This window comes from Plecotus auritus (assembly GCF_963455305.1).
Source record: "Plecotus auritus genome assembly, chromosome: 3".
Classification (NCBI taxonomy): Eukaryota; Metazoa; Chordata; class Mammalia; order Chiroptera; family Vespertilionidae; genus Plecotus; species Plecotus auritus.
In genome coordinates this window covers 221,111,111-221,249,120 of record NC_137772.1, presented here as the reverse complement: position 1 = coordinate 221,249,120, position 138,010 = coordinate 221,111,111, and the positions used below count along the sequence as shown (strand labels likewise).

Genomic DNA, 138,010 nt, shown 5'->3' with positions numbered 1-138,010 from the left:
TGCCCCTGGCCAGCCCTGCCAAGGGCAGCCCCAGCGTACCCTCCCCTTTACGGGGTCAGAGTATAATAGACGCCCAGAACGAACAGTCAGGGATGGTGGGAAGGTATCCAAACAGAAACTGAGGTGGGCCCCAGGTCTCAGGGGGTGGCATGGTCCTCCCAACCCCAGGGGTCCTGCCCACAGGCCACATGTTCGCCCAGCCCACCTCTCTGCTGCTGGCTGTTCATGAAGTGATAGGCGGGGTGGGGTGCGGCGAGGAGGGGGCAGCAGATAACATGATCACCCAAACCCGTGTGGCCCCTGCCTCCGTCTAGGTTCTGGCCCATTCGTTCGTGAAACCCAGCGACTCATTCCCTTGTCTACACACGTGCCCGGGGGGGATGTAGTCCCCGGATGAGGTCAGGTGGGGCGGGGCCCAGTGGTGTCAGTGATGGTTGGCTGCCAGTCTGAGTGGCTCCCACCCCAAGAACTCACTGGGCAGCTGTGGTTGGTGCCCGATCTGGCATCATCCTTCTCCCTCCGTATCCAGGCACTTCCTCCACACGGGCCTGTGGGGCTCGTGAAGAAGGGAAGAACTTGCTTTCTAAGCTGGCACAGGCAGGCCACCCTGGAGTCCTAGCCCTGACCCCGGCCTTGACCCTGAGTCCTGGACCCGAGCTGTAGGATGGGGTCACCCACCTCGTGCTAGCTCTGTGTCCTGCCCAGCTGTGTCCAAAGTCACTTTCTCAGGTTTGGCTGCGACACCTCTTCTCCTTCTCCCATTCCCAGTCTCCCCATGAAGATCAGGGAGGCGGGAGGTGCCTGTGAGGCACCCTCTGACTCATGGAAGGCATGGCAGGGCTGTGTGTGTGTGTGTGTGTGTGTGTGTGTGTGTGTTTGTGTGTGTGCACGTGTTAGGGGGAGGAGCCTGAGCTGGGGTCTGGAACACACCTTGGCTTTCTCACTGTTAAAGTCATTTAGCTCAGCCCGGCCGGTGTGGCTCTGTGGTTGAGCCGCGACCCATGAAACAGGAGGTCACAGTTTGATTCCTGGTCAGGGCACACGCCCGGGTTACAGGCTCGATCCCCAGGAGGGACGTGCAAGAGGCAGCCGATCAGTGATTCTCTCTCATCATTGATGTTTCTATCTCTGTCTTCCTCTCTGAAATCAATTCAAAAAAGTATTTAAAAGACATAGCTCATTGTAGCTAGACCTCCACTGAGGGAGTCCCTTGGCCACAGCCAGGACAGGTTGGTCACCTTCAGCAGGTGGGTACCAGCTCTGTCTTGACCAGGGGGTGCTGACTCTGTCAACGTGGGAGCCAGTGGCTGCCTGGATGGCTCTCTGGGGAATACTGGGTTGGTCCCCAGTGGGAGGCCCCAGCAGTGCAAGGTGCAGGAGCTAGATGCTAGAATTTACTTAAACATTTTACTGATTGACGAATTCATTAATTGAGCCAATGTGACTGGGCTAGGTAGGGCAACTGGATTCTGTGCTTTAAGGCAGGGCTTCTCAAATATTAATGTGCAGACGAATCCCCTGGGGGATCGTATTAGAATGCAGATTCCGGTCCAGCAGCCTGGGGCGGGGCCTGGGACTCTGCATTCTACCAAGCTCCCAGGCGAGGCCAACAAACAGTGTTTGGAAGAGAAAGTTCTGGGTCAGCTCAGCAAAGTTCCTGGCCAGTCATGAATCTTCCAGGTAGGTACTGGACCAGAGCTGTAGGATGGAGTCACCCACCTCCTGCCAACTCTGTGTCCTGAACCTGTTTCCTGAAGGCCTACTGTGTGCACCTAAGAGACATGAGTTGAGTTGGGGGGAGTCACAGACCATGGGGAGCTGAAGTCTGGTAAGAGAGAGCATGGAGTTACTGTTGAAAGGGACCCTGGAGGCTACCATCCTGTTCCCATTTCACAGATGGGGAAACTGAGGCTGCAAAACTGACTCAAAGTCTCAAAAGTAAATGGTGAGGCCAGGACTTGAACCCCAGCCCTCTTGCTCTTGGGGCAAGATTCTTTCCTTCCCCATCCCAGACGAGAGTGCCCGGGAGAAACAGGGGCAATGGCGGAGGAGGTTGGGAGGGGGCTGAGTGACCCTGGGCCTCATGCAGATCCAGAAGGGCCTGAACACTGGCCTTTGGTTATATTGAAAACATGAAGAAATACCCAAATAGGATTAGGGACGTCGTGCTGTACTTTAGGTATTTGACTTTGGCCAAATCAGCGCCTATGACACAACCTATTTGTGAATCGTTAATTTGGAAATAACCTGCAACGTCAAAGTAGGTCTTCCCTGAATACGAGGCACAAGCCCACAGGCCTCCTGACCCCCACCAGCAACAAGACCCTCCATGTGGGACCAGGAGGCTCGGATGAAGGATGGAGGAGGGAGAGCAGGATGCCGGAGGGGACCCGTGTGAATGTAGCTGTGAGTTTGAAACCCGGGCATGTGCCCTGACCGGGAATCGAACTGTGACCTCCTGGTTCATGGGTCGATGCTCAACCACTGAGCCACACCGGCCGGGCGTGAGAGTGATGTTCTCGCGCTGTATTTTCCACACAGAGGGTCCCTGGGTTCCAGCTGGCCTGTGCAAGCCCAGGGTTTGTCCCACCCCCTTGACTGCTCCTGAGAGACGGCCTTGGCTCCTGTGGTTTACACATCCCCCCCAGCCCTCTCCCCCCCAGCCCTCTCCCCCATAGCCCTCTCTCCCCTAGCCCTCTCCCCACTAGCCCTCTCCCTAAGCCCTCTCCCCCTAGCCCTCTCCCCCCCAGCCCTCTCCATCCTAGCCCTCTCCCCCCCAGCCCTCTCCCCCCAGCCCTCTCCACCTTAGCCCTCTCCCCCCCAGCCCTCTCCCCCCAGCCCTCTCCACCTTAGCCCTCTCCCCCCCAGCCCTCTCCCCCCTAGCCCTCCCCCCCTAGCCCTCTCCACCTTAGCCCTCTCCCCCCTAGCCCTCTCCCCCCTAGCCCTCTCCACCTTAGCCCTCTCCCCCCAGCCCTCTCCCCCCTAGCCCTCTCCCCCCTAGCCCTCTCCCCCCTAGCCCTCTCCACCTTAGCCCTCTCCCCCCAGCCCTCTCCCCCCTAGCCCTCTCCCCCCAGCCCTCTCCCCCCTAGCCCTCTCCCCCTAGCCCTCTCCCCCCTAGCCCTCTCCACCTTAGCCCTCTCCCCCCAGCCCTCTCCCCCCTAGCCCTCTCCCCCCTAGCCCTCTCCATCCTAGCCCTCTCCCCCCAGCCCTCTCCCCCCTAGCCCTCTCCAACTGTCAGTCCCCACCACCCTGGCAGTCTGCCAGGGCTTATGTCCAGTTCTGCAGTGACTGTTTTCTGGAATCAACATTTCCCTCTTTTTGACATTTGAAACATTTGCTTGCCTTTAGCACCTGGCACCACCCCATTCTCTAAGTTTCCTCAAAGGTGACACAGTGGTTCTGGCGCCCCGGCTCCCCAGCGCCCCGGCCACATCTGGTCTCGGTGGCAGCCCGATCCCGGAGGCTGAGCATCCACCACAACTCCCATGGAATGGGGGCTGGGGTCGGGGGAAGGCCATTCTGGATAAATGTCTTTTGCTTTTGAGATAATTGTCGATTCACATGCAGAGATCCGTGTACCTTTTACCTGGTTGCCCCCGAAGGGAACATCTTGCAAAGCGAGAGCACAGTATCCCAACCAGGGTATCAGCAGGGACACAGTCAAGACACAACGTGGCCATCACCACCAGGACCCCTCACCTTTAGAGCCACAGTCCCCACCCGCTCCTCAAGCCCTGGCCAGCACTCATCTGCTTTCCATCTCTGTAGTTGTGTCATTTCAAAAATGTTACAGGAATGGAATCACGCGGCGTGTAGCCTTGTGGGATTGACTTCTCTCACTCAGCGTAATTCTCTGGAGACTCATCCAGGTTGTTATGTCGATCAATAGTCACTCCTTTTTATTACGGAGTAGTTTTCCATAGTATGAACACCCCACCGTTTGTTTAACCGTTCATCCGTTGAAGGACATCTGGACTGTTTCCAGCGTGGGGCTATTCGGAATTAGGTTGCTATAAACATTCCTGGACAGGTTCGTTTGAACCGTCTTCATTTCTCTGGGATAAACGTCCCGGAATGCAATCGCTGGGCCTCATGGTAGCTGCACTTTTAATTTTTAAAAAGAAAGTGCCAAGCTCCTTTCCAGGGTGGCTGTCCCCCTTGATGTTTCTGCCGGCCGCGTATCAACGACCCCGTTCCCCTGCATCCCTGCCAACGTCTGAGGCTGTCACTGTTTTTTATTGTAGCCTTGGTGTTAGGTGTGGCATGCTATCTCAGGATTTAATTTGCATTTAACGCATGGTTGATGGTGTTGAAGATATTTTTTAGTGCTTATCTGCCACCTGTATTTCCTCTTTGGTGAAATGTCTCTTCATGTGATTTGCCCATTTTCTAATTGATTTTTTTTCCTTTTCCTTTCTTTCTTTCTTTTTTTTTTTTTTTACTGTTGAGAGTTCATTAAATGTTGTGGCTACTGGTCCTTTGTCAGAGAATTGGTTTGCAGATATTTCCTCCCAGTCTATAGTCTCTTCATCCTCTTAACTTTTTCATGAAGGAAAAGTTTGACACTTTGATTGAAGTCCAATTGCCCATTTTTCCTCTTATGGGTCATGGTTTTGGTGTCAAGTATGAGAACTATTTGCCTAGCCCTTGATCCCAAAGTTTTGCTCCTGTGTTTTTTTTCTGAAAGTTTTATAATTTTACATTTCAGCCCATGGGTCCATTTTGAATTGATTTTTGTATGAGGTGTGAGACTTAGGTCAAGGTTTTTGTTTTTGTTTTGCTTATGGATGTCCAGTTGTTCCAACACCATTTCCTTAAAAGTCTGTCTCTCCTCCACTGAATTACTTTTGCATTCTTATAAAACATTAGTCAGGAACATCTGTGTGGTTAATTTCTGGGTTCTCTAAAGTGTTCCACTAATCTATGTGTCAATCACTCTGCTAATTGCTGTAGGTGTACAATATGTTTTATATGCCTTGTACATAGCTTTATAATAAATCAAGTAGACTGATTCCTCTCATTTTGTTCTTTTTAAAAATTGTTTCAATGATTCTGGTTAATTTGCTTTTCTACTTAAAATTTAGAATAATATTGCTATATCTACAAAAAATCTCATTGGCATTTTTTTTTCTTTCTTAGAAATTGCATTAAGTTTGTATGTCAATTTGGGGAGAATTGATATCTTTACTATGTTGAGTCTTCTGATGTATGTTTCTCCATTTATTCATCTTCTTTGATTATTTTCATCAGCATTTTGTAGTTTTCAGTATGCAAGACCCATATTATGGTTTGTTAGACTCAGACCTAAGCTTTTTTTAAAAAATAGCTTATAGATTTTTAGAGAGAGAGAGAGGAAGGGAAAGGAAGAGAGAGAAACATTGATGTGAGAATGCAACATCGATTGGCTGCCTCCTGCATGCCTGCAACCAGGCATGTATCCTTGACCAGAATCGAACCAGCAACCGTCTATTGCATACGACGATGCTCCAACCAATTGAGCCACACTGGACAGGGATACGCATAAGCATTTTTAAGAAGTGATTGTAAATGGTATTTTAAATTTTGATGACCACACACACTCATGCTAGTGTATAGAAATACAGTTGATTTTTTATATACTTATCTTGTATCCTGCCACCTTTCTAAACTCACTTACTAGTTCTAGGAATTTTTGTTTTTGTACATTTCTTGGGATTTTCTATGTAGATGATCATATCACTTGTAAATACGGACAGTTTTATTTTTTCCTTTCTGATCTGAATGCCTTTTATTTATTTGTCTTGCCTTATTGCATAGGTTAGAACTTCCAGTATTATGCTGAATAAAAATGTGAGAGCAGATATTCTCACCTTGTTTCTAATCTTAGGGGAAAACATTTAGTCTTTCATAACTAAGTATAATGCTTCCTGTAGGGTTTTTGTAGATACTCTATCAAGTTAATGAAGTTCCCCCTTCATTCCTACATTTTTTAGAGAGTTATTTTCCTTGAGTGTGTGTCAGATTTTGTCAAATGTTTCTTTCTCTATCGATTGACATGGTCATGTGATTTTTCTCCTTTCATATGTTAGTATAATGCGGTGGTCGGCAAACTGCGGCTTGCGAGCCACATGCGGCTCTTTGGCCCCTTGAGTGTGGCTCTTCCACAAAATACCATGGCCTGGGCGAGTCTATTTTGAAGAAGTGGCATTAGAAAAAGTTTAAGTTTAAAAAAATTTGGCTCTCAAAAGAAATTTCAATCGTTGTACTATTGATATTTGGCTCTGTTGACTAATGAGTTTGCTGACCACTGGCCTAATGGATTACACTGATTGCTTTTCAAATACTGAACTGGTTTCACATCCCTGGAATAAACCTCGCTTGCTCACGGTGTATAATTCTGTTCATATATTGCTGAATTTTATTTGCTAATATTTTGTTAAGGATATTTGCATCTATATTCTTGAAAAGAATTGGTTTGTAGTTTTCTTTTTTTGTTCTCTGTCTCGTGTTGGTATCAGGATAATACTAGCTTCATAAAATGAACAGGGAAGTTTTTCCTCCTCTTCTATTTTTTCTGGGAGAGATTGTGTTGGTTGGATATGAATTCTTTGTTAAACATTTGGTAGAATTCTCTGGTGAAACATCTGAGTCTGGAGACTTCTTTTAGAGGAGTTTTAAGATCACAAGTTCAAATGATCAATTTCATATTGAATGAGTTGTGGTAGTTCGTGTTTTTCTAGAAATTAGTACATTTCATCTAAGTTGCCAAATTTATGTATGTAGAGTAGTTCGTAGTATTTCCTTATTATCCTTTTGATGTCTATACGGTCTGTAATGATATCTACCCCCTGTTTTATTCTGATATTGGTAATTTGCATCTTTTTTCTTTCTATTTTTCTTTGTACATCTTGCTGGAAGCTTATCAATTTTACTAATCTTTTCAAAGAAATAGCTCTTTGTTTCATTTATCTTCTCTACTGGAGGCTGGTGCACAGGATTCATGCACTGGTGGGGGGCGTGGCCTGCAGGGATCACCCGCTATGGGAGCGCAGCTCATCCCAGTCAGCCCAGTGGCTGTGGACCTGCCCTCTGAGCGGCTGCTCCCTGGTCCGGCATCTTCCGTGGAGCCAGAGCACTTGCCTTTCCAGGGGACCCGGTCGGGGCTGGGGCAGGGACAATAGCACCGAGAGGTGACGGAGTAGGCCTCAGTCCTGTGGCGGCCACGAACCCGCCTCCCAGCCTCCGGGGTCAGCTCTGTGAGCCTGGCAGCAGCACTGCACAGCCTCCGGCACCCGGAGGAGGCAGCAGGGAGCGAGGAGGAGGAGCCTGGGGTGAGGAGGTGATGATCACAGCCTGGTTCCTGCCCGTAGGCCTGGGGTTTGCAGTGGGAGCAGCCCTCATCCCGGTCAGCTGTGTGGCGCTCCCACTGTGGTAGCACACTGACCACCAGGGGGCATCTCCTGCGTTGAGTGTCTGCCCCCTGGTGGTCAGTGTGCATCATAGTGACTGGTCGACCGGTCGTTCTGGTCATTCCACCGTTCAGTCGCTGGGCTTTTATTATATAGGATTGTTTTTCTGTTTTCAATATCATTGATTTCTGCTTTCATCTCTATTACTTCCTTGCTTTGCTTATTTTGAGTTAATTTTATTCTTCTTTTTCCTGGGTTCTTGAGATGGGATACTTCACCTCTTTTCTAGTGCATTTAGTGGTGTAATTTCCCTCTCAGCAACACTTTAGCTGTGTCCCACAAATGCTGCTATGTTTTATTTTCATTTTCATCCTGTTCAATATATTTTTGGAATTCCCTTGAGATTTCCTCTTTGATCTGTGGATTATTTAGAAGTGTTTTTGTTTCGTTTTTAAGTATTTGAGTCTTTTCTTGTTACCTTTCTGTTATTGATTCCTGGTTTGATTCCATTGTAGTGAGAAAACAACTTTGTATAATTTCAGTTATTTAAAATTTACTGAGTTTGTTGTTTGTTTTTTTTAATGATCCAGGATGTGGTCTATCTTGGTATATGTTCCAAAGGCACTTGAAAAGAATGGGCTGTTGCTGGGTGGAGTGTTCCTATAAATGTTGATCAGATCCTGTTGGTTGATGGTGTTATTGAGTTCTTCTATATCCTTGCTGATCTTCTGTCTATTTGTTCTATCATTTATTGAGAGACAGTGTTCAAGTCTCTAACTGTATTTGGGGATGTGTCTATTTCTCCTTTTAATTCTGTAAGTTTTTGCTTTACATATTTTTGCAGTCCTATTATTTGGTGCATACATGTTTAGGATTGCTATGGCTTATTGGTGGACTGGCCTTTTTATCATTATATAATATTTCTCTTTCCCTCTGGAAATTTCCTTTGCTTTGAAGTCTACCTTATCTTGTATTAATATATTGGCTTTTGCTTTTTTTGTGATTAATGTTTGCATGATACATCTTTTTCAATTTTTTTTACTCTCAACCTGCATATATCATTATATTTGAAGTAATTTTCTAATAGATAGCATAAAATTGAGTCATGTTTTTTAGTCTACTCTGCCAATCTTTGTCATTAATCCGTATACAGTGTTATTAATGTAATGATGGATGTGTTAGGGCTTAGTTCTGTCATTTTATTTCTTTGGTTTTCTGTTTGTTCTGTATTTAGCCATTTTGGGGACTGTGTTATATGTCTTATTAAACTTTCTTTAGCTGGGTTCCTCTGATGCTGCTTCAGCAGGGAAGTGGGGATGCTGCCTCATTGCTGCCAAATAAGGTTAGGAGTCCAGTTCCTCACTCGGCCTCTGTTGATGCACGAGGTGGTGGGGGTTCTTATTACTGCTTCGGCGGAGAGAGAAGTCCCAGCTCCCTACGTGGCTTTCTCTGCCGGGACCTTGGCAGGGACACTGGAGCGCCTTGTTACAACCTGCTGAGGGTGGAAGTCCAGGTATCCCGTTCAGTCTTGCTGGCATGGATGGGGCCACAGGTTTTTGGGAGGTGTTTGGCCAGAGAGGAATAATTATTGTCTTAAATGTTTCTGTCTTGCTAGCTGCCTCTTTTCTGTTTTTGTGGGGTGTTTTTTTGTTGTTGTTGTTGTTGTTGTTGTTATTTTGTTGGTGTGGTGTTGTTTTTTTGGCTAAAGAGAGAAGGCTTTTAAAAAAAAATATATATATATATATATATATATATTTCATTGATTTTTTACAATGAGAGGAAGGGAGAGGGATAGAGAGTTAGAAACATCGATCAGCCACCTCCTGCACACCTCCAGCTGGGGATGTGCCCACAACCAAGGTACATGCCCTTGACCGGAATCGAACCCGGGACCCTTCAGTCCGCAGGCTAATGCTCTATCCACTGAGCCAAACCAGTCAGGGCAAGAGAGAAGACTTTTGATGTTCAGGCCCTTGGCATTTCCAGCTCCAAGTGTGAGATGTACGAAACAAATTTTAAAAAAATAAATCAGGTAACGCATACCATGCTGTTCCTTGGATCCTGCAATCCCAGCTAACCTGCCTTCATCTCTCTTTCAGGGTCTCCTGACGCTGGTTTTATCTATTATGGCTACAGTTTTCACTTGTACTCAGCAGGAGGAATAGGAAAAAGAGCCTGTATGTCTACTACATCCTCCCAGAAACAGTAAACTTTTAAAATGTAAATTTTACTCTTTACCTCAAACGAAGATTGTCGAGTTATTAAAATCCTTGATTTTTAGTACACTTTCACTGCCCATGCAAGGCCCTCACTTATTTTATATAAAGAATATACATGTGTGTATTTTTAAATAACTCCCCTCCTCCCCAAACCAACTCCCTCTCTCCCTCCAAAGGCCCCCCCTCCCTCTAATGTATTCATTGTAGGCCCTTAAATATATATGTGTCCCCAACAAGTATGCAGCTTTTGGGGGATGTAGATGTGACTTTGTGTTTTACGTTTGCAAAAACGGCATCATGTCAGACGTCCCATTTCATTTACTTCCCTTTTTCCTTAAAACTAGGTCTTTTGGGTTTGACCCATATAGTCCTACAGATGGGCTGCCTTCTACCCACCATATGCATCCTTCACCCTTCACTTCCTCCGAGGGACGCCTGAGTCTCCTCCAATCCGCAGCCACTGCACACAGTGCTGCCAGGAACGCCTGGGGCGTGCCCCCTGTCAGCCTGGTTGGAACGTGCTCTGAGGTTTACAGCGAGGCGTGGGGTTGCTGGGTCACGGGCACATGCTGTCATAATTGCTTCAAGTCCTGGCATATTGCTCCCGGGAGGGCAGCACCGTGTATGCTCCCGCTAGCAGCATCTGGAAAATCCTGTTGGGAGGACAAATTACAATAGTGTTAGGAATTCTTTGGCAAAGCAGGTATTATTTTGGCAAAATGAACAACTGCCCCCTAAATCATGTTTGGGTTTATAAATAATTAGGTAACATCACTCAAGGTTCCCCTGATGGCCAGTGGGGAGTCCTGCCCGGTCCAGTGGAGGGGACTGAGATAGGGGTGGGAAAACATTCGGAAGCAGGGAGAGACTTCAACCCCAGAAAGTGAAATAGCCGCTGGGAATCTGGCGTGAACGGGAGGTAGAGGGGAAGGCCCCTAGTATAGCCCCCCCCACCCAGTAGGTGTTGCATTAATATTTATTAACTGAGTGAATGGAGGGGGGAATGGTTGGTTTGCGCCTCTGAACACTTGTGCGTGGGGGGGTCTGTGCTGCTGGGAATCCCAACCTTTTTCCCCTGCATTGGCTCTGCCAGCCGGGGGTGCACACCTGTGAAGAGACAACCTGTGTCCTTGAGGCCCCAGACCCGGCCTGTGGCCACCCTGCCTGTCTCCTGCGGCCTCCTGTCATTCCCTCATTCGCAGAACACTCCCAGACACCTAACTGGGCCAGGCCCTGGGCGAAGCTCCTGGGGAGACCTATTCTCCAATTGGTTGTGTGGACTTCGCCTTTCGGACACTTGTTGCAATTTGCCAAGGCCTTTTTAATCTAACCTGTAACTTAGGGCTGCTTTACTCACAAGTGTGGATGTCTGGCACACAGCAAGTGCTCAATAAATACTGTGGAGAGAGTGTCAGATGGATAAAGGGTGAAAAGAAGGTGCATATGGCTCCCGAGGAGGGAGTGACTGTCTCTGTCTGGGGCCAGGAAGGAGGGCTGCCTGGTGGTGGTGGTGACCTCACAGCAGAGTGTTTGCCAACTGGATACGAGAGGCCTGGGCAGAGCGAACTATCTGGCATATCCAAGGAGCGGAGCGTGAGCTGGTGCGAGCCAGCGGAGGTCTTGGGCAACGTGAGTGAAGGGTTCTTGAGAAACGTTTTACTGAAGAACAATATATGTAAAGAAAAGTGCTCCTGTCGTGTGTCCGGCTCAGTGAATCCTCACAGGCTCCATACACCTGCGCGACAGGACATGGCCAGCCCCGGGAATTCCCCGGGCGCTTCCCCAGGCCTTGTTCCTCCTTTGCCCCCAGCAGGAGCCATGGCCCCGACCTGGGCACGGTTGCACGTGGTTTCGAAGTTCACATAAATGGAGACACCAGCGTACACCCCTGTGTGTCCAGCTTCTTCTTCTCAATGTCATGAGATGCGTCCAGGTGGTTGTGGGGCACGGACCTCAGCCGTTCTCCTTCCCTCCTGCTGTTGATGGACAGGTGGGTGAGTGCTGGGTTTGGGCTGCTCTGAATAGAGCTGCAACAACTGGTCCTGCATGGGCCTTTCTGTGGACGTGGGTGTGACTTTCTGTCGGACACGTACCCAGGAGTGGAATGGCTGGGTACGGGGGAGCTTACGTTCAGCTTGTGTAGACGCCAAGCAGTTTCCCCGAGTGGGTGTACCAGGTAATACCCCTTCTGCAGCCGCGTTTGGAGCACTCCCGTTGTGCTCCAACCAACACTTGATATTCTCTGTGGTTTTATTTTTAGCCATTTGGGTGGGCGTGTGGTGGTATCTCGCTGTGGTTTTATTTTGCGTTTCCTTGATGACTAATAATGTTTTCATGCATTTATAGGCCATTTGAAGATTCTCTTTTGTGAATGGCTCGTTCAAAGTCTCTTGCCCTTTTTCTACTGGTTGCCGCTCTTTTTTTCTTATTGATTTGTAAGTGTTCTTTATATATGTTGGATCTGAGTCCTTTGGCAGGTACACGTTTTGCACATTTTCAGCGAAGGATTCAGAAGCTGGCACTGATGTGGCTGAACGGTATTTCTAAAAGCTCCCCCTGGCTGCGGGATGCAGGACAGACTGACGCTGAGACAGGAAGGAGGGTGCGATGGTCGCGGTGACCAGGGCAGCGGCTGTGCAGCGGGATCTAGAGATACTTCAGCAGCAGAATTGACAAGCAACATCTGCCATGTCATGTCATGTCATGACAAAAACAAGATGCGTGCTGTGACAGACAGAGGGGGCGACAAGGCTGACTTCCAGGTCTCCCTGGCTGGCTGATGAGCTGACGCATTCTGCCCCCCTGGCCTTGGGCAGCCAAAGGCGGCTTTGTCCTCCCAGGCTCCACCCAGGCCAGTTGGTTGGAGATACTCTGGGGTCACCGTCGGGACACTGGAGAGAGCGCCCAGTGTAGAATCTGAGTCTCCCCAGGCAACCAGAAGACAAACGTCCCCCCAACACGCATATGGCCGGGCTGGTCCAAGACGACCCTATGCCCCAGATGGGTTGGCAGCTGCGGGATCTGGGCCCAGCGGGGATGGACAATGACCCCCTGTCTGCAGGCTCCTCCCCCCTGCTGAGCCCAAGCTGGGGGTGACAGCCCTGCTCTGGCCCTGGGAGTGGGTGGGAACATCCTGCAGTGTCTGGGCTTCTGCTGAACAGTGGGGGCCACACTGGAATGGACCCCACACCTGTACCCCTGGTTCACTTCCTTTTTATTTTATTTATTTATTTTTATTTTTATTGATTTCAGAGAAGAAGGGAGAGGGAGAGAGAGATAGAAACATCAATGATGAGAGAGAATCATTGATTGGCTGCCTCCTGCAGGCCCCCTACTGGGGACGGAGCCTGCAACCCAAGCATGTGCCCTGACCGGGAATCAAACCGTGATCTCCTGCTTCCTAGGTTGACGCTCAACCACTGAGCCACCCTGGCCGGGCCCCTGGTTCATTTCTTGACAAACGTCCTGCCCCCATTCTGTATCTCAGCGCGTAGCTGGGAAAACCCCGCCTTCTGCATCTCACACATGGGTTCAGCCCATCTCGGCGCTTCTGTGCTGGTGCGATTGAACCTTACGCTTCCCTTCCATTGCACCAGGGACGCACTGTGCTTGTGGCTTCACAGGTGGGATGACCGCCCGCCTCCCGGTGACCTCCAATAGAAGCATCTGTCCCTTCATCTTGTCCATGAGGACACTGACTTGCCCAAGTCCACACAACCAGGGTGGCAGAGGCAGGATCTGAACTTGGGCCAAGTGGACGCTGCGGCCCCTGTCTTCTATCTCCCTGGGGATGTGACTGCCCTCTGAACCCGTGGCCGCGCCATTACATTACTCTGTGGGCGGGAATGGGGCTGACTCTGCTGCTATGGGGAGGGACAGTCTTAAGAGAACTCAGGTTCATGACCTGGCTTTGCCCTACCCCGCCGGGTCACCTTGGGTGAGTCACTTTTCTCAGGGCCTCAGCCTCCCCCTCTGAGCAAGGGGTGATCCCTACCCAGCCTTGCTCCCGGGGTTCTTAGGTGAGAAAAGCATGGAAGGACCCGGATGGAAGAGGCCATTGGCTTTGTCACATGCTTCTTGTTTGGGTCCCCTGGTGCCTAAGCTGACCTTTTCTGTTCCCTTTTTTGGTGTTGGGGAAAGTCCGATCACTCTCCCCCCACCCCCCATCCCTGGCCCTCTCCAGCCTGCACTTTTCCCAGATTAATCAGTCTGCAGCTGCCCCGCGCCCCAGCAGGCCTGGGTTCCGGCCAACGGCGGCCGCCCCCATCCCAGGCTCCAGGACTGCCAGATGGGCAGCTGGTCCTGCTGCTGGAAATAGCCTTGAGGGGAGATTTCCCGCTTTCCGGAGCTCAACCACTTCCTCTCTGACGGCATGCAGTCTCCAGAAGCTTCTGCTGGTGGCCTGGGGTCACGCCTTGGGTCTTTGTCTGTTGTTCTCGCGTGTGTCTTGTAGCAGCAGATACTGGAGGGCCGCCTCCTTGATATCCATTCTCTGATGGGACCCCATGTTTCCCAGCCCGTGGCTGAGTGGGGGAGACACAGCCCCAGCTCCAGGTGGGCTCTGGGTTAAGCCGATCCCTAAGTCCCATCGGGGACGGGTTCAGGAATGGACACATGACCCAGGACTTGAGGTCTCCGGGAGGTAGACTTGCTCTCACTACTGGATGTGAGGAGAAGCAGGTGGACCCATACCTGATTGGGGCCATTCTGACACCCCCAGGGGAGGTCAGGCTGGGAATGGAACAAATGAGATGGAGGCAGAGAAACCGGGTCCTGTCCGTCCATCTGTTTGCACGGCTGGGCCAGGCTTCGCTTGAAACCTCAAATACCCCTGTGCTTGTCAGTGGCTGCACAGCCCATAGCTTTCGGTTTTCAAAGCCAGAAGGTGACTTAGAGGCTTCAGGTTCAAGGCCCTTGTTGTGCAGATGGAGCACTGAGGCTCACCACTCTCCACCCCTGTCCCAGCCCACTGGCTGCGGGCCCCAGGGCTCCAGCCCATGGGAAGGGGGTGAGAATCCAGCTGTGCCCAGAGTCCCCAGGCCCAGACCTGTGGCCAGGCCTCTGGGAGACCTTTCTCCTCCCCCACCCAGTTCATCGGAGGAGCCGGCTCTGTTCTGTATTGCTAAACCCAGCACGTGCATGGAATGGAAAAAGCTCTCATTAGTAGCTTTCAAGGTCAAGTCCAAACACCTGAGCCTGACATCCCAAACCCACTCCCCTCCCCCTTCTCTCCTTCATCCTCTCTACTCATCCCTTCAGCAAGAAAGGGAAATGGTGGCCACCGTGCAGCCCCTCAGTCCTGAAGAGATTTATGGGGCCAAAGGGATGTGTCACTTTAAATTCACAGCCATGGCGTGGCTCGGTGGTTGAGTGTCAACCTATGAACCAGGAGGTCACAGTTCAATTCTGGGTCAGAGCACATGCCCAGGTTGTGAGCGTGATCCCTAGTCGGGAGTGTGCAGGAGGCAACTGATCAATGATTCTCTCTCATCATTAATGTTTCTATCTCTCTCTCCCTCTCCCTTCCTCTCTGAAATCAATAATAAAAAAAAAATACATTAAAAAAAATTCACAGCCATGAACCTCAAGTTGGCCCTGGGTATCTGTTCCAATTAGCTATTTCTAGCAAAGGCTTCAGGCAACAGCAATTTCATTCTCTCTCATGGATTCTGGGAGCCCTGGGCCTGGGAGGGGCTGGGCTGGGTTGCTCAAGGTCTTGCAGGGTGGCAGTCAGGGGGTGGCTGAGACTGGCGCGTCGGGTGCCATCTCTCTCTCTGGGGACTCAGAGCTCCCCACGCGCTCCGTCTGCCTGGCTCGGCTGGCCTTCCTCCCCTCATGGCGGCTCAGGCCCAGCAGGAGCGTCCTCCACGGTGGCAGGTTTTCTCGTGGGGCCTCAGAAGTGTGGCGTCCCATCGGCCACACGTGAGCCCCAGCCTGCCCAGGTGGCGGGAGAGGAATCAGACTTGACTTCTGAGTGGGGGAGCAGAAGGTTCCAGAAGGCTTGTGGTGGGGGGGCGGGGAGATGTGGCCGCCACCTTGGAAATGCTGCCACCGTTCTCTGGTCCACTGGCTCCTCTCCACCTGAGAGGCCCCTCCACGCCTTCCCCTTTCTCCACGAACCTCCAGGGCTTTCTTCCCTTACCAGGAGCACGTGGCCTTGCTGCCTTTTCACTGAAATCACGGAGGATCATGGGAGAACTCCCACACGCCGTGGCCCACACCTGCTGGGCTCTGCACCCCCCACCCCGGTCTCGTGGACGGAGTATCTGTGCGTCTCCCTGTGCGTCACCTGTGCCCTGGACCAGCTGTCCCTCCTGTAAGCCACACCCCCTCCTGCACCACCAATATCTCCTCTGGGAAGTCACCCCCCAGGAGAGGATGCTAGCTCTTCTCTCAAAAACAAGCCAAACACCAACCCGAGCAAAAACCATCGCTGCTTCACCCCATCGGTCAAGTTCTCTGCTCCCAGGTCAGCTCTTAGCTGCAGGACCCGGGACAAGCGTGCAGGCGGCCCGCACACTCTACTAGTAAGTCTGAATATGGAAACGGTATAAACACGGCACCCAGCTGTTAAATATCTCCTCTCTTTCCGTTGAGAAGTAGACCTTCATGAGGGTTCGGAGTTAGACTTCTCCGACTTCCGGCACCTGGTGGCATGGGGAGAGCCAGCCCTGGCCCTGGTACCCTTCTTTCCTCACCCGCCTCACACCTTGACCAGCCTTGAGCTCCTGTGTGTGGACCCCCAGCCCAGCCCAGCCGAGCGCTGTCCAGCGTCCCTGAAGAAAACAGCTGTCCCTTGGCCACAGTGTGGGAGGAGGACCCCTGGAGCCCTCGGGCCTCCTGCTGCTTCCTATCCAGCCGCACCCCGGGGAAGGGCTGCCTTCACTGGCCCTTTTACTTTTGAATCCCCATCTGAGGGTATGTTCGTTGAGGTTTTTTTTTTTTTAAGATAATTTTATTTTTATTGATTTCAGAGAGGAAGAGAGAGGGAGAGAGAGAGAGATAGAAACATCAATGATGAGAGAGGACCACTGATCGGCTGCCTCATGCACGCCCCCTGCTGGGGATCGAGCCTGCAACCCGGGCATGCGCCCTGACCGGGAATCGAAACGTGACCTCCTGGTTCATAGGTTGAAGCTCAACCACTGAGCCACGCTGGCTGGGCTGTTCACTGATCTTAGAGAGAGAGGAGGGGAGAAAGAAACATGGATGTGAGAGAGAAACATTGATTGGTTGCCTCCTGTACGTACCCCACCGGGGATCAAACCTGTAACGTAGGTACATGCTCTGACTGGGAATCGAACCCACACCCTTTTTGGTGTAGGGGATGACACTCCAACCAACTGAGCCCCTGACTGGGGTTCCACTCGCCCTTTTAAGGTCCCCTCCCCCCATTCTCTCTGAAGTCTCCCTCTCCTTTACCCTCCCCCATCTAATCCCCCTCTGCAGGAACCGAGTCTCTCTCCACCCCATGCTGCTGAGTGCTGAGCTCCTCCCTGAGCCTCCCCTCCCTGGACCTCCCCTCCCTGGGCCTCCCCTCCCTGGGCCTCCCCTCCCTGAGCCTCCCCTCCCTGGGCCTCCCCTCCCTGAGCCTTCCCTCCCTGGGCCTCCCCTCCCTGAGCCTCCCCTCCCTGGGCCTCCCCTCTCCTGGGCCTCCGCTCCCTGAGCCTCCCCTCCCTGGACCTCCCCTCCCTGGACCTCCCCTCCCTGGACCTCCCCTCCCTGGACCTCCCCTCCCTGGGCCTCCCCTCTCCTGGGCCTCCCCTCCCTGAGCCTCCCCTCCCTGGGCCTCCCCTCCCTGGCTCCTCAGGCTCCTCTGGGGGTCCCTCCTCATCTGCCCCACTTCCAAATGTGGGGGAGGGGCAGGGCTCAGTCTTCCGGCCTTCTTCTTTGCCTACACCAGCCTTGGGCAAACTATGGGATCTGGCTGTTCTATCCGGTTCTCTTGCTCTCCCCTCCGCTCCTTTACTTTGAATTTATATTAGTTCACACAAACACTCCATCCATGCTTTTGTTCTGGCCCTCCGGTCCAGTTTAAGAACCCATTGTGGCCCTCGAGTCAAAAAGTTTGCCCACCCCTGGGCTACACGCATTCCACGGGACCTCATCCCATCTCGTGGCTTAATTGCCACCCACAAGCCAATGATGCTCAGATGTGTGTCCCCAGCTGGGACCGGCACCCGGCTGTCGGCTCCGCACCTCCCCATGGATGTCTCCGATTCGTCACTGGGTAGGTCAGCCCTCACCTGTCCCACCTCAGCGCCTGCTCTCCCTGCTCCCGCCCATCTTAAACCTGCCCTTCCCCAGCCGGCCCATTCTCGCAAGTGCCGAGCCCAAACCGGGAACTGACCTTGACCCTCCTCTTTCCTTTACCCTCCCCCATCTAATCCTCTGCAGACACTGCCCGCTCCTTGCTACTTCTCACCACCTCCAGCTGCCAGCCCAGCCTGGCCCCACCTCTCTCTGCAGCCTCTCACCCCCCCACCCTCCAGACGCTTGGTGCATTCACCAGGCAGGGCTGCAGTCCCGCGCTCTGCGTTGCCCAGCACACAGTAGGTGCTCACTCCCAGTTTGCTAACTTGGGTTGCACATTTGGCTTAGCTTTATGTTTTCCATCAGGCCTTAGTTTCTTTTCTTTTAAATCATGTTTATTTGTTTTTGAGTTCATCTTTACTTTGTTTTTATTGCATTTTTTCCTCCTTTTTCTGATTATAAAACTAAAAGGCGCTCATTGCAGAAAATGGTGACAATAGGTAAGGATATAAAGGAGAGAGAAGATTACTCATAGGTTAGCAATCTAGAGATCCTCATTATTAACATCTGATGTATTCACTTCAACTTCTTCTGGGTGCACATTTTTTCTTTTACCAAACCTTTTACTGTGACCATTTCTTATGTCTGGTCTTCAAAGACATCCTACCTCATGGCTACATAATATTCCACTGTAAGAGTTTATTGTAATTTATTTCACACAGCATTCTACACACAAATGATCATGAGACACGCACCCCCTCGCCATCCTACACACACACACGCACACACACACACACTCGCACACACACAGACCCCCACCCCCTCTCCCTCAAACACACCAGCACACACTCCCTGGGCTCCCGGCCGCCACAATAGAGGTGACTTCCCAGCAGAGGGTGACCAGCACACTGGTCATGCGGCCCCAGCTGGGTGGGGCTCCAGCCTTTTCCTCTGACTGTTCCTCAGACAGACAGATGTCGAGACAGACACAGACAGGACAGGCAGACAGGGAGAGCAGGAAGTAGGCAGAGGGGGGCCAGGGGAAGGAGGAGGCAACGACTTTGGGGTGTTGAGAGGGATCAGGTGATGGGGAAAGTGGAGTTGTTGGGGGCAGGGCCCTGGCTGCACCCGAAGGGGCAGGCCCCAGACAAGGGCAGGGGACAGAATGGGGTTTCCTCTGCTCAATACTCCAAAGGGCATGCAGAGGGCGGTGCATGGTCACAGAACCCAGAACTAGAAACTCAGGGTCCTGGGACCACAGAGGGGCTGAGGAGCGGGGCGGGCCAGGAGGGACCGTCTCGTACAGCCATCCGATGATGGTCAATGCAGGCGCGGGGCCCCGTGGTTGGGGCCTTGTGGGGCTCCTGACTTGAGCAAAGGCTTTTCTGCCTCCCCGTGTGGCCTGGCCCAGGCTTCCTTGGTCTCTGTCCCCAGAGCCAGAGTGAGCTCTTGAACTACGCAGCGATGTGGGCATTGGGTGCAGGCTGCCTGGAAGGTCTCCAGGACTGGGCAGAGGGGCTGGGATGGTCCTTGAGCTGCCAGAGGAGAGAGGGAGACTGGCATCCCAGACTTGACCTCAGATGTGTCCTACTGGCCCCCACCAGGCCCTGAGCGATGCCTCCAGGACCCTCAGCTGCATAGGGCAGCCTGGGGGAGAGGCGCAGGGGCCAGTGCCTGGGGTCACCTGCATCCTGTGGAGAGGTCTCTGAGGCAGACCCCTGGGGAGCTGCCCTGGCCGGACTCCTTCCCAGAGTGCACCGGCTCTCACGGGGCTGAGACCCGAGGCTGCAGAAAAGCATGAAGAATGAACTCAGCTCTGGTGGCTCTGGGGAGGAGCAGCAGCAAATACATGGAGTCCAGAGTCAGCTCGACCTGGCCAAGTGGGATCTTGGACGAATCATTTCCCTCCTGGGACCCCCAAGCACAGCCAGGCAGGAGGCTCCGGAGCCTGACCCCCGGGGACTGCGGTGTTTCCAGTTCTCGGAGCCTCAGAGCCGGCAGGCCATGCCGCGGAGGGAGTTGGCCCCAGATAAATAAACAGTGGGAGCCACCGTAACCTGCGTCAGGCCCGCGCAAAGCAGGGCTGGGTTTCTGCCCTTGGTCAGGGAAGAGGCTCTGCAGAGAGGCAACTACTAACTAGATGCTGACCACAGTGCAGCAGCGCTGAGGAAGGAGACACGCCTCCCATTTTGCAGAAGGAGAAACTGAGTCCCGGAGAGGGAAAGCAGCTGTCTCAGCCTCTTCCCTCCCCACCCATCCACCCTGTCCCCTGGCCACTTTCCAGAGCTTGGGGGGGGGGCAGTGGGGGGCAGGCTGGGGAGCCCTACAGGGTAGAACTGAAAGCAGAAACCCCTCTCGTGTTGATTGACTGCTCCCAGGCCCCCCAGTTCTCTCCTTCCGGGTTGGGGTTTGTCTGCTTCAGTGATAGCTTGGGTGAGTGGGACTGGTAAGAGCGTGTCCCCCGTCCCCCCAAATCCAAGGAGCACCCCAAGTGGGATACTGCTCTGCCGCCAGGACAGAATGGCACTGGGCCAGTGCCCCGAGCTGCGACAGTGAGAGGCAGCTGGCGGGGCTGCGGCCAAGAATGCCAAGAATGCGGAGCCAAGAATGCAGAGCGGCCGTGTCCTTCCCGCTCCTCTTCCTCCCGCAGCGGGAGAACAGGATATTCCCTGTGCAGGGAAGCCCGAGCCCTGCCCCCTTATGGGAAAGCCTCGGGGAAGGGGGCTCTGCTCCTGCCCTGGGATGGGCACTCAATGCGGGGGAGTGGGGGGGGGCTGGCACTGCTGGGCACAGCAGGTCTGTGTGGGTTCCGCACGTGTTGGGGACCTACTATGTGCTAAGTAGTCATTCACGCAATCTCACAGCATGGGAGACTGTTTTACAGGTCAGACAGTTGAGGCTCAGTGGGGCCAAGGAACTTGCCCGAGGGCACCAGCTGGCAAGTGGCAAAGCCAGGCCAGTCCGACCCGATGCTCTTTGCCATTGGGGTCAATGTGGGAGGTCTGCCTCTGAGCTGCGGGGGCTGGAAGCGCAGCCCGGGCCCCCTCCTCGTTCCTGCAGGGTCCCAGCACCGAGCAAACCTTGGCCAGAGCTCAGCCAGAGCTCCTCCGGGCCCTCTGTGCTGGGAGGCGAGGCTGTCGCTCGAGGAAGGGGGCCCAGGGAGAGGAGGGAGGGCTCTGGAAGGCTGAAGGGACATGCAGGGGCGGGAGAGAGCGTGCACCCAGACTCCAGTCCTGTGATTCTAGGGGTCTCTCTGTGCCCCCAGCTGTGCCCCCATCGCCTCCCTCCTGGTCCCCGCCCTTTGCTGGGCTGCGCCTCTGGGCTCACCCAGGGAAGGTCTCCCACCTCTGACTGAACCGGCCCTGCTGGCAGGTGGGCAGCAGACAGGACTGCAGAACCTTGGCGGTGCTGCCGGGGATGCCCAAGACCCAGGCTCGCCCCAGACCGGGCCTCGAGTCACTGGAGGACAAGGGGCCATCTGCACGGGTATTAACCCATTAGAAACAGGGGGACACCCCCCCCTCAAGAAAGAGAGAAACAGGGAGGCCCAGGCTTACGGGCGCCAGGCCACCTGCTCACAGTCACAGAGCTGTGATTTAAATCTTGGTCTTGTCTCTGGCACCCACCAGCCTTCAAGGGGGTCTGGGCTGGGTTGAGCCACGGGCCCCTCACCTCCTCACCTCCCCCTGGTCTCCCGGCTGGTTCTGTTCCAGCATGCTGTCCTGCACTGGCTCCGGGTCCCCTGGGGAGACCCAGGTCAGGTAAACAGGATCCCAGCGCACTCCCTGACCTTGTTTACCTCCCGAAAGAATGTCAGGGCATTCTTCCCCTTCCCAGCCTGTGAGTCACCCCTCAGCAATGCCAGGCTCCCGCCACTGCCTGCCCGGCCCCCATTCAGCCCCTCTGGACCCCGGCCCCCAGCCTCCTCACCCGGTGATGTCAACCATGTCCCCCTTCCCCCCTCCGGGGAGCCCACTGGGCCTTGGGTCGCTATGGCGACCGCTCACAACAGGAAGCCAGCCCCGAGAAGGCCTGTGCTGGGCCAGAAACACAGGAAGCAGCGCTGAGCACTGCACAGCATTGTCAGCCCCATAAAAAACAAAACAGAACAAAAAATTTAATGAGAACAATTAGCCCAAAGAAAAAGGGAAAAAAAATAGGCCAACAAAACAAACAAAGCCAAACAGCCTGAAGGCAGGAGGCTGGCGGAGCTCCAAGGACCCCGTGTTTCCCCTCCCAACACAATGTCCGTTAAATAATACTTCCTTCTCAGAAGGCTCCTGGGGTGTGGGGGTGCGGGGTCCTTCCCAGCGGCTCCTCTGCTGAGCCCCCCAACTTCTGAGGCTCCCAAGGCTAGCCCGGCTCTCCTTGGCTCCTCCCAGTAGCCCTGACCCAGCCAGCTCTGTGACCTCCACTGCAGGCTCTGGGGGACCCCCGCCCCCAGGCATTGGTGCTCCCCAAGGCCTGCAGGGGGCGGCACCCAGCTCAGTGGGAGACAGCACAGGCGCTGGGCACAGATGGCAACTTGACTCCTGACCCACTGCTGCCTGGCTGTGCGACTGTGCGGTGACCACTCTCTCGAGCCTCAGTTTCCTCCCTACTTTCCCATCAGCACCATCATCAGCACCATCCGCCCACCCCACTGAGGTCTGTGAAGCTTAAATGAGTTGGCGCATGAACTGGCATCAACTCCGTGGCTGACGGAACTAGAGAAGGAATGAATGAACCGGCAGAAGTTCCGTAGTGGCGAGGGGCAGCTCAGCATGGATGCGCTCAGACACCACGCCCGGGGAGACTGCGCTCCCCGTCAGCACAGGAGGGCCAACAGAGGCTGGGAGAGTTGGTGGGCTCTTTAGAGGGGACTGAGCCCTGGAGTGGGGGTGCAGCGGAGAGTCCTCAAGGCTCCCTCTCTCCCAGGAGGTGAGGGCTCTGGCCCAGTGATTCTGCCTGAATAATACAATCTAGTCTGGTACCCGGCTGGTGTCTGCCTGTGGCGGGGAGCCTGCAGCTCAGGGTGGGGGTAGGGGGCGCAACTGGAGGCAGAGAGACCCTGGGCTGGACCAAGACCTGGGACAAAGCGGGCTCTGGGGCAGAGGAGGCCACCATTTAAGTCCTTGGGAAGGCGCTGAAGATGGAGAACACCCGTGGGACAGTGGCAGAGCGAGGCCATCGCTGCAGCCGGGGTTGATCCAGCACCACTGTTGGCCTGCAGCTCCTGCGATGGTCAGTGAGAGAACCAGGCACTCCGCGAGGCAGTGCAGGCCGAGGCTGGGCCGTGGGAGGCTGGATGCTTAGGGGACAAGGTTAACTGCGGTTCAGATTCGGCCCCAGGCAGCCCGGGAGCCACACGAGCAAGCGGGCCAGGAAAAGCTGACAGGCGTTTGTGGATCAGCTAAGAAAGGGGTAGCTAGCTCTGCTCTCGGGGGACAGCGTGTGCACAGGCGTGCTGGTGAGAAAGCCCACCTCCCCTGGGCATGGCACCTGGGCCCACGTGGCTGCGTGGAGTTTGGTGTCACAACATTACGTGGAGACCTGATGGGAAAGGAAGCATTGAGAGCCAGACCAGGGGAGGCCTTGAGGGCCACATCCAGGAGTCCGATCCTGATGCTCAAGGCACCAGAGGGCCAGTCTGGTATCTGATATTTCTGGACAAATTAGGAATTGGGCGGGGGGCGGGGGACACACACCGGGAAAAGCACAGGAATGGAGGTCAGGCAATCTGGGGTTTGCTGACTTGGTTTCTTTTCTCCAGTAATAATGACACATAGTAGGGGCTCAGTCAGTATTTATTGACTGAATGAATGATAATCACCTTAGACTGAGATATGTATTTGTATACATTGTCTTATTAATTCCCACCGCAACCCTATGAAGTAGGCCTTATTCTTCCCCGCTTCTACACGTGAGAAAATGGAGGCTCAGAGAGGTTGAGGAAGTTGCCCCAGGCTGCACAGCCTGCAATCCTGGAGCCAGATTCCAGCCCAGCTGGCTCCACCTGCCATCGCAGATATGGCACACTGCAGTGTTTACCCTGTGCCGGCCCCAGGCCAGGCCTGGGGGACACCCAGCTATGCCTCTGAGGAGCCCCCCAGGTTAGTGGCCTCAGTTTTCCCAGCCGTGGACTGAGAGATGGTGGAGGAAGCGCCAGGCCCCTCCGAGCTCTCCCACCTCTGGCCTCGGGAGCACAGTGGAGACCATGAGAGCAGCGTGGCTCCCAGGCCCAGCTGGGGGAGGGAGGGCCGAGACTAAGGGGAAGCCTGAGAAGAGATCGAATAACTGGGGGCGGGGGGGGGGGGGGGAAGGGGTTCCGCAGGAGAAGAGCAGTGCCAGGGCTTAGCAGGGGGAGGGAAGCAGATGTGTGAGGGGCAGGCGCAGGGGCAGCCGGGGCGGAGGAAATCATCTCAGTCCCAGGCCCTGGCCCTGGGGCCCTGGGGCTGCTCAGCTGGAAGCCAGGCCCGGGACACAGCGGGCGGGGCGGGGGCTGCACCTGAGGGCTCAGGTGCCCGGAAAGGACGACGTGCCTGCCACACCGTCCTCCTGCCTCCTCATCCGGTGCCCCTCACGCACCTGCCTGGGTGGGGAAGGACAAGGATCCCTTCCAATCCGGGTGGAAATCCTCGTGGGGGTGTGGAGATGGGCTGCAGGAAAGGGGCATGGCGCGTGGGCGGCCTGTGTCTGCAGCAGGTGAGGGACAGGGAGGGGCCGCTGGGGGCCTGATAGAGCGCGGGTCTCCTAGGACAGGAGCTGAGGCAGGGCCCTGGCCTTGCAGCCACTGAGTCCTCCTCTTGCCTCTGCTCCACACGGGGGTGGGGACTCTATGGAGTTATTCTCTCTGGGCCTCAGGGTCCTCACCTGTGAAATGAGGCGCTCTGACTGCAGGCAGAGGCAGCAGGCGGTCTATGCCTACAAGCGTGGGTTGGCAACTGACTGTCAGGACGCAACCCTGGCCCCGCAGCCACATCAGACAGACCGTGGGGAGGCATTTTAATAACACACGGTGCAGCCTGGCCGGCGTGGCTCAGTGGCTGAGCATTGACCTATGAACCAGGAGGTCACGGTTCGATTCCCGGTCAGGACACATACCCGGGTTGCAGGCTCAATCCCCAGTGGGGGCGTACAGGAGGCAGCCAATCAGTGATTCTCTCTCATCGTTGATATTTCTATCTCTCCCTCTCCCTTCCTCTCTGAAATCAATACAAACACATTTTGGAAAACAACACACAGTGCAGTATGGTCTGCAGAGCGGGAATGTTCCGGCTCCTTCTCTCACTAGCTGTGCCGCTGGGGCAGGATGCTCAGCGTCTCTGTGCCTGTCTCCCTCTCTGCAAGAAGAGGATTGCAACAGCGCCACCTGCTGGGCTGCCGGCCGCGGAGTCAGTGCACCTACGCTGGGCGGGGTGTGAGTGCCCACAGAGCCATCCTAGGGTGCTTCTCCCTGGGGGTCCCCGGAACAGCTTCCCTGCCAGACCCTGTGTCCGCCCTGGCCCTCGGGACAGAATGGGAGCAGGTGGAGGAGCAGGAGGGAAAGTGGGAAACTGGCTGGAAAGAGGTTGGAACTGTCGTCCTCGCCTCGGTCTCCCGGCCCTGACCACGGTCTCCTGCGGTTGGGCCCCCGGGTCCGTCTGGCTTTGTCCACCTCTCTCCCTGGACTGAGCGGGCGTGGCCTGCAGAGGGGCTGGCTGGGAGGCGCGCGGCCCCAGGGACTGTGTGTGGCCTGCGTTTCTCAGGAGGCACTTGACCCCTCAGGCTTCAGCGTGCTCCTCTGTCAAAGGAGAGCAAGGGGCCCCAGGACATCACACAAGGGGGGCCTGCGGGGAAGGCCCAGCAGGTGTCCCCAGTGCTCCTGACCCGGGCCTTCCCTTCCAGAGTCCAGCTCCTCCTCTTCCACCGGCTGTGCCCTCTACTGGTTGTCCCCCAGCAGCTCAGACACATGCTCAGTGTCTGCCCTAAAGGCCCTAAAGCAAACATGCCGTGACCCCCACCCAGCTCCCACCTATCCTTCTCCCCTCTCCCCTTTGTCCACACGTCCTCACCCCGTCTTTCCAACGCCACTGCAGTTGCTCTGTAGCAGTCACATTGTAAGGTCTGGGGCTGGGAAAGCAGGAACTTTACAAACTTTGCTTTCTAGCCTGCTTTAGCCTGCTTGAGTAATGAGGAAGATGAACTTAAGCTGTCTGACCTTGTAGGCCAGAGACTAGATATGCCCATAATTTCAATGCCATGCCAGGTGCATTTTTAATTGGATAGAACTGTGTTGTTTTCAAGGCCAGCAGCGAGATAACCACTAAGTGCACATAGGACTGGCTCTTTAATAAAAAGGGAAGTTCTGCTTGTAGCCTTGCTTGGAATTTGAATTCATTTTCTCTAAGCCCACCGGTGAGCCCACCGGTGAATAAAGTGTGACTCCCCCGGCCTGTGCTCTCGGACCGCGGGACCTCACCCGAGAGCTTTCAGTAAACGCGATTTTTCGCTTTTAACCTGCTTGTCTTGGTCAACTTATTGGTTTCGGTCAGATTAAGTCTTACATCTCTGATTAAACCTTACACACATCTCTCCTGAGCCTTCAGCACCTTCCGTGTCTCCCTCCCATGTGGCCCTAAGATGCCTCCTCCTTATTCTCCTCTGGCCCCTCGTGGCTCCTTCTCAGTCTGGTTGGCTTCCTCTGCCAGCCTGGACCCTCTGGCCTTATTCCTGGGCCTCTGCCTCCACCCCCTGCCCTCCTCCCAGTCCCAGGCACCGCATCCACATCTAATCCCTCTTCGGCAGGATCTTGTGGGCCAGAGCCCACCTTCTCGCTGTGTAACTTTGAGCTAGATACTTAACCTCTCTGTGCACTAGTTTCCTCATCTGTAAAATGGGGCTAGTAGTGTTTCCTGCATCCTGTGGTGGTGGAGGGATTAACTGAGTAACAAACGCACTCAGAATATGTCTGCACACAGCAAGACCGAGTGCCCGTCACACAGCCAGTACGTGGCCGAGTGGGAGCTTGAACCCAAGTATCCCAGATCCAAGTCCCATACTCCATTTTTTCCTTTTGCTTGTTTGACACGCCTGTCACCCAACACACTCGCCCCTAAAAGGTTTTGCAGGGTAAAGCTGGCATCCCATCTCCTGAGGTGGGAGCTCAGGCACAAACAAGCAGATGGAACACGCCCCCCTGAGGACTCCACGTGACATCAAGGGCCAGCCTAGAGGGACCGTGTGGTGCTGCTGCTGTGCATCCTGCAGGAGGCTCTGGCCTCCTTGGGACTCCATCCCAGGAAGGAAGCTGGGGACACCTGGGAGTCTGGCGCCACCTGGTGGTTAGAGTGAGTCCCACTGTCCTCCCGGACTCGCCCTGGGAACTCAGGCGCCCAGCATCCTGCAGCCAGCCCTCTGCAATGGTTTTTCCCAACGCTTTTAACAGCCGTCCCACCTCCTTCAGCCCCACCTGTGCCCTCTTCCCTGGTGCCTTGCTGAAGGCCGGCCTCTCACTGAGCATTTGTTTATTCACTCAACAAATACTAACCCCCTCCTGGGTGCCTGGCCCCAGGCAGAGCACCAGGATGGTGAGGTGAGATGAATAAAACATGTTCCCTGTCCTGGGGCGCTCCCAGTCTGGTGGGGAGACACACACGGACTGACAGCTGAACCAGGACTGTGACTGAGAGAAGCCCAGAGGCTTTGCTGGGGGCAGGCAGAAGGGTAATCTAGGAGGCTTCATGGAGGAGGAGACGTCTGGAGGAGGGGTGCGGAGGACTGCCAGGAGAACAGACAGCATGAGCCATTGAAGGGTGGCCGGTGTGTGTGTTTTCCAGCACCACCAATCAAAAGTCACCTCAACACAGACTCAGAGGTAGTCAAAGGGGTTCGTTATGAATATCAAGACACCTTTACCACTCTTATCACTTAGGCACTTCCAAGGGTTTTAGGAGCTCTGTGCTACAAATGGGGAAGACTATATATATATATATATATATATATATATATATATATATATATATATATATATATCCTATCTAATAAAAGAGTAATATGCAAATTGACTGTACCTCTGCTATGCCCACAAGCCACGCCCACCAGCCAATCAGGAGAGAATATGAAAATAAACCCAACCAAGATGGTTGCGGCCACAGAGAGCAGGAGGGAGGCTTGGGTTTCCCCGGCAATGGAGGAAGCCAAGCTTTCCACCTGCCCTTGCCGGCCCAGGCCTCCACTCCAGGCTACAAAGTTTCAATTATAGAAGATAAATAAATCCCAACAGAAATGGGGGCAGCCACGGAGCTGGAGAGAGCAGGAGGCTAGGGTTGCCCCCGGCGATGGAGGAAGCCAAGCTTTCTGCCTGCCCTGGCCAGCCCAGGCCTCCATTCCAGGCTACAAAGTTTCAATTATAGAAGATAAATAAATCCCAACAGAAATGGCTGCTGCCACGGAGCAAGCAGAAGGCTTGGCTCCACTCCAGGCTACAAAGTTTCAATTGTAGAAGATAAATAAATCCCAGATACCAGGTCCTCCGCTTGAGTCGCTGGGGGGCATGGCTGGCCTGCAAACCACCACAGGCCCCTCAACCAGGCCGCCCCACGCCCCAAGGGAACCCCCACCCTGATCCAGGACACCCTTCAGGGCAAACCAGCTGGCCCCCACCTGTGCACCAGACCTCTATCCTATCTAATAAAAGAGTAATATGCAGATTGACCATCACTCCAACACACAAGATGGCTGCCCCATGTGGACACAAGATGGCCACCACAAGATGGCCAGCAGGGGAGGGCAGTTGGGAGGGACCAGGCCTGCAAGGGAGGGCAGTTGGGGGCGATCAAGCCTACAGGGGAGGGCAGTTAGGGGTGACCAGGCCGGTGGAGGAGGGAAGGTGGGGGTGACCAGGCCTGCAGGGAAGGGCAGTTGTGGGGGACCCAGGCCTGCAGGGGAGGGCAGTTAGGGGTGACCAGGCCTGCAGGGGAGGGCAGTTAGGGGCAAACAGACTGGCAGGGGAGCAGTTAGGCATCAATCAGGCTGGCACGGGAGTGGTTAGGGCAGGGGTGGGCAAACTTTTTGACTCGAGGGCCACAATGGGTTCTTAAACTGGACCGGAGGGCCGGAACAAAAGCATGGATGGAGTGTTTGTGTGAACTAATATAAATTCAAAGTAAAGGAGCGGAGGGGAGAGCAAGAGAACCCTCTGCTCTTTCAGCTCCGCGGGCCGAATAGAACAGCCGAACGGGCCGGATCCGGCCCGCGGGCCGTAGTTTGCCCACGGCTGGGTTAGGGGGTGATCAGGCTGGCAGGCAGAAGCAGTTAGGGGCAATCAGGAAGGCAGGCAGGTGAGCATTTGGGAGCCAGCAGTCCTGGATTGTGCGAGGGATCCCAGATTGGAGAAGGTGCAGGCTGGCCTGAGGGACATCCCCCCCCCCCCCATGCACGAATTTTGTGCACTGGGCCTCTAGTGTGTGTGTATGTGTGTGTATATATATAATTTTTTATTATAATCACAATAATTAGTATGGAGCGATGCTGTCACTCTGGCTGCCAAAGCTGGGTGGAGGAGGTGGCAGGGACTGAAGAGAGGTGCTGGTGGCTTGATCTGGGAGTGGGGGGTGGTGTGGTGTTGACTCTATAGGTTGGGAGAAGGGGATAGAATTGAGAGACGGGTGGGAGGTGAGCCAGAGGAGGGTCTGGGACACCATTCAGGGTCTGAGAATCTGCATGTTTATATTTAAAAGTCAAACTTTAAAAGAATAATTTTATTATTGATTTTAAAAATCAAATGTTAACTCACCACTAATTAACTGAACAATACAAAACATGATTGTCTCCATAAACTCAGGAAAAGCATTTGACAAAATTCAACACTCTGTTATAATAAAAACTCTCAGAAAACTAGGAATAGAAAGAATCTAATAAAGGGTGCCTACAAAAAAAGCTGTAGTTATAGCTGATATCAAAACTATAGGTAAAAAATATGAGTGCTTTCTCCCTAACATCAAGAAAAAGCAGGGATGTCTGTTTTCTTTTTTAAAATATATTTTATTGATTTTTTTACAGAGAGGAAGGGAGAGAGAGAGTTAGAAACATCAATGAGAGAGAAACATCGATCAGCTGCCTCCTGCACACCTCCTACTGGGGATGTGCCCACAACCAAGGTACATGCCCTTGAACAGAATCAAAACTGGGACCTTTCAGTCCGCAGGCCGACGCTCTAGCCACTGAGCCAAACTGGTTAGGGCGGGATGTCTGTTTTCAACACTTAAGGTCCTTGTTGTGCTGGAGGTCTCAGCCAGTGCAATAAGGCAAGAAAAAGAAAGGCAGATGGATGAGAAATAAAGCAAAACTATCTTCACAGACATGAAACCTGGGTGGAATTTACAAAAAAGCTGATAGAACTAACCAATGAGTTTAGTGATATTGTAAGATATAAGGCCAACATTAAAAAATCACATTGAACCCAGCTGGTGTGGTTCAGCGGTTGAGTGTCAACCTATGATCCAGGAGGTCACGGTTTGATTCCCAGTGTGGAGAGTGCAGGAGGTGGCCGGTCAATGATTCTCTCACCATTGATGTTTCTATCTCTCTTGCCCTCTCCCTTCCTCCCTGAAATAAATAAAAACATATTCTTAAATAATCAAGTTTGGTTTTATTTAGTATTCATAAAAGTTGGAAATTTTTAAATACTACTTACAATAGCAACAAAACACTTATGTATAACTCTGACAAAGGTGTGTGGCAAACTACATGGCTGAAAGAATGAAACAAGGACTAAATGTCAAATGTTCCTAAATGGAGAGTTATGACATTTTCATAGATTGGAAAATTCAATATTGTTAAGACATAAGTTATAGCTGATATCAAAACTATTGGTAATTGTAAAATTTGTTTCCAAATTGAGCTACAGATTCAACATAATCCCAATAAAAATTCAACCAGTCTTTTTTTTTTAAAATATATTTTATTGATTTTTCACAGAGAGGAAGGGAGAGGGATAGAGAGTCAGAAACATCAATGAGAGAGAAACATCAATCAGCTGCCTCTGCACACTCCCTACTGGGGATGTGCCCACAACCAAGGTACATGCCCTTGACCAGAATTGAACCTGGGACCTTTCAGTCCGCAGGCCAACGCTCTATCCACTGAGCCAATCCGGTTAGGGCTCAACCAGTCTTTTTTGTTTTGTTTTGTAGAAGTTGACAAAATGAATACCTATATATAAAAAAAAAGAACCTTGATCCTCACCTCACATCACATACAAAATTAACTCATAATAAATCATACACCTAAATGTAAGAGCATTTGTCTTTTGAAAGATACTATCAAGAAAGTAAGCCCTATAGGTTTGGCTCAGTGGATAGAGCATCGGCCTGCAGACTGAAGGGTCCCAGGTTCGATTCCAGTCAAGGGCACATGCCTGGGTTGTGGGCTCGATCCCCAGTAGGGGGTGTGCAGGAGGCAGCTAATCAATGATTCTTTCTCCTCATTGATGTTTCTATCTCTTCTCTCCCTTCCTCTCTGAAATCAATAAAAATATATTTTAAAAAAGAAGTCCTTTTTTTTAAAAAAAGAAAGAAAATAAAAGACAAGCCACAGTATGGGAGAAAATATTTGCAAAACATATATGTGGTAAAGGACTTGGAATATATAAAGCATTCTTATAACCTGAGAATAAGAAGACATACAACCTGGTTTTTAAAATGGACAAAAGATTCGAAAACAGTTTATCAAAGAGGATATATGAATGGCAAATAAGCACATGAAAAGATGCTCACCATCACTAGTCACTGTAGAAATGCAAATTCTCTACATTATATCAGTACACATGCTATAAATAGTTAAAATAAAAAGGACGGATGATATCAAGTGTTGGCAGGGCTATGGAGCACCTGGAACTCTCAAGCAGTGTTGATGGGGATGTATAAGAGTCCGGCCATTGTAGAAAACAGTTTGACAGTTTCTTTATTACTATTAACGTTGACATACGATATTTATTAGTTTCAGGTGTACAAATTGTGATTCAACATTTATATAACTTATGAAGTGATCACTACAATTCTAGTAGCCTTCGTCACAGTACAAAGCTATCACAACTGCCTCTTAGGGATCTCATGTACAGCATAGGGAATCCTATATAATGAAAGGGTAATATGCAAATAGGCCAAACGGCAGAACAACCGAACAACCAATCAAAGCATAATTTGCTAATGATATGCTAAGGCTGCTCAACTGCTCACTATGATGTGTACTGACCACCAGGGGACAGATAGTCAACTGGTCAACCAGTCACTATGATGTGCACTGACCACCAGGGGGCAGATGCTACGACCAGTAGCTTACCTTGCTGCTGGGGTCCGGCCCATTGGGACTGAGCGAGATGGGCCTGAGACACCCTGGAGCCCTCTGGGCCCAATAGTGCACTGGTGGGGTCCCTCCGCCTGGCCTGTGTACCCTCTCACAATCTGGGACCCCTCAGGGGATGTCGGAGAGCCGATTTCAGCCCAATCCTGCAGGCCATTCCCCTTGGGAGGGCGTCAGGCGCAGGGCTCATGGCTGGTGAGTGTTGCTGCAGCAGCTTCTCCCCATCAATCAGGACTGACTGGGTGGGAGCCCACAGCAGGCACAGTGGGGCCAGGATGAGCGGGAGCGGCAGGTAGGAGCTGCAGGAGGCGTTGGACTGTGGGTTTCGGCCCGATCCCTGCAGGCCACCCAGAGGGACCCCATGCGTGCACGAATTTGTGCACCGGGCCTCTAATATAGTTAATAATATTGCAATGCTTCTTACGAATGTCTCGTTAGATGAGAAAAGTAGCCTCCCATTTGTTGAAGGCACTACGTTGTATTTTCGGTCACATAAAGCATTTTTCACTGGCCCACAAGGTTATGATTTTAGATTCAACGTAATTTTCCCTTAGAATTGGAAGGACTTCCACTGCTGCCTCTGGCCTCTCTGTTATTGGTGATTGCAGACTAATTCCTGTTCCTCTCTTTATGATTTTTTTTTTAACAGAAAGCTTTTAAATTCATGTTCTTTTTGTTCCTGATATTCAGACATTTCTTTGTGTGTCTAGGTGTTGGTCTTAAAAAAAAATCCATCCTGCTCATCACTTAATAAGCTTTCCAGTTTGGTGTCCATGTCCCTGTTCAGTTCTGGGACATTCTTTTCCACCACCTCCTCCCCTCTGTTCTCCCACCTTCTCTTTCTGAAACTCCTGATAGCAGATGCTGGGCCAGGATCAATCTTAGAGAGTTTTGTCTTTGCTTTCATATTCTCCATCTTTGTGTTCTATGCTCTAGGGTCCACTAACTCGTCTATTCATTTTTTTTTTAAAATTCAACGATGTTTTTAATGTTCAAGAACTTGTACTTCTGCTTGCTCCTTTCTCATAGCATCTCGTGCTTATTTTCTGAATGTGATGTCTCCTAAAATAGCTCTGAGGCACTTTTACTACAAAGTTATCTTTTATATCCTGAATTATTTTTATTTTCTTTTGAGTCAGTTTCTCCCTCCCCCCTCCCCCCCCTCCCCATTACTCTTAGTATTTCTCTTTCAGCTACAGTTCAGTTCTCCCTCAACTCGCTGGTATTTTTAGGATAAAGACAAAAACCCTTAACACAGCTGAACATGCTCTGTATAGTCTGGCTCCTAACTTTTTAAAAAATCTTCTTCAGAGGATATATTTTTTATTGATTTCAGGGAGAGTGGAAGTGAGGGAGAGAGAGAGAGAGAGAGAGAAATGTTGGTGTGAGAGAGAAATACAGATTGGTTGCTGGGGACCGAACCTACAACCTGGGCATGTGCCCTAATTGGGAATCGAATCGTGACCTCCTGGTTTCATAGGTTGATGCTCAACCACTGAGCCACGCTGGCGGGGCTGAACTCCTGCATTTTTGTTCCAGGAGGTTGTCTGTCCTTCTTATTGATTCCAGGGATTCTGTCCATGGTCTCCTTGGTCAATTTCTGCATGTTTACAATATCTTCTTTATCTTTTACCCCTTTGTAGTCCTTTGATAAAAGAAGTTTATAGTTTTAATGTAGTCACAGTTATCAATGTTTCCATGCTCTTTGCTTCTTGTGTCAGAATGATTCCCTAGCCTGGCCAGCATGGCTCAGGTCAAGGGCACATGCCCCGACTGCAGGCTCGATCCCCAGTGTGGGGCAGTCAGGAGGCAGCCGATCAGTGATTCTCTCTCATCATAATGCTTCTATCTCTCTCTCCCTCTCTCTTCCTCTCTGAAGTCAATAAAAAAATATATTTTTTAAAAAGAAATGATTCCCTAGCAGCCTAGCTCATGGTAATAAATATATTTTAAAATGTCATCTAAAAGTTTCAGTGTTGCCTTCCACATTGAAGCTTTGAAGTAATATGGAGTTAATGTGGGGGATATAGGGGGTCAAATTTCATTCCCTCCCCCCCAATATGGCTAACTAGTAACTCCAGCACCATTTATTGAAAAGTTCATACCCACTGACCAGCAGAGTTTGTCTCTCTCTGTCTCTCTTTTAAGGGCTTTCATTTTTGTCCCATCGTCCTATTTGCCTGGTCTTGTGTCAGTGTTGCACTGCCTTATTTGCTGCTGCTTATGATGTCTTGGTATCTGCTAGAGACAATGCCATCACCACCATCTCTCCCTCCTCCTCCTCCGGGAATTCCTTGGCTAGTCTCAGCCCACGCACTTCCATATAAAGTTTGCATTCAGCTTATCCTGTTCCCCCAAAATACCTGCTTCCAATACTGAGCCTTTCAATCCATAAATGTGGCTGAACCCTCCATCTGTAGATCTTCTTTAATGTCTTATAATAAAATTTTATGGTTTTATTTCATAAAGACCTTGTACATTTTCATTAGACTTACTCTTAGGTACTTTACATATTTGATTGCATTATAAGTGATATCTTTTCTTCATTATAAGTGATTTCGTTTCGTTTATTGCTGGCATAGAGAAACACAAAACAACCCATTTTTGTATATTGATATTTTAAATTGACTAATTAATAACCTGAAGATTTTTTTTTGGATTTTCTATATAAATCTGAAAATAATGACAGTTTTGCTTATTTCTAATCTTTCCACCTTTGTTTTATTTTGTTATCTTACTGTCTAAGACAGCACTGTCCATATATGCAGGCCACATGTATAATTTGAAAATTCCTAATAGCTACATTAAAAAATTAAATGGGCAGGTGAAATTAATTTTTATGACGTATTTCATGTAACCCTATGTATCAAAGATAATATTCTTTCAATATGTAATCAATATAAAATTATTAATGAGTTTTTTAGTAGTTTTTTTCATACTTAAGTCTTTAAAGTCCAATGTGTATTTAATTTTGCTCTTACATCTCATTTCGGACTAGTCACATTTCAAGTTCTCAGTAGTCACAGGTGGCTAGGGCTACCGTATTGGGCAACACGGGTCTGGGATATCCGGTGCAATGTTTCATGGAAATGGAGTTTGCAGCCATCCTTGCCTTGTACCGATCTGAAGGGGAATGCTCGTACCATTCATTAGGAGAGTCGCTGTAGGTTTCTTGTAAACACCTTTACTGGATGAAGACATTCCTTGTATTCCTAGCTTGCTACAAGCTTTCAAACACAAACAGATGTTGATCTTTTCCTGCATCTTTTGAGGTGACCATGTATCTTCCTCCTTTAACTTTCAACGTGGTGAGTTGACTGATTTTCAAATGTTAAGTCAACCTGGCATTTCTGGACGAGACCTGATATTGCCACGATGTGTTATCATTTTTTATATACTGCCAGATTCGGTTTGCTAATGTTTTGTTTAGGAGTTTTATATCCATGTTTATGAGTGACGGTGGCCTATAATTGTTTTTGTACTGTACTTGTCATAGAACTGGGAAGCACTCCTCCTTTTTCTATTATGTAGAAAAGTTGGGGTAAGACTGGAATTATTATTTTTTCTTTAAATAACTTACAGGTGAAGCCCTCTGGACCTGAGTTTTCTTTGTGGAAACTGATGATTGATTCAATTCCTTTAATGGTTATGGGAAGGTTTGATATTCAGCTCATGCCACAGAACTTTAGGTTGCGAAAGTACCCCAATAGTTTCATACCAGTTGGTACAGAGCCACCCCTCCCCACCCTTCACCCCCAGACCTTCCATTGAGGAGATCGAAGAGTTAATGCCAGGCATAGCCAGCGGCCTCTTGGGCTCTGCGTGGGTAGCATGCATTCAGGTTTTCTTTTCAGTTTTGGTAAGTCATACTTTTTTAGGGATTTGCCCATTTCATTAAAAAATTTAAGCTATTGTAATAGTTATTCATAATATCATTTATATTTCCTTTTTTTCCTTTTTTTTGCAATGTCGGCAGCATCTCTAGCTTTTCATTTTTGATATTGGTTAGTGGTGCCTTCCCTTTTTTCTTGATCAGTCTCATCAGATGGTTATCGAAACTATTAGTCTTTTCCTGGAAATAGTTTTTGGTTTTGCTGGTCACATTTCATTCTTTTCTGCACTTACCTTTACTCTGACTGCCTTTGTTTTCTAGCTTCTTGAGATGGGTGCTTACTTATTACTTAGCCTTTTCTTTTTTCTAAGATAAGCATTGCAAGCCATGAACTTCCCTTTAAGTCTTGCTGTAGTTGTACCCGTTATTTTAATATGTAATACTTTCACTCCCATTCAGCTACAAATATTTTATAATTTCCATTATGATTTCTTTTTTAATCCATCAGTTATTTAGAGATGTATTTCTTAATTCCCAAACATATGGGGCTTTTGAAATTAGCTCTGGCTTATTTGTGTTGTGGTAAAAAATATATATATACACGATCTGATTTCAGACTTGAAATTTCTTGAGATTCGCTCGTTTTGTAAATATTCCACACATCTTGCGAAAGGAGAGTATTCTGCAGCTGAAGCCAGGGTGTTCTAGAAAAGTCCTTTAGACAAGTTTCTTAATCATATCCTTATTGAATATGTATCTGCTAATTCTACCAATTTCAGAGGAATGTGTTTTAAAATCTCCCGTTATAACTGTGGATTTGTCTATTTTTCTGTGTCGTTCTCTTCTTTGTGTTTCTTATATTTTAAGACTATTTGCATGCAAATTTGAAATCATTCTATCTTTCTTGTGAATTGGACCGTTTCCATTATGAAGTGACCTTCTTTATTTCTATGATGGTTTTTTTCTGACATTAAAAAACTGCCTTCTGTTGGTCTGTCTTTGCATGCTCTTTCCCCATCCGTATACCGTCACTCTTTCAGCACCCCTATGTTTCAGAAGTGTCTCCTGTGGATGTCTCTTGCAAACTGCACACAGGTGGATTTTATCCAGTGTGAGAATCTTAGTATTTTAACTACAACATTCAGTTCAGTTGCATTTATTGAATTATACTGTATCTGTCATCTATCTGTCCCATCTATTTGATATTTATTTTTCTCTCCATCCTTGCTTACTTTAGGATTAATTGGGTTTTCTCATTCCATTTTTTGCCCTCTCATAATTAGGATAAATATTATACACTGCACTTTCATTCTTTTAATGTTTACCCTGTAATGACAGTTGCATTATTAACTCATCCAAGTTTAAGTGTATTTGGTATCTATCTTCCCTGTCCTCTGGAAGAATATAAGGAGCTTAGAACACTAACTCCAGTCACCCAACTTCTATGCCGTTGTTGTTGTGTGGCTGAGCTCTATTTTTATTCAGAAGACAAGGTTATTGTTTTGTATTTTCAGTATTCTCCATTCCCTATTGCATTAGACCTGTCTGTGATCGGCTTCCTCCTGCCTGAAATACCTCCGTTGGAATGTCCTTTAAGGAGAATCTGCTAGCGATAAAAATCTTAGCTTTCCTATTTGTAAATGTTATTTCCCTTTGTTCTGGCGAGATATTTTCACTGGGTGTCTAGTTTTTGAAAGAAATTTTCACTGGGTATAAACTTCTAGGATGATGGTTATCTTCTAATCCTCTGCCTTCTGGCTTCTGATAAAAAGTCAAATATAAAGTTGTCCCTTCTTTTTTTTCCTGTGCCCCAGACAGAAGCGTTTGGACTTGATTCCGAGAGGAACAGGGAGTTAGGAACGTTTTCCAAGCTCTGGGCTGACCCGTGCGATGCGCCGTTTAGAAAGCGCACTCTGGCATCGTGCGGACGGCTCGGAGCGGGGGCAGCTCGGCGGGGGTCCCGGCTGCAGTCCTGAGACGGGGCGAGGGCAGAGGGTGTGGAGGGAGGAGGCCCCAGAGGCGGGACTGGGGGCGGACTGCCGCAGGCGCTGGGAGCCACAGGGGCACGGATGGCTCCGGGTTCCTCGCGAGGAGGAATGGCGGTGCCAAAAGGAAACAGAAGGGTGGTTTGGAATGGGTGGTTATAACGAGTCTGTCCCGAACCTCAAGATCCATTCATTCCACAGAGTTGAACACCTAAATACGTGCCGAGCGCCCTTGGGCTGCGTGGCAGCCAAATCCGTTCCGTGCGCACCTTTTATCCGCCGCGGCCGCACCTGTCGCGAATTATTGCTTCGCCAGGGGCCCTCGAGACGGCGCCCGCGTCTGACCCGGACGCGTCTGCACTACCGCCTACGGGCCGACGGACGGATGGATGGAACGATGGACGTGGAGGGGCCTGCTCTGCGCTGGCCAAACGGTGCCTCTCCGCAGCTTGGGTTTAGGGAGACCGCGGTGCCGCGACGTCGCAACAGGTGGGGAAACCTGGGCCGTGCCACCCCCCGTCAGCGCGGGGTCCGCGGCCCCCCTGCTCCTTAGTGAGAGAACCTCTGCCCGCTTCTTCATCGGTCCAACCCGGGCCATGCCGCTTCCGGCCCATCAGAGTCCCCGGGAGGATTTTAGGAAACGCATCTCGGTGTTAAGACCTCGCCCCGGGCTGGGAGCCGAGAGGAGCGCGCGCCAAGTAAGTTCCGCGGGCTGGCGGCTGGGGGCTGCGCGGACCCTGCCTCCCAGGCGGGCGGGGCGGAGCTCCCGCGGGGGCGGGGCCAGCGATGAGGGGCGGGGCCGACGGTAAGAGAGGGGCGGGGCCTGCCGGGAGCGAGCCGAGCCCCCGCCCCGCCCACTCCCGCGCGCTCCTCCGCTCGCTCGCGCGGAGGAAAACGTTGCGCAGGTTCAAAAATGGAACGTCGTCGGCGTGAGGGAGCGCGAGGGGGTGTGCGCGCGTGCGCGTGCGCGTGCGCGCCCGGGCGAGGGTGACCGGGACCCCGCCGCCGGCCCGAGCATCGCGCGCCGCAGCCGCGGGCCCGCAGCTCCGCCCCCGGCCTGGCCCGGCCCGGCCCCGGGCCCGCTCGTCCGCCGCCCCGAATGGAGCTGTCAGCCATCGGCGAGCAGGTGTTCGCTGTGGAAAGCATCCGGAAGAAGCGCGTGCGGAAGGTGAGGCTGCCGGGGGGCGGCTCCCAGGACCCCGGTGGGGTCTCCTCGTGTTCCCAGCCCCGTGTCCTCCACGCTGGGGGCGTGGGGAAATGTGTGGTGGGGGGCCCAGGCGGCCTCGCGCGGCTGGGCTTGTCTCCCCAGCCGGTGCCTCAGTTTCCCCCGGCACCTGGTAGGGCGAATAGAATAAAAGTTGTCGCCCCGGGATGCTGGGGGCCGCTGAGCCCGCCCGAACTGGAGATTAGGATCGGACTGTAGGGATCCTGGACGCCATCCTTCCTCACCCTCCCCCGCTTCTAAACGTGGGGAGACTGAGGCCCAAGTTGAGGAACCGGCTTGCCTAGTGCGTTCGCGTTGGAACTGGGTCTCGAACACAAGACTCTGGACTCTTGGTAACAAGACCTTTGAAGTTGGAGGCGGGGCTTTGGAACAGCCTCCAGCCTCCAGCCTCCGAAGCCTAACAGCTGGACTTGGACCTTCTCCGCTCCTCTCTACACTCCCACCTCCATCTTTCTCCTTCCCTCCAGCGCACACCCCTCCGTTTTCCCCACCTCAACTTTCAGCCCCGCCCCTGGCTCGGCGGGGCCGCCCACGGCGCGCGGCTCCCTCGAAGCTCCTCCCACTTCGCCTCCGAAACACCCACCCTGCCTTTAAGGAGGGTTCCGCCGGGTTCGGGTCCCGCGCCTCCCGGGCTGGACGCGTTCGCAGAGTGGGTCGCCCTGATTGGAGCCCGGGGTTGGAAGTCGTTGGGGAAAGTTCCCCTCGTGGCACTCACCACCAGCCTTTTCCCTGCTCCTCTCTGCAGCCCCGTGGGAGGCTCCCGGGCGGGGTTGGGAGGGTCTTGGAGGCCACCACCTCCCCGTGGACTGAGGCAGAAACCGAGGCCCAGGCAGGGGAAGGGAACTGATCAAAGTCACAGGAGAACGTCAGCGATGGCGGTAGAGCAAAGAGCCCAAATTGGCTGATGGCCAGCTCCTCTTTTGTGAGAGAAAACTCAGTCTTGGCATCTTGGGCTCAAGGTCAAGGTGGTCCATGAACTTCTTTTTTTTTTTTTTAATATATTTTTATTGATTTCAGAGAGGAAGGGAAAGGGAGAGAGAGAGAGAGAGAGAAACATCAATGATGAGAATCATTGATCGGCTGCCTCCTGCACGCCCGCTACTGGGGATGGAGCCCACAACCAGGGCATGTGCCTTTGAACGGAATCGAACCCGGGACGTTTCAGTCCGCAGGCAGACGCTCTATCCACTGAGCCAACCCGGCTGGGGCCATGAGCTTCTTTTCTTCCCCATTTCTGATGGGGCTGAACCCTGTCTTCAAGATGGGGCTGCCCTCCTCCTTCTCCCATCCTCCAGCGTTTCTTCGATTTTAATTTATTCCCCAGAGCCCAGGGCTTGTCATGGAGTGTAGCCCAAGCAGTTACAGTGATTACCCTCTTCCAGCCAGGCCTGAGGGGTAGTGCCAGAGCGTGAGGAGCGTCATTCTTTCAGCCATTCATTCAAAACAGATTTATTGAGGATCTGTTATGTACCAGGCGCCATTCTAAGCCCCAGGGAGGGATCACCCCTCCCCTCACTGAGCTGGCATCCTGGCAGAGGAGACGCACCGTGAATGAGGAAATAAACACAGATGCCCGCTAGCGGGCTCTGTGCTGCACACTGTGAGGGGGAGGGATGGCATTAGAAAGGGTGACCGGGACAGGCCTGTTTGAAGAGGTGGCATCTTAGTCTCAAAATTCCCGTGTGGAGGGCTTCACCCATTGGGTGGGGTTGGGCTGGAAACCTTTAAAGGCCCCTGTCAGCTATGAGGAAGGGAGGGGTCTGGCTCTATTTTCTTTTTTTTTTTAAATATATTTTATTGATATTTTACAGAGAGGAAGGGAGAGGGATAGAGAGCTCGAAACATCGATGAGAGAGAGAAACATCGATCAGCTGCCTCCTGCACACCTCCCACTGGGGATGTGCCTGCAACCAAGGTACATGCCCTTGACCGGAATCGAACCCGGGACCCTTCAGTCCGCAAGCCGACGCTCTATCCACTGAGCCAAACCGGTTTCGGCGGTCTGGCTCTATTTTCTAACTACTTTCCGTAGGTGGAGGTTTTGTCAGCTTCTCCGGGGTCCTGCCAGGGTCTTTTGAGTTGAGAGATTCACTGGCCTGTCACCTCTGGGTCAGAGGCAGCCTCTCCTAGGAAGGGCTGGTGGGATTGGGGCTGAGGAGTTTTCTATGACTTGGAGAGTCTTCTGATCTAAAAATGGTCTTAGCACTTGGATTCTAGACACTAGATCTTTGTTGATGCACACCCCCATGTAGTCTCAGTTTCCCCATGTGTGACATGAGCGCCAAGCTGTTGCCACAGAAGCCCCAGAGGTGTCTGGGGCCAGATGCACTTCTGTGCTCTAGTAGGGAGGGCCATCTGGGGTGGTCATTCAGCAGCCAGAGTTTCGGGGGGGTGGGGGGTGTCTGGGTTGATGGGGATCTGATGGGGGATCTCTGTGTATGTGTTAGGGGACATCTATCTGCAGAGGGGGTTAGGCCTTACTGTCCTGTGGGTGGTCATCGGGGCAGCTGTGTATCTCACTGTGTCTGCTTCTCTTTCTTCCCAGGGTAAAGTCGAGTATCTGGTGAAGTGGAAAGGATGGCCCCCAAAGTAAGGTCCTTTGTGTGTACGTCTGCCTGCCTGTACACCCCTCCACCCGCCCTGTGCCCTCTCTCCTGCCTAACTTTTAGCTCCAGCTGCTCTAGCTTGGCCAGCAGGCCTTGATTAAATAATCTTCTCTAGCTTTCAGTTGCCCCTCTGCCAGCTGAGGGGCTTGGAGCACATGAAGGTCAAGGCGGGCCCCAGTTGCCCTTCTCACCTGCTCCCTCAGGTTAAGTTCCATCTCTGGTTGGAGGACCCATCTCCCCCTCTTTCTGGCTTTTCTTGGCACCTGGGAGGTGAAGGCCCAACATCTAGGGTTCAGAGATGCCTGCTGGCTGAGTGGAGGGGCTGGGCAGGGGGTTATTAGAGTGGGTAAGACAAGGCTAGCCAGCGGCGCATGAGTCCTCAGTGACATAGAACTAGGGACAGTCTGAGCCCACCTTGCCTTTGGACAGCTCTCTCCAATCTACAGAGCAGGTTCCCATTCAGTCTTGTGAGGCAGGTGGGGTAGTAATCTCTAAAGATGTGGAAACAGGCTCAGAGAAGGTAAGCAACTTGCCTTAGATCACACAGCAAGTGGGGTTAGAATTGAACTAGGCCTCCCCATTTTCAGGTATCTCCTCTGTGCCTCTTCTATCTCAAGAGTTGGGGGGCAGGGAGCTGGTCTAGGACCTCTCCCAATCTCTCCACCTCTCATGCTGAGACCCAATTAGAACCTTCACACCAACCAATCACCTCCCAGCAGGGAGTTATTTGGTGAGGAATGAGGAAGTCGTGGGGCCTTCCCATTGGTCTGTAGGTGCCCCACCTCCCTGCCTTGCCTGGTAGAAACTGACTCCTGGAATCCCCCTCTACTCAGAGCCTCTGCTGTCTGTGTCAGGCACTGTCTGCAGTGCTGTGCTGATGGGAGTGGGGGTGCGGGGAAACTGACCTGTATTGGGTCCTGGAAGTGTCTTGGGGGCGTGGTGGAGGGAGACAGCAGAGAGGATAATGGCCCACGCTGCCTCAGCATCCGTATGTGCAAAATGGGTTCAATAGTCAAGGTCCTGCCCCCTCCCCAGCCCCCACAGACTTCTTTACCTTGTGGGACATCCTGATGATTGGAGTTGGTGGCTGTCCATTCCTCCTGCCCCTCCTCAAACACTCCAGGACTGAAGGAGGGTCCCTTACTCCACTGGGCAGATGAGACGCGGACTTCCAGCCTGGGTGCAGGGGCAGTAAGAGTGCGGGAGAACTAGAAAAGGGTGCCAGGGGCAGCAGGAGCATTGGCTCCCTGAGCACTGGCGCCCCTGGCCTCTGCACCGGAAGGCATTGCATGGGAGTGTGGTCCCAGCCCAGTAGCCTTCAAGGCACTGTTGGCTATTTTTCCTCTAGACTCCATCTTTTGAAAGATTTCCTTCTTTAAACAGAGGCACTTATCAAAAGTTCCTTATCCCACTTTTATTAATCCCAAGTGACTGTGTCTGCCCACCAGAGCCTCCATCAGCGGAAGGACCCGGTGCTCTAAGAGCAGTCCCTGTTTCTGCTGGCTGAGCCCCAGCCCTGGGGCCCACTTGTTCCTTAACATGATGGGACCGCTGGATGGGCCTTCATGATACCTTTTATGACCCTCAAGGCGTTCTGGGAGCTCTGTTTGACCAGATGACAGGTGCGCTTCTGGCTCCCCCACACTTTGGTCCTGGGTTCCTATCCACCTGTGAGCCCCAGAAATGTAGTTCCTAGGAGAGGTCATAAGAATATCATTGCCAACTCCATGCAGCATGGTCCCCACTTCATGCCATCCACTGTGTCACCCACTTCACTTGGGGGAAACAGAGCTTCAGTCAGAGGGAGAAGCAGGAGATCCTTTGTAACCCATTTGGTCCTCGGTCTCCCCTCGCCAGGGGGTCTGGCTGGGAGCCGAAGCTGAGACAGCAGGTGGGGAGTGGGAGTTGGGCAGGCTGCAACCTGCAGGCCTGGGAGCCTTGGCTAGGGCAGTGCCAGCCTCAGCGGGGAGGGGATCCAGATCCTCCTGCTCCTCACCCTGGCCAGGGAGGCCTATATTAACAACAGAAACAGCAGAATGCTCGCTCTGTGCCTGTTAAGCCACATGCTTTGCCTATTTTCTCTACAAACGACAAACAAATGACTGCCCTTCCTCCCCAGCAGGTGGGGCAGAGGAGCTGTCTGGCTAGTTATGGAAGGTACAGCAAATAGCACGGAAAAGGGCTGGGGACACAGGGAAGGGCTGGCGTCACAGGGCGGAGGATGTTAAATCAGCTGCAGGTGCTCTCAGCCCGGAAGAAACCCTCAGACATCCTACTGTCATTGCAATCTGCTCAGGACTGTGGTCCTTCCTTCCGTTTTCACTAGTGAATGCTACCGCATCTTCTAGGGTGGACCGCCTCCATGGAGCTTTCCTAATGATATTGTCAGTGGGCACAGCAATAACCAGGCTGCTCATCAGTAAATCCCTAGTATGATCAGACATTGCCCATTTAACTGATTTATGGCAACCCATTTTACAGATGGGAAGACAGAAATCCTCAGCAGAGGAGCCCTTGCCCAGGGTCACACAGCTGAGATGATTTGAATTACGGGATGCCTGACCCCGGGTCTTGCAGGTCTAGCCCCTTTGATACACAGTGGGCTCTGGCAAAGGTGACCCAGGATGATGGGCTGATGGTCCACTCAGTGGGACGTGCTCAGACTGTGGAGTCAGACCAGTCTGCTTTGAACTCTGTTCTATATATTTAACAACTGTACGACCCAGGGCAAAGCCCTCAATCTCTCTGCATCTCCATCTCGCTCCTTGTAAAAAGGAGGCCTCGGCCGCACAGAGGCCGGCCACGGGCTGCCCCAGACGGCACAAGGTTCCTAACGGTGTCGGACGCAGAGAGGGCGCTTCTTTCTCCTCCAAGACGGTTTGGGCAGTACAGAGTCCAGGATTCGGGCCTGGCAGCTTTTAGTGCTCTCTAGGCTTTCGAAATTGATTTAATTAATGCTTATTTGCTTTTATTACGTGCCATACTGAACTAAGTGCTTCACAGGCTTAACACAACTAATAATCACATCAACCCTAGGGACTATTCTGGTAGCCCTCCTTCACGCAGAGGTAAACAGAGACCTGAATCACTTGCTCAAAGCCACCCCTGTGGGCTGGCCCCCCAACCCCGCGGCTGCATCTCAGTTGAGCCGCCTTATATTGGGGTGGGAGGCTGGAGCGGGCCTTGGTCAGTGGGGCGCCCCGCCCCCAGGAAAGCCGGAGCCTGCGCACACCGGGCTGGAGCAACTGCTGCTGCCTGTTTACCCAGCCCGGGCAGGGCTGCCGGTCACGTGGCCGTGTTTACCTCTCAGCGGGCACGCGCCATCCCCGCCCTCAACCCCCATTGGTTGGCCTGGTCATCCGGACGCGCCTCTCCTGCGTGCGCGCGCGCGCGCGCGGCTCCGGTGCTGCGGAGAGAGGGCGGGCGGGGCGGGGCGGGGCGGGGCCAGGCCAAGTGGTCCCCAGCCTCCCACGGAGCGCCCTGCTCCCGCCCAGCTCGTACCCATTTTCCCCAGCCCGCCCCCTGTCGCCTAGGTTGTGGACAATGCCGCCTCCTCTCCTTGCGCCCGGCTGTTCCTGAATCGGGTTTACCTCTGGATCGCACTGAGGAGGGGCACTGGTGGCCTCCATTTTGGGGGAGCCCAGGGTGTTTGATAGATACTTGTGCAATCCACCTCCCCTTGCCCTCCCTTCGCACCGAACAGGGCCGGGCCTCCTGCTGCCAGGTCTGACTGACCCTGTGCTATTGCCTCAGATCCCACTGATGGATGCCCCAAGCTAATAACAGGCCCCTCTGAATCTACCAACCTTTTCCGTGCACCTACTGTGTGCCAGGCCCCCAGATCTGACACTGAGGACTTGGTTAGTTAGGCAGTGCCCCTCTCCCAAGGACATCCCAGCTCAATGCATGACATGTGAGGTAGAGCATGGCGGAGATTCAGCTGAGTTCCAACCACAGACTGCCCACTCACTGTCACAGTGGCCTTGGCAAGATGCTTACCCTTGGGCCTCAGGGTCTTCATCTATAAAATGGGTCACCTACCTCATAAGGGTGTTAAGAGAAATGGATGAGTCCCTGGCAGTAGTCAGCTCTCACGCCTTGCTGTTAATGTCTGTGGTGCTGCTAGTGATTCTAAGATGAGGAAACTGGGATCTAGAGAAAATTAGGGACTTGCCAGGAACCACACTGCAGCAACATCAACAAAAATGGGTAAGGAGGTGGGGAAGTGGGTAGGGCACAGAGGACTAGAACAAGGCAGGGACATTTCAACAGCCAGAGAAAGAAGGAGGCAGCCCACAGCAGGAACCAAAACTCCCCTTATAACTAGTTTCAGCTGAGAAAACCCAACCTTGAGGAAATCAAACTATGAGCCTCTGGTTGGTCATAGTTTGGGTTTTACCAAAATATACATATAACCAGTTTTAGTTTCACTTTTCTTTTTCTTTTTTTTTTTTTTTTTTTTTTTTTTTAGTTTCACATTTCGTACGGGTGAGTGAAACTGCAGTGGCGTCTAGAGCCATTCCCAGAGCACCTGGGGGCTGGGCCTGGGCTGAGTGCTTTGGGGAGGGGTTACAATCTGCCCACCGGGGCACCGGCTGCATCATTCATCAGTAATTATGGCAGGTGCCAAGGGCAGCGAGGGGAGGGGACTGTTTGTCCTGCTGGGAGCGGCACAGCTGGGAGAGGATCTACAAGAACCTGGCTCTTAAAGGATGAGCAGAGTCCTCTGGAGGGACTGTCCAGGCGGACCGCATAGCATGTACAAAGGAAGAGAGGTGCCTGCTCAGGCTGAGCCTGTGGCACTGGGTGCGGGCTGTGTGGTCCTCAGGGCATGGCCCTTCATTGCTGAGTTACGGGGCCTGACGGCCGACACGAAGCAGAAGCAGCCGTGCAGCAGCGTCGGTGGAGAAAGGAGCAGAGGATTCTGTTCTTGGGCAGCTTGTTGTTTGTGACTAGATGGGACAGCTGTAGGCTTCACAGTCCCAGGACCGTTTAAGATGAAGGTTTCGGCTTAGCTTGTTTGGAGGCCACAAGGGCAGGGGCCTTGCCCAGCCTCTTCCTGCTTCCTAACACTTCCCTGGACCCGCTCCTCTCCCTTCTCATCCAGCGGAGCTGGTGCCGCCTCAGCCAGGATCATAGTCCGGTGCTTAGGTTTTGTCTGTGCATGTACATGTGCACATACACCCAAAGGCATAATTGTATGTTTGTATGTCTATTTGTTTGTATTCATGCACATATACACACATATATGTTTATAATTTTTAAGCACTAGCATCTGTTTATAGTGAGTGGTACTGTCTTTTCCAATTACAAAAGTCATATACAGTTAGTTTTTTAAAAAAGTTAAATAGATGAAAAAGTGAGCTGCATAAAGGCAGATTCTAAACGGAGCAGTGGAACACGGGTGGCTGAGCTCAGGAGGTGCTGCGCTGGCTCAGTCCAGGCCTGTCCCTGCAGGGAACACCCTCTGGTCCGGGAGTGGAGGAAGATCCCCTGGGGAAAATCCTAGCGGGTCCTCACCCGATGACCGGTGCTAGACATTTACCAAATTCCTGCTGTGTGCCAGGCCCCGACACGAGGGCATTTCAGACCTGGCCTCTGTGGCACAGATGTGTGCCCAGAAGGGAGAGAGCAGCTCAGCCTGGTAAGAGAGGCTGTGCTGGGGCTGGGGTTTGAGAAAGGAGTGGGGATAGCGACAGTGATAAGCACAGAGCACTTCTGTGTGCCAGGCCCTGCTCTAAACACTGAGACACACGGGTGCTTTCCCAGCAGAGTCTTTTGCACATGGGGAAATCGAGGCACAAAGACCTTAGGGAAATTGTTCAAGGTTTTACAGCTTCCAAGGGCAGAGCTGGGATTTGAACTAGGCAGCCTGTCTCAGAGCCCCTGCCTTCACCACAGGCTCTTACCTCTTCTCGGAAGGGCCTGTGGGACGTACCGCCCTGCCCTCGCCCAGGTCTGGAACAGCTCCTAGGAGTAGGTGACAATTTTCCGGACCAGGAAGGGGCGAGGGCCTGCAGACAGTGGGCCCTGGCGGAGCAGCTGTGGCTTCTGTGAACGCAGGGGAGAGCGGGGCAGCTCTGACCTCTCGTTTCTCTCCCAGGTACAGCACGTGGGAGCCAGAAGAGCACATCCTGGACCCCCGCCTGGTCATGGCCTATGAGGAGAAGTAAGGGGCTCAGCCTGCACGGGGCTGGGCTGGCCCACAGGCAGGCTCGGAGGGTTCCTAGGCAGCTGCTGCCTTGGCTCTGAACAAGGCCCGGGCTTGGGCGGGGGTGGGGTCCTGGCAGGGACACTCTGGTCGTGTCTGCAGCTGGGGGAAGGTGGTGGGCACCAGCTCCAGGGCACTGGGGTCCCTGGTTACTTTCCTGTTGCTGGGTGATGTTGGCCACTTCCCTCCCCTCCCCAGGCCTCGGTCTCTCTGCTGCAACGGGGCCACCCCAATAACTCCTGCTGCGGCTTCTCCATAAGGTAGGGGTTTCAGTCGCGGTGATGAATGTAAACGTGTCCTAGTGATGCCCTACGTGTGAGGAGCAGCAATAGCAGTAATGCCCAGGCAAGCCCTGGCCGAGAGGTCAGAGACACGTGCCCTGGAGGTCCCCTAGCAAGAGAAGACGCCTGATGAAGCTCAGGAAACGCCTGTGGGAGGGGCGGCTTTGGAGCCAGAGCAGCTGGTTCTGGTCCTCCCCACTCTGCCCCCTCCTAACTGCATGGCCCTGGGCAAAGCCGCCAGGGTCTCCGTCTCCCACATCTGCCAGCGCTCTGCTGAGATTCCAGGTGGTTAGTGACTGGCAGCTCCTCCCATACCCATGAGGACTCCTCTCAGCGGGGAGCCTTGGACAGCATGTCCTCTCTGCTGGTGTGGGGCCCTGTGAGCAGAATCTAGCCATTCCCTCTTCTGTGTGAGGCCGGAGCTACTGAGCTCCTGCCAGCAGGCAGCCCGCGTCCTGCAGCTTCTCCCCAAACACTGACCTGTGAGGTGCGGACTGTCTCCTAAAGTCAGTCCCTCTGGTCACCGTCTGAGGCAGGGATGAGGGTCATCTGACAGATGGGGAAACTGAGGCTCTGAGGAGCTGTGGGACTTGTCCAGGAGCCTCCCAGCTGGGGAAGAGCCCGAGCCAGGCTCCTGACTGTACGTCGGAGGCCCTTCCTCTGCCCCTCGGGCCCCCTTCTCCGCTCTTCTCCCCCAGGATGTCTCCTGCTGCCGATTCAAAGGACCAGTTCTCACTGCTCCTGCCTTTAGAAATGAGGGTGTCCCTGTCCCACAACTTCTTTCCGGTTCCCCAGTGCTTGTGCGGCCTTGACCAAAGTGGTTGTGGCCCTGGGAGAGAGTTGGGCAGCATCACAGGCCTGGGTTAGGGTCCGGGCACCTGGCTCTGCCACCCACCAGCCGTGAGGTGTCGGGAAGGCCTTGCCCTCGGAGCCTCGGCTTCCCCATCTGTGCGATGGGTGTAAGGTGCTGACCTTGGGGGGCTTGCTTGGGAAGCAAAGGTGTGTGGAAGCTCTGCAGACCCGTGAGTGTGGGCAATGTCCTCTGAGTGTGAGTATCTTCTGGTGGTAATTAGGGGTCAGCTAGTCATTCTTTGGTTTATTCAGCAAGTCCTGATTGAGATCATAGGAAGTGCCAGGCACTGTTCCTGTGCTGGGGTCCCAGCAAGGCACAAAGTCAACCAACGTCCCTACTCCCCTGTGGCTCACATCCCGTGTGGAGACACGCAATAAACAGTGCTCTAACATACGTGTACCATATCAGAGGCTGATCCCTGCCGCAAAGATAGGGTAGGGGACAGGGAGGGAGGGGGTGCTGGTTTCCTTGGGAGTGAGCTGGGGTGTTTGAGCAGAGACCTGAATGAAGAGAGGGAATGAGCCCAGTGGGTACATAGAGAACACGGTGAGGTGCAGGGAGTGCACGGGCCCTGGAATGGGGCCTGTGTCTGAGGAGCAGCATGGAGGCGGGTGTGGCTCTGAGTGTGGCTGACTGGAGTGACGTGGGCTGGGAGGCTGTGGGGGTGAGGGAGGGTGGGGACAGTGTGGGAGGCAGGGGCATCTGAAGGAAGGGGTGGCACCGTTCAGGGAGGTAGAGTGAGTCCTGGTAGATGATTGGCGTGCTATTTTGAGTCAGGAGTCAATGGTTAAGGACGAACTCGGAGACTTCTGCAGGCCCACTGTGTGACACTCTCACTCCTTCTCTGTCTTGGTGAAAAGGAAGTAAAAGGGAGTGAGGCCCATTTAACACATGCTTTGCAGGGTTTTAGTGAGACTCAGGAGGCTGGTGAGGGGGTTGCTCTGGGTGTGGGGGGGGGGGGTCCCTGCACACCAGGGGGCACTGAGAGGGCACTGGGCTTGCTGGGACCCTGACTCTGTGGTGGTCTCAGCTCTTTAGCTCTGGACACAAATGGTCAGAGCATCTGAGAGGTACCAGGCTCTGAGTTGGTAAGGGCTGGACAGAGTAAAGGCCCTGCCTCACCCTCTCACCTGCACTCCCTGCAGTTTGCAGACAGGAAAGGGGGCGGGGCTGCATATTAGAAGCCAGAATCATATGGCCTGGGCTCCAGGCCTGTCCCACTGACCCTGACTAGGACCCTAGGCCTGACCCTCCCAAGGTTGGAACCAGAGCTTAGCATTTTCACCAGTGGCGGGAGGTGTAATAGTTTGCTAACGTGTGTTACTCAGCCTCTCTGTGCCTCCGTTTCCACAGCTATAAAATGAGGGTGGTAATAGTACCTCCCTCGTAGGATGGTGTGAGGGTTAAAGCCTTTAGAGCAGTGCCTTGTACAGTGTCCAGTATGTGATCATCATCATAAATAAGTCAGGTAAATGTAATTAACATATATTTTCCCCCGAGGCTCTTCTCTTCCCCCCTCTCTGCTTCCTCCCCCTCTTCCTCTCTCTCCTTTTTCTCCCCTCTCTCTCCTTCCTCTTTATTATTTTAGCCTTCCTGCTTTCCATTTCCATAAATACTAGGGGCATCTCTCACTCCTCTTAAGAGCCTAGTGATGAGCTGAGAAGGGAACCTCTTGCTCCAGACAAGGACCCTGAGGCCAGAGACGTGACCGCCAGTCTCCTGTGGGTCAGTGCAGAGCTGGGCCTGGAAGGGGTGCCTGGCACCCAGCACTGGGCTCTGAGAGAAGCTTCTCAGCGTGGAGGCTGGGAGGGCTGTCGGGGTGAGCCGCCGGGAGCGTGTCACAGCGCCCTGTGCTGCTCCCAAAGGCTGCTTCTAGGTGCCCAGCGCCATGGGGGGGAGGGCTCCCCCACACATGCAGGATGGGCGCCCGTCTCTCGTCAGCTGGCCCCGCTGTCACCAGGCTCACTGCTCGGGTCTCCTTCTCTCACTCTCTGGCCCGCTGGAATTTCATTCACAACATCTCAGAACTCACTCCTGCCCTCACATTCCTGCTCCGACCACGTGGCCTCTTCGTTCCAGTCACACTCAGACAGTGTGAATGGGAGGAAGGGAAATGGGCAGAAGAAAAGGACTGGCTTTTCCCACCACTCAGGCACTGCTGTTGGCAGCTCTGTGGGACTTCTGGTGTGTGTGTGTGGCTTTGTTGGCTACCTCAGGGTGTGCCTATGTTTTGCATTTGGGATTGGAATGGCCCGCAGCACTCTGTCATCTCCTAGGGACTCAGTACGGGCTAGTTTTTCTCCCCCGATCGGACAGTACAGAGAGGTGGGAGCTGTTCTCCCCACCAGTCACGCAGATCCCAAATGGGGGTCCCAAAGGTGGGAGGGGTCCTTCCCATTCTCATCAGTGCCCTGGGGCATTCAAGGCAGACTTGACGGACAGGTTCTGTACAACGCTCCGAGGAGTGGAAACCTGGAAACCGGAGCTGCACTCTTTGGGGGGAGGTTGCGCCCAGTAGCATGTGGAGCAGCTCTCTGGCATGACCCTGGGCCCAGGAAAGAGCCACATACCTTTGGAGGTACCACTGGAGTCCCCCCTCAGCAGGGGGACCCCGGCTGTGCTGTTGCCTTTGGAAGCTGGGAAGACCGAGGCTTCGGGAGTTAAACATGTGACCCCGTTGTTATGGCCTAAAGAGAGCAACAGGGAGGAGCCCCTATCCTGGACTGGGGGGTGGTCTGTGAAGGATGCCCCCTCCCCCATAGACTGCAGAGGGCAGGGTGGAGGACACCCTACGTTCCCTTAAATGTCACCAGTGTTTTCTTTTCTTCCCCCATCTGCTTTGCACCCCAGGGAGGAGAGAGACCGAGCGTCGGGGTATAGGAAGAGAGGTCCGAAACCCAAGCGGCTTCTGCTGCAGGTAACCGGCCAGCGTTGGTGCCCACCCCCAGGTCCCCATGCGCACCCCCAATTGCTCAGCTAGTGAGCTGAACCCCTCCCCCTCCTCAGCCCCGCCCAGGGTGCTGCGGGCGGGAGGCACTTGGTGGGTAAGGTCCAGTGGAAGTAGTTGGGAAAAGTCGGAATGTGGGGCTGGCGCCGCAGGAAGTGGGAGGTGCTGCGGTGGGAAGGAGAGTGGATATATGGCTCATGGGCTCCTAGAATTTTAAAAGCTTAGAACTTTGTAAATGAGCCTTTTTGATAGTCAGAATCCCTAAAACACAAAATTGTAATATTTGAGGTCCTTAGAGACAAACCTTTAGGATGGAGGAAACACGAAAGCCTGGAATTTAGAATCCAGGCAAAGGAGTCGGCATTCTGGACCCACAGTCGTGGAATGTCCTGGAAATGTGCCATCCTTTCCTGGTTCTCTGCCACAGGTGGGTCTAGACGCCGTGGCATCCTGGTGCCCAGGTCTTGGGGGCACTATGCCCACCTCACTGCTTTGCACTGAAAAGAAGGTAGAGTCTGAGTAACGCCGTTTTGTGACTTGAGGCCATCGTGTTAGGTGACTGGCTTCTCTGAGCCTGCGTTCTCCCCTCCGTAAAATCGGAATGGTAGGGTACCTGCTCTCCTTCATTTGTAAGGCCCATCCAGGGATTGGGAACCAGAACTAAGTCTTCTTGGTCCATGTGCAGGTGAGTCACGTCCAGCCCCCTGTCCACTCTTGCTTGTAGATCACCCGAGGCTTTTGCCAGACAGATGGCCTCCCTCATGCACTGGGCGTGTTCCCTGGGGCTTGGTGTAAATTGGGTCCCAGAAAGGAAAGTGACGTCTGTCAGACATCTCCATGCTCAGCTGTGTGCTCAGTGCTCTTCACAATGGACATAAACCTCTAGGGAAAGTGTGTTATCATCTATCTCTGTGTAATAAGTCCCCCCTAACTAAGCACCTTGAAGCAACAAACACGTGTGATTCACATGGTCTCCGTGATCAGGAGCTCAGGGGTGCATTCGCTAGTTCTTCAGTGACTCTGGTTTGGGTGCGGTCATGATGGCGGCCAGGGATCCACTGCTCTGCAGGCTTGACGGGCTGGGCGACCTGCTTCCAAAGTGCTGCTCACAGCACTGCTCACGGGCGTGTCAGATGCTGCAGGGGCTGTTCCTTACCCTGGGGACCTCCCCAAGGGCTGCTGAGGGGCCTCACAGGGGGCCACTGGCTTCCCCCGAGTGGGCGATCCAAGAACGAGGGAGGACGGAGCACAGTGTCTCTAACGGCCTCGCCTTGGCAGCTCCCCCGCCGTGTTCAGTCCCCCGCGAGGGACTCCATGGGGGTGGATTCCCAGGGGCGGGTATTGTTGGGGCCACCTTGGAGGCTGGCTACTGCCGCTGAAGCTCAGGGCGGCCCGGAGCTTACCCGGAGTCAGAGCTGTAAAGCCCAGGTCTGACTCTGCTGCTGCTGGGTCCCTGTTGGCAGTGCTCTCCTGGTGAGGCGGAGGACAAAGATGAGTCCATCTTGCAGAGGGTTTCCTGGGCTTGTGATGGCCTGCAAGCCAGGCTGAAGGGTTTGGATAAAGCTACATACAGGATAAGTCCTCCCAGCATGGCAGTATTTTCCCAATGCCCTCCCAGTTCAGCCCTCCTCCCATCACCAAGACAGCCTGCACCCCACGCCCCCTGATGGGCACTAGCAGGTGGGACTAGAACGGAGCCTGCACTGTGATCTTTGCTCCCACCTGGAGGTGTCTGGCCATGGGTCCCATCTGAGGGCCTCGCTCTCTTCCGGGGAGCTCTTGGCCTCTGGTGAAAGGTGGCAGTAGAAGGTACTGTCCCAGAGTGATCTAGGCCCTCCCAACATTTTAGCACAAGGATCTCTGCTGGACTTGTATAAGTCACCCCAAAGCAATAAGACAAGCCCCCAAATTGCAAAACACCAGCCGTGATGAGTGGCAGAACCTTCCTTTCAGCCCATTTTAACAACAATGAGGCAGGGCGTCAACAGAGGCCTAGGCCTGCATAATCACTCTGCTTCATGAACCCAGATGGGTTTCTCGTACCTCCTGTATGTTCCTCCGCCGTGTACCCAAGACGTGCCTGTGGCCTCCGTCCTGAGCCCCTCACAGCCCCTAGGGAGCTGAGGCTGCCCTGTGGGGCTGTAGGGCTGGGACTGGCTAAGAATGGCTCTCTAGGCTGGGCTGGGGGTGGGGTGATGGCTGCCTCTGGGCCACGAAACACGGGGAAGGGCACTCCGGTGGGAGGAACAGCATGAGCAAAGGCGCGGCAGTGGGTGGGAGGGCTGGGCTGACCCGCCGTGCCCTGGCTTGCCCCCGCAGCGGCTGTACAGCATGGACCTGCGGAGCTCCCACAAGGCCCAGGGCAAGGAGAAGCTCTGCTTCTCCCTGACGCGCCCACTCGGCAGCGGGAGCCCCGAGGGGGTGGTCAAGGCGGGGGCGCCTGAGCTGGAGGACAAGGGCCCCTTGGTGCCCACCCTGCCCTTCCCGCTCCGCAAGCCCCGAAAGGCCCACAAGTACCTGCGGCTCTCACGCAAGAAGTTCCCGCCCCGCGGGCCCAACCTGGAGAGTCACAGCCATCCACGGGAGCTCTTCCTGCAGGAGGCACCGGCACCGGACGTCCTGCAGGCAGCCAGCGAGTGGGAGCCTGCTGAGCAGCCCCCCGAAGAGGAGGGTAAGGTGGCCCAGGCCCAGAGACCCTCGGGGCTGGAAACATCCCTTGAGTCACCAGGTCCAGTTGGCCTAACGCCCAGAGTGGGCATGGGGTGCTCCGGAGGCCACACAGCCTGCAAGGACCCTGGCACCCCGCCCAGGGCTTTCTGTGGTCCTGCTCAGGATGGTTCTGGTCCTGCCAGGAAAGAGAAATGTCATGACCTCCTCCCATTTGTCCAGTCCTGCGCTGGCCTGGCCTGGCTGGAGACTCAGAGGACAGCCTGGTGCGAGGGGTGGGGAGTAGTCTGCATGCTGCCACCCGTTCCCACCTTCCCCGCCTGGTTGTCGGCGCTGTCCTCCATCTGTCCGTCTGTCTTTCTCCCATGGCAGTAGCAGATGCAGACCTGGCCGAGGGGCCCCCTCCCTGGACGCCCGCGCTCCCCACAAGTGAAGTGACAGTGACAGATATCACCGCCAACTCCATCACCGTCACCTTCCGCGAGGCCCAGGCCGCTGAGGGCTTCTTCCGAGACCGCAGCGGGAAGTTCTGAGTCACCGTTTTTACTTCTCTTAGACTGCTTTCTTTGGGGCTTGGGGTGGGGACTTCCAGAGGTGGGGAGGGGTCTAGGGAGGGGTAATTATTTTATTTTAAAATATGAAACAGGAGGCGGGGGAAGATCCCAACACTCTCCCACCATCCTCCCCTTTCTCTGTGGGTGATGTTTGCAGAGAGGCCTTCGGGTCTGTTTGGGCAGGGGGTGGGTACCTGGCACTGCTCTGTCAGTTTGGGTACCATCTCCAGAGCAGAATGGGGACAGGGCCACCCCCCTGAACACCTCCATCACCACTCTCCCCAGACACAGCCGCTGGCCCTGGGAACTAACGCAGGAGGCGGAAGGCCCAGCCTCCCCCTGCGCAGCCGCCAGCCCCGGGCCTGATTTTGCCTTTGCCTCTGGCAGGAGGGGTCTTTCTTTTTATCCACGCACTCCAGCTAGCGGTGGGATGGAGGCTGCCTTTGCCCAGAGGCAGGTCAGAGAGCAGGGGCCAAAGGAAGGGTTAGAGATGGCTGCAGGGTCCTGAGTCTACCCTTCAGAGAGGTCTCTACTTTCCCTGGGGCGGCTGACAGCAGAGGCCTCCTGCTGAGAGCTTCACCAGTCCCCCTCACAAGACGACTCCTCCCGACCCCCCCACCACCCCAGCTGCACCCGTGTGCACGCACCTTGCCCTCCTGCCCCGTGAGTGTGTGCATGTAACTGCAGACATGTGCGACGGGTCCTGCAAATCTCCTGTTTAGAAACCTGATCGGGTGAATGTGAGGTGATCACAGCACAAAAGAACTTGCCCCGGGCACCACACACTCACCACCCAGCATGGCCCGTCACATGACCGGATCTGGCCCTACTCCCTTCGTTCCCTGGAAGCTGTCGGCAGGTGTCTGGCATGGCAGGTGGCCTCTGCTGCTCCGGGCACGCATGTGGTGTGTGGCTTCGCCCGGGCAGCTGCAGGCGTGGGAGCGTCTGCAGGTGGGCCTGCGCTTCGTCCTGAGGGGCTCTGTTCTCTCTGACTCAGGTGACCTTTCAGCCCTTCCCACTCCCCTCTTCTGTCCTCTCCTCAACTCAGCCAGTGGTGGGTGTGCGTGGTCAGGGAGGGAGGGAGTCCCACCACCTTCTCAGGGCCGCCTCAACTCCCTCCATCCCTCCTCCTTGCATGCTGTGCCCCCTCTGCACCCCTACATGCCGAAGCTGGGCTGGCCTGTGTTCTGTGGTGGGGCCTCTGCCGTGTCTTCCTGCGATCAGGTTGCCGGGCGGGGGGCGGGGGCCGGGGGGAGGGCAGGCTGCGCACAAGCCCCAGGCCGCCCTCCAGCACAGGCTGTCTGCCAGCGGGAGGCACTCACTTTCTAGTCTGCACCAGTGTGCCCTGTGCACGGGTAGCTCCCCTGGCAGTGAGGAGTGGTTCGCCCCATCCCAGCCCTGTAGGCAGAAAAGGCCACGGGGGCAGAGGGGGGGGATGGCGGGGTGCAGGAGGGCAAGTACAAGCCTGGCCCTCCACCCTTCCACCACTCTGCCTGCCCTCCAGGGCCGCCCTCCCGCTGTGTCCTGAGGCAAGGATAGGGCTATTCCTTCCCCAAGCCCCCTCCCCAGTTCCCAAACCAAAGACACTGCACCCCATTTCTGTGTTGGGTGCCCTGCTGGCAAGATTCCCAAATCCCTGGTCTCTCTCCCCTTCCTCCTTATTTCTTCACTGTCCAGGGTTAATTCAGTGCTTCCATTGGGGACAGTCGCCTGCGGGGTGACTTGATTCACTCCAGCCTGAGGAGTTGAATCTAGAGGCTTAAGTGGGGGTGGGTCAGGGGGAGGAGGGGCAGCTGTGCCCCTGGGAGGGAAAGGCAGCTGGAATTGGGGACCTTCCCAGGACAGGGGCTCCCAGCTGAGGCGAGGCGCTGGAGGGGGATGGGCTGGGAGGTCTCTAGTTGAATGCTGTTTGCTCATGGCTTTGGGACAGGCGGGCAGCTTCCAGTGTAAGTCATACTCATCCCCCAGGGGACACAGGACCTCATCCTGGCTCATGGCCCTCCCACAGAGTGAGTGAGGTCCGCACCGCCAGGAGCCAGGCCAAGAGACAGAGTTTAAGAAAGTTTAAGTTCTCAGCGGGCTGAGCCCCGTGTGCCGGTGTCAGCCGAGGGAGTGTTTGTATTCCCTTATACAGGCCGCGGTCAGGGCTGCACCCGCGCAGGCGAGCTGCCTGAACAGGATGTCCTTGGAAGATAGCAGGGTGTCGGGGGCGCATATGTCCGCCAGACAGAGGGAGCGCCCCAGTCGGCAGGGGAGTGTATCTTATTTTGCTTCTGCAGGTGCAGGCTGTTTGCTTCAAGCTTTGGGAAAACACAACAATGTATTTCAGAAAACATGTCCAAGGAGGGGCCGGGCAATGCATCCTGATAAGCTGTCCGTGCAATTTGCATTATCGGGGCTTGGGGGCCTGTTGTGAAATGAGGCAGCAGCAACCAAACCCTTCTTGCCTCGGACTCAGCCCTTTACAGCCCACAGGTGTCCTGTGTCCCAGAGAGGGCTGACCCCTGCAGAGCCTGCTCCCTGGGGGGAAGGGCTGTGGCCTGTTAGGACCCCGCCCCCAGCACATAGACCTCTATGAGGGGTTGGGTGTGGCCTCCTCCCAGCCCTGAGTGTCCCCACCTCCCACCTCGCCTCGCTTCCACACTGAAGGCCAGTACAGGGAGTGGATGCTTCGAAAGACTGGACCTCCTGCCTCCCTTGCCCCACCCCCACCCATTTGAATGTAGTTGGTACTTCTTTTCGCTGTGGGTTCGGGCAGGATATTGTCCTCCACCCCTGGCAAGGCCACTCCTAATGCAGCAGCCGAGCCCATGATCATCACCCCATCGATCCCATTGCCAACTTCCCCTCCTCCCCTGCTGGGGAGGGCACTATGCTGGGTAGCTTTCGCTTTAGAAGTGGCCAGCCTGGCCTCCAGGTCTCAGCACAAGAACGCTTCCTTTGCACAGAATGAGCAGTGAGCTTTGTTCAGACGAAATGAATGTATTGGGAGGGGCTGGCATGAACCGTCCCCAGCACGTGCCTCTTCTGAGTGGGTGTGTGCTGGGGAGAGCCGGAGTGGGTGCAGAGCTCGGGTTTATTTTTGTACTGATATTGGTAACAGACTGTATAGCATCTATTTATTTAGATGATTTATCTGGTAAACGAGGCAAAAATTATTAAAAACACATTAAAGATGATTTTTAAAAAGGTGACTGGGCGTTCGTTTCCTCCTTTGATGGTGTCACAGCTATGCCGAGGAGAGAGCTCCGCCCTCAGGGCTCAGCCTGGGGTTTAGGTCCCAGGTCGCCAGCGGCTGAGCATGAGCTTGGACAGGTCAGTTTCCTGTGACTTCAGATGTAGAGTGAAGCTTAGATCGGTAACGGGTGGGAAGTGGTTGGGAGCTGGAAACGAGTGTAGATGGCTGCATGCCCACCTTTGTGGTCAGGGTTCAAAGGAGAGGAGTGGGTAGGTGGGTTTGCCAAGGGTGTGCCTCCGTGGCCTCTTAGTTCGTGGTGGGTGGGTGGGTGGGGCAACGGCTGGCCTTGCTGGCAGCTCCTAGATAACTCCCTGTAGAGAGTGGGGACTTAGCATGCCTTGGCCTTAGCTTTGAGCATTGACCCTAATTTTGGATCCTCAAGAAAAGTCCCGTGGCCACCCTGGTACTAATGCCCACCCTGCCCCTCCAGCATGTTTCCTGGGCACAGCCTTCTGCGCGGGCACAACTGCATCTGTTTTCCTGGCGTTTCGCAGCAGTTAGGGTGGCCGCTGGCCGGAGACAGTGCTCTGCGGCCTTTCTGCAGGCAGGAATTCCAGCAGGAGACAAGCAGCAACGGCAGGGGCACGTTTACTTGCAGGAAAGGAATGCACTCAGATAGTCTTAGTGGGCAACGCAGCCCAGCCGCCAAAACCAATCTAGGTGCCCCGCTGAGGTGGGGGTTGGGGATTTATACCCCTAGGCTGGAGTGTCCCTAAGCAAGCCTTCCCCACCCCCTTATTTCTCAAAAAAATATACACTGAGTGGCCAGATTATGATGATCTCTGAACGCATAATAATCTGGCCACTCAGTGTATATGCTATATAATAAAAGGCTAATATGCAAATTGTCCCCTCGACCAGGAGTTCAACCAGCAGGCAGGCCGGCCAACCGCCCATGTCCCCTCACCCTGGCCAGGCTGGCCGGACCCCACCCATGCACGAATTCATGCACTGGGACTCTTAACACACACACACACACACACACACACACACACACACACACACACACACACACAGCGTGGCCAGATTATTACGCGTTCAGAGATCATAATAACCTGGCCACTCAGTGTACATCTCCAGGTGATAAGGCTCCTTGGCCCACGTGTGATGCACTGGTTAGTCCACATCCCAGAGGGGCTCTCACTGCTCTCACATACGGGCCTGTCGCCTTCATTATCTCATTTTGGTTTGTCTTGTCTCACACATATCCCCTCCAAGCCCCAGCGCCTCACCCAGCTCTAACAGGTGGAGACAAGTACTTAGGTTATCGTTAGTTACTCCAGGCGGCACAGCCAGGAAGTCCTGAGCCAGGAAATGTGAACCGTGTCTCCTACAGCAGCCCCCTTAGCCACAGTTCTACTTCCATGGTTCAGTTACCCACAGTCAACCTTGGTCCAAGAAGAGTAAATGGAAACTTTCCGAAATAAACAATTCATCTCGGCTGGTGTGGCGCAGGGGCTGAGCCTCAACCTAGGTACCAAGAGGTCGCCGGTTCGATTCCCAGTCACGGCACATGCCCAGGTTTCGGGCTCGATCCCCAGCAGGGGTCATGCAGGAGGTAGCCAATCGATGTTGCTGTTTCTCTCGCATCGATGTTTCTGTCTCCCTTCCCTTCCTCTCTCTCTCAAATCAATAAAAAAATACTTTTAAAGAAAGAAATAAACAATTCATACGCTTTAAACTGCATTCTTTCTGAGTTGTGTGATGAAGTCTTTGGCCTTCCCTGAGTGCCATGCTCAGGACACGGATCACCCCTTGGTCCAGTGCTTCTGCCCTGTGCAGGCAGCAACCCTCCCCCACACGCGAGTCACCTGGTTGTCTCCGTGAGTGTCCAGGACTCCAGGACACAGGCCCTGCTGGGAATGTGGCCCCAGTAAGCCCAGTGCCCTCTCAGTGCCCCCTGGTGTGCAGGGACACCCCCCCACTCCCCTGCCAGAGCAACCCCCTCACCAGCCTCCTGAGTCTCACTAAAACCCTGCAAAGCATGTGTTAAATGGACCTCACTCCCTTTTACTTCCTTTTCACCAAGACAGAGAAGGAGTGAGAGTGTCACACAGTGGGCCTGCAGAAGTCTCCGAGTTCGTCCTTAACCATTGACTCCTGACTCAAAATAGCACGCCATCTACCAGGACTCACTCTACCTCCCTGAATGGTGCCACCCCTTCCTTCAGATGCCCCTGCCTCCCACACTGTCCCCACCCCTCCCTCACCCCCACAGCCTCCCAGCCCACGCCACTCCAGTCAGCCACACTCAGAGCCACACTCGCCTCCATGCTGCTCCTCAGACACAGGCCCCATCCCAGGGCCCGTGCACTCCCTGAGCCTCACCGTGTTCTCTATGTACCCACTGGGCTCATTCCCTCTCTTCATTCAGGTCTCTGCTCAAACACCCCAGCTCACTCCCCAGGAAACCAGCACCCCTCCCTCCCTGTGCCCTACCCTATCTTTGCGGCAGGGATCAGCCTCTGATATGGTACACGTATGTTACAGCACTGTTTATTGCGTGTCTCCACACGGGATGTGAGCCACAGGGGGTAGGGACGTTGGTTGCCTTTGTGCCTTGCTGGGACCCCAGCACTGGAACAGTGCCTGGCACTTCCTATGATCTCAGTCAGGACTTGCTGAATAAACCAAAGAATGATTAGCTGACCCCTAGTTACCACCAGAAGATACTCACACTCAGAAGATATTGCCCACACTCACGGGTCTGCAGAGTTCTTCCACATACCTTTGCTTCCCAAGCAAGCCCCCCAAGGTCAGCACCTTACACCCATCGCACAGATGGGGAAGCCGAGGCTCAGAGGGCAAGGCCTTGCCCAACACCTCACGGCTGGTGGGTGGCAGAGCCAGGTGCCCGTATCCTAATCCAGGCCTGTGATGCTGCCCAACTCTCTCCCAGGGTCACAACCACTTTGGTCAAGGCCGCACAAGCACTGGGGAACCAGAAAGAAGTTGTGGGACAGGGACACCCTCATTTTTAAAGGGAGGAGCAGTGAGAACTGGTCCTTTGAATCGGCAGCAGGAGACATCCTGGGGAGAAGAGCGGAGAAGGGGGCCCGAGGAGCAGAGGAAGGGCCTCCGACGTACAGTCAGGAGCCTGGCTCGGGCTCTTCCCCAGCTGGGAGGCTCCTGGACAAGTCCCACAGCTCCTCAGAGCCTCAGTTTCCCCATCTGTCAGCTGACCCTCATCCCTGCCTCAGGAGGTGACCAGAGGGACTGATTTTAGGAGACAGTCCGCACCTCACAGGTCAGTGTTTGGGGAGAAGCTGCAGGACGCGGGCTGCCTGCTGGCAGGAGCTCAGTAGCTCCGGCCTCACACAGAAGAGGGAATGGCTAGATTCTGCTCACAGGGCCCCACACCAGCAGAGAGGACATGCTGTCCAAGGCTCCCCGCTGAGAGGAGTCCTCATGGGTATGGGAGGAGCTGCCAGTCACTAACCACCCTGGAATCTCAGCAGAGCGCTGGCAGATGTGGGAGACGGAGACCCTGGTGGCTTTGCCCAGGGCCACGCAGTTAGGAGGGGGCAGAGTGGGGAGGACCAGAACCAGCTGCTCTGGCTCCAAAGCCACCCTCCAGACCCAGCCTTTCTTTTTTTTTTAAATATATTTTTACTAGAGGCCTGGTGCATGGGTTCATGCACCAGGGTCCCTCAGCTGGCCTGGGCCCTCTTGCAATCTGGGAGGCACCCCAGCTCGGGAGGGACTGCGCGAGGGCTCCAGGGCGTGTCCGGCCTTCTCGCCCAGTCCCCAATTGGCCAGACCCCAGCAGCAAGCTACCTACTGGTCAGAGCCTCTTCCCCCTGGTGGTTAGTGTGTGTCATAGCGATTGGTCAAAGGTTGAATGGTTGGACACTTAGCATATTAGGCTTTTATATATATAGATTGATTTCAGAGAGGAAGGGAGAGGGAAAGAGAGATAGAAATATCAATGATGAGAGAGAATCATTGATCAGCTGCCTCCTGCACACCCCACACTGGGTTTTGAGCCCACAGCCCGGGCATGTGCCCCTATTGGGAACTGAACCCTGACCTTCTGGTTCATAGGTTGATGCTCAACCACCAAGCCACGCTGGCCAGGCCCTAGCCTTAACAAATTACCACAAACTGGGTGCTCATATGCTAGGGGAGGATAGGTTACTCTGAGGACGAGGTTCTTGTTTTCCCGTTTCTCCCCTTGCTAGGTATTAGGGTTTTGGCTGGTGACAATGCAGGCTGTGAAAGAATTCACAACTGGGTGAAGGAGATAGATACAGAGAGAGAGAGAGTTTATTTAACTTTCCCCGAAGGGAAAGAACCAGTGCATTGCTAATGAAAACAAGGGCAGGGCCCTGGCTGGTTTGGCTCAGGGGATAGAGCATCGGCCTGCGGACTGAAGGGTCCCAGGTTCGATTCCAGCCAAGGGCACATGCCCGGGTTGTGGGCTTGATCCCCAGTGGGGGGCATGCAGGAGGCAGCCAATCAATGATTCTCTCTCATCATTGATGTTTTTATCTCTCTCTCCCTCTCCCTTCCTCTCTGAAATCAATAAAAAATCAATGAAAACATATTAAAAAACAAAACAAAAAAAAGGGCTGGTAATAAGCACTGGCCTGCTCTTTTAAAAGGTAATGGCTGCTGTAGGTGACAAGGAAGTGGGGGGATGGGGGGTGAGGGGTGGATTTGGGGCTGGGACAGCCTGGCAGATATCTTATTAGTATTTTTCCCAAACCTGTAAAACATGCTTAGAGTAAAAGTTATGAAAAGTTAAAAAGAGGCTTGTTTGAAGAGGAGTGGGGAAGGGAACTTTCTACTAACTAGTGACTTCTTGGTGCAAATTATCCTGGTGTTGTAAAAACAGCAGGGAGGGGGGTATGCAAGAATGTAGCCTTGAAAGTAGCTTATCTTGTAGTTTGAACCGAGGGGCTGTTTGAATCAGAGGAGCTAACAATCTTGGGGTTTAATTACCAGGTGCTTCTCATTAGTTGTGGAAGGCCACAGCAAGGGAAAAGAGGCCTTTTTCTTGTCCTCATATGCACACTAGGCATCCAGGGCTTTCTTCCCTGGTGTTCCTATACCCGGACCATCATCTTTGCTCTGCTCTTGTCTGTCTAACACCATCCCTAGGTGGCAGCTCCTCCAGAGCTACCCTCTGGCAGCAATTTGGGAATGGATAAGGGAGGAGCAGAGTGAGGGTGGTGTGTGATGAGGACAGAGTGAGAGGGGCTCCTGGGGAAGCAGTCTGGAATGGAAGCAGGTGAGTCAGGGTCAGGTTGGACATAACCCAGGAGACAGACACACAGGACAAGGCTCATGCTTTTCCCGAACCCATTCACTCAGAAATACCCTTGGTCATTGTATGGGCAGAATTGTGTCTCCTCACCCCAAATTGAAATGCTGGAGTCCTCAGAATGTGGCTATCTTTGAGTCAAGGCCTTTACAGAGGTGATTAAGTTTAAATGAGACACTTAGGGTGATCCCTGATCCAATCTGACGGATGTTCTTACAAGAAGAGGAAGTTGGGGCACTTAGAGGAACCCCAGGAACTCACCAAGGGTCATGCACAAAGGAAAGACCATGTGAGGACAGAATGAGAAGGCGGCCATCTGCAAGCCAAAGAGAGAGGCCTCAGGGAGCAACCAACCTGCCGACACCTCCATCTTGGACTTCCAGCCTCCAGAACTGTGAGGGTCTAAGTGTCTGTTGTTAAGACCCTCCCCTGTGGAGCTGCTACTGAATCACCTCCCAAAATTCAGGTTTGTGTGCCCGATGTGCTCATAGCCAAAACACAGAGACACTGGTGCTTGAAGACAGAGAAAGGTTTATTTGATTTGGGCAAAGAAGAGGACAGCGAGGTCTCTCAAATGTGTCCTCTCCAAAAAGCTAAAGTCGAGGGTTTTTATGCAGCGAGGGACTTGGGGGATGGGAGCTTCAGAGAACCTGGAGAGATCTGTGCTTCTTCAGTTTTAGATAGGGCTTTTCCATTCCAGCTCAGGGGAGCCAGCCGCTTGGAGAAATCATTCCATCCCAAAAATAAAGTCATGAATTCTCAGTCCCTGAGGAGACAAAAAGACACACACATTAGCAACTTACGAGGACCTTCCTGAGAACAAAGGGAGTTGAGCAGGAAGAGTTTTTACCACCTGAACAAAGGCCTAATTAAGCATAGCTGCTCAGCCCACCCAGTGTGACTCAATGGTTGAGCAGTGGACTCTGAACCAGGAGGTCACGGTTCGATTCCCCATCAGGGCACATGCCCGGGTTTTGGGCTCAGTCCCTAGTGTGGGGCATGCAGGAGGCAGCTGATCCATGATTCTCTTTCATCATTGATGTTTCCATCTCTCTCTCCCTTTCCCTTCCTCTCTAAAATGAATATATATATGTATATATATATATATCTTTTTAAATAGCTGCTCAAAAGACTAGGGGCATTAACACCACAGGGGCTGGGCTACAGTTTGTTACTAAGGAAGCCCTAGCAACCGAATGCAGTCATTCTGTTTCCTCAGTCTTCTGATGGCCACACTCATACACATTCATGACCCCTTGTGTTCGGTTTAATAACATTTGGTTAATGTGGTGAGATGGGAGGCCCAAGGAAGGGGGGAGCACCTTTGCTGGGGGAGAGGGAGGCGCTGAGGGGTGGAGGGAGGAAGGGTCGGGGTGGGGAGGCACCTTGAAGGAGCAGAGAGGCCCAGAACTCAAGTGAAGGTCTTGGGAGGTAAGGGGGGGTGGGGTGGTTCTGAAGAAACCCATACCGGAGGAGTTCATCAAGCTTCTGCTGCAGAATACCATAATTTCGACGCACATTCTTCCAGTACTTAAAATGCCATCCCCAGTGGAGCACAAAGTTATCCCAGCAGTATTTAAAGTCTGCAGTAAAGAGGGGAGAAAGCAGGCAGGTCAGCCTAGGACCCTTTCTCTCCTGAGCCTCCCCTGGGCAACCCCACTCAGGGCCCAGTTTCCTCCTTGCCAGGTGTCATCACTCCTGCCTCAGTTTCCCAAGTTCCCCTTCCACTCACTCTCCCTGGGGACCTCTACCTGCCCCCCCGCCCCCCCCCCCATTCCTGCCCCAGCTCCCTCTGCTCTCACGCTCTGGAGCCATCATGGCCACCTGGGCCCCTGCATCAACCAGATCTCGAAGCCCCTGGTCATCTTCGTTCTCATAGTAGAGGCGGGCGGCGGAGATGCTCAGGTCCACGTTCCCGTTCTCCTTCAGGAAGTCAGCCACCTGCTCTGCACACTCGAAGCAGGGGCTCCAGGATATGTACCAGGTGACCCGGTATTGCACATCAGGACACTGAATCTCATCAGGAGCCAGAACCACATCACAGAACCAATCCAGGAAGCAGAGTTCTGCATGGCCAGGATACAACTGGGAGAGATGGAGATGGGGGGGGGGGGAACCCTTGTGACAGAGCAGGCATGTGACAGAGCAGGCATGTGACAGGACTGGAGGGTGGGCACCAGGGGACAGGGAGCAATAGTCTCAGGGTCATGTTGTTGATTGATTTATCCCCTTTTTATTTTTTAAAAATATGTTTTTATTGATTTTTATTTTTTAAAATATATTTTTATTGATTTCAGAAAGAAAGGGAGAGGGAGAGAGAGCAAAAACATCAATGATGAGAGAGAATCATTGATTGGCTATCTCCTGCATGCCCCACACTGGGGACCGAGCCCACAACCTGGGCATGTGCCCTTGACTGGAATTGAACCCAGAACCCTTCAGTCTGCAGGCCTCTATGCAGTGAGCAAACCAGCGAGGGCTGTTTTTATTGATTTTTAGAGAGAAGAAGGGAAAAGGAGAGATAGAAACATTGATGCGAGAGAAGCATCGAACAGCTGCCTCCTGCACGCCCCTCACTGAAGATCTTATTTAATCTTCATTGGTACTCGATTCGTTTCTTATTCCACGAAGCCCTGGGAGATGGAAGAAAACTAGACCTTCTAGGTTTAAAGATAATGAACATTGAAAAGCATTGCTGAACAATCTCTCAGTGCTGGCTCCTAGGAAAAGGGGCATGACAGATACACAGACACCTTTAAAAGAGCATTTAAAATTAAATTATTTTAAGTGTAATTTCATAACTTTCTGAAAAGGAAGTGCACAAGCATTTTAAGTGTTTGAAAGCACAGTAACAGACCAAGAAGAAAGCACACGATAGTGACAACCACATTACACTGGGAAGAGAATCACTTTTCAATTATTGGGGAAGTGCCACTGCTGTAGGAAAACAATGGTGAAACCCTTGTAATGCGTATTTAAGTACATTTTAACGAGCTTTCAATCTCATGTGTTTCCATCAAAACTCTGCTGAACTAGGTCTGTCAAGTCAATCCAGCATTGGTTGGTCATTTTGTGCTTTCAAAGGGTTCAGAGTCTCTAGTATATTTAATATTCAACCCTTCGTATGCCAGATCTGGCAGACATGCTATGTTCCTTATTGTGTGTGTGTGTGTGTGTGTGTGTGTGTGTGTGTGTGTGTGTCTTCATTTATAACTAGAGGCCCAGTGCACGAATTCATGCATGGGTGGGGTCTGGCCGGCCCGCCACCATTGGGGCTGATCGGGGCGGGGTCGGCCAAGGGGAGGGGCCGCAGGAGGTTGGCCAGCCCCACCCCAAATTAGGGTGGGGGGGGCTGATCGGGGCTGCAGTGTGCATCAAAGCAACTGGTCGTTCCGGTGTTCTGGTTTGGCTTTTGTATACATAGACTAGAGGCCTGGTGCACGTATTCGTGCATTGTTGGGAGGCGTGGCCTGCAGAGATCGGCCCACTGTGGGAGCGCTGCTCATCCCAGTCAGCCAAGCTGTGCTCCCACTGTGGGAGCGCACTGACCATCAGGGGGCATCTCCTGTGTTAAGTGTTTGCCTCCTGGTGGTCATTGTGCGTCATAGTGACTGGTCGACCGGTCGTTCTGGTCATTCCGTTCAGTTTCTGGGCTTTTATATGTAGAGATAGCATTTCACATTTTTGTGGTTCTAACCCAGGTATTTAACGTTATGGCAAACACATTCATTTTTGCAATTCTCCTACAAGCAACATCTTGAGTATCAAGCTTAGCCTGTGGAAAATTCCTTATGATAAACCACAGTATGTAACAGAGGCTTACATACGGCCTATCAGAGAGATTTCAGGATGTGAGTGTTACCTCTGAGGCAGCCCACAGCCTGAGCTCCCAAGGAGAATGGTGTAAGCAGAGTGCTTACTTTGTTGTATGTATGATCTAGATCTGAGACCCATTTTGCTAATTTGGCTGAGTGGCTGAATTCTAATAACAATAGAGCAATCACTGAGAAACAGACAGGGAGGTGAAACAGGCCTTTATAAAAATTTTGCTTTTGAACATGGAAAAAGCATTTATGTATGTGAGTCCAATCAAATGTACTCTTTTCTATACAAGTAATCCTGTCAGCACTTTTACCCAAGCTTAGACGCCCTTTCCTCCAAGATGGCTCAAAGCCTCTGGACGAGGTAGCCACTGAGGGCCAGCAGGCTCACTAGAGGAGGCCTCATGGATAAATCAAATGCCATCGTCTATGGCAGCAGTCACCAACCTTTCGGACCTCACGGACCACCAGTGCTCCACGGACCACTGGTTGGCAACTGCTGGTCTATGGTGATTGGGGAGGGTCAGACAGGGGCATCCAGGGCTAAAATGCAGGACAGAGTTGTGGGAAGAAGCCCCTGGCATTTTACATATTATCATCTCCCACATCCTTCCCTGGCTTAGCTCCTGCCTCTGATGACCACATCTTGGGGCACATACCTGGTTTCGAAAGACACCCTTTTGATAGTCAAGAAATGAGCCATACTTCCATCTTTCCACTTCGAAGCAGAGGAAGGTAGACTTCCGCCCATAGGCATTTAGGTTTTGGAAGTTGAAGTTGAAGGTCTTGGGATATATGCTTCTCATTCAGTTGCAGGGGGCAAGAGAGAAAATCGAAAATTCAGTGTTCCCTCGAATTCAGTGTTCATCTGGTGGCCTGGGCGCCCTGCCTCCCAGCAACCCCTTCCCTTCAGCATTTCCTGCCGCCTCCAGGCAGGAAGCTGGGGGAGAGGAGGAGGGCAGGGGCTGCAGGGACAGCAGGGGCTCCTGTCCTCTCCCGTAGGGCCCCGCTCCGCTGCTTCCAACAGCACACGCCCACCCCCCCCCCCACCAATCATTTGAACACAGAAATGAGTAATAAAACAGTCTCCACCCCCAAACATTAGATTTTCATAGTAAGGTGCAATTCATGACTGACCTTTCACCTATGCACATTTATTATTATTTTTTAATGTCAGGCTAACACCTAAAGTCACAGGCTCTGGATACTGTTCGAAGAGCTCCTTCTGTGTGAACTCCTCTATTCCTCTCCCAATCCAGGGGCCTCACCCCATTTTACAGAGGAGGAAACGGGGCACGGAGAGGGAAGTAGCTGCCCAAGTCACAGGGCTGCTAAGTGACAGAGCCGGTCCCTTGCCCAGGCAAAGCCATGCCCAGCCCTTGCATGAGGTCAGCTGGCAGCGGTGGCCCTACTGGGTGAGAGGCCCTTTTCTCCCTCATTGTAACCAGAGCATTTCCCCACCGGTGGGGGCACTATAAACGCGAGGGTGGGCATGTCTCTGGGGACAGTCTGACTTTGCTCTTCTGCTCACAGTGCCGGCACCTTGGAAGACAGGATTTCCCTTCCTGCTCAGCGAGCTCCTCTCACTCTGTGTGGATAACGGGGTCAGTAGCACAGAAAGTGGATCCAAGTGCTTCAAACCAAATGCCCCCAGTGCTCCACTCATCCTTCAGTGCAATCTAATGGTCAAGAGGGCACAGGAAAGGCCACAGAGCAGGGGCCCCACAGGAGGGGGGGGGTCGGGGAGACAGCCAGCCCCACAACTGCAGACTGAGAGAAGGACCAAGTGGACAACAGGCCGGGGGAGATCGGGAGGGGCCATTCAGAAGCAATTGTGGGGGCATCCCCAGAAGAGGGCAAAGCCCCCGCTGGAGTGGGACCTGCAGAGAAGGTGCCCAGAGAGGGAGAGAGGCCAGGCTGGACCAGGAGAGGACAAGGCTGAGGACAGAGACACCTTAGGGCGCCCAAGTAGAAAGGGCTACAGAGAAGGACAGAGTGCAGGCAATACCTGGGCCAGGGCACCGGAGTGGAGTCTTGGTTCCTGTGTTGCTGCTGCATTTCTGCTCACAGGCCCAGGTTTTAGGAAAGTCCCTTGATAAAGGACTTTCCCGCCTTCTCAGCTGAGGCCCCACCTCCTTCCTGCTTTGGCAGCAGGGGTGGGCGGGCCCTGGGGTGTGATCTTCCTCAGCCTCAGACCCACCTTCCCTCCTCCTCTGGGGCCCACCCTCTGGACAGAGCTGACCTCTGCTGGAGACAGGCTCCTCTGTGCAGCAGGACCCAGGCTTCTTGCAAAGGGAAAGTGAAAGTGATGATGGCAGAGAGGGGATGGGCCTGCACATCAGGGACAGATGTGCCCTGAGTTCCTCGTTCTGGGCTTGGTCCTCTGCTTCGGTCCCTCCGCCTTCACAGGGTGGGGAGGACACCGCTGGCAGGCCCCTGTCCCTCTTGCTTTAGGAGAGCTTTTAGACAAGCTGGATAGTGACCTTGTCAGTTACATTGCAAATGCTTTCTTTCAATGTGTGGCGAGGCTCTCGCTTCATGAAGTCTTTCCATGTATAGATGTCTTAATTTTTAATGTTTTCAAATGTGTTAGTTTAGTCATGTATGTACATGACATGACATAGCTATGACATTTTTTATTTTGTATTGGATAGCCAATGCAAGGACATTTAATGACTTTCCTTCCATGTCATTTTGTCCTACTGATGTGCAATGCCACAGCCCTAAAGTGTGAGTGTGTGTGTGTGTGTGGGGGGGGGTTGTCTCTGACTCTCTCATATGCTCCATTGCGTCACCTGTCCATGCCTTGGCGACTACCATGTCTGCTCTGCCAGGGCTTCAGAGTAGGTCCAATATCTGGTATGCCGATCCACCTTAGCTTGAGTTTGAAGTTGTATTGACCTTGTACAGATCTACATGAATTTATGGGCAAAATTTCCTTAAAATATCCTATCTAATAAAGAGGGAATATGCAAATTGACCATCATGCCATAACAAGATGGCTGCACCCACAGTGGAGGCTGAGTTCCCGTAACGAGCCTTAATGAGCAATCATCAGGGACCTGAGGTTTTGTGGTGCTGGGCCGGAACTGGTGACCTAAGGCTGCACCCTCCACCTCGTGGGGCTTGACAGGGGATCTCAAGCCGTACCCCCACCCTGGTGCCAGGCTGGGGGACTTCAGGCTGCGCCCCTCTCCAGGCAGAGCTTGATGGGGGACCTCAGGCTGCACCCCCCGCCCCAGCGCCAGGCCGGGGGACACAGGTTGTGCCCCCTGCCAGGCAGGGCTTGACAGGGTTGGGGCCGGCCAGGTCTGGTTCTACCCCAATGGGGGTGGGACCAGCCAGATCTGGGTCTAGCACGATTTTGAGGCACACGTGGGGGGTGGGGACTTGACTCTGGTTCCTGTGGCATGCTCCAAACTCTGACAGGAGGAAGATTTTCATATACATTTTACTAATTTTCTTTCATCTCTGACACTTCTATTAAAGAGAAAGAGCAAATAGCAATATTAAAATATTTCCTCTAATTAATTCCCTTTTAATGTGCATGAATTTCGTGCACCGGGCCACTAGTGTTTTATAAATTGATTTCAAAGACAGGAAAGAAGGGGGAGGGAAAGAAAAAAACATCAATGATGAGAGAATCATTGATTGGGTGCTTCCTGCATACCCCTACTGGGAAAAGATCCTAGAACCTGGGCATGAGCCCATGCATGAACCTCCTGGTTCATGGGTCCATGCTCAACCATTGGCCAAACCAGATGAGCGATGGACAACTTTTCATGTTTCATGAGATACCCTGTTATCAATGTGTAGCTCAATCTTGGCAGGCATAGACGTCTCTGGGGCACTGAGACTCTCCTTCCATGAACATGGTATATATCTCCATTTCTATGGGCGTTCTTTTCTGTTCTCAGTGAGTTGAAATCAAGTTAAAGGGGAACCTGGAAGGGAAGAAAAGAGGCAGCCATGAGGGCAAAAAGGAAGAAAGGGAGCACGGGGAGGAAGGAACAGGATGAAGAAGGAAGATATACCACTCTGGGCAGATGGAGAGAAGTAACGCAGCGTGGAGAGAGGAAAGAATGGAGGGAGGAAAGGGGCAGAAAGGGAGGGTGTGAATCCGGGCTTCGCCTTGTCTACCTGCAACCTTGGGGAAAGAGAAAAGGAACTTTGCCTCAGAGCAATATGGTGTTCAGTAGTTGTTCCCTGCTCCGAGAACTGGCACAGTCTGGACAAGCTTGGGGATGAAGGGGCTTCGCCCAGGTCCTGAGACACGGTGTGTCTGCGCCAAAAGGCAGAGGTTGATTTAAAGCAAAGGGAACGGAGCCCCTCTCAATAGGTGCTGCTCACGTGGGCATGGTGCCGTCACTTCTGGGACTGGCGTTTTCCCTGGCACAGCTGCAGAAGGGACGGGAGGAGACAGGAATGAGGGCAGCGGCCCACAGGACATGCTGGGAGTCCTGGGGAGAGGCCAGGCGAGACACAGGGTCAGGAGACAGGAGGAACACCCAAGGGCCAGAGGAGGAGCTGGCAGAGGATAGGGAGGGAGTCCCCATCAGGGAAGGCAGAAGGAGGGGTCAGGGGCAGAGGCCAGCCCTGTCCTGGGTCTCAGCCTTGACCACCTGCTGAGGCCCCCAATGCTGCTTGTCACCACTTCGTCCCAACACCTGGCTGCACGTGGTGTGAGCAGAAACTGCTGGACGATGAAGGATTATTTGTAAAAAGATTGATTTATTGAGCCAGAGACTTCCCTCTTCCTTATAATAACCTCATCCTTTGTTGAACACTAACCATCTCAGACATTGTCCCAAGTGCCCGACATTTAACTGTCACCACAGCCCCCGAGGTCAGTCACTGTTCCTCTCTCTGTGTGACAGGTGGGGAATCCAGGAGGCAGTCCTGTTCCCTCTGCCACACCCACAGGGTCTCCAAAGGAAGGAAACACCACTGGAAACGGATTTATGGGCTGCCCATCAGCTGCCCTTCATGGTCGGTCCCAGCTATTGTCCATCGAAAGGATGCACAGGCTTGAACGTTCTGTGGTTGGTCCAGTCCCCTCTCTGCCTCCTGGGGAAGGAGGCATGATGTGTGGAGGTGGGCCGCCATCTTGGAGGAGACCAGCAGGAGAAGACAACCCCCCCCACCAGAGCTGAGTTGGGGTCGGGGGTGTGGTGGGGGTGGGCCTGATTCCAATAGTATCACTGAGCAGCTGAGCCAGGCCCACACGGTCCTCCTCCTCCCACAGGTCTTGTCCTGGGAAACAAGCTGACTTTCAGCCCCTCAATGGCGGCCACAGTCCCCTGACAACCCAGCCTTCTGCCCTGGATCCCGTTCCTGCCCCTTGTCTCCCACCATTGGCCCTCAGCCCTGCTTTGCCCCACCCCACCCCCCCGCCCCCCCGCCCCCCTCTCCTGTCCTTTTCTTCCATCTCTTCAGGTCACTTTGTCTATCAAGTCTTCCCTCTGCCTTGTGTCCTCCTGACTCAGTCCCTTCCTACTGCTTTGGCCGCGAGCATCACCACTGTCCTTATCCTCTATCCCTCCAATGTCTCTCAAACTAAAGGATTCAGTCCCAGTCCCTCACATCCTGTGTGAGGCTGTGACACGGGTGGTCCGGACACGTGAGCAGAAGCCTGTGGTGAGAGACCTGGGAGCCCTCGTTGCCTGTAAGGCCTTGTGCAGGATGGCCACCTGCCAGGGGCTCGCTCAGCCTGGTGCAGGCTCCACAGAGACACGGGGGAATAGACCGCTGGTGCCTGCACTGCATCCTGAGTGGGCCAGGTCCTGGGAAGGGCAGAGGGATCCTCTCTGCAGGGAAGGCCCTCCCTCCAGCGTCCTCTCCAGGGAGTGGAATTGGAATGGCCTGAGCACCGCAGTCATCCCCAGCCCTCCCCTCAGCCAAGCGTCAACTTCAATTGCTCTTCCCAATAGCGAAGCTGAGTCTTTCCCTTCTCTTACTGCGTGGGCTGTCATTTCAAGGCAGCCCTCCTCTCAGCATATCCTGGGTGGATGCCTTTAGGCTGTTGGCTCTGAGATTCCGCTCCTATAAATATTACTGACTTTACGTGACCAGTGGCAATTAGTGTGACCACTGCCCTCCCTGAGGCACCCACAGAAGAGAAAGGCATTTTCACATTTTCAAGTGTTTATTGAACTGTTTGGACTTCACGACACACTTACAGAGGAAAAGACATTTTGTGGAAGATTCTTAATCTTTCATGTTATTGTTTTGGATTTAAAATCAATGTAAATAATTAATCCTCTAAATATAAAAAATGATTCTGACAGTAACGAATAGAATGTTACTGCTGTGTATTTGGAACACATCGCTGATTTTAAATGTAAAGTAAATCAGATTTTTAAAAAATTCCTCATTCATTGCCTTTTGCTGGTTTCTTTCGATGAATTTGGAGATGGTGGCAATTGAGTTTTTATTACTTGTTTTATTTTATTTTATTTTTATTGATTTCAGAGAGGAAGGGAGAGGGAGAGAGAGATAGAATCATCAATGATGAGAGAGAATTATTGACCAGCTGCCTCCTGCTCAGGGGTCGAGCCTGCAACCCCGGCATGTGCCCTTGCCTGGAATCGAACCCGGGACCCTTCAGTGCGCAGGACGATGCTGTATCCACTGAGCCAAACCAGCTAGGGCTGTTTTCATTTCTTGGAGAAAGTGTTTTATTCGTCGTTCACCAGAAGACCCCCGACTTGTTTAGAGAGACGGAAGTCCATCCTTCAGTTTGCCTGATTCGGGATCAAGAAGGAGGAGTTGGAGGGAGCAGGGAGTGAGGCAGGCGGGAAGATGAACAGAGCAGGGTCTGGGGCAGTCACAAGGAGGGGAAGGAAAAGGGGCGCAGGAGGGGAGAAAGCAGAGGGACTCCTGAGACCTGAAGGGAGGGATGGAGCTGGGGCCCAGGAGGGAGCAGGTGACCCAGAGGGAGAGAAGGGCCCAGGGAGAGAAGGGGAGGGGGGAGGCCGGGGGTGGGCAGGAGGGAGGAACCTCACCCGGAGAATGTCCTCCAAACTCTTAGATAGGCTGCAACTGTTTATATATATTCCTTTCCAGTACCGGAAGGGCTGTAGGGGGTCGTCCACAAAGATGTCCCAGCAGTAGGCGAAGTCTGAAAGGAACGGGAGACCACGGTGCGCTTCAGCTCCGGGAGCCGTGAGGGGACACACAGTGTCTGACTCCCGGGGACACACGCTTCCCATCACGATTTCACAGACGCCTTTCTCTTTCCTTTCCGGGACTTCATGGTCACTTCCGTTCCTTTTCTCCGTGGGAACCAGGCACGCCTCTCCGCCCCTTCTGGAAGCTTCCCTCTTGCACGTGTCCTTCACCTCCCTCCCCAGCCTGGACCACCTCTCTCCCCTGAACTTCTTCTCCAGGAGACTCCCCGCCTCCCCGCCTCCAGCACCACCTCCGCAGGCAGCTAAGGGGGCTTCTCCTTCCTGTCTGGGGATTCTAGGTCCTTCCTGCCTGGTCCTAGTCCCCCCCAATTCCTGCCCGGGTGCCCTCGGCGCTCACCAGCTGGAGTCATTATTGCCACCTGGGCCCCTGCGCCTTGCAGACTGCGCAGCCCCTGCTGGTATTGGGGGCTCCTGGAGTAGTAGAGGCGGGCGGCGAAGATGCTCAGCTGCACGTACTTGTGGTCCCGCAGGAAGGCGACCACCTGCCTCGCACACTGGAAGCAGGGGCTCCAGGACATGAACCACGTGACATGGTATTTCTCCTCACGGGACAGGTTCTGGGCCAAGAAGGCTTGCTGGGTCTTGAACCAATTCAAGAAGCAGATTTCTGTGTGGACGGGCTTCTTGGGATAGAACTGGGAGAGACGGAGAGGGGGAGGGGGCCCTCTGGGCTGGCAGAGCAGGCAGGTTGCATGGCTGGAGGAGTGGGGACCAGGGGACAGGGAGCCAGAGTCTCAGAAGCATGCTATTGATTGATTGATTGATTGATTGATTGATTCCTCTTTAAACATCTCCCCTTCAGGCTGTTTTAGTTTAGTCATCTCTTCCCACCCTCATCCATGAACTCCAACGCCCACCCTCCCATTCTTCCATTCTACGAGCATTCTGGGTGCCTGCTCCAGGCCAGGCCGCTGGGTCCAGGCCTGTTGCCTGGGTGCTGTCTGCCGGGGAGGGCCCAGCCATGCTGCCCACAGGGAGCCACTAGCACAGGTGTCTACTGTGCTCCTGAAAGGTGGCTCGCCTGCATTGATGTGTGCAACAAATACGGAATACACACCTTGTCTCCATGACGTAGTATGAAAGAAGAATGTAAACTATCTCATGAAGAACTTTTATATTAACGATATGTTGAAACAATATCTTCGATATAGTACAAAGCACGTTATCAACATCAAATTGATTGATTTCTCTGAAAGTTTGAACAGTGGGTACTAGAGAAGGTTAAATGACCTAAGTGACTCCGATTACACTACCACGAGTAGGACTGCCACGGTGACACCCCGTCCACCCCATAAGGGCTCTGAAGAGTCTGAGTCCGGGTGGAGAAAGGAGGGCTGGCGCGTGGTGGACACTTCACAGGAGACCTTAGTGCTTGGCTGCCGGGTGGGGGCTTGCTCTGTGTCTGCTGAGGCTGCCGTCCTCGCCCAGGTGTGTACCTGGCGATTCAGGAGAGTCAGGCAGGGACATCCAGGGCTAAAACTTAGGACAGTGTTGTGGGAAGAAGCCTCTGGCATTTTACATATTATCATCTCCCACATCCTTCCCTGGCTTAGCTCCTGCCTCTGATGACAGCAATGTGGGGCACATACCTCATTTTCAAAAACCCCGGTGCCCACGTCCAAGGACAAGCCCTTCTGTGTTCTTTTCACTTGGTAGCAGAGGTAGCAGCCATTCCGACCTTTGGGATTAGGCCAGTTTGTAAAGTGAAAGTAGAAATAATCAAGACTTAACCATCTCACTGGGTTCCTGGGGGCAGGAGAGAAAAGAGAAAATGCAGGGTTCCCTCAAGTTTCTCCCATCTGGTGGCCTGGGTGCCCTGCCTCCCAGCAACCCCTTCCCTTCAGCATTTCCTGCCGCCTCCAGGCAGGAAGCTGGGGGAGAGGAGGAGGGCTGGGACGGGGTGGGGGGAGAAGAGTGGGGTCCTGTTCTCTCCCTTAGGGCCCTGCTCTGCTGCATCAAACAGCACACGCCCACCCCACCCCCAATCATTTGAATACAGAAATGAGTAATAAAACTGGCTCCACCCCCAAACATTAGATTTTCATAGTAAGGTGCAATTCATGACTGACCTTTCACCTATGCACATTTATTATTATTTTTTAATGTCAGGCTAACACCTAAAGTCACAGGCTCTGGATACTGTTCGAAGAGCTCCTTGTATCTGAACTCCTCTATTCCTCTCCCAATCCAGGGGCCTCACCCCATTTTACAGAGGAGGAAACGGGGCACGGAGAGGGAAGTAGCTGCCCAAGTCACAGGGCTGCTAAGTGACAGAGCCGGTCCCTTGCCCAGGCAAAGCCATGCTCAGCCCTTGCATGAGGTCAGCTGGCAGCGGTGGCCCTACTGGGTGAGAGGCCCTTTTCTCCCTCATTGTAACCAGAGCATTTCCCCACCGGTGGGGGCACTATAAACGCGAGGGTGGGCATGTCTCTGGGGACAGTCTGACTTTGCTCTTCTGCTCACAGTGCCGGCACCTTGGAAGACAGGATTTCCCTTCCTGCTCAGCGAGCTCCTCTCACTCTGTGTGGATAACGGGGTCAGTAGCACAGAAAGTGGATCCAAGTGCTTCAAACCAAATGCCCCCAGTGCTCCACTCATCCTTCAGTGCAATCTAATGGTCAAGAGGGCACAGGAAAGGCCACAGAGCAGGGGCCCCACAGGCGGGGGAAGGGGGGAGCGGTCGGGGAGACAGCCAGCCCCACAACTGCAGACTGAGAGAAGGACCAAGTAGACAACAGGCCGGGGGAGATCGGGAGGGGCCATTCAGAAGCAATTGTGGGGGCATCCCCAGAAGAGGGCAAAGCCCCCGCTGGAGTGGGACCTGCAGAGAAGGTGCCCAGAGAGGGAGAGAGGCCAGGCTGGACCAGGGGGAGGACAAGGCTGAGGACAGAGACACCTTAGGGCGCCCAAGTAGAAAGGGCTACAGAGGACAGAGTGCAGGCAGTACCTGGGCCAGGGCACCGGAGTGAAGCGTTGCCTGGGCCTTGCCCTTGGTCCCCTGCGCTGGTGCTGCATTTCTGCTCACAGGCCCAGGTTTTAGGAAAGTCCCTTGATGGAGAAACTCCCAGCCTTCTCAGCTGAGGCCCCACCTCCTTCCTGCTTTGGCAGCAGGGGTGGGCGGGCCCTGGGGTGTGATCTTCCTCAGCCTCAGACCCACCTTCCCTCCTCCTCTGGGGCCCACCCTCTGGACAGAGCTGACCTCTGCTGGAGACAGGCTCCTCTGTGCAGCAGGACCCAGGCTTCTTGCAAAGGGAAAGTGAAAGTGATGATGGCAGAGAGAGGGGATGGGCCTGCACATCAGGGACAGATGTGCCCTGAGTTCTGGGCTTGGTCCTCTGCTTCGGTCCCTCCGCCTTCACAGGGTGGGGAGGACACCGCTGGCAGGCCCCTGTCCCTCTTGCTTTAGGAAAGCTTTTAGACAAGCTGGATAGTGACCTTGTCAGTTACATTGCAAATGCTTTCTTTCAATGTGTGGCGAGGCTCTCGCTTCATGAAGTCTTTCCATGTATAGATGTCTTAATTTTTAATGTTTTCAAATGTGTTAGTTTTGTCATGTATGTACATGACATGACATAGCTATGACATTTTTTATTTTGTATTGGGTAGCCAATGCAAGGACATTTAATGACTTTCCTTCCATGTCATTTTGTCCTACTGATGTGCAATGCCACAGCCCTAAAGTGTGTGTGTGTGTGTGTGTGTGTGTGTGTGTGTGTGTAGGTTGTCTCTGACTCTCTCATATGCTCCATTGCGTCACCTGTCCATGCCTTGGCGACTACCACGCTGCTCTGCCAGGGCTTCAGAGTAGGTCCAATATCTGGTATGCCGATCCACCTTAGCTTCAGTTTGAAGTTGTATTGACCTTGTACAGTTCTACATGAATTTATGGGCAAAATTTCCTTAAAAGATGTTTTTTAAATTAATTTCAAAAAGTGGAAGGAAGGGGGAGAGAGAGAGATAGAAACATCAATGATGAAAGAGAATCATTGATTGGCTGCCTCCTGCATGCCCCTACAGGGAAAGATCCTAGAATGTGGGCATCTGCCCTTGCATGAACCGCCTGGATCATGGGTCCATGCTCAACCATTGGCCAAACCAGATGAGCGATGGACAACTTTTTGTGTTTCATGAGATACCCTGTTATCAATGTGTAGCTCAATCTTGGCAGGTATAGACATCTCTGAGGCACTGAGACTCTCCTTCCATGAACATGGTATATATCTCCATTTCTATGGGCGTTCTTTTCTGTTCTCAGTGAGTTGAAATCAAGTTAAAGGGGAACCTGGAAGGGAAGAAAAGAGGCAGCCATGAGGGCAAAGAAGAAGAAAGGGAGCACGGGGAGGAAGGAACAGGATGAAGAAGGAAGATATACCACTCTGGGCAGATGGAGAGAAGTAAAGCAGCGTGGAGAGAGGAAAGAATGGAGGGAGGAAAGGGGCAGAAAGGGAGGGAGTGAATCCGGGCTTCGCCTTGTCTACCTGCAGCCTTGGGAAAAGGGAAAAGGAACTTTGCCTCAGAGCAATATGGTGTTCAGTAGTTGTTCCCTGCTCCGAGAACTGGCACAGTCTGGACAAGCTTGGGGATGAAGGGGCTTCGCCCAGGTCCTGAGACACGGTGTGTCTGCGCCAAAAGGCAGAGGTTGATTTAAAGCAAAGGGAATGGAGCCCCTCTCAATAGGTGCTGCTCACGTGGGCATGGTGCCATCACTTCTGGGACTGGCATTTTCCCTGGCACAGCTGCAGAAGGGACGGGAGGAGACAGGAATGAGGGCAGCAGCCCACAGGACATGCTGGGATCCTGGGGAGAGGCCAGGCGAGACACAGGGTCAGGAGACAGGAGGAACACCCAAGGGCCAGAGGAGGAGCTGGCAGAGACAGGGAGGGAGTCCCCATCAGGGAAGGCAGAAGGAGGGGTCAGGAGCAGGGGCCAGCCCTGTCCTGGGTCTCAGCCTTGACCACCTGCTGAGGCCCCCAATGCTGCTTGTCACCACTTCTTCCCAACACCTGGCTGCACATGGTGTGAGCAGAAACTGCTGGACGATGAAGGATTATTTGTAAAAAGATTGATTTATTGAGCCAGAGACTTCCCTCTTCCTTATAATAACCTCATCCTTTGTTGAACACTAACCATCTCAGACATTGTCCCAAGTGCCCGACATTTAACTGTCACCACAGCCCCCGAGGTCAGTCACTGTTCCTCTCTCTGTGTTACAGGTGGGGAATCCAGGAGGCATCCTGTTCCCTCTGCCACACCCACAGGGTGTCCAAAGGAAGGAAACACCACTGGAAACGGGTTTATGAGCTGCCCATCAGCTGCCCTCCATGGTCGGTCCCTGCTATTGTCCATCGAAAGGATGCACAGGCTTGAACATTCTGTGGTTGGTCCAGTCCCCTCTCTGGCCCCTGGGGAATGAGGCATGATGTGTGGAGGTGGGCCGCCATCTTGGAGGAGACCAGCAGGAGAAGACAACCCCCCTCTCCCCCCCCCCGGGGCTGAGTTGGGGTCGGGGGCGTGGTGGGGGTGGGCCTGATTCCAATAGTATCACTGAGCAGCTGAGCCAGGCCCACACTGTCCTCCGCCTCCCACAGGTCTGGTCCTGGGAAACAAGCTGACTTTCAGCCCCTCAAAGCAGCCACAGTCCCCTGACAACCCAGCCTTCTGCCCTGGATCTCGTTCCTGCCCCTTGTCTCCCACCATTGGCCCTCAGCCCTGCTTTGCTCCGCCCCGCCCCACCCACCCCCCTCTCCTGTCCTTTTCTTCCATCTCTTCAGGTCACTTTGTCTATCAAGTCTTCCCTCTGGCTTGTGTCCTCCTGACTCAGTCCCTTCCTACTGCTTTGGCCGTGAGCATCACCACTGTCCTTATCCTCTATCCCTCCAATGTCTCTCAAACTAAAGGATTCGGTCCCAGTCCCTCACATCCTGTGTGAGGCTGTGACACGGGTGGTCCGGACACGTGAGCAGAAGCCTGTGGTGAGAGACCTGGGAGCCCTCATTGCCTGTAAGGCCTTGTGCAGGATGGCCACCTGCCAGGGGCTCGCTCAGCCTGGTGCAGGCTCCACGGAGACACGGGAGGATAGACGGCTGGTGCCCGCACTGCATCCTGAGTGGGCCAGGTCCTGGGAAGGGCAGAGGGATCCTCTCTGCAGGGAAGCCCTCCCTCCAGCGTCCTCTCCAGGGAGTGGAATTGGAATGGCCTGAGCACCGCAGTCATCCCCAGCCCTCCCCTCAGCCAAGCGTCAACTTCAGTTGCTCTTCCCAATAGCGACGCTGAGTCTTTCCCTTCTCTTACTGCGTGGGCTGTCATTTCAAGGCAGCCCTCCTCTCAGCATATCCTGGGGCGATGCCTTTAGGCTGTTGGCTCTGAGATTCCGCTCCTATAAATATTACTGACTTTACGTGACCAGTGGCAATTAGTGTGACCACTGCCCTCCCTGAGGCACCCACAGAAGAGAAAGGCATTTTCACATTTTCAAGTGTTTATTGAACTGTTTGGACTTCACGACACACTTACAGAGGAAAAGACATTTTGTGGAAGATTCTTAATCTCTCATTTTATTGTTTTGGATTTAAAATCAATAAAAAATCATTATTTCCCTAAAAGTAAAAACTGATGCTGACAGTAACGAATAGAATGTTACTGCTGTGTATTTGGAACACACCACTGATCTTAAATGAAAAGTAAATCGATCAGATTTTTAAAATTCCTTAGGAGCCCATGCGTTGCCTTCTGCTGGTTTCTGTGGATCAAGTTGGAGATGCGGCACGTGATGTGTTTTCACTTCTTTTTTTTTTTTTTTTTTTTTTTTTTTAAATATTTTTATTGATTTTTTACAGAGAGGAAGGGAGAGGGATAGAGAGCTAGAAACATCGATGAGAGAGAGACATCGATCAGCTGCCTCCTGCACACCTCCCACTGGGGATGTGCCCGCAACCAAGGTACGTGCCCTTGACCGGAATCGAACCTGGGACCCTTGAGTCCGCAGGCCGACGCTCTATCCACTGAGCCACACCGGTTAGGGCTGTTTTCACTTCTTGAAGAAAGTGTTTTATTCGTCGTTCACCAGAAGACCCCGACTGCTTGGAGAGACGGAAGTCCATGCTTCAGTTGTCCGGATTCTGCACAGAGAGGGAGGAGGTGGAGGGAGCAGGGAGTGAGGCAGGTGGGAAGGTGAACAGAGCAGGGTCTGGGGCCGTCACAAGGAGGGGAAGGAAAAGGGGCGCAGGAGGGGAGAAAGCAGAGGGACTCCTGAGACCTGAAGGGAGGGATGGAGCTGGGGCCCAGGAGGGAGCAGGTGACCCAGAGGGAGAGACAGGCCCAGGGAGAGAAGGGGAGGGAGGAGGACAGGGGGAGTAGAAGGGAGGAATCTCACCCAGAGGATGTCCTCCAGTCTCTGACACTGGGCTCCTATGTTTACTTCCAGTTCAGGCCTGGGATTGAATGTCTGGCCCTGGTTGTCCACGAATTTTTCCCAGCAGTGCTGGTGCTCTGATGGGAACAGGGAGGGAAAGGTGAGCTCCTTCTAGAGGGAAGGGAGGGCCCAGGTCTCTGACTCTAGGGACACACCCTCCCCATCAGAATCTCCGTGCCCCCTTTCTCTCTCCTCCCAAGGCACTGAGCTCATCCCTCAAATTCTTTCTTCCCACTGGAATCTGAGGCAGCCCCTCCCCTTCTACCAGGAAGGACCTGGGTCCTTAGGGCACAGGGACACACCTTCTCCCTCCCCAGGACCCCTCTGTCCCCTGAACTCTCTCCTCCAGGAGACTCTGTCCTCTCCAGACCCTGCACCGCCCCCTGCAGGCAGCTGACAGGCGTCCCCACCCCATTCTCCTCCTGCCCCCTCTGTGTAGCCATTCCCCAGCCTCTCTGCCCGCCCACCTCCCACCCTCAGGAGTCTCATGCTGACCATTGAGGGTCATGATGGCGAGTTGGGCCCCAGCGTCCCGCAGGTCACGCAGCCCACGCTCATATCCACTGAGTATGGTATGGATGCCAGCAGTGAAGATGCGCAGGCTCACGTGCCTGTTTACTACCAGGAATGCAACCAGCTCCGGAACACAGTCAGGGCTGGGGCTCCAGGAGAGGTACCAGGTGAGTTTGTAATGCTTCCTCTGATCCAGGGGCCAAGACCGTACCCGCTCCAGGAAGCACAACACTGCATGACCGTGGCGGGATTCCCTTTGATTGTTATGATCCAGGAAGCGCAACTCTGCACGATGGAGTCCCTGAGCACAGAGTGGGGAGAAGAGGGATCTGTCACGTGCTGTGAACAGGGGAGGGTGGGACCAGCCAGGGGCAGGTGAGGCACTGGCCTCCAGCACAGAATGAAAGGGGCACAGCTCAGCGTCAAGAGGAATGCTATTTCAACGCAGGACCTACACGGACAAAGGCAAGGCAACTCACGAATCACATAATACCAGCATTTACAAAGGGCACATCAGCAGTGAGGCCTTGTTCTACATCCGCACAGCACGGCTCCCCTGGCTCTGTAACTGATCTGTCTTCACTTAGCTTGTTGATATTTCATTCACCATGGCATTCCCATCAGGTTTTTTAGTTTTATTATGATTCATCTTGATATGCGAGTTCCCGAAGCCCCTCTATTTTGTGGCTGAAGTCTATGCCTTCAGGAGCTGCACCTAGTCAAACCCTGCAGGGAGGAGATGAAGAACTGGGGAGAGGGAGGAGGCAGCTGAGCCCCAAGCTCCTGGGCCTGATGCCACAGAGGTGGGTGCTTCCTCCAGGCAGGGGAGCTCTCCCTCTGCTCCCCTTCCTCTAGCTCCCTCCTGTGCACCAACACGTCCACAAGCTTCTCCTCTGGGCTTCCCCCCAAGGGTGATACAACTGCGGGGAAGAGGGGTGAGGGGCACCGAGGCAGAGGTGAGGCAGACACGGGAGGAGTGTCTGTTGGGGCTCACAGGGTTATGGAGATTTGTCCACCCGCCCAGGGAAGGATTTTCAACCAGGGGCTCAGGGAAGAGGAAGAAGTCAGGCCACGGTGCTAGCGCAGAGCCCTGGTGGCAGTGGGTGGTCCCTGGGGACCCAGGAGGCGTCCTGGGCTGCTTGCAGCTGGCAATGCACTTGTGGGGACCAGCAGCCTGCCAGGCTCTCCCAGGAGGGGCTGGAGGGAGCACCAGGGGGAGCTCTGGCTCTCTGGCCAGAGGCTGCCAGGGCGGAGGCCAGGGGAGAGCTGACCCTTTGTCCAGGTGTCTTTCCCTCTGCCCTGAGCCCTCCTCAGAGGCACAGCAGGAGGGACAGGCTGACCCTGGAGGCCCTGGGACACTGTGCCTGCTTTCTCAGGTGTAGCTCAAAGCTGCCAATCACAGCAGAGTTCGTGCTCCCTGACTCTGGGCAACGCCACAGCAGCTGGGGGGCCAAAGGGACATTGCTCAGAGGACACCCCGCGGGCATGGAAACCTTCTCCCTGAGCGTCCCGGGGGGCCCTGCCTGCTGTGCCCGCTCACCTGGTTGCTCAGGATTCCCTGGAGCCCCTCCACTGGGACCCAGGCGTGGCCCTCCCAGACCTCCACCTCGTAGCACAGGTATGTTTGGTTCACATGTTTGTTACTGAAGTTGTTCCTGAAGGTTCTTCTGTTGATCAGGCGTCTGTGAGCACAGGCAGAAGGAACCCAAGTCATGGGGCTCCGCTGGGGATCACCCCGTTCTCCTCCTCTCTGCACCCACATCCCAGCTAGACCCACAGAGGATGGGCGTCCACTCACTTAGCTGGAGCCACCTAACCTCCCTCTCTGACCCCTTCGGGGGCTCCTCGGATGTCAGCCCAGTCCTTTGGTCAGGGTCCCCTAGGGAGCAGTGCAGGGGCTCAGAGCTGTGACAGGGCCTCTCCTGGCATCACCGTCCTGCCTCGTCCCGCTGACCCAGCCCTGCCTGGTGCAGGCCAGTGGCGCTCTTTCCTCTGGTCTTCTGGGTTAACCTGAGCCCCATGGTGCATCAGGGAGAGGATGGCCCCATCGGAGAAAAGAGATGCTGAACTAGTCTTCTCCTGATAGTTCCCTGCTCGTCATGAAAACAATCATGCCCTTTACAAACACAAAGACATAAATCTGAACGTGACCTCCTAGGGCCTCAGTTCAGAGCAGAAAGAATATATTTCATGGGAGACGGAGGGAGAGGAGAAACAGGGACCCCAAAAAGTCTAGCCGGGGGCCTAGGGGCGGGGGGTAGGACAGGCCAACTGGACATCAGCTGAGAGGTACTGGCTGGACATAGAAGGGCCATCAGGAGGGACGGGAGAAGTAGGGGTCCCCTGGGGAGAAGGCAAGTCCCCTTCAGGGAGGCAGGAGGAGGGCTCAGAAGCAGAGCTGCTCCAGGGGCGGGTGGTACCTGGCTCTGGGTGCTGGGTTGTCCTCCATGTCTCAGCTCCTTCACCTTCTCTCTGGCCACGGTCCGTCCTCCTCCTGTGATGCTTTCAAGGACTGAGGTGCCTTATATGTCATCTGAGGAGCTGGAACCTGCTGAGCTGGCACTGCTGAGCCCCACCCCTTCCCAAAAGTCAAGACACTCATGGCACCCACATGGAGTCATAGAAGAGGGAACTTTTCTGCCCAGATGTCTCATCAGTGCCCTCAGGGGCAAGTTAGGTTTTGATTTCTCTGTTCTGACCAAGGCCCTCCCTGGACTGACCTTGGGCCAGTGAGGTCCCAGGAGGCTGGGGTCACTCTGGGCAGCACGGCACAGCCAGGCGGGAGGCGAGAGCGCAGGTGAGAGGACAGGTGTTCCTACCTGAGGAAGGTCCGGGCCCGGGACACAGAGCCGCCACAGGACAGGCCCCGGGTGCCCATCCCCACCTCTCCCGCGGCCGCCAGTGCAGGGCATGGCCGGGCCCAGTGCAGGGACCCTCAGGGCTGAGCCAGGAGGGGCCTCTGCTCTAGAGGAAGGGCAGGGGGGACCAAGGTGAGCTGAGCTCTCCTCAGGAGCCACCCTGTAAGGGGAAGGAGCTGGACTCAGAGCCTTTGTCCGCCCATTACCCAGAGGAGAACAGAGAGGTCCCACAGGGGTCAGGGCTCGGCCAGGATGGCCTGGGAGCAGAAGGAAGCAGTGTGCCCCGCCTCAGGAAGGGGCCATCGCTCCTCCTCTCCGCCCCCCGCAAGGAACGGGGGACTTTGTGTTCCAGGCTCAAGTGTGACCTGAGCCCCAGTTGGTAGAGGTTGTCCCCGAGGGGATGCGCCTCTTCCCACTGACTGTCCATCGGCTCCTCTCAGACCACCCTGTGCGGGCCCCAGGCTCTCTCCCAGGGGACGTGCCCACTGCAGCCCCAGGTCGATCCCCAGCGCACTCCGCGCTGCACGCTGGCTCTGTGGCTGTGGCTAATTTCCTTGCTTCCAGCTGGTGGTCCCACCACAGGTGCCACAGATATGACCAAGATCGGGCTTGGCACACAGCTGCGCCTGGGCAACGGGCCCGAAGTCTGCCCTGACTCACCAAACACAGACACACACACACACACACACACACACACACCTCAGTCCTTGAAATCGTCCCAGGAGGAGGACGGACTGTGGCCAGAGCTTAAGGTGAAGGAGCTGAGACACACACACACACACACACACTGACACACACACACGCAAGCAGATGACAAGCAGAAATCGCCTATGTTCTCCAGACACACCCACAAGCCTCCGTCTGAGGGGCAGGAAGCAGAGGACGTCACCACCCCACAGGCGGGTTTGCAAGAACCTCATCATCGAATCAGCTCCTCATCATCAAATCAGAAGACACGTTGTTGTATGTTTCTTTTTAATATTTTTTTATTGATTTCAGAGAGGAAGGGAGAGGGAGAGAAACTTAGAAACATCAATGATGAGAGAGAATCATTGTTCGGCTGCCTCCTGCACCCTTCTCATTGGGAATCGAGCCCACAACCCGGACACATGCCCTGACCGGGAATTGAACGGTAACCTCCTGGTTCATAGGTCGATGCTCAACCGCTGAGCCACACTGGCCGGGCAAGAGGCTGCTCTGTATGAGGCCCAGGTCTGCCTTCCCGCGGGTGGCCTTCCGGCTGGAGGACAGGCTGATGTGGCGAGCCCAGGGCTCAGCCATGTCCTCGGGCTGTGAGCCACCCTCTCCGAGGTCTCAGGCCCCCGTGTCATGGGCAAAGCTCTGAGCCCGCAGGCCTGGGGCGATGGGGCCCTGGGAGCTGGGGGTCAGGTCTGCCTGGACCTGCATGTGACAGCGCAAACAGTGGGGACCCCTCTCGTCATGTACGACCACGTGTCTTCTACCCGCTCGTCCACTTTCCCAGAGTGACTGCGTCCTGGTCACTGCCTCCAGGAACAGAAGTGGGGGCTGTTGCCAGAGTCCACGAATCGAAACCCAAGGAGCTGATTCGATGATGAGGCTCTTGCAAACCCGCCTGGGGAGTGGTGACGTCCTCTGCTTCCTGCCCCTCAGACGGAGGCTTGTGGGTGTGTCTGGAGAACCTAGGAGATTCCTGCTTGTCATCTGCTTGCGTGTGTGTGTGTGTGTGTGTGTGTGTGTGTGTGTGTCTGTGTTTGGTGAGTCAGGGCAGACTTCGGGCCCGTTGCCCAGGCGCAGCTGTGTGCCAAGCCCGATCTTGGTCACATCTGTGGCACCTGTGGTGAAACCACCAGCTGGAAGCAAGGAAATTAGCCACAGCCACAGAGCCAGCGTGCAGCGCGGAGTGCGCTGGGGACAGACCCGGGGCTGCAGCCACAGCCCTGACCTCTCAGGCCCAGGCGCTGAGGTCTGTCTGCTCCCTGAGCCTCCGCTCCAGGGTAGGCCCCTCCTCAGGGGGCGGCTCTGCTTCCTGCTGGCTGCGCCTCCCCCAGCCCCTCTGTCTGGGCACCGCCCTGGGCACCTTCCCTTCTCCGTTCCTTCCCCGGGAGCCGGCCCTGCCCTGGGTCTCAGCACCGCTGCTCTGCTGAGGCCTCCCCGGGGCCTGACCGCACGCACCTGTGTGAGCGCTGGTGGGTTATTTGTGGACTGAGGGATTTCCCCGCCTCTTTCTAAATGAAAAATCATCGTTTGTTGAGGGTTAACTATCTCAGACTCGGTCCTAAGCCCTTGACGTTCACATTGTCATTTAACTGTCACACAGCCCCATGGTCTGTCACTGTCATTATCCCCGTGTTTGAAGGGAGGAGCCCAAGGCCCAGACGTGAAGTCAGGTCCACGGTCCCTGAACACGGAGGAGGGTGTGTCCAGAGTCAAGTCCACGTCCTTTGAACCCTAAAGAATCCTGGTAGAGACTCGTCACAGGAAAGACTAACACAGCTGCTCAGACACTGGGGAGGCAGGGAGCGCAGGAGGAGCGGCTGTGGAAGGAGGACCCGCTCAGGAAACTGAGGTGAGGGTCTGGATGGGGCGGCAGAGAGGAGAGGGGGCAGGACCAGATGCAGAGGGAAGGGCCTGCAGAGAGGGGCCGGGGGACGGCCAGGGCTGGGGACGCCCCGACAGAGGGGCAGGAGGGCCTCAAGGAGGACAAATGGGGTCTCAAATCCCAGCTGAAACTGTGAACTTGTGGGGTTCTCCTCCGTCACCCTCATGGTGGACAACTACACCTGTCACCAACAGGACATGCGGGCTCGCAGGCCTGGGGTGGGTCCTATGTGCTTCCCTTTTGCCTGGGATGAGGGCGACGCCTGCAGGTGGGCAGCCACTGGGCGTCCGAGGACACCAACGGGAGAAGACAGGCACTGAGTCCCCAAGCATCTCGGACTTTATAAAATGGACTGTTCTGCCCTGGCCGGTGTGGCCCAGTGGATAGAGCGTCAGCCTGCGGACTGAAGGGTCCCGGGTTCAGTTCTGGTCCAGGGCTCACACCTCGGTTGCAGGCACCTCTCCAGCCCGGGTCCTGGTTAGGGCTCGTAAAGGAGGCACCCAATCGGAGTGTTTCTCTCACGTCGGTATTTCTCTCTTTCCCTCTCTCTGAAAATCAATGGGAAAATATCCTCGGGTGAGGATAAAGAAAAAAAAGGGAATTGTCGATAAAAGGTGAATAAGGGCGTGTGAGAGGACTGAGCGTGGTGAACGCCCAGGTCGCTGTGGCTCCCACGATGAGCTGAAATCCTCGCCACTTCCCCAAAGCCCTTCCATCTCCCCCAAAGTCTCTGCAAGTCGTTGAGTTTGCACACACCCTGAGCACCTACTGTATACACGGCAGAGGGAGCTGAGAGGGACCAGAAAAGGACCCGGGGGCTCACACTCCTGAGGCCTCTGTCTCACCCCCAGGAAGAGGCGCCCTCAGAGAAGAGAGCCACACCCTCCCTGGCCCAGAGCCAATGACAGAGGACAGGGGACAGCCACAGCTCTTCGGGTCGTCAGACCTGAGGACCAGAGCCAGCCTCCAGCCACTGTCCTCACGGGACTCAGGGGAGACCCGGTCGAGAGGTTCTAGGGAGCAGAAACACGGATTCTGTGGGACAGATCGCAGGCTTCCCTCTCGCTGCCTGCGGCTCTCTGGAGCAGGTGGAGGTTGGTAAAGTGAAGAATAGCAATAATAGACTCAGTTGTCGAGTGTTGGTTCTATGCGGAGGGTCCCCTCACCTGGCAGTCAGGATGCAAACCCAGCAGAGGAGGAGCCTGGAGCCCCAGGGGCTGAAGCCCGAGGACCCCCAGGGAGAAGGGGCCCCCACGCCCTTTCCTCGGGGCTGTGGGGAGGCCACACATCTTGCCCCGTCTCCAGGCTGTGACCCTGGGGTGGTGATACCAGCCAGCTCCTCCCCACATGTCCCCAGGACTTTAAAAGCCACAAATATGTCAAGAGCAGGCCTCACCCCCAATTGTGCCTGGGCAAACCCGCCCAGCCCATCCCCGGCCCAGACGCAAAGGGCACAGGCTCACTCACTTGCACGTGACAGAAAGGAACCATGTCAGGGTCCCGGGACACACCCGATGCCTACCTCCTCTCGGACCAAAACAGGAAATGTGGACACTTCCCAAGTGTGTCTTACGGGAAGAACCTCAACATCGCATCTGCTCCTTCCCTTTTGATTTCTGGGCTCTGACAGAAGCCCCACCTCCATTTCTGGGAATAAGTGACCAAAAAATCCACAAGGTGCCGTGTCTGGATGGAGGGCACCCCGAGCAGAGGACAGGTGGTCTTACTGTGCTGCCCCAGCCCCATCTCCCGGGCCCCCGCTCAGAGCTCTGCCCTCAGCCCGCCTGAGATCTGGAGAGGGGGCGGGACAGCCTGGGAACACTGCTGAGGCCGGGGCCGGGCTGGGTCCCAGGGGCTGGGCTGGGTCCCAGGGGCCGGGCTGGGTCTTAGGGGCTGGGCTGGGTCTCAGGGGCCAGGCTGGGTCTCAGGGGCCGGGCTGGGTCCCAGGGTCCGGGCTGGGTCCCAGGGGCTGGGCTGGGTCTCAGGGGCTGGGCTGGGTCTCAGGGGCCGGGCTGGGTCCCAGGGGCCGGGCTGGGTCTCAGGGGCTGGGCTGGGTCTCAGGGGCTGGGCTGGGTCCCAGGGTCCGGGCTGGGTCCCAGGGGCTGGGCTGGGTCTCAGGATGACACACCTGAGACCTCCTCCACAGCAGCCTGGCCCTGACTGCAGACACATCCCGGTCATCCATCCCAGGCCCAGAGCGACAGGGGCAGAGGGGGCCCGCCTGGCTCTCTGACCTCAGCCTGGGCTTCCCCGGGGCACCCCGCCCCGTCCCCAGTTTCCCTGACAAGGGGACAGCACACATCCCAGCATGGCTTGCACCTGCTCAGGGGCCGCTCCCCCGCACCCGCGCCCACCCTCTCCCACGGGGCCTGAACCCTTCCTCCTCTATAGAATTTTGCACATTCCGGTGGAAAACTCCAGAAGGATGTAGGAATTGCTTTACATTTTTCACTCAACGTTCCAGAGATAGACATGGGGAGGGACTGTCCTTCCCCAGAAAAGACAGGATTTCTTTTCTTCTTTCCTCTCACCGCACGGACCGAGGGAGAGGGAGAGGCATGCTTCGCGCCCACCACATCGCTGGGGGCCAGGCCGCCTTAAACCAGTTCAACACGAGGCTCTATCGATGCCTGTACCGCACCAGGTGCTGGCCTGGCTGAGGGAGGCCGGGAGGAAGAGCAGGTGCCCCCCGCCTCTCCCGCACCCAGAGGGCCAGGCTCCGGGGAGAGCCGGAGAGAGGATGCCTGAATGGGGGGCCCTGGTGAGGACAGGAACCAGAGTCAGAGAGGTGAGGGCTGCACAGGCATCTCCTCCTGCCCCTTCAAGATTAGACTCGGACAATAACACAAGACCTGGAAACTCCGGGAGGAGGTCCAAACCTCTTACTCACGGCGGCCCTGGTCTTCACAGGCCTCTCCTGGCCGCCTCTGTCCTCGCCACTCACTGCAGAGCGGACTCGCTCCCGGTGTGAAGAGAAGCCGGGCCAGGCTGGTCCGCATTACCGAGGGGCAGCCAGGCGTCAGCAGGGAGCAGCTCAGGACGCCTGGCTGCGGGGAGAGGGGTTGGGGAGGGAGGAGGACCTGGGGAACATTCCACAAGAGACCTCAGAGCTGCTGGCTGAGGAGCTAGACTGGCGGTGAGACCTGCCTCGAGGACGGGGGGGGGGGGGGGGGTGGGCACAGCGCTGTCCCTGCGATGATGGCCCCTCCTCGGTCCCATAGACTCCCCAGAAGAGCCTTACCCGCTCGGGCGGGCAAGCGATGCGGCGCTGAGCCCAGGGCGGCTGCCCTCCGGCTGCAGGGGCACCTGGGCAGGGGCGGGTAGGCCTGGCCGCCACCTTTCCAGGGACCCCAGGGCACAGGGCCTTGTGCATTAGGACCTCACACTTGCTGCCCCGGGCACAAGGTCTGTGCCAGGAGACTGCCCTCTGGCGCCTGGGGTGGGGTGGGGACTCAGAAGCGCTTTGTGGGCTGCATGACAGGAGGAGACTTTGGGGTGCAGGAGGAGAGCTGGCCTGGATCTGAACACCACTCTCCCTCCCTGGAGCAAGGTTCTCAGGGACCCCAGGCCTGGTCTCGGGAAACTCCTGGGTGTGGATGGTGTGTCGCGGGTGGAGATTGTGACCAATGATGTAAGTAGCAACACTAGCAGAACCCACCAACACACCCGATGTGTCTGTGTTCCAGGCCTGCAAACCCCTGAGCCTGCAGCAGGACAGCAGAGCTGGTCCCAGGGTAACAAGGTTGAGAGGACATAGCAGGTAGGAGGAGTCTCCTAGCAGAGGACACCTGTTTGTGCATGTGGAGGGGCGCCCACCCAGAAAGAGGGGGACCCTGTATTACAGGTTCCATGTGAAGGATGTGAGGAGCCAGCCTGAAAGGGAGCAGCCTCGTTCTCAGTGCGGGCGGCCAGGGTCCCACTCGGCGGGGCTGGGACACCCTCCCTGAGCTGGGCACGTCCCCTGGGAGGGAGCCTGGGGCCCGCACAGGGTGGTCTGAGAGGAGCCGGATGGACAGTCAGTGGGAAGAGGCGCAACCCCTCGGGGACAACCTCTACCAACTGGGGCTCAGGTCACACTTGAGCCTGGAACACAAAGTCCCCCGTTCCTCGCGGGGGGCGGAGAGGAGGAGCGGTGGCCCCTTCCTGAGGCGGGGCACACTGCATCCTTCCGCTCCCAGGCCATCCTGGCCGAGCCCTGATCCCTGTGGGAGCCTCTCTGTTCTCCTCCGTGTAATGGGCAGAAAAGGCTCCGAGTCCAGGTCCTTCCCCTTACAGGGTGGCTCCTGAGGAGAGCTCAGCTCACCTTGGTCCTGCCTGCCCTTCCTCTAGAGCAGAGGCCCCTCCTGGCTCAGCCCCGAGGGTCCCTGCACTGGGCCCGGCCATGCCCTGCACTGGCGGCCACGGGAAAGGCAGGGATGGACATCCGGGGCCTGTCCTGTGGCGGCTCTGTGTCCCGGGCCTGGACCTTACTCAGGTAGGAACACCTGTCCTCTCACCTGCGCTCTCGCCTCCCGCCTGGCTGTGCCGTGCTGCCCAGAGTGACCCCAGCCCCTGGAACCTCACTGGCCCAAGGTCAGTCCAGGGAGGACCTTTGTTAGAACAGAGAAATCAAAACCTAACTTGCCCCTGAGGGCACTGATGAGACATCTGGGCAGAAAAGTTCCCTCTTCTATGACTCCATGTGGGTGCCATGAGTGGTCTGAGTTTAGGGAAGGGGTGGGGCTCAGCAGTGCCAGCTCAACAGGTTCTAGCTCCTCGGATGACATATAAGGCACCTCAGTCCTTGAAAGCATCACAGGAGGAGGACGGACCGTGGCCAGAGAGAAGGTGAAGGAGCTGAGACATGGAGGACAACCCAGCACCCAGAGCCAGGTACCTCCCGCCCCTGGAGCAGCCCTGCTTCTGAGCCCTCCTCCTGCCTCCCTGAAGGGGACTTGCCTTCTCCCCAGGGGACCCCTACTTCTCCCGTCCCTCCTGATGGCCCTTCTATGTCCAGCCAGGACCTCTCAGCTGATGCCCAGTTGGCCTGTCCTACCCCCCGCCCCTAGGCCCCCGGCTAGACTCTTTGGGGTCCCTGTTTCTCCTCTCCCTCCGTCTCCCATGAAATATATTCTTTCTGCTCTGAACTGAGGCCCTAGGAGGTCACGTTCAGATTTATGTCTTTGTGTTTGTAAAGGGCATGATTGTTTTCATGACGAGCAGGGAACTATCAGGAGAAGACTAGTTCAGCATCTCTTTTCTCCGATGGGGCCACCCTCTCCCTGATGCACCATGGGGCTCAGGTTAACCCAGAAGACCAGAGGAAAGAGCGCCACTGGCCTGCACCAGGCAGGGCTGGGTCAGCGGGACGAGGCAGGACGGTGATGCCAGGAGAGGCCCCGTCACAGCTCTGAGCCCCTGCACTGCTCCCCAGGGGACCCTGACCAAAGGACTGGGCTGACATCCCAGGAGCCCCGAAGGGGTCAGAGAGGGAGGTTAGGTGGCTCCAGCTAAGTGAGTGGACGCCCATCCTCTGTGGGTCTAGCTGGGATGTGGGGTGCAGAGGGGAGGAGAACGGGGTGATCCCCAGAGGAGCCCCATGACTTGGGTTCCTTCTGCCTGTGCACACAGACCCCTGATGGACGTAACCACCTTCGTGGACAACTTCGGTGAATATTGGGCGAACCAAACATACCTGTGCTACGAGGTGGAGGTCCGGGAGGGCGACGCCTGGGCCCCAGTGGAGGAGCTCCAGGATTTCTTGCGCAACCAGGTGAGCGGGCACAGCAGGCAGGGCCCCCCGGGACGCTCAGGGAGAAGGTTTCCATGCCCGCGGGGTGTCCTCTGAGCAATGTCCCTTTGGTCCCCCAGCTGCTGTGGCGTTGCCCAGAGTCAGGGAGCACGAACTCTGCTGTGATTGGCAGCTTTGAGCCACACCTGAGAAAGCAGGCACAGTGTCCCAGGGCCTCCAGGGTCAGCCTGTCCCTCCTGCTGTGCCTCTGAGGAGGGCTCAGGGCAGAGGGAAAGACACCTGGACAAAGGGTCAGCTCTCCCCTGGCCCCCGCCCTGGCAGCCTCTGGCCAGAGAGCCAGAGCTCCCCTGGTGCTCCCTCCAGTCCCTCCTGGGAGAGCCTGGCAGGCTGCTGGTCTCCACAAGTGCATTGCCAGCTGCACGCAGCCCAGGACGCCTCCTGGGTCCCCAGGGACCACCCACTGCCACCAGGGCTCTGCGCTAGCACCGTGGCCTGACTTCCCTGGGCGGGTGGACAAATCTCCATAACCCTGTGAGCCCCAACAGACGCTCCTCCCGTGTCTCCCTCACCTCTGCCTCGGTGCCCCTCACCCCTCTTCCCCGCAGTTGTATCACCCTTGGGGGGAAGCTCAGAGGAGAAGCTTGTGGACATGTTGGTGCACAGGAGGGAGCTAGAGGAAGGGGAGCAGAGGGAGAGCTCCCGTGCCTGGAGGAAGCACCCACCTCTGTGGCATCAGGCCCAGGAGCTTGGGGCTCAGCTGCCTCCTCCCTCTGTCCCCAGCTATTTATTTATTTATTTAAAAGCCTTGTATTGATTTCAGAGAGGAAGAGAGAGAGAGATAGAAACATCCATGATGAGAGAGAAGCGTTGGTTGGCTGCCGCCTGCACGCCCCCACTGGGAATCAAGCCCGCAACCTGGGCCTGGATCCTGACCAGGAATGGAACCAGTGACCTCTTGGTGCCTGGGTCACTGCTCAGCCCACTGAGCCGCACCGCTGGGCTGTCCTCTGCTCTTTGTCTCCCTGCAGGGTCTGACTAGGTGCAGCTCCTGAAGTCATAGGCTCTGGGCACAAAATAGAGGCTCTCTGGGAGCTCTGAATTAACATGAGTCACATGGAGCCCAGATCTGTTTTCTCAGTGGTTAGAGCGTCAGCCTGCACGGCCATGGGCCAGGGGTACGATTCCCGGTCAAGGGCACGTATCTCAGTTGCAGCTTTGATCCCTGGCCCTGGGGTCGCGGAGCGTGGGGTAGGCAACAGTTGATGTGTCTTCCATGTTGATGTTTCTCTCTCTCTGCCCCCTCCTCCATCCCTCCACCCTTTCTCTAAAGATCAATGGAAAAAATATCCCCGGGTGAGGATTTGAAAAAAGAACCATATTTAATGCAATAGTTAAAAAAAATCAAACCTGATGGGAATGCCATGGTGAATGAAATATCAACAAGCTAAGTGAAGACAGATCAGTTACAGAGCCAGGGGAGCCGTGGCTGTGCGGATGTAGAACAAGGCCTCACTGCTGATGTGCCCTTTGTAAATGCTGATATTATGTGATTCGTGAGTTGCCTTGCCTTTGCCCGTGTAGGTCCTGCGTTGAAATAGCATTCCTCTTGACGCTGAGCTGTGCCCCTTTCATTCTGTGCTGGAGGCCAGTGCCTCACCTGCCCCTGGCTGGTCCCACCCTCCCCTGTTCACAGCACGTGACAGATCCCTCTTCTCCCCGCTCTGTGCTCAGGGTGCTGACACACCCTGGGAACCCCGTCGTCATGCAGAGCTGCGCTTCCTGGATCGGATCCCTTTTTGGCCCCTGGATAGGGGGAAGCAGTACAGACTCACCTGGTACATCTCCTGGAGCCCCTGCCCTGACTGTGTTCCGAAGCTGGTTGCATTCCTGGGCGAGAACAGCCACGTGAGCCTGCGCATCTTCGCTGCTCGCGTCTATACCAAAATCTGGGGATATGAGCGTGGGCTGCGTGACCTGCGGGACGCTGGGGCCCAACTCGCCATCATGACCCTCAATGGTCAGCATGAGACTCCTGAGGGTGGGAGGTGGGCGGGCAGAGAGGCTGGGGAATGGCTACACAGAGGGGGCAGGAGGAGAATGGGGTGGGGACGCCTGTCAGCTGCCTGCAGAGGGCGGTGCAGGGTCTGGAGAGGACAGAGTCTCCTGGAGGAGAGAGTTCAGGGGACAGAGGGGTCCTGGGGAGGGAGGAGGTGGGTCCCTGTGCCATAAGGACCCAGGTCCTTCCTGGTAGAAGGGGAGGGGCTGCCTCAGATTCCAGTGGGAAGAAAGAATTTGAGGGATGAGCTCAGTGCCTTGGGAGGAGAGAGAAAGGGGGCAGGGAGATTCTGATGGGGAGGGTGTGTCCCTAGAGTCAGAGGCCTGGGCCCTCCCCTAGCTCTAGAAGGAGCTCACCTTTCCCTCCCTGTTCCCATCAGAGCACCAGCACTGCTGGGAAAAATTCGTGGACAACCAGGGCCAGCCATTCAATCCCAGGCCTGAACTGGAAGTAAACATAGGAGCCCAATCTCAGAAGCTGGAGGACATTCTCGGGGTGAGGCTCCTCCCTCCTGGTTCCCCCGCCTGCACTTCCTCCCCTTCTCTCCCTGGGCCTGTCTCTCCCTCTGGGTCACCTGCTCCCTCCTGGGCCCCAGCTCCATCCCTCCCTTCAGGTCTCAGGAGTCCCTCTGCTTTCTCCCCTCCTGCACCTTTTCCTTCCCCTCCTTGTGACTGCCCCAGACCCTGCTCTGTTCACCTCCCACCTGCCTCACTGCCTGCTCCCTCCACCTCCTCCTTCTCTATGCAGAATCGGGACAACTGAAGCATGGACTTCATCTCTCTAAGCAGTCGGGGTCTTCTGGTGAACGACGAATAAAACACTTTCTTCAAGAAGTGAAAACACATCACGTGCCGCATCTCCACCTTGATCCACAGAAACCAGCAGAAGGCAACGCATGGGCTCCTAAGGAATTTTAAAAATCTGATCGATTTACTTTTCATTTAAGATCAGTGATGTGTTCCAAATACACAGCAGTAACATTCTATTCGTTACTGTCAGCATCAGTTTTTACTTTTAGGGAAATAATGATTTATTATTGATTTTAAATCCAAAACAATAAAATGAGAGATTAAGAATCTTCCACAAAATGTCCTTTCCTCTGTAAGTGTGTCGTGAAGTCCAAACAGTTCAATAAACACCGGCAAAGTGCAAAGGGCTTTCTCTTCTGTGGGTTCCTTCATGGGAGGGCAGTGGTCACGCGAATTCCTACTGGTCAACAAACTCAACAATGTTAATGGGTCGTGAGGAGCCACCTGAAAGGGAGCGGCCTGGTTCCCAGTGCGGGCGGCCAGGGTCCCACTGGGCGGGGCTGGGACGCCCTCCCTGAGCTGGACACGTCCCCTGGGAGGGAGCCTGGGGCCGGCACAGGGTGGTCTGAGAGGAGCCGGATGGATGTCAGTGGGACAGAGGGGCATCCCCTTGGGGACAACCTCTACCAGTTGGGGCTCAGGTCACACTTGAGCCTGGAACACAAAGTCCCCCGTTCCTCGCGGGGGGTGGAGAGGAGGAGGCGGTGCGCACCCTGCATCCTTCCGCTCCCAGGCCATCCTGGCCGGGCCCTCATCCCTGTGGGACCCTCTCTGTTCTCCTCTGTGTAATGGGCGGACAAAAGCTCCGAGTCCAGGTCCTTCCCCTTACGGGGTGGCTCCTGAGGAGAGCTCAGCTCATGTTGGTCCTGCCTGCCCTTCCTCTCAGAGCGGAGTCCCCCTCCTGGCCTGGAGGGACGGCAAGGCAGGCTGTTTCTAGAAGAAGAGGGGAACGCGGGGGAGGCAGCACCAGCTTCCCTCCTCTGCGCAGTGTCCCAGGCCCAGGGCTCCCCAGTCTCAGCCTCCCGCGCTGTCTTCTGGGGTCTCCTCAGGACGCCCGAGGGCCGCTCACCTCCGATGTCAGGTCTCATGGGGGGCAGGGGAGGGGGGAATGGGAAAGAGGACAGGACCTACCCCCGAGCTTCTGAGCCTGTGCATCCTTTCAGCGCACGGTTGTTGTTACTCTGAGTAGGATGGCTGGTGGGAAACCCACGGATTCACTGTTTCTACCAGCGACTCCAGGGACCTGCACTGGGGACAGGATAGACTGGAAGGACATGAAGGCAAAGCCCTTACACAGACATTAAAGGCCGTTTTCCCATCCTCCCCGCCCAGGGAGGGGATGAGGCTGGCCGCGGGGCAGGAACAGGGTAGGGGCGGCAGAAGGGGACAGAAGAGGGGGTAAACCTGAGAGCGAGCGCTGGCCACTGCTTCAGTCCTGCACTCTCCCTCCCCCAGCCTGCGATGTCTGTCACCCAAGACAATACATGGTGGCTGTCGTTTAGCGTTTAGCGGGTGGCATTGTCTTGCTCTGTTTGTGGTGGTTTTTAAAACACATTTTTATTGATTTCAGAGAGTAATGAAGAGGGAGAGAGAGATAGAAACTTCAATGCTGACAGTCATTGATCAGCTGCCTCCTGCACACCCCACACTGGGGATCGAGCCCGGAACCTGGGCATGTGCCCCTCCCGGGAATCGAACCATGACCTCCTGGTTCATAGGTCGACGCTCAACCACTGAGCCACACGGGCCGGGCCGGCTCGGTTTCTCTGAGAGCCCTGGAGGCCATGTATCCCGTGTGAGTCCAAGACCTGGTGTCACAGGGCTGTGGACGAGGTGGGCATCACAAATTCACTCCTGTTCGATGTAGCTAATAAGACTGTGATTTTATTTTATTTTTTATTTATTTTTTAAAAATATATTTTATTGATTTTTTTACAGAGAGGAAGGGAGAGAGAGAGTTAGAAACATCGACGAGAGAGAAACATTGATCAGCTGCCTCCTGCACACTCCCCACTGGGGATGTGCCCGCAACCAAGGTACATGCCCTTGACCGGAATCGAACCTGGGACCCTTGAGTCCGCAGGCCGACACTCTATCCACTGAGCCAAACCGGTTAGGGCAAGACTGTGATTTCAAACATGCCCCCTCCTCACTGTGGAAAATGTGCAAGATCGGGTGAGTGAAAACTGTAGTCTAACCAGCATACAATATGTCATTCAGCAGGAAGCCTGGGCACTTCCCCTGTCATCCCAGACTCTACACAAACACGAACTTGGGAGTGCAAGGACAATCTGAATTTGCCGGTGCATTTGGAGAAGCATGTACATGACCCTCAATTTAAACCTGAAACAAGGGTTCGGTGAGGGCCCCCAGCCACGTGCAGATCTGGGGAGGGCGGCGTGTCGGCTGGCGACAGCTGTCCTCGTGGGTGTACGACTGGCTGAGGCCGGACAGGTTGTTGGAGATGTTTTGTGTGTTTTTTCTCCTTCTCACAGCACCATCGGCCTCCAGGGAGCGTCAGCTGAATCCGCAAAGACAATGCTGAGTGAAAAGTCACATCTCAAAGGAGTCATGTGTTTGATCCCACTTCTATGAAGTTCAAAGTCAGGCAAAAACCAACCTGTGGTCATAGAAGTGCTAACCCGGGTTCCCTGTGGAGGGGGGACAGCTGGGAGGGGACAGGAGGGACTCCCCATCTGGGATACTGGACAGAGCCCCACCTCAGTCTGGGTGATGGTTATGCTACCTGGAAACCTAGGACCTTGCACTTAACTGTAAGTTACACCCCAAGGAAATAATGAACGAACAAAGGAGGGCTACCAAGCTTACATTTTCAAGAAGGAAAACGTTTTCCCAAAGGGCATGGAGCATAATGTCCCAAATGAACTCACAGGTGAAAAGGCAAATCAGATCCAAGCAGATTCACCAGGATTGCTCTTGGCTTTGCTGTTGTTTTCCTGAGAAAAGAAATTTAATATTTTAAACCATTTAAATCCGAATGACAGGTTCGATGTGGTCGAAAGTGAAACCCGTGAAGAAGAAATGAGGAAGTGAAGCTGTCCTTGCAACATAACAACTGGGAGAGCTATTACGGCTGCTGTCATCGAGCGTGGGGTGTGGCCTGAGCAACACCTGCAAGTAAGTGTATTGGGGATCCTCGCTGATGACCAAGGTGGGGTTGCCATTCAGGGGGGCAAGGCAGCATCACCTCTGTGGATGGCAGCCACTGGGCGAGATGTGTCATCTCCATGGGGAAGCGAGACGGCCCCCCTCCTGCTCCGCTGCTCCCTTCGGACTCTCTCAGCCCCAGCTAATGACCCCCCTCAGCAGAAAGGACCCCCTCATGTTCGCCTCTACATCTAGAAACCTGCCTCCTTTTAGACTCGCATTCATTCATTCATTCATTCATTCAACACACATCGTATTGAGCGCCTCTGTGCCGGGTGCAATTCCAGGGGCAGTTCGGGTGCTGCTCCGTCTGTGCTCTGGGGTTTTCACAAACAAAAACCTCCTTTCCGTCGTTTCTCCCTCCATCCTCTTCCCGGAAAAGTAAAGCCTCCCTTTCTAGAACATGAAAAACGTAAAAACTGTGCATGTTCTTCCCCTCGTTTCCTGCCTCCCGTTGGTTTTCATCCCACGACCCCGTGCTGCTGTGTTGGGAGGAAAGGGGTCTTTGTCAGGCCTCACCCTGCCCCTCCCCCAGCAGCAAGTGACATAACTGAGCACAGCCTCCTCCTTGAGCTGCTCTCCTCTCCCGGTTGTTGGCGACACTCCCATTCATTCGTTCATTCATTCGCTCATTCATTCATTCAACACACATCGTATTGGGCTCCTCTGTGCCAGGTGCTATTCGTCCCCTCGTTTTCCTCCTGCTGCTGCTCACCCCTGGCTCCTCCTCTCCTCCTGGGGCTGGGTCCTCCCCTGTGACCCCCACCACCTCCCTAGGAGGCAGCCTGCCTTCCTCCCGCCATCCCTCAGGGCACACAGCCCTGTGCCTCTAGCCCTGCTGCTCCCCTGAGCTTGACGCTTGGACGCCAGCTTCCTCGGAGACACCTGCCCTCAGACGGCTCCTGGGCACCGCACACTTACCTTCCAGAATGGAACTCCTTATAGGGTATTTTCCCCAAGAAACTTAACTTTTCTCAGGTTTCCCCAACTGCATAAAGGGCACTGCCATTTACCCCTGGGCCCAAACCCAAAGACTTCTCTGGATTCCTCTTTCCCGTAATATCCAGTTCATAACCAAGTCCTTCCCGTCGATGTGACTTCCAAACCCACTCCCATCCGTCCATTAGTCTCCATCCCCACTGCCTCCCCATCACCTCTTGCTGGAAGATGGGAGAACCTTCCGGCTTCCACTCTTATTCCCTCATTCAGTGTCCACATAGGGTCTTGTGCTTATCTTTACATCTAACTCCCGCCTATGACCAAGCCCCCACCACCTCCCCGCTCCCACCCTGTGCATTCCAGGCACGCTTCTCTTCTCGGCCTCCCTCCTGCCTCAGGGCCTTGGCACTCGGGTTAGCTCTGTCCAAGGTTCTCCCAGGCTAACGCTTTCTCACTCTTTCTGTCTCAGTACCGAAGTAACCTGCGCTGAACACTCTATTTAAAATAGCTGCCACCCCCCGTCAGTCTCCATGAGGGCATCCTGTTTATTCCCTTCCAGCAATCACCTTGACCTGAAGTTCTCTTACCCACCCCCATCGTTTCTTATTTCCTCTCTGTCTCCCTCCACCATGACATAATTCCCTGGAAGTGTGGAGCCCTCTGCACCTTACTCAAATTTGTGCCCCCAGTGCCTTGGAGCAAGCCTCCACACAGTAGATGGTCAATTAATATTAGTCCAGACGTGAACAAATAAAGAAATGGGGAAGTACTTTGTGATCTAAGTATTTCTTTCTCTGCAGAAGAAGGAGATTAGGGAAGGGTGGGGCAGGGGTGGTGCTGAGAGAGAGATGATAAATTTTCCCATGAGATACCTCTGTATTATTTGACTTGTTTCATTCAGCAAACACTTCCTGAATCATTGAACAAGAATGAAGTCACTGCAGACGGAGAGGTCTCCAGGTGGACAAAGACAGGGAGAGGCAGGCTCAGGCTGCCAGGGCCAACGCCCAGGCGGGCATCAAACACCAGCTGGGAGACGGAACCCTGTCCAGAGCCGGGCGCAGAGCCCTAGGTGGGAAAGTGGCCACCGAAGCATTGCGTCACCCGGGGACGCGGCCAGCCTCACTCCCAGGCCCGGTCTGATGGAAAAGCAAAACAGACAAGGCAAGGGATCTGACCAGGTGTTGGAGAGGAGCCCCTGGGAACGGAGCCAAATGATGACAAGCCAGGGGTGTCCGCCGTCCCGGCCAAGGCTCTTCCGTGAGCCCAGAGTTGAGTCTGGCCTCCGGAGAGCATATCCACATTAGCACGTCCAAGCCGGGCCCCCAGGGCCCCCGCTCCCAGGCCCCCCCCCCCCCCCCGTGTGGGGAGACGCAGTGCGCAGAATGCTGCAGAGAAGAGAAGCGAGGGGTCACAGAAGGGGATGTGGCGAACGCAAGGCCTGTCTCGGCGAGTGCTGGTGATGAGGAGGGAACCGGGTACTGTCCACGGGGACCCTGGGCAAGATCTGAACTCAGGACATTCTGTGTGTTTTGTGAACTTTAACATCCACGTTGGCATACTTTCAGTTCTGCTTCGGGTGACATTCCTGAAGGTCAGCGCACCCAAGGGCTGCCCTGACAACCGCATACAGAATTAGGAGAACACACTTCCGTGTGGCAGCAACAGGAAATACCGAAGGCCCAGGAGCTTCTGCAAAGGCGAGACCAACAGGTGTGGCAACCCATGCAGAACAGATCCCGGGCGGTGCACGAGGCCCAGGCCAGGAGCCTGCAGGGCCGGGGCTCGGAGAAGCACATTTGGGGGTCTCAGCAGTGTGGGCACTGGGCCTGGAGGGATGGAGCCCAGAGAGAGGGTGGGGGCAGGGCCCTGCCGGAGGAGACCCGGGGGAGGGAGGGTGGAGAGGAGGAGCCCTTGGGGGAGGAGCTGCCCACGGGGCTGTGGCCCTGGCAGCCTGGACCTGTCCCTCCCTGTCTTTGCCGGAAACCTCTTCTGCAGTGACTTTCTCTGTGGACATTCGAGGGGCAGCCTGGTGTGAGGACGCAGCATAGGCTTTGCAGCCTCTGGGTCTTTCCGTCAGTGCCACCCTGACAGGCACCTTCTGGGTGACCTCGGGGACATCCCTGCGTCACCTCTCAGTGCTGCTGCTAGCTCAGCTCCTCGGCGGGAACAACACGGCTTCCCACTCCGAGCACTGCAATGGTTAGATGGGGAACCGTGCGGGCCTGGCCTGGGGTGGGGGCTCAGTCAATGTCCCTAGAGCCAGGGATGAAAGCCGGTGGTCGGAATCCTAGACCAGTGAAGCGACCCACTCAGTGCACCCCCGATCTGTGGGGAGCCCCAGGCTGGGGCCCTGCAGGGCACGGAGATCCGTCCAGGCTGCTCCTGCCCTCCAGAGCGCCCGGGAGAGGACGCTGGCAGCTCACCCACTAACTGGCCCGGCCCTTCCCTCCCTCCCGGGTGTGGTTCCTGCCACGAGGGGGACCATATCTGCGCCTGAGGGCTCCTTGTCCAGTGCGAGGCCTCTGGCTCCTGGGAATGACAGAGGGTGGGCGTCAAAGACCTGGAGAGAGAGCGCTGGGGCTGGGGCTTCAGGTGGTACAGGCTCGGCACCAGGTGAGTCCTGGGCGCCCTGTGTGGGGGCACTCGAGGGCCGGAGACCAAGTCGGCAAGGGGTGGGCCCATTGTGTCTCAGGGTGGACCCTGACTGCAGATGTATGGGGGTCAGAGAGCAGAGTGCATCCTGGAAACGGGGTGGAAACTGGGAGACCCGGAGGCCAGAGCCCGGGCCTGAGACTAAGGAAGCTGGGCTCCAGCAGCAGCAGCCTGGCGATGTCACTGCTCCGCTTCCGGGACTTCCAGGGGCAGCTCCTCCCCCAAGGGCTCCTCCTCTCCACCCTCCCTCCCCCGGGTCTTCTCAGGCAGGGCCTTGCCCCCACCCTCTCTCTGGGCTCCATCCCTCCAGGCCCAGTGCCCACACTGCTGAGACTCCCAAATGTGCTTCTCCGAGCCCCAGCCCTGCAGGCTCCTGGCCTGGGCCTCGTGCACCGCCCGGGATCTGTTCTGCACGGGTTGCCACACCTGCTGGTCTCGCCTTTGCAGAAGCTCCTGGGCCTTCGGTATTTCCCGTCGCTGCCACAGGGATGTGTGTTCTCCTAATTCTGCATGCGGTGGTGAGGGCAGCCCTTGGGTGCGCTGACCTTCCGGAATGTCACCTGGAGATGAACTGAAAGTATGCCAACGTGGATGTTAAAGTTCACAAAACACAGAGAGAATGTGCTGATTTCAGATCTTATGACCAAAAAGATAGGTACCCTGGACAGAGTTAGGAGGCCACTGTCAACTGGGAGAAGAGCATTCTCTTGACCCTTAATTCCTGCTCACTGATCATTTCTATTAAAACTACAACCTACCTTAGCAACGTTTAAAATAGTATTATTTTGTCATTAAAATGACAAGTCAACGATGAGACAAAATCATTGATCGGCTGCCTCCTGCATGCCCCACACTGGGGACCAAGCCTGCAATATGGGCATGTGCCCTTGACAAGAATCCAACCCGGAACCCTTCAGTCCGCAGGCCGACCACGGAGCCAAACCAACTAGGGCGATGCCACCCTCATGTCTAACAGTCATGTCTAACAGTCATGTCTAACAGCAATCGTATTTTTTAAAATATATTTTATTAATTTTTTACAGAGAGGAAGGGAGAGGGAAAGGGATAGAGAGTTAGAAACATTGATGAGAGAGAAACATTGATCAGCTGCCTCCTGCACACCCCCCACTGGGGATGTGCCCGCAACCAAGGTACATGCCCGCAACCAAGGTACATGCCCTTGACTGGAATCAAACCTGGGACCTTTCAGTCCGCAGGTCGACGCCCTATCCACTGGGCCAAACCGGTTAGGGCAGCAATCGTATTTTTTAAAGGTCTTGGTTTTGCTCAACTCTGCGCAGGCGAGCGGCTCCCTGGTTTTCTCTGGACGCCAGCCTCCTGGTAAACCTGCCCTCCAGGGCACAGCCAGGCTCCACCTCCCTCCAGCCGCACAGCGCAGCCGGAGGCGGTGGCCTGTCCTTCTGTCGCTGCTGTTCCGGCCGCCACCCGAGGGGGGCGGTGGCGAGTCGGGGGCGCGACGGACCCGCAGAGAGCGGCCCGGTGGGTCCCCGGGTGGGCGTTCGCTGTCTCCAGCAAGCTGTGGTCCCTGCATCCGTCCCCAGCCCCGCAGCTCTCCCCCTCTCCGCTGCAGACTCCCCCTTTCGCTCGCGAAACCTCCACCGCCGCCCGCATAGAGCAAGGCTCGCGCCCCGCGCGCACGACGATGCCGGAGACTCGGCGGACTGCACAGCAGCGCCGCGCCCCGGAAATCCCTGAATATGACACAGATCCTTGTACTTGCATCACCACGGGAGGCTTTAGGCCCAACATTAGCAAAGCCCAGCATTAGCTTAAGTGGGTGTTTTGTTGTTGTTGTTGTGTGTTTTTTTACTATATTTTATTGATATTTTACAGAGAGGAAGGGAGAGGGATAGAGAGCTAGCAACATCGATGAGAGAGAAACATCGATCAGCTGCCTCCTGCACACCTCCCACCGGGGATGTGCCCACAACCAAGGTACAGGCCCTTGACCGGAATCAAACCCGGGACCCTTCAGTCCACAGGCCAACGCTCTATCCACTGAGCCAAACCGGTTTCGGCATGTGTTTTGTTTTTTTAAATACTTTTGGGATTATTTTTGTTGAAAATCCGTACCAATAAAGGGCTTACTGAGAATATTCCCGATTTTTGGTGTGTGATTGGCAAACAAACAAACAAACAAAATGAAAGAATGGCGTCTAGGGTAATGAGAACTTGAAAATACACGCGCCCTTCAGTGTGAAGGAGGGCCTTGGGGATGGGGGACAGGCAGGCTCACGGGGTTCTGCTGGGTGCTAATCAGTGTAGGCTGTCAGGAAGCGAATCCGGCCTGGGATCCACGTTCCTTATTTATGTGGGCCCTACCTGTTCTGGTCAGAGCAAACAGTCCCCGCGGTCTCCGTGGCTTACATCAATGGCACCTTTTTTCTGCTTATGCTAACTGTCCACCGTGGGGCTAGGGAGGCGGTCTGACCGGAGCCTCCACTGGACCACGGCCCAGCAGCTTGGCAGGGGCCGGGCGCTCGGCTTTTAAAGTTCTGCCTGAAGGGATGTGTCACATTTCATTGGCCAAAGCTAATCTCAACGGTGCTGGAAAGTGGAGCTCCACCGTGGCCCCAAGAAAGGAGAACCAGAATGTCCCCAAGCAGCACTCAGGCCCTCCACCACCCATCCCAGCCTGCTGATGTGTCGGTCAGAGCCAATAAGGAAGCCCGGGGAAAGGAAAGAGGCGTGACCATTGGGAAGAGGCCACGTCTGGCAATGTTTCCAGGGTATTTTTCTGTCCTATTCCACTTAAGAAGGTAGAGGTCACACCCGGGAGGAACCTGGCCTCCGTGTCCCAGCTCAGCACAGGTAGCAGTCTGTGCTGCCGACCAGCCTCCTGCAGGCCAATGGCAGAGCAAAAGGCTCCTATGGAAAAGTGAGAACGGAAGGGAAGAGACTTAAGACAAAGTATTAATGGCCTCACAATCCTGCTATAGTTTTTTCAAAGACTTGCCCGCTCTTACCCATCTGCTTCTTACCTCTCCCCCTGTATCTATCTCTCTCACCAAAAACAGCCTTTGTAAGGCTTCAGCATCAAAAGTAAAAATAAAATCTTGAAAGCTACCAGTTAGACAAGATATATTGCCTAGAAAGGAACAAGAATCACACGGACAGAGCTTAAAGGTGTTTTTGTTTGTTATTTTTAACGTGTTGTGGTTCCTATTATGTTGCATTATATCTCCAGTTCACAAAAATGGATCAATAGTGGCAACTAGGTTCTTCAAGATGTAGTGATGAAAACAGCAGCATAACTCCTCAGAAGAGCACCATAAGCAAAATGAATAAACAATTGTCCAGTGTAACTATGACATATGAAACTGCATATTCTAGGACAAAGGGATTCTTGGGTAACAATTTTAGGCATGTTGCCATAAATGAACATTGTGAGTATAAGTTCAATGAGAGCCCGGCTGATGTGGCTCAGTGGTTGAACATTAACCTATGAACCAAGAGGTCACGGTTTGGTTCCTGGTCAGGGCACATGCCCAGGTTGTGGGCTTGATCCCCAGTAGGGGGTATGCAGGAGGCAGCCAATCAATGATTCTCTCTCATCACTGATGTTCCTCTCTCTCTCTCTCTCTCTCTCTCTCTCTCTCTCTCTCGTCCCTTCCTCTCTGAAATCATTAAAAAAATTTTTAAGTTCAATGAGAAATATTTGGAAGTTTTCATTTATCGCACTAGCTGTCCATTTGCCCCTAGTCCTCAATATGTTACCTAAAGCTTTGATTAATAGTCATCCAAAGCCATGAAAAAGGTCTTCCATGACCTTCCAAAAAAGCAATCACTCCAGTTTTTTTCAGAAGAAGCACAAAAAAGAAAAATGCTTTCTAATGTGAAATTAATTATTCTTATTACTAAAGGTGCAGGGGAGACCAAAGCTACAGAAGCATCATTCTAAGTCGCTCCCTCTTAAATGCACATAAAAGTCAGTCATACAATTACCAAGAAGACTGCAAACCAGCTGCAAAAATAATGATAAAGACTTTGCTAGGAGAGAAAGCCGAAAAGACTAGTGACAAAACTCCTTTATCGGATGACACTGTTGTACGTTGCAAGCATCAAGACTATACGCAGCAGAAAAGCAATTACGGCATCCACATGCCAGAGGCTACTGTGCTTTAAGCAAGCCAGCACTGCACATGGGTGAGGCATACCGCAAGCCCTTGGCACAGTGGGGTTCTAACACGAAGGGAAAATGCTGCCCGCCTTGCCATTTGGCTTGTCATTCCAAAGCATGATAAGAGGCTTTTACTTATAGATTATCTTCCCTGTGAGTCATGGGCTAGGAATGGGCCTTTGGGTCGGTGCCAGAGTTGAAGTGGCCGCGACTGCCAGGAGGAAGGGCTCTGTGAATAAAAGGTGGCTCCACACGCTGCTTTATTCACAGAAAGGAGTTAACGGTCAACAAAATGCATCTAGGCCTTGGTTGGGGGTTAAAGGAAGTCATAAAAAAGATACAAACAGCATCTAACCCTGAGAGTTAGGTGCACACCTTTCAGCATGCTGTGAGAAAAAACCAGATGGGACACAGCTCCGGATGCATTCAGTCGGGACGGACACCCGCTTCCAGGTGGATTAAACAGTGACCGGGACTAATGAGGCCCTTTATACGTCAGGGCTCTGGCTCCGTTCCGCTGCAGGTGCCCCCGTGTTGGCTCCTTTTCGGACCAGCTCCCTGAGGTAGAAAAATGCCCTGGTTGAGTGGCTCAGTGGGTTGCAGCGTCCTCCCCTACACCAAAAGGTTGTGGGTTCCATCCCTGGTTGGGGCACCTACGAGAGGCAACCGATCCACACTTCTCTCTCTGAAATCAAGTTTTATAAACCATTTTTTAAAAAATGCTTACAGCAGCACCAAGCCCCACATGTTCACACATTATCCAAACCAATGGTGTGTCCCAGGATTCCCAGAAAAAGTCCTGAGGTTCACGCTGATTGGACAGATTTAGGTCACATGTGCACTTCCAAACCAATCATGGTGTGGCTGGGGGCGGAACCCACTGATTGTCCCACCCCTACCATAATGGCAAAACAGACAAGGAGGGCAGGTGGCAGAGACATCTCACTGATATGAAACTATTCTTAGCATGTAAACATTGAAAATACTATCTTGCAATTTAAAATCATTGAGGAAACTCTGCCTTTTTCTTTTCTTTTTTCTTTTTGCTACAAATTGGTGATCTGTGATGTGAAAACTTTGAGGAATTGTGCCTTAAGAAGATGCTGCGAGGATCTAACACCTAAAGCATATCCCTTGCAAATCCACGTTCTTCTGTAGCAAATGCTTAAAACAGTTATACATGCCTCCTAATAAAACTCTCCTTCAGCCTCTCCCTTCTTAGGGGACGGGGTCGGTGAGTGGCAGGGAGGGAGCTGGAAGCATCCGGCCAGACTCTCTGTGGTGCCACTGACGCTGCTCACCAGGCACCAGCCCCCCACGTCAGTGTTCCCTGCAGGCTGACCTCACCAAGGCAGCGCCTCTCTCTGCGCGTCCTCTCTCTTTCTGCGTCTCCTTCTGCAGCTCCCTCGTTTCATCCCCTCATCAGTCTGGTCTCTCTGTGTGCACAGGACTATCGTGCATGTCCCAAAATAGGCTTCTCAGCCCCAGGCCTTCCTGACCTTCCAGGTCCGAAGCCAAAGCTAATCTAGAAGAACCACAGCCTCTCAGGTCAACAAATGCTTCCAGACCTTGGTTTGGGGTTAAAGGACGTAATTTTAAAAAATCTCCAGAAGAGACCATCTCATTGGTGCATCTTGCATCAGGTGTCCACACCTGGTCCAATTAGCCATAGGAGCCTGAGGCCCATCAGTGTGGGAGAGGAGAGAGAATATGGCAGCCAATGGGACACACGTATTTCAAGGCATGTCTACAAATCCTTTGGAAGATGCCTCACGTCCTCCTCTAAGTGTACCTTTCAAGGACGGTTCATAATAGCAAAACAGACTATGCTGCCCGATCAGTGAAGAGCATCACTCAAGTAGACCAAGTGGAGTCAGGATAAGCACCCAGCAGACTAGGAAAAACCCATTCCCTGGTGACACTAGGAGAGAGCTGGCTTGACGTGGATCCAGAGCTGGCTGCTCCTCTGTATCTGATTCAAGTCTGGGTGGCGGCCAAGGTGATTCATCCAGGAGCTGGAGGAAAAGACCTGGCTGTAGCCCAGACCAAATCTCATACCTCATCACCTGAGCTGTGTCTTATTCCCCTGCCAGAGCTGTTGCCTTTATTGGCGATCCTACTGCCTTCTTCCGTCGTTGGAAGTTACTCATTGCTGTCCAAAGCTGGAACATCTACTAGTATGAGGTGCTGAGATGGCAGGAAACCATAGCCTTGCTGGGGGTTCGACCCATTTCTCTGCCCCTCTTCAACCATAGAACTAAGCTTCTGGCTCCAGACCCTGATCAGCAATAGTTGCCGTCACTAAATTAGCTTCTCCTTCTTTCTAACCTTTTTACGTGATCTCCAGACATTAAACAAGATGCGTGTATAGTACAAGATCATGTTTCCCTTATGGAATGTGTGTCTCTTTTCCTGAATAAGAAGGAATTAGCTGGTGGTACTGAGGAAAATATGGCCTTTGGGATCATCAGAACCTGAGTTTGAGCCCTAGACTCAGCACATAGAGCAATGGGGTATCACCCCGGAGGCTTGCCTCTATGAACCTGATTGTTGACTGGGAAATTTGTGATAAATATCCCCTAAGGATGAAATTTAAAAATCTAAAGTCAAATAGCTGAATCTCAAATGTTAGCCCCTTTGTCCTCCTTCAGGGCAGGGATGAAAACAAAATTTATTCCAAGTACCTCATTCAGGCTCTTTCTCTCAAAATCAACATTTTTATCAATTCAGCCAACACTTATTGACAAATACCATGTACACTGGCAAGAAATTTAGAGTCTTTTACCTTCATTATCATCCATAAACTTATCATCAGAGGGAAATGGTGGGATCATTTGCTTCCCAACTTCCCAGAGGTCTTGGTGACTATAAAACTTCTTATCTAATAAAAGAGTAATATGCAAATTGACCATCACTCCAACACACAAGATGGCTGCCCCCATGTGGGGGCACCACAAGATGGCCAGCACAAGATGGCCAGCAGGGGAGGGCAGTTGGGAGGGACCAGGCCTGCAAGGGAGGGTAGTTGGGGGGACCAGACCTGCAGGGGAGAGCAGTTGGGGGGACCAGACCTGCAGGGGAGGGCAGTTAGGGGGGACCAGGCCGGCAGAGGAGGGAAGTTGGGGGCGACCAGGCCTGCAGGGAAGGGCAGTTGGGGGGGACCCAGGCCTGCAGGGGAGAGCAGTTGGGGGGAACCAGGCCTGCAGGGGAGGGCAGTTAGGGGTGACTAGGCTGGCAGAGGAGGGAAGTTGGGAGCAACCATTCCTGCAGGGAAGGGCAGTTGGGGGGGACCCAGGCCTGCAGGGAGAGCAGTTTGGGGGGGATCAGGCCTGCAGGGGAGGGCAGTTGGGGGGGACCAGGCCAGCAGGGGAGGGCAGTTGGGGGTGACCAGGCCTGCAGGGGAGGGCAGTTAGGGGCAATCAGGCTGGCAGGGGACCAGTTAGGCATCAATCAGACTGGCACAGGAGTGGTTAGGGGGTGATCAGGCTGGCAGGCAGAAGCGGTTAGGGGCAATCAGGAAGGCAGGCAGGCGAGCATTTGGGAGCCAGCAGTCCTGGATTGTGAGAGGGATGTCTGACTGCCTGTTTAGGCCCGATCCTACTGGGCAGTCGGACATCCCTCGAGGTGTCCCAGATTGGAGAGGGTGCAGGCTGGGCTGAGGGACACCTCCCCTGCCACGCACCGGGCCTCTAGTTGTAAATAATGTTCACAAGAAAAGGTCCCATTTTCTTCTCTCTGAAAATGTCTCAGCAGTACGCTCTCCAAAGAACTCAGTATGTTTTCCTCTCCTCTCTCTATCTCTCCTATTCTGGTTCATTTCATTCCCAGCTCCTGGGAGGGGTTGAACAGGAGTCACCACTGCCCCCCATGGAAAATGGAATAGCAGTGCAATAGAGACCAGCAAGTACGGTTCAGGACCATGGACAGCGCCAGGTGGGCGCCTCCTGGCCCAAACAGGTGAGTCCTATTAGCCCTGGGCCTTACTGCCCTGTACAAGAGTGGGTCTGACAGAAGAGCCTTCCTGCCTCTCACAGGTTTGGTTCCTGGAGTAACTGGAGTGACTGGAGTGACACCAGAGCTATGAACTGTTACAACCCTCTCCTCAGAGCTGGAAGAAGGGTCTGAAAACCAAAAAATACCCAGGAACACTCTCCATTTGGACCCATGCATGGAAAAGTGGGAGGTTCGGCTGTCATTTTCTGGGGTAAGCAGATGTAAAGGGACTGGGCATTTGAGGGTTTTCCTAAGAGCAATTTCTAAGCCAAGTCACAATGCTTTTCTGCTTCAAGCCTCCTATTCAAGCCAGTCGATGACTTTCAGGCACAAGAGTGTCCTAACAAGGGAAGACCAGAGCTGAGCCGAAAGTATGGCTGACCCTCCCCTGCTGGCCTGTCTGTGACACCTTGAAGGGTTGACCCTTCCCTCCTCAGTACTCCACTTTTAAAGTGATTCTTCTCACATCAAAACTCCTTGATTGACAGTCCTCCCTCCTACCCCCTCAGTGAAGGCCTTGAACAACAAAGTCGGGACCACTCTGTTTGCGCTCTCCCTCTGCCCTCCTTTCCTTCTGTCTCAAGCCTCAGGTTTCACTTCCCTGTCTTTGCCTCCAAAATCCGCTTCACCATTCTGGATTCTTAAACTCCAGTTCCTTAAGCTAGCAAAGTGGAATCACCTTCGATTCTTCCTGACCCTCCTCCCCTCTTAAATCCTATATAATAAAAGTCTAATTGCCGCCGAAACCGGTTTGGCTCAGTGGATAGAGTGTCGGCCTGCGGACTGATGGGTCCCGGGTTCTATTCCGGTCAAGGGCATGTACCTTGGTTGCGGGCACATCCCCAGTGGGGGGTGTGCAGGAGGCAGCTGATCGATGTTTCTCTCTCATCGATGTTTCTGGCTCTCTATCCCTTTCCCTTCCTCTCTGTAAAATATCAATAAAATATTTTTTTTAAAAAAGTCTAATTTCCCCCTCGGGTGGTCATTGGCCTGAGAGTTCGACTGCTTGCTATGATGTGCGCTGACCACCAGGGGGTGGCGCAGAACATGGTGAGCATCAGTGACACGGCACTGGCAGCAGGAGGCAGTAGAGGCGCTGCTGGCCCCAATGGGCCCCAATGAGAGTGGGACCAAGGCGGGTGCCAGGCCGAGCCGTGGGGCTGTGAGGCTGGGGGCATGAGCTGGGGCCCCAATCTCCGCAGGCCACCCCGAGGGACCCCACCCATGCATGAATTCGTGCACTGGGCCTCTAGTCTGCTAATAAAACTTTTTATCCTTTCATTAGAAAAAAGTCTCTACATCAGTTAGTTACCCAATATCTTCTGAACCAAAATATATGTAGGCTGAAGAATAGGGTCTTGTTTTGTCCATATAACCAAACCTGCCATATTACTGCATTGTGTACAGTTGTATCTCATGTGTTTCTTTCTTTTAATCTGTATTTTTGTTTTTATTTTTGCTACTAAAGCATAAGTAGAAGCAAAAACAACAACAAACAGACAAAACCCACTTGTTTGTATTGCTCTCCTAAAATATTCTTCCCGAACTCTAAGGTGAGTTTGTTTGTTTTTCTCTTTTATTCCCCTGCACCTTTTTCGCCCACCACCCTCCCCCTCTCCTCGGGCAACTGTCAGCTTGTTCTCTGTATCTACTGGTCTGTTTCTGTTTTGTTTTATTGTGTTTATTCATTTGTTTTATTTTTTAATATTCCACAAATAAGTGAAATCATATGATTTTTGTCTCTGTCTGACTTATTTCACTGAGCATAACACCCTCTAGGTCCCTCCATGCTGTCACAAGAATAGGGTTTTAAATTACAGTGCTTAAGTCGATGAGGTGACCACATGCATCAGCCCATCCCCCGAGGTAGACCCCTCCAAGACGATAGTAAAGAATAACAAGGGAATAAACCCGTAATTAAGAAGAGAAAGGAAATGAAATCATAGGAAAGAAAGTAATCTGAAAGGCTGAAAACAGATGGAGAAGAGGCAAGTGATGATGCTGAGAGTATGCACGGAAGGAACTCCAACCAAGGAATGAGCTGGTTTGCCCCCCAAGACTGCTCACAAAATGAAGGACAGGGCCCAGGCACACTGTTTGAGGTCCCCTGCTTGTGAAAAGATCTGGAAGCTTAGGAGTGGGGGCGGAGGGCACACACAAACCCGTGACCAGGGGCAATGCCAACCTCTCACTGCTGAGTGATCAGATCAGTCATAGCCCATGTGACAGCAGAACAGAAACCACCTAAACTACCACTGTGAAATGGGATCGAGACTGGGGGCTCGAAAGACCCAGCAACTGAAAACTTTGGACCAGGGAGGGTGATGGGGTGACGGACAAAACCAAGGCAGTTTCCTTTCCAAATAAGTCTGCAAGCCCAAATTCCCACAGCCTGCAGCGAAATCTAATGCTAAGAAAGGAAGAAAATCAGCACATGAAGTCACTGCCAACTAAGGAATCTTATAGAACCGCACGACAGTGACCTTAAAGCGGGAGACTGAGAATATCCACAGATCCGAATGCCTGCACTGACTCGAGGCAGAGAGGTGGGGTGACGGACAGACCCCACCCTGGAACCATGGCACCCCGTGTGAGACTCTGCTGCCTTTCACCACTCGCTGGACCCCTGCCTGGAGAAGATCCCAAAGCTCAGATCTGAGTCCCAGCAGGCTGGTCGAGGAAGATAACGGAGGCATCCCTGCAGCCAGAGGGAGGGAGATCTAGTTGAACCATTAGAACACGTGCCTGGTGTGATAGGCTGAAAAATGGCCGCACCCCCCCCAAAGGTGTCAGCGCCCTAATCCCAGCACCTGTGCGTATGCTACCTTATACAGCAAAAGGCACTTTGCAGACGTGAGAAAACGGAGGATTTTAAGATGGGGAGAGTATCCTGGGCTATTCGATGTCATATGAGAGGGAGGCAAGAAGATCAGCGTGAGAGGAAGGAGATGTGACAAGAGCCCCGAAGGTCAGAGTGGTGTGCTGTGACGAAGGGGGATGGCGCCATGGGCCAAGGGATGCAGGGACCAGCCCTACTGACACCTGGCTTCAGCCCAGTGAAACTGACCTTTGACTTCTGACCTCCAGAACTGCAAGGTAATCAACTCACGTTGTTTTCATTCATTACATGTGTGGTAATTTGTTACAGTAGCAATCGGGAACCAATATATCTGCAAAGCGCAAGGGCTTACTTGTATTATTGGCCAAAAAAAAAAGCTGCTCATATAGTAAATCCCCTTCCTATATTTTAAATTTATTCTTCATCTGAAATCACGTTTCCTTTCGATGGTATGTGGTTCCACCTCCCTGTTTCCTGACAGTCTTGCTAGAGGCCTGTCAGTTTTATGGGTCTTTTCCAAGAACCAGAAGTTGGCTCTGTTAGTCACGTCTATGTTGTGGTTGTTTTCCATTTCGTGTATTTCTGCTGTTATCCTTTGCGTTTCCTTTTTCCTACTTTCTTTGAGCTTATTCATCTGTTCTCTTGATAACTTCTTGCACTGAGTGTTTGGTTTACTGATATTCAGCCTTTTACTTCATATAAGCCTCTTATACATTCTGATATGTGCAATTATTATTGTTCACCTCTCAGCATATTCTCAAGTCCATTACGATTTCTTCTTTATCCACGAATTATGTAAAGGGGTCTTCCCATTTCTGTTTTTTGGTTATTGACTTCTTCTTGAGTTACATGGTGGTCAGAGAATGTTATTTGTCCAACCCAGCTCTTTAACATTAACCTAAGATCGCTTTTCGGTGGGATGGTCAATTTTCTTTCTTTCATTTATTTATTTTTAAGAACAGTTTGTTGATTTTTAGAGAGAGAGAAAGGGAGAGGGAGAGAGAGAAAGAGAGAAACATTGATGTGAGAGCATAACATGGATCGGCACGCCCCCTACTGGGGATGAAGCCCAAAGCCAGGGTATGTGCCCTGACCAGGAATTGAACCAGCCACCTTTCGGTGCCCAGGATAATGCCCAACCAGCTGAGCCACAGCCAGGGCCTTCCTCTCTCATACATAGTACACGGCTCATCAAGCTTCCAAGTCACCGTATTTGTAAACTAAATATGTTAGGTTTATAAGAATTGCTTAAGTACCTGAGAAGGCTTGTCAGCCAATTATACCTGGGAAATTAAGCAAATCTATATGTAATGGATAATGGAATATGAAATGTTTAAAGGAGTTTAAATTGGTAAATGAGACCAAAATTAATCAAAACCGCCTTAAAAGTGTTGGCTAAAATTGTCCTAGACCTAGAATTAAAATAAGTTATTTAAGCTGGTATTAAGAGCTTTAGGATAAACTAGGCTTTTTACTTTTATCCATGCATTTAACAAATTGGATATTATTAAAACCTAAGCAAACATCTGAATAGTCTTTTCTGCACACACACAAAAAAAATGACTTTTAAGGGCATCAAAAAACAGTCACATTAATGTGTCTATGTGCGTATGGGTTTGAGGTTCTTTGAGACAGTCTTGTCACCTTGTATTTCTGCTTGTGTGGAGCCAAGACTATGACCAATTCCCAGCAGGGCCCCTTTAAATTCACACGGGAAGTGGACCTGGGTCACCACTCTCCTGCCCTACAGGCCCATCACGGGCTACAGGTCACACAGGACCCAGAGGACAAATGGGACCGGCGTTGTGGCTCACGGTGTGCCCGAGGGATGTCCCATCTCCATGTGAGAGACTGTGGCGTGCTCACAGGTCCCACAGTCTGAGGCTGGGGTGCACGTGGACTCCTGCTGCCTCCAGGGCTCAGAGCATAAAGATCAGGATGAATTCTCTCCAGGGGAATCCTCACGGGCACCTCCGGGGGAGGCCGGTGCCAGAGAGCAGGACTGCCGGGGGGGGGGGGGGGGGGGGCGGTGTCCACCTGAAGGAAAGCCCTGTGGGGCGGTGGGAGAGGGGGTGTGCAGTCATATACACAATACTAAAATACCCTTTATTTATTTATTTTATTTTACTTTATTTGTCTCCATCACCATTTATCCCCTCTATGTCCCCTTCCACCTCCAGCCACCACTACCCGCATCACCACGCTGTTGTCCATGTCCATGAGTTCTCTCTTTTTTTTTTTCTTTTTTGCTCAGTCCCACCACCCACCCCCGAGTCAGCTGCCTGCTCTCTGTCTTTGAGTCTGTCTCTGTTTTGCTTGATAGTTCCGTTTGTTCGTTAAATTCCACATATGAGTGAAATTATATGGAACTTGTCTTTCTCTGACTGGCTTATTTCACTTAGCATAATGTTCTCCAGATCCATCCGTGCTGTCGCAAAAGGAGAGGGGGAGAGAGAGAGAGAGAGAGAGAAACATCAACGATGAGCGAATCATCGATTGGCTGCCTCCTGCAACCACCCCCCCTACTGGGAATCGAACCCTGACCTCCTGGTTCAGGGGTGGATGCTCAACCACTGAGCCACGCTGGCTGGGCCGGAAGTTTCTGTTTTAAAGCCATCCCAGAACTGCTGGGTCACCGTAGGATGCGGGTCTTTACTCTCACTCACCTGAAGGGGCTCCCTGCAGAGGAAGGAGATGGGAGGAAAAGGAAAGGTGATGTGACAGCGAGAGTGTCTCCTCAGTGGGACAGCTGGCCCCGGGCAGGCCAGGCGGCACTGGCCCCCACTGTGAACAGGAGCAGAGACCAAGGCCGCGATGCTGGGGGGAGCAGACAGTCAGCATCAGCCTTCTCTGTCCCTCTGGGGCCCGTGGCTCTAGGGCAGGGGCCTCACTGCTTGACAGATGGGACCGAAGGGGCACTAGTGTCACAGTTCACCCTTTCTCCGATGCAGCCTCCCAACACCCACCTGCCAGTTGCCCTCACCTGTCCTTGCATAAAAGAGTCAGGAGAGCCACCCAGTGTGGCCCAGTGGTTGAGCATTGACCTATGAACCAGGGGGTCAGGGCACATGCCCGGGTTGCAAGCTCGATCCCCAGTAGGAGGCATGCAGGAGGCAACCCATCAATGATTCTCTTTCAGCCTTGATGTTTCTGTCTCTCTCTCCCTCTCCCTCTATGAAATCAGCTTAAAAAAAAAAAAAGAGTCTAGAGAAATTAACACCTCCCACTCCTCCCTAAACAACTGAAAAGTATTTGGAAAGAAAAAGAAAAGTTTCCCAGCAAAACAGGAAGAGCCGGAAGAGGACAAGTTTGCACAGAGCTGGCTCCACTCTGCAGGGAGATGAAAGCAAACAGCCGGGAACTCTGCGTTTCTTCTCATCTGTTTCACATTCGCTAGAGGAGGGAGGGCTCGGGGCAAAGGGGCCCACAGGAGCCAGAACCGTCCCTGGGTTTTATCTGTGATTGCTCAGGAGTCAGTGCTCCCAGCCGGGGCCTTGACCACCGCCATCAGTCCTGCTGGCCTCACTGGGGGCCACCAGCCTCCATAGCCAGACTGTATCAAAGACAGAAACCAGTCACTGTATTTTGGGGTGAAACTTAAGTTTAACATTTGCCCAAACTAACTCGCAGACCAGGGGAATGTCTTCCTCCTCCCTGTTCACCTCTCTGTTAGAGGGGCCCAAGCGTGGAGATTCTAGACACAGCTCTTTCCACTTAAAAAAAAAAAAATCTTTATTGTTGAGAGTATTACATATGTCCCCTTGTTCCCCCCATTATCTTAACACATTTTTTAAAATACATATTTTTATTGATTTCAGAGAGGAAGGGAGAGATAGAAACATCAGTGATGAGACAGAAATATCCTCCGGCTGCCTCCTGCACGCCCGGGTATATGCCCTCACCTGACAGGGAATCCAACCGCGACCTCCTGGTTCATAGATTGATGCTCAACCATTGACCCACACTGGCCAGGCTCTTTCCACTCTTCTTTGCAGCTCTCTCTCTCTCTCTCTCTCTTTTTTTTTTTTAATATATTTTATTGATTTTTTACAGAGAGGAAGGGAGAGGGATAGAGAGTTAGAAACATCAGTGAGAGAGAAATATCAATCAGCTGCCTCCTGCACACCCCGCACTGGGGATGTGCCCGCAACCAAGATACATGCCCTTGACCAGAATTGAACCTGGGACCCTTGAGTCCACAGGCCGACGCTCTAGCCACTGAGCCAAACTGGTCAGGGCCTTTGCAGCTTTCTGCCTCCTGGACATCCATGGAGGAGGTTTGGCCGTGGCGGACTTGAGAAGCAGCCACCGCTCGGCACTCAGGACCTCTCCACCATCCCACCGCTTTGGCTCTGGATCAAGCTCACCCTACCGGCCCCTTCTCCTCTTGTGGTGAGTTCTATCCCAGAGCTTCGTTTCTGCACCGAGCACAGAGCCCACGCTCTCCTTCATGACCTGTGAGGCCCTGCACGTGGGCCCCTGCCCTCCTGGCAGACCCCAGCTCCCCATCCTCCATCCCAGCCCCGCCCATCTCCCTCAGACCTGCCGAGCATGCCCAGGGCCTTTGCACTTGCTGCTCCTGCTGCTGAGAAAGCTCTCCTCCCAGATCTAGGCTCCTGACTCCTGTTCCTGGTGCAGGTCTCAACTCAGATGTGGCTCCTCAAACCACCTGCCCTGACCCAGCTGAGCACCCCATCCATACGTTATAAAAACCCTATTTAGTTTTTCTGTAACACGTATCCGGCCTGAAAATCATCTGTTTTGTGTGTTCATGGTCTGTGTGCGTCCTCATAAGACTCTGAGCTTCCTGAGGACTGGGATCTGTCTTTTCTCTGCCACGTCCCCAGCGTCTGGAATCATGTTGGCACCCAGTAAAGGTCAGCTGATTGGCTACCCAGTGGCAGGGAGCTGAGAGGTCCCGGAGGCCCTGCCCGCAGGGAGCTCCTGCTGCAGGAGGAGAGGACCGTGACCAGCCAGACTTCTCCTGTGTCCCCGGAGCTCTGCAAACACAGGGGGAAGAGAAGGCTGAGCGTCGACCTATGAACAGGAGTTGTGCGCTCGATCCCTGGTGAGGGGCGTGCAAGAGGCAGCCGAGCAATGATTCTCTCTCATCATTGATATTTCTATCTCTCTCTCCCTGTCCCTTCCTCTCGGAAAACAATAAAAATCTATGCAAAGGGTTGTGGGATGGGAGTGAGACCGTGAGGAAGGCCTCCTCCCCGGAGATGAGCTTGGGCTTCCCCCTAGAGACATGGATGAACTTGAGAGGGGATTTCGCCCCCTGCTGATATTTCGGCTCCTTCCCGTGTTGAAGAGTCTTAAACAGAGGAATGACTTGGTCAGAACGGCCTTACCAAAGATCCCTCTGCCAGAATTGGAGCTCCCCATGTCCCTTGCCCAATTATGACCGTATTCAGGCATATTTCCAAAAGACTCTACTGCCCTCCTTCCAAAAATAGTTAGCCTTCCCTTGGGGGCGCCTAATTCCACAGCACGACGGTTCAGAAGGAACTACGCTTGGTTCCTAGTTTCTTCGGGACTCCTATTGTCACCTGACTATACGCCTTCCGCCTTTTTGCCCATAGCTTCCTAAATCAAAGGACGTCACGTGGCAGATGTTGTCGAGCAGCGGGAGGAGACAAGGGGGTCTGATGGACAGAGAACTTGTGTTCATCTCAGCGTCTTCCGTGTTTGGGTAGAATCCCAGTGTCCTCAGCAGTGAAGTGGAATAATAGTAGCCGCCTTGTGGGATTGTTCTGAGGATTAAATTGGTGAATGTGGTCTGTAAAACGCTTGGAAGACTCATAGAAACATGACGAGTGCTATGTAAAGTGTTTGGTGTTATTTTTGACCAACGCTTTTCCTTTTTAAAAAAAAAATAGAAATCGTGCCTTTCTTTTTCTTGTTTTTAAAAATGTATTTTTATTGACTTCAGAGAGAGGAAGGGAGAGGGAGAGAGAGAAACATCAATGATGAGAGAGCACATCCATCAGCTGCCTCCTGCACACCCTCCACTGGGGATCGAGCCCACAACCCGGGTATGTGCCTTGACTGGGAATTGAACCCTGACCTCCTGGTTCATGGGTCAACACTCAACCACTGGGCCACGCCGGCTGGGCTGACCAACACACTTTCCATTTCTACAATTAAATCTGAGTTTTAGTGGAGGAAAAACATGTAAACATATACTGCGTGTGTGCACGCGCGCGCGCGCGCGAGCATGTACATGTGTCTATCTCTCTTTAGCTGTGAGCTGCCGGGGGCATGTGCATACATACATACACTTCCACTATCACAGTGAAGAAGGCTGATAGAAAAAATAGACTCATTTGAAATATGGTGTTGGAGAAGAGCTCTACAGATACCCTTGATCACCAGAAGACAAACAAGTGGATTGTAGAGCAAATTAAGCCTGAAACATCGCTGGAGGCAAAAATGGCAGAACGGAAGCTGTCCTATTTCAGGCACATCCTGAGAAGGCAGGGTTCTTTGGGAAGAATAATCATGCTGGAAAAAATAGAAGGCAGCAGGAAAAGAGGAAGACCAGCTAGGAGATGGATTTTTGACTTCACCGATTAAACAGCATGTAACACACACCACAGGAGGTCCGTCAGGGGAGGCAAAAGTAAGGACGGAGTGCTGCAGCCACGAGCCGAGGAATGCCCGTAGCTCCTAGAAGACGGATGAGGCAAGGAGCAGGTTCTTAGGGCCTCCGGAAGGACCCAGCCCGCGGATATCTTGACTTCAGCCCAGTGACACTGATTTGGGACTTCCAACCTCCAGAGCTGTAAGTTTGTGCTGTTTTAAGCCACTGAATTTGTGGTGATTTGTTATAGTCGTCACAGGAAATTAATGCACCCTTCTTCCAGCACCAAGACCTCAAGCCTGGGCAACTCTGTTTCTGAAGATTTAGCACAAAGCCTTAAAAGGGGCTCACAAAAGCCGCTGACTGAACTAACAAGTGGATTAATGCTTATCCGCTTCATTCAGCTGCCTGTCTCTCCCCCAGCCTGAAAACACACACACACACACACACACACACACACACACACACACACACAGCTACACAGCTCATCTGTCCATTCACCCTGCCACCCCAGGAGGGCAGCTCTCTTCTTACACCCAAGCCCACTCGAGGCTGGCCAGCAAACAGCTATTTCTCAAGAGGGTGTTGAGATTCCGGGGGGAGGGTAACTTCTTCCAAGGTAATAATTGGACAAATCTGCAGAGATGCAGGGACGAGAAGCGGAAATTTTAACATGGTTGATTTGAAATCGCAAGAACTGGTGTTGCATCACAGAAATGTAAAAATCATCTTCTCTGATAAAAAAGTAATGACAGCAAGAGACAGCCCTGATCCTTACCACTTCCTCATTTCTCTCTACCTCCATCTCAGCCCCATCACAGCCACTAAAATGATAGTGACATCTGTATTTAAAGATACCAAAAGAGGTCTACTTTATACCGTTAAGGAAGAGAAGCAAATTCCAGACAGTGTGAATCGTGTGGTCCCATTTGGTTAAAAAGAACGAAGTTAAATATATACGTGTGTTTATACAGGCATAGAACAGAGGCCAGAAGAAGATTCGTGAAGATGGGAACACATTTTGATGGAGATTATGGGCAGTTGCTTTTTTCCCCCATATTTTATTTTAATTTACAAAGAACAAGACTGCTGATGTAATAAAAATAAAGTTTAAATAATTCAAAATAAAAGAAACGGAGCGTTTGTGTGGCGGGGCTACTTGGTGTCCATTCCCAGGCTGCCCAGGTCTCAGCCCCTCCCCAAGTAGGAAGCTGGGTCCAGTCTCCCCATGCGTCATGGCGGAATCATTAGAAAAACTGCGGGAGGCAGGAGAATGGCGTGGCCTGGGGACCTGGGAATCAGAAAACATATAGACATGATCACGAGGGTGGTTTCTACCGAATAATCTGAGGATGACCTGCTTCGGGCGCAATGTGGAGTGTGGGGAGCCCGTGCTCACCCCGCGCCCTCTCTGTCCCTCCCCTTGTCGCCACATCGTCCTCCCTGCGGTCTTCACCGGCCGGTTGGGTGAAGGCAGGTGCCGCCCAAGATCTCGGCCTAAGGACAGAGGCACAGGACCACCCCGGCCTTCCTGGGCCTTATTCACCCCACCCCGCCGCTCTCCTGCAGTGGCGTATTTGTTTTAATTCATCTGAACTGGTTACAAAACCACACTCCCACGAATACATAAATAATGGATAAGGTGTGTGGGGGGTGGGAGGGGGCAATGTTTTAAAGAAAATCCCGCAAGGCCTGGCAAGGCAACAGCAAATGCATTTCTGCTGCATCACATTTAACTATTTGCAAACTTCTGCTGGGAAGATGCGCAGCGGCTGCAGACTCCACCGCCCTTCCCCGTTTGGGGCCTATTGAGACTTGCCTTGGGGGAGTAGGGTTAAAAGGAGGGAGACTTTGTCACCTTTCCGGGCCGGGAAGATGGAGAGGGGAGTGGGAAATGTAAGAATGCAAAGCCCAGCATCCCACAAGCCCAGCATCCACCCGACTCCGTGCCAGGGCTCCCGCAGACCAGCGAGGCCCCTTTAAGAGCCAGCACGCGCCCCCGCCCCGCGTGCTCTCACTTTCCATAGCAACGGCCCCGGGGGAGGGGGAAGTCCTGGCAACGGCGCGCCCGCCCGAAGGGTCACGTGACGGACCGCAGCTGGAGCGCGAGCGCGCGCCCTGCCGCGCGCCTGCCCGTCGGGGCCTGTGCGCTGCAGCGCGTGCGCGAGCGGTGCAGCACCGGCCGCGGGAGCAGGGAGTATTATGGGCTGTGGGTGCTGCTGAGCAAGATGGAGCTGTCTGCAGTGGGCGAGCGGGTCTTCGCGGCCGAATCCATCATCAAACGGCGGATTAGAAAGGTGAGCCGCCTCCCGGGGCGGGACGCCGTGTCCCACAGCCGCTGGCCGGCCCGCGGGCCATCGGGGCGCTGCGGTCCCGCTAACCCGGGCTCTCTCGCCCACCCCCGCGCCGGCGCCTTCTCGGGTCCCCGCATCCTCCCCACCCCCACTTTCCCCTTTTTTCCCCTCTGTTTTTCAGGGACGCATCGAGTACCTGGTGAAATGGAAGGGGTGGGCCATCAAGTGAGTGTCGCGGGGTCCAGGGACGAGGGGGGAGGGGAGGCAGGGTACGCCAGGCCTTTTTTCCGGGGGGGTGGGGGCGGCGCTCACGTTTGCTCCCTCGCATGTGCCGCTGCCTCTGGTTCTCATTTGTGTTTTCTGCATGTGTGACTCGGCAGGTATAGCACTTGGGAGCCGGAGGAGAACATCCTGGACTCGAGGCTCATCGCCGCCTTCGAGCAGAAGTGAGTTTGGGAAGCTGGCAGGGGCGGCGGGGCCGAGGCGCGGCTGGGGCGCCGCGCGGGGAAACGGGGGAGCCGGGAGGGCAGCACCGAGTGGGGCCCGGGAAGGGGCTCTTTTTAACCTTTTGCGTTTCTCCGCCGCAGGGAGAGGGAGCGTGAGCTGTATGGGCCCAAGAAGAGGGGACCCAAACCCAAAACTTTCCTCCTGAAGGTAACCTGGCCCAGACCCAGCAGCCCCTTCTCGGGCCTCTAGTCCCGGCGCAGCGCGGGGCCTGCAAGGGAGGGATAGATCGGCGGCCGCCCAGGCGGGCGGGCCTTTCCAGACGGGCCCCAGCTGGGCAGGGGGTGGTTGTGAGCCCCTGGCAGCGACCCCGGCCTGTTCTAGCTTCAGCAAGAGGGTTGTGGAAGTTGGGAGCCGGGAGGGGGATCATCCTCGCTGACAAAATCAGGGTTTGGGGAGGCCAACAGGGCTCCAGGAAGGAGGTGGATGAAGCAGGTGGGGGCTGCCCACATGAGCTGGTGGCAGGGAGGTCGCTTCTGCACCTGAGAGCCTTCATTTTCCCCAGCCTTGAGCCATCTCCTTGCACTCCGCCTGGAATTAGACCCCAGGGGGAGAATGAATGTGGGCTCCCTCATGGCAGGGAACAGGGAGAGGCACTTGGAGGCCACCTGCCCCCGCTTCCCTCTTGCTCAGGATTCGTTCTGCATGCCTTCCCTCCTCACTGAGGGATTCAGCTTGAATTTGACCTTAAGTCACTTCACTTTGAGTTCATCATCCAGGCTGGGCCACTGGCTTCGGGGCTCTGAGCCTCAGTTCCTCCCTGCCTCTGGCTGTTTCTAGAGGCCCTAATGAGGATTGAGAGTAGGGGAGTGAAAGCACAGCCCATGAGCCTTGGCAAGGGAGGGAGACCTAGCTCCAGAGGAAGCCATCTTAGTTTGGGGATATTTTATTTTATGTTATTTTATTGGTGAGAAAGAACAGAGTCTGGAAAGGGGAAGGCAAGATGGCAGGCAAGGCTGCAAGTGGGCCTCCCTGGCAACGACAGTCTCCGTGTTAGCGCTAAGATTGTCTCAGGGCCCCTTCCCACCCTGACAGCCTGCGACTTCGTGGAGATTGGTACAGAAAGGGCAGTGAGGACTCTGCAGAGAAGAGGTTGTGCAGAATGCAGAAGCTCAGAATCACCAATCTATCCAAAAGGCTCACAGCCCAGCCAGAGAGGGGTGGGCGTCTCCAGCCTCGCCTCCCCACCCAAAAGGACTTGTTTAAGGACTTGCTTTGGATTTAAAGCAGAAGTGAAAGAAACGTTGGTTTCCAGAATGACATGTTTCTGTAACCCCGGGCCCCTGATCTACACATGTCTTAGGGGATCCATGAAGCAGCCTTAACCCTTGATGCTTCTTAGGAGCAGTTATGCAGAGCAGCTAGAGGGCTGGTGTGACTGCCTCTCAGTGCTGCTGGAGCACCCTCTAGCGGTGAAGCAAGTTATGACTAAAATACTGATTCACAAAATGCCTTTTTTTTTTTTTTTTCTTTTTAATAGTTTTAGTTCCTGAGCTGGCTATGGGCCTAATGCAATGCTGAGTCCCCACATGGATTATCTCCTTTAATACTCTCAACACTCTATGAAGTGGGGAGTATTATCTCCATTTCACAGATGAGAAAGTCAAGGCCCAAGGAGGGGAATTGACTTACCTGAGATCCCATCACCCAACTTCGTAACTTCATCCTGTGCTTTTCTTCACCCTGTCCCTCAGAGAGTACACATCAGAGGAAGGGGCAAGGTGGGAAAGCACACACAGAAAACCATGAAGGGACAGGGGGTGCAGAAGCAGATGAGAAGGCCTTGACTGGGTGATGGAGATCAGCCTGATCAGAACCCAATGCCCTGTGGGTCCCTGAGAGGCAGTGTGTATAGTAAGCCTGCACTTTCTGCTGGGAACTGTTTTGAAGGGAACAGGAGCCCAGGAAGTAGATCACATTATCCCCATTTACACATAGAAAACAGGCCAGAGGGGTTCCTCCGAGCCATGCCTGTCACCCGGTCAGAATACCATAAACACGGGACGTTGGCTGTGGTTGCCATTTTTCAAAAAAGAAAATTGTACTTGGTGGGGCAAAAGTAGGTTTCCAGTTGTTCATATGGAAAATAATACAAAAATAAGCTTTCATATAGTCACAACTCTAAACCCACTTTTGCCCCATCCTGTATTTAGGAATTATAAAGGAAGAAATGTTTCTCACAGAAAGTTTGGGAACCACACCTTAGAAAAACCTTATTGCTCATAAGCATAGAGAAATTAGTATTGGTTACGTGCTGCTAAGCGGGTAACATTCGTGATGGCCACAGGAGCCGCTGTGGTGGGCCCTGCTGTGACTGCACAGATAGGGACAGAGGCCGGGAGGCCCACTGAGCTGGGAGTTCATCCTGGAGCTGAAGTTTGCCCACACTCTTAGCCACTCCCCAGGGACTGTCCATCACTGCTGGACTCTGTCAGAACCATTACTACAGAGGTCCGAGGGCTCAGGCGATATGCCGTGGGGAACCGCTTCGCCCCGGGGGGGTCAGGCAGAACCAGGATCCCCTAAGCTCCAGCGGGGTTGAACCTGCAAAAGGCCCTACTTGCTTTCCCCTGCCTTTGTCTGGGAAAGGCTATAAGGGAACCAGGTACTGGCTGGGAGCAAGTTGCTGGGAGCCCTGGCAGGGGCAGGCCAGGCTCTGTGTGCTGCCACCTAGTGGCTGAAAGCGTTGTTGACCAAGCATCCCAGCAGGCCCTAAGTGTCTGGGAGGGCCTGGCATTAAAGTGTACTTCTCCCACATTTTAATGAGAAATACATCCTTACTTACTCAGCAAGTAAGTCAGAAAACACCTCTTCTGGGGGTTGTGGTCAAATACAACCTAGTCTTGTGTAAGGGCATTGCAGGCTACCTCCCAGGTACCGGTTAAGCATCCAGTGGTGGTATGGGGTGAGGTGAAGGGACCCCAAACCACAGATCCCGCTCCCAGGGAGCTCACAGACTATGGAAATGTGGCCTTTTCTTGGCCACCACCATCTCCCACCTGGATGAATGCAGTTACCCCGAGTCCCCTGCCCCAGTAGGAGCTGGGGTGTACCCCTGAAAGAGCCCCCTGCCCTACCAGGAACTAGGTGTCTGTAGGATACAGACCAGTCAGCCACCTCCACCCTCTCTTCAGCCATTGCTTTCAGTCCCTTGGCCACTCTGCACCTCTCCCCGCCGACTGCCTCCACTGTCTCACAGCACCCCTTCAGCAGGCCTCTGGGGCCTCTGCAACCACGGGGGCCCAGTCAGACTCGAAGGACCAGGGCGCTCCTACTCAGGCGTCGTCCTCCAGGACCTGGGCCCCACACTTTATTGTGTCAAGTCCCTGCAGCCTAACTGCCTGTAACTTGTCTTCCCCGAGAGCCAGCCCCCTGGTGGAGGCTGTGCGTTCCTAGTTGTAGCCCCACGCAGCTGCACGTCCTCGTCAGCACTCCCAGTGAAGGAAGGATAGACGGGCCACGGAGGTCAGCTGATAGGCCTTGTGAGTCCCTTGCTCTGAACCTGGGGACTCTGGGGGCCCTGCCATGCCCAAGTGTCCCCAAGATGTAGCAGGTGAGCTGCTGCAGAGCCCTGGAGAATAACGGGTTTCACACCTGGGGGTGCAGTGGCTGGCTGCCCACAGACTCTGCTCAGCTGCCCTGCGCCCACCATGTTAGTGCAGAGACTATGAAGTGGTCTGTCCCATGCAGTGGTCAGCTGGGAGGCTAGTCCAAGCTGGCGTGGAGCCTGTTCAAAGGCAGAGAGGGACCATGGGGGATTTGGGACCCTGCAAGTAGATCACTAGGGCTGGGGTGCAGAGTGAAGCAGGGAGGGGCCTCCCTCCTTTCTGTCCCCAAGAATTGGTGCATGGAGAAGTGCCGGGCTGGGCTGGGCTCCTTCACAGAGTGGGGTTGGTCCAGGGCTTCCGAGCAAAAGGCTGTTCTCTCTGTGCAGTGTCCCAAGTGTTGACACTCCTGTCAGCAAGGGCAGCCCCCACCGCCTGCCTCCAGGCCCAGGCCGGGCCCCTGGCTGAGTTTGACCAGCTGGTGTGGGTCTCGCAGCTGGGGCTGGACTAGGTCTGATCTGCCCCCGGAGTCACATGCACTTGCTTCGACTGTGTGAATGTCCTTTTATCTCTAAGATGGGTCAGGAGCAGACGGATTCTCCTGAGTGCCCTCAGGGTGGTTTAATGAGCCCATTTGTGTGAGTGGCTGGTGCAGGGGTGTCCAGAGGAGGGCAGCAGGAAGCTGAGCCCGCACCAACCCCTCCCTGTACCCCACAGGCGCGGGCCCAGGCCGAGGCCCTCCGCATCAGTGATGTGCACTTCTCTGTCAAGCCAAGCGCCAGCGCTTCCTCGCCCAAGCTGCACTCCAGCGCAGCCGTGCACCGGCTCAAAAAGGACATCCGCCGCTGCCACCGCATGTCCCGGCGCCCCCTACCCCGCCCAGACCCCCAGGGGGGCAGCCCGGGCCTGCGCCCGCCCATCTCGCCTTTCTCTGAGACCGTGCGCATCATCAATCGCAAGGTGAAGCCTCGGGAGCCCAAGCGGAACCGCATCATCCTGAACCTGAAGGTCATCGACAAGGGCACGAGTGGAGGGGGCGCTGGGCAGGGGGCTGGAACCCTTGCCCGCCCCAAAGTCCCCTCTCGGAACCGAGTCATCGGCAAGAGCAAGAAGTTCAGCGAGAGCATCCTGCGCACGCAGATCCGCCACATGAAGTTCGGCACCTTGGCGCTCTACAACAAGCCGCCCGCGCCCGGCCCTCTGCCGGCCCCGCCGGCCAACAAGGCCGACCTCGCTGCCTCCGCCGCCCCGGGGCTGCTCCTGGCCGCCCCCACTGCCTCCTATGATGCCCGCAGCTCCAGCTCCTCCGGCTGCCCCTCGCCAGCACCACAGTCCTCCTCCGACCCTGACGACTCGCCCCCCAAACTGCTCCCCGAGACCATGAGCCCATCTGCCCCCGACTGGCAAGAGCCTGAGGTGCTCGACCTGTCCATCTCTCCCGAGTCGGCAGCCACCAGCAAGCGGGCACCTCCCAGCGCCACTCCATCTGCCAGCCAGGAGCCTCCCGCGGGCGCCTCTGAGCCGGAGGCTGGGGACTGGCGCCCTGAGATGTCACCCTGCTCCAATGTGGTCGTCACCGATGTCACCAGCAACCTCCTGACCGTCACTATCAAGGAGTTCTGCAACCCTGAGGATTTCGAGAAGGTGGCTGCTGGGGTAGCAGGCTCTGCTGGTGGGGGCGGCAGCAGTGGGGTGAGCAAGTGAGGGGGCTCCAGCAAGGAGGAGGCTTTGGGGGGGCCCTCCTGCCAAAGGTCACACTCTTGCTCCCACCCCCCCTCAGACACCTGCCTGTGCTTTGCTTGTTCCAGTGGCTCAGTGTTAACCCTGGGATGGGTTGGGCAGTGGAACCCCTGAAGCCCAGTGGGGGTCAGTCCTAGACCAGGTTAGGGCTGGAGGGGGGCAGAGGCACTGGGAAGTCCTCTGGTCATTCGGCCCCCTCTCTCCCCATGCACAGTGGGGCCCACTGGGTGACTCCTAGGGAGTCCCAGAACCTGGGGTTCAGCTGCCGCCTCCACGTCCTGCCCTGTCTCCCCAGCTTGCTTCCAGCTCACGCGCACACAGCATCTGATTTCTCGGTGCTAACCGGGCAGCCGAGGGGCCCCTTGGAGACCCCCTCCCAGCATGGGCACCATTCCTTTCCTTCCTCCAGGTGCCAGGGCAGAAGGGGCAGGGATGGCAGAGCCCAGACAGATTGGGGAGCCCAATGAGGGTGGCAGTGCCCAGAGCATGGATCTGCCCACTTCTGGAGGAGATTCAAGCGCTCCTTTAGGCCCCACCCACCTCTCTCCTAACCCCTGTCTGGCAGGTCGGGGAGCTGGCAGGACCTCACCTGCCACAGCCTCCCAGCGTCCAAAGGCCCCTTCAGTTCACAACCAAAGGTGCTACAAGAACCTGCTGCGGACACTTCCGGCCGTGCGTGTGCGTGTGCGTGTGCAGCCACTTGCTGTGCGTGTGTTGCCGTGTGTGCACCGGCACTGGGTCCAGGCTTTCCAGGCGGCACTCTAGGGTTCCTCAGAATAGGGTCGTCGAAGGCCTGGACCTTCCCTTGCCATCAGCTGGGCCTGTGGAGGCTGCCAGGCCTATCTCCCGGCCTGCGTGTGCTGGGGCATGCATTCCCATGCCCGCCTCCCTCGGGGTGGTCAGCCTGACTGGCCAGGCCTCTGTGGCTGCGCACATGGCATGGTGGGGCCTGAAGTAGCGAAGGGAGACCCCGTCCGAGCGTCCCCTTCCTCCTGGGTGCTGTGGGGGAAGGAGGAAGCCTGGAACTGTGTTCCGGGGTCTCCAGCTTCTCGCCCCCTCTCGTCTGCTTCTGACCGCTGAGGCTTTCTCACAGCGCGGCCTGCTCGGAGTAGCGGGAGGCCTCCTGTGCCCCGGGCAGCTTTCTCTCCCTCTGCTGCCAGGGAGCTGAGGCATCCATGCCAGTGGCAGAGACCAAAGCCCAATTTCAATCCAGACACTGGGAGGATAGGCAGGCCAAAGTGGGGGGCCGTAGAGGGGGCCTGTGTTCTTCAGAAGAACAAGGGTTTGCAGGGCCAGGGGTCTGGTGCGCTGGGGGAGGCAGCCATGGGCCACTGGCTGTCACGGTTTGGCATGAGTGGCACGCCCTGTGCCCTGCGAGAGGCTCGGTGTAGCTCCCTGGTATGTGCGGTGACAGCATGAAGGCAGACGGTAGGAGGAGGCAGAAAGGGAATCCAATTAGGGAACAGGAAGTGTGGGAGGGCTCTTTCTTTCAAGTCTCCCACCAGGGGCTACAGCCAGGCCTCTGGCCCTCCCCACCCCAGGGTGTAGAGCGAGGGCCCTCAGAGGGTTTGGGGGGCTGGCCCTCCCGGGCCCTCCCACCTGCCCTTAGTGTTGGCTCTGTGGCTGTCCAAGTGCCAATTGGCTGCCCCCCAAATAAGGGCTGGTTTTCTCCTCTGTCCTTGGAGGTGATTCCCCCGACCCCTCACCCCAGGTGAGCGACCACCTGGGTGTCAGTTCCAGGTGTTTCCAGAGACCATAGAAATGTGTTTTCCTGAGAGTCTGTGTCATTCGTGACTTTTTTTGTAAAGAAGTTGTGTTTTCAGAGGTGATTTTATGACAGGAAAGTGAAAGAATTAGTTTTGCAAAAAACAAAAAAGAGGAAAAAAAAGAAATAGAAAAAAATATTGTGGGATTCCTATGGGGTTGGGGAGGGAGGGGAGAAAGAGATATTTAAAGAAAAACTGGTAATGCAGTGATTGCACAGGTGAGGTGGCAATGTTAGGGCAGGAATGGAGGGCGGGCCCGGCCGTGGCCAGCTGCCTGCCTTCATGGTGAGGCAGAGTGAGCCCCCCCCCCCCCCCCCCCCCCGCCCTGGGCCCAGACCCAGGCCTGCCCTCGCTCCAAGGAAAGGATGACAGCTGGTTCCAAGGGAACGAGCCGAAAGCTGCAGGGGCCAAGCACATGGAGCTGAGATTTGGGGGGGTGGGGCAGGCAACGGGGCGTTCCACCGTCGCCGGGACGCAACGTTGGTGACTTCTCCAGGAAGGCTGGTGAGTAGGTGCAGTTGGGTTTCTTGCTCTCCTCCGTTCCTTCGCTTGTTGGGCCATCTGGTCCCTACCACTGCCACCCCAGGGGGGACGTCTCCCTCCCCGTCACCCAAAGACCAGGACACCCCTGTGCTTCCCTGGCCAGGGAGGGGATACGGGCTTCAGGAAGACAGGAGCTGTGGACTCTGGGAGACTGAGGTGGTGACCCTAAGGGATTGGGGGTTACCATGGAGAGAAGGGAATGCCTACCCCTTCTCTTCCCACTGGTGGGTGGGTTGCAGAGGCACGCATGCTCACTGCTAGGAGATGAGCAGCTCCCTGGTGGGCCTGAGTGGGCGGTGTCACGAGCAAACAGAGCCCTCCTGACCTCTCTCCCAGGGTGGCTGGGCGCAGGGGCCCGGAAGCACCCACACACTCTTGCACGGATCAGCCTCCCATGGGCCTTCCCCCTTGCTGCTTTTCCATTTGCCTAATTACCAAGCAGAAGTTGCAGTCTGGTTTGCTTTATTTTTACATGTGAAATACCCCACAGCCGATCTCCCATGTTCAAGTATTGGTTGGGGCATCGGTCATGTCCCCTTAATGCCACCCCTTCTTACCCTCATACATAGGAAGCAGGTGAGGTTTGGTGTCTCTGGTTTGAGATGGGAAGTTGGGACCATCCCTGGGTTCCCCTCTCTGACCCTCACTTGCCCATCTGTGAAATGGGTGTATGGGGAGCAAGGCCTCTGTAAAGCACTGCTGGTGTCCAGGCAGCGGCTGAGGATTAGGTAAGTGGTGGTTGAGGTTGCTGGCCCTGGGCCTCCAGCCTCCCACAGCCCCTTTTGTTCTCTCCCTGCAGAGGGGTCAGGGTCACAATGAGTCCCATCCTTCCTCTGCTCTGGAGAGGTGACGATCAAGTCCCCAGCCTCATTGTGAGGTGGGCAGGGTTGGAGGGATCACCCCATTTATGGAAACGGGCTCCTAGAGGCAGAAATGCTTCATGGGGCTGTTCTGGCCTTTGGCATTTTTAAAGCCCCTTTAAATGCTGGGCCCTGGAGCCACCAGAGAGCTGGCAGGCTGCCCCCGAGCCAGGGGTCCTGGGTGAGGGGTCGGCCCAGAGTAGGAAGTGTTAGCTCGGGCATGAGGGTGGAAGCTGAGCGCCACCAGCCTTCCTGGGCTCTGGAACCCAGGTGCACACACCGTCCTTCCCACCGTTGGGCTGTAAGGGTTTGGTTTGGTTTTGCACTTGGCCCACCCGGACAGTGGAGCCCCACCTGTCAGCTCCACCCGGATGCACTAGCCCAAGGCAGCCCTTGGGGGCTTGTATGGTTTAAGGAATCACTTTAAAAAAAAAAAAAAGGAAAGTGTTTAAAGGTTTTTGTTTTTTCTATCTGCATCTCCTCTCAGATTCAGAAAGCCCAGAATCATGGCCTCAAACTACAGGAGAGGGTCTCCCAGCCTGACCCATCTTGCTGACAGTCACCAAGATGCCAAATGGGACAGCTGGATGGGGACAGAACCCTACCTCCCAGGCCTGCAGGTGCCCCCCCCCCCCCCAAGGAGTCAGCGCCTCACTCCAATAATGAGTGAGCCCCTACTGTGTGCAATGCTTCCGCCAGGCAAAGGGGGCTGATGGTGTACTGGGGGACCCTTCACAAGAGGCCAGCGTAGAAGGAGTGGTTCTGGGGCCCACCCCTAGCTTTGGCCAGAGTGGAGATGGAGACTTCTTTTTTGGTTTTAATTTAAAAACACAAAGGCCTAGAGAAATGTATCTTATAATTTTTTTTAATTTTTGAAAAGCTCATTTAATGAATTGTGCACGGATGAATTCTATATATATAAAATATACATATATAGCTCTCTATTTGGGGAGGGCACTGTCTCTTTTCTCTTTCTCATTTTAAAAATGAAGTGGTGTTGCCTTTGTCTGTGGTTCAACCATCCAGCTCCCAGCTGGCTAAACTTTGCCTCCAGTGGTTAAAGAGAGGAAACGGGGGAGTCGGCAGGCCCCCCCCCTGCATGAGGGGTCCCTGTCCACCTGCCCCTGCCCCAGAGGCTGCGGGGGGAGCAGACAGCCTGTTTCGGGTGTGGGTTTTGGTTCTGTTCCGGATTCGGTTGTTTCTGGGTCGGGGGAGGGGGGCTCGTGCTGATTACTCTCGTCTTGTACGTTTTGTTCTGCTGCTCTTTGATATTGTATCAATGCCAGGAAGGGGAGTGGAAAGCTTCTTGCTCCCCAAATAAATTGTCACATTCCAACGCTGAGGTCTGGCCCCCGGTTGGGGGTGTCTGTCTCATTTCTTCCTCTGGTCTGTAGAGAGCATCGGGCCTGCCCCCTGCCCCAGGTGACGGGCCTGCCCCTGGGGAGGCCGCCAGCACTCCTTCTGCCTCACAGCCTGGAGGTGAGCTGAGCTGGCGGTGCGTGCCCATCACAGGTGAAACCGGTGCCTGCCACCTCCTGGCCCCTGGAGAATGCCTACTAGGCAGGCACGTGGAGGGTCCGCCATTGCCTGCCCTCCCCACCCCCCCCCACCCCCGTTGGAATCGCATCACCCACAGGGGGCTGTGGGCTGGGTCCCTGGCGAGCTGATCACCCCAGAGCCCGGAGAGCAGCCCAGCACAGGGCATGGCTGCCGTGCAGTGGCTCCACAGTTGGGCACGATGTTTTGCTAACAAGGAGGTTGGGAGAGACGTGTCTCCTGGCACTCTGTGCCGCCTCTGATTGGCCGAGCCCTCTTCCCTGCAGGTGTCCATGGCTTTACAAGCAGCACTGGGCAACCCCCTTCCTCAGGCCTGCGCTCTGCCCAGGAGCTGTCCCTCTATATCCACTTGCCAGGCCTCGATTGGGTGTCCCTCCAGCCCACCCCCCCTCCCCCTCTGGCCTTCCCCATATCTCTCCTCTCCCCGCAGGTCCCACCCGCCCTCCTTCCTCAGAGCCTCCCATCTGCGAGGCTCCAGCCTCCTGCACCAGCCCTGCCTCAACCTCCAGAGAGCCCCCCATCCTCGGGGTCCTGTCCCCCCCTCAGCCTGGCAGCCCGCTTGGGGTACCTGCCCCCTCCCTGCCCCAGGGGTTCTCCCAGGTGCCCCTCACCGCCCTATGGTCCGGGCCCTCCCTGTCCCCAGTGCCAGCAGGACACATGGGAGCCTGGCTCTGTCTGTGACTGGTCCTAGCCACAGGCTGCAGGATCCGGCGGACAGATGGGAAGGTGGGCGAGGGGCTGGAGCCCTCCTTTACGGCACCTGCCCCAGGTCCCCGCCCCTAGCCTCCCCCTTGTCATCTTGCCCAGCCATTTGTCCTCCACAAATCCTCATTCAGGGCTTCTTAAGCGCCGGGGAGCACCTGGGTCACTCCTCCCCCACCAGTGCCCAGTGAGGCCTGGAGTGAGGAGCCGTGTCAGGAGAGCCACAGCGATCAGCTCACCTGCCCGAGGTGACGAGGTGGCACTCAGGTGGCCCCGGGGCCCCCGGCTCTGGGCCTGAGCACATGGGACTGCCCTTGTCGGGTGAGTGTGCCCTGAGGTTAGCAGCCGTGGGCAAACTATGGCCCGCGGGCCGGATCCGGCTGTTCTCTCCAGTTCTCTTGCTCTCCCCTCCGCTCCTTTACTTTGAATTTATATTAGTTCACACAAACACTCCATCCATGCTTTTGTTCCGGCCCTCCGGTCCAGTTTAAGAGCCCATTGTGGCCCTCGAGTCAGAAAGTTTGCCCACCCTGGGTTAGAGTCACCTCGGTCCCTTACCACAAGGCAGGCCATTGCTTTAAGCAGCTACATCTGTTAGTAGCTGCGGGGGAAGGAGTGTGACCCAGGCAGCTTGGTGATGAGGGTCGAGGGTTTGTGAGGGGGGCCAGGCAAGATGCTGCAACCCGGCTCAGAGAGCCTGACGCCACAACACCCCGTCTGAAGTGGGTCGGTGGGGTACACGCAGCTGCTGCTGGTGTCCTGGGGTCCATCTGCCCTGGCCCCCACCCCTTGCCTCACCCTATTCCTGGGCCTCACGGGCTACAGGTGAGCTGTGGGGTGAAGCTCAGGAGTGGGCAGGTAAGGACCCGGGGTCGGGATGGGGTGAGAGAGACAATTTTGCAAAATTACCTGGTCATTTTGTAGAAGCTGGAGATTCCGTCCTTGGCAAGTTGTGCCTGAAGTGCGAAGGGGGCCAGGGTGGAGGCATCTAAGTGCCGACCCCCTCAAGCCAGATCCCAAGCCAGTGTGTCCATCCCGTTCCCCCATTCAGGCTGCTGGCTTCTGAGCTCACACTGCACAAAGGCCTGTGGGGAAGGCTGGGGGTGGGCGGGGGCTCTGTGGAGAGGTTCAGGGGGGATGGGGGACATCTGTAATACTGTCAACAATAAATTTAAGATATTTTTTACTTCAATTTTTTAAAAAGGCCTCTGGCTCTGACCGGCTGAGCTCCGCAAGGACCCCAGTCACAGCGGTGGGGACAGGAAGGCAGTGGCAGGTGCCCCCCCACACCCTGGCCTCCAGACAGCCATGCACTCTGCGCCTCTGATCAGAGCAGGTGTGAGGGCGCTGACTGGAAATCACTCTGGTGAGCTCTTCGAGGCCTGGGCTGAGGCAGAGGGGACAACCGGAAGGGGCCAGAGCGTGAGAGGTTTGGGACGTTGAGGGTTTGGTGGTTGGCTCTGCGTGCTCGTGAGAGGGGCCTCTCACAACATGCGGGGGGCCTGGTGTAGGCAGGGAAGTCAGCATGGGAGGAAGGTGAGGGGTTTGGGACACGTGGAGTGTGAGCCAGGCAGAGGGTCTGGGAAGGATTTTCACCCGTAGAATTGAGGCTTGGAACAAGTTCCTGTCCACGCAGGCACTGCTGGAGAAATCTGTCCCTTTCTTGAAGTCTCTGTCCCAGGTGCACCTCAGCTCTGAGAGGGCTGGTCACCACTAGGGACTTAGGTGCTTGGGTCCAGAGGCCACTGGGATACCCAGCCCCTCCTCCCCGCCCCCATCAGACAGAGGAGGCGGCAGGGCAGGGTGGGGCAGTGGGCTTCCCAGACCACTCGGAGGCAGGAGTGGAACCAGGTGTCAGGCTTAGTGGGTGTAACCTCCCGAGGAGCTCCGCTAGGGGACACGAGGTAAAATGTGACAGACCTCTCTTAGACCCCACTGAGCTGCCAGTAGAGAAATCCCAGGTACATAACACCCAGGGAAGCCAAAACCGGAGTGACAAGCAGAGGCTGGTCGTCTGGCTGGGCGGGTGTGTGGGTGGCACGGGGACAAGCGTGGGGCGGGGCGGCCTTTGCTGATCTTGGGAACCAGGAGTTTGGGTCTTACATCTATGTAGGCATGGGAGACGAGGCCTTGGGCCTTTGCCAAAAGAGATTCGGAACCAAGACACCTGAATAAAGGTGAACCCATATCCTCAACGAAAGAGCAAACAAAAGGGGAAAATTGCCCTTTTACAAAAAGAGGGAGAAGTTGTCAAAGTCATTTTTCAGCTCCTTTGGAAAATTAAAGAGTCTCATTTAGGAAATTGTTAAGTCTAGGCTTTCCCTAACACAGATTTGAGGTTTGAATTTCCATTAACCACATGGTCTTAGAACTCCCAAGTCTGGAAATTAATATAAAAGGCACCCACAGAGCATGTGGCAGTACCAAACGCAAGCTTCTCCGGAGGGACAGCCCCCACAGTAAAGGCCACACGGGATTCTCACAGATAACACCCTTGGAAACATGAGCTCATACTCCAAAACTCCACAACATACAAACCCTCAAGACACAAAGACAAACAGCTAAGCCACAAACAGTATCTATAGAATCCTGCACCCGACTCATTATCTTCCAGCACACGATAATTTCCAAAAATTATCATGTACATCACGTAGAAAGACATAATGCAAGTCCCAATAAATTTCAAGAAATTGGCATCGTGGATCATGTATAATTAAGTTAAAAATCCAAAAACAAAAGGATAACTAAAAAGCAAAACCTCATGTATTTGGACAGTAGCCCAGGTCTCTCTCTCCTCTTCATCTTGCTCCCTCCCCAACCTTCTGAAGTCTCTAGAACAATGAGATTCCAGGAGGGATGTGAAAATGCTAATAGAGGCAGACACCCAGGAGGTGCCCAGCAAATCAGAGTCGAAGCTCAATGGGAACAGATCTCCCTCTGGTCCCTCTACAGGGGATGTGACCTTCATTAGAACAAAAGACCAGTTTCTTCTGTCTTTTCCAAAGGATGAGCTCAGAGTGTGACAAAGACATGAGCCACCATTTAAATGGCAGCCGCCAGCCCTCAGCCTTTATGAGCCAGAGGGTCTGGGAGGCATCCATGCAGAGACAAGGTGGGCTGATGAAAATGGGACAAAGCTGGGTGGCAGGGGATCTCAGTGCTGTGACATAAAGACAAGCACCCTGCCAACCTCCCCCTGCCTACCTTGCCTGATGGTCTAAAACCCCAGAATGAGCAACACGCTCTTTCGGGGTGGATTTGGAGGTCTCTAGGGGTTCTGTTAAGGATTGATGCTCTCATCTGTGCACAAGGAAATGGGGCACACTTTGAAAAAGGCAAATGTGGACTTTGCCCCCCACAG

At 54.2% G+C, this 138,010-nt stretch overlaps 6 protein-coding genes and 1 long non-coding RNA gene across 15 annotated transcripts; 4 read left to right on the top strand and 3 right to left on the bottom strand.

Annotated features, from left to right (window-relative positions):
* Positions 1 to 38,138: 38,138 nt before the first annotated feature.
* CBX7 (chromobox 7) lies at positions 38,139 to 58,537 on the top strand. 7 transcript variants are annotated; one of them, XM_080662470.1, is made up of 6 exons: positions 38,139 to 38,697; positions 41,770 to 41,813; positions 47,934 to 47,999; positions 52,026 to 52,092; positions 54,721 to 54,793; positions 55,165 to 58,537. In XM_080662470.1, the coding sequence occupies exons 1-6, from the start codon at positions 38,389 to 38,391 to the stop codon at positions 55,320 to 55,322; spliced, it is 717 nt and encodes a 238-aa protein (XP_080518596.1). In that variant the 5' UTR covers positions 38,139 to 38,388; the 3' UTR covers positions 55,323 to 58,537. The 7 variants fall into 7 exon arrangements, with proteins under 7 accessions (XP_080518596.1, XP_080518592.1, XP_080518595.1 ...); XM_080662466.1 differs by having other exon boundaries at positions 38,149 to 38,697; positions 54,442 to 54,793; XM_080662469.1 differs by having other exon boundaries at positions 38,160 to 38,697; positions 55,162 to 58,537.
* Positions 58,538 to 64,359: 5,822 nt separating this feature from the next.
* LOC308245344 (DNA dC->dU-editing enzyme APOBEC-3C-like) lies at positions 64,360 to 69,993 on the bottom strand. The gene is made up of 5 exons (XM_080662475.1): positions 69,677 to 69,993; positions 68,328 to 68,466; positions 65,650 to 65,932; positions 65,316 to 65,430; positions 64,360 to 64,613 (listed from the first exon to the last, which is right to left on the bottom strand). The coding sequence occupies exons 1-5, from the start codon at positions 69,724 to 69,726 to the stop codon at positions 64,607 to 64,609; spliced, it is 594 nt and encodes a 197-aa protein (XP_080518601.1). The 5' UTR covers positions 69,727 to 69,993; the 3' UTR covers positions 64,360 to 64,606.
* A 3,052-nt stretch (positions 69,994 to 73,045) lies between these two features.
* LOC308245342 (DNA dC->dU-editing enzyme APOBEC-3Ca-like) lies at positions 73,046 to 77,933 on the bottom strand. Of its 2 annotated transcripts, none has more exons than XM_080662472.1 (5): positions 77,806 to 77,933; positions 76,448 to 76,604; positions 75,196 to 75,493; positions 74,673 to 74,788; positions 73,046 to 74,411 (listed from the first exon to the last, which is right to left on the bottom strand). In XM_080662472.1, the coding sequence occupies exons 1-5, from the start codon at positions 77,871 to 77,873 to the stop codon at positions 74,403 to 74,405; spliced, it is 648 nt and encodes a 215-aa protein (XP_080518598.1). In that variant the 5' UTR covers positions 77,874 to 77,933; the 3' UTR covers positions 73,046 to 74,402. The 2 variants fall into 2 exon arrangements, with proteins under 2 accessions (XP_080518598.1, XP_080518599.1); XM_080662473.1 differs by having other exon boundaries at positions 75,196 to 75,439.
* On the top strand, positions 77,321 to 81,508 carry LOC308245345. Its single transcript, XR_013960272.1, has 3 exons — positions 77,321 to 77,394; positions 80,072 to 80,235; positions 80,447 to 81,508. It is a non-coding gene; the product is annotated as an uncharacterized lncRNA (long non-coding RNA).
* On the bottom strand, positions 81,323 to 85,281 carry LOC308245343 (DNA dC->dU-editing enzyme APOBEC-3A-like). The gene is made up of 6 exons (XM_080662474.1): positions 85,203 to 85,281; positions 84,323 to 84,464; positions 82,765 to 83,083; positions 82,231 to 82,346; positions 81,890 to 81,976; positions 81,323 to 81,641 (listed from the first exon to the last, which is right to left on the bottom strand). Exons 1-5 carry the CDS (start codon positions 85,229 to 85,231, stop codon positions 81,962 to 81,964), a joined length of 621 nt encoding a protein of 206 aa, XP_080518600.1. The 5' UTR covers positions 85,232 to 85,281; the 3' UTR covers positions 81,323 to 81,641; positions 81,890 to 81,961.
* Positions 85,282 to 92,636: 7,355 nt separating this feature from the next.
* On the top strand, positions 92,637 to 96,770 carry LOC308244334 (DNA dC->dU-editing enzyme APOBEC-3G-like; the record flags this gene model as incomplete). Its single annotated transcript, XM_080660266.1, has 5 exons — positions 92,637 to 92,695; positions 93,832 to 93,973; positions 95,684 to 95,969; positions 96,388 to 96,503; positions 96,756 to 96,770. 5 exons carry the CDS (start codon positions 92,637 to 92,639, stop codon positions 96,768 to 96,770), a joined length of 618 nt encoding a protein of 205 aa, XP_080516392.1.
* Positions 96,771 to 123,244: 26,474 nt separating this feature from the next.
* CBX6 (chromobox 6) lies at positions 123,245 to 133,732 on the top strand. 2 transcript variants are annotated; one of them, XM_080658537.1, is made up of 6 exons: positions 123,245 to 123,435; positions 123,614 to 123,657; positions 123,813 to 123,878; positions 124,020 to 124,086; positions 128,199 to 129,125; positions 132,878 to 133,732. In XM_080658537.1, exons 1-6 carry the CDS (start codon positions 123,367 to 123,369, stop codon positions 132,944 to 132,946), a joined length of 1,242 nt encoding a protein of 413 aa, XP_080514663.1. In that variant the 5' UTR covers positions 123,245 to 123,366; the 3' UTR covers positions 132,947 to 133,732. The 2 variants fall into 2 exon arrangements, with proteins under 2 accessions (XP_080514663.1, XP_080514664.1); XM_080658538.1 differs by lacking the exon at positions 132,878 to 133,732 and having other exon boundaries at positions 128,199 to 131,084.
* Positions 133,733 to 138,010: the final 4,278 nt, after the last annotated feature.

Excerpts from the sequence above, each read along its gene's own strand:
- LOC308245343 (XM_080662474.1), bottom strand. The coding sequence starts at position 85,231 with ATGGAGGACAACCCAGCACCCAGAGCCAG. Across the intron at positions 84,465-85,202 it reads AACCCAGCACCCAGAGCCAG|ACGCCTGATCAACAGAAGAA; the intron begins GTACCACCCGCC and ends CTGTGCTCACAG. Across the intron at positions 83,084-84,322 it reads AGGGAATCCTGAGCAACCAG|GGACTCCATCGTGCAGAGTT; the intron begins GTGAGCGGGCAC and ends CTCTGTGCTCAG.
- CBX6 (XM_080658537.1), top strand. The coding sequence starts at position 123,367 with ATGGAGCTGTCTGCAGTGGGCGAGCGGGTCTTCGCGGCCGAATCCATC. Across the intron at positions 123,658-123,812 it reads TGGAAGGGGTGGGCCATCAA|GTATAGCACTTGGGAGCCGG; the intron begins GTGAGTGTCGCG and ends GTGACTCGGCAG. Across the intron at positions 124,087-128,198 it reads CCAAAACTTTCCTCCTGAAG|GCGCGGGCCCAGGCCGAGGC; the intron begins GTAACCTGGCCC and ends TGTACCCCACAG.
- LOC308245342 (XM_080662472.1), bottom strand. The coding sequence starts at position 77,873 with ATGCAGCACCAGCGCAGGGGACCAAGGGCAAGGCCCAGGCAACGCTTC. Across the intron at positions 76,605-77,805 it reads ACTCCGGTGCCCTGGCCCAG|GAACCCAGTGAGATGGTTAA; the intron begins GTACTGCCTGCA and ends TCCTGCCCCCAG. Across the intron at positions 74,789-75,195 it reads GGCAATAATGACTCCAGCTG|ACTTCGCCTACTGCTGGGAC; the intron begins GTGAGCGCCGAG and ends CGTTCCTTTCAG.
- CBX7 (XM_080662465.1), top strand. The coding sequence starts at position 38,389 with ATGGAACGATGGACGTGGAGGGGCCTGCTCTGCGCTGGCCAAACGGTG. Across the intron at positions 52,093-54,441 it reads CCAAGCGGCTTCTGCTGCAG|CGGCTGTACAGCATGGACCT; the intron begins GTAACCGGCCAG and ends TTGCCCCCGCAG. Across the intron at positions 54,794-55,161 it reads GCAGCCCCCCGAAGAGGAGG|TAGCAGATGCAGACCTGGCC; the intron begins GTAAGGTGGCCC and ends CTCCCATGGCAG.
- LOC308245344 (XM_080662475.1), bottom strand. The coding sequence starts at position 69,726 with ATGCAGCAGCAACACAGGAACCAAGACTCCACTCCGGTGCCCTGGCCC. Across the intron at positions 68,467-69,676 it reads ACTCCGGTGCCCTGGCCCAG|CATATATCCCAAGACCTTCA; the intron begins GTATTGCCTGCA and ends CTGAATGAGAAG. Across the intron at positions 65,933-68,327 it reads AGGGTGTCTTTCGAAACCAG|TTGTATCCTGGCCATGCAGA; the intron begins GTATGTGCCCCA and ends CATCTCTCCCAG.